The sequence below is a fragment of the Pongo pygmaeus genome, chromosome 10, assembly GCF_028885625.2.
Source record: "Pongo pygmaeus isolate AG05252 chromosome 10, NHGRI_mPonPyg2-v2.0_pri, whole genome shotgun sequence".
NCBI lineage: Eukaryota > Metazoa > Chordata > Mammalia > Primates > Hominidae > Pongo > Pongo pygmaeus.
Genome location: NC_072383.2, coordinates 45,174,706 through 45,296,601, shown reverse-complemented (window position 1 = coordinate 45,296,601; position 121,896 = coordinate 45,174,706). Strand labels below are relative to the sequence as shown.

Below are 121,896 nucleotides of genomic sequence, written 5' to 3'. Positions count from 1 at the left end.
CTAATTTGGACAAAGAACCCTCCAAACTGGACCCATCTTGGTATGCCTGCCTGCATGACCTATTTTTTAAGCTGCAAACAGCTAGCATTACCTGTTCTCAACATCTGGCATTACCTACCTGCTTAGTCACCTTCCCTCAGGCTTCAAACAGCTGTAGGGCCCCACCTCCTATCCATCTAGGGTCCCTCCCTCCCCTTTTTCTTCCTGAAAGGATCTGGAGACACCAGCTCCACAAGTCCTGGTGTCTTTAAAAGGATCAGCTTGAGGAATAAGGCTCATTTGAGAGCTGTGACATTCATCTGACTCTAGTGAAAGTCCAACAGCCACTCCCTTTTTGGCCTCCAACTGGGCACCATGAGGGCCTGCATCTCCCTGGTATTGGCCGTTCTGTTCGGCCTGGCCTGGGCTGGTAAGTCACTATCTGGCGGGCATGGGATTGCTGGTGGGGCGGGATCTTGCAGAGAGTTGGAGAACTTGGTAGAGGGCAGGGCCGTGGGACAAGGGAGGGTGAGCTCTGTCCTAAACCCGCAGAGCACTTTTGGGTTGTCCTTGTCTGAGGGTGCAGGCGTTGTTCCCAGAATGGACTGGACTATGTGGAGAGAGTTGCAGGGCTGATGGTCTGATTTCATGGAAGTCCCTTCTTGACATCTTGGAGGATCAGCCCCAAACATCCCTTAGTCCAGCCTGACTTTTGATCTCCCCAGTATTTTGTTGTTTGGGGCCACTGTAAGGTATAAAGCTAGGGCTGGGGTCCACGGGGTCTGAGTGGCCTGGCTGCCCTTGGTCACTCCTTCCACTGCCTGGTGACAGGTGAGGTTGTCTAGGGTGTGATCTTTCTTTGGGTACAGCCTTAGGAGGTGGGCAGGCTTAGGAGGAAACTGAAAGGACCCTTGACCAGGAGGTGGGCCATGTCCTATCTGGGGCTGTACAGGGGTCAGAGGAATGGATCTCTGTTGCAGTGTTAGGAGAATTAAAGAATACAGAAGGGACCTGGCCCACAGTTATGAGAGGTCCAGGGGATGGGACTGGCAGAGGAACAGGACTATGTTCCTGTTTAGTAACTGTGCAAAATGCTGGTGCTGATGTGTTAATTGGTAGCTAGTGGGTGGGTGGGAAGGAGTGCCAAGGGAGGGGCTGAGCTGAAGAGTGTGGGGAGAATCCTCCTCTGCCCACAGGAGAAAGAATCCTTCCACTGGGTTGCTCCTGTGTAGGACTGTGGAAAGGATTAAATGAAATAATGTATGAGAAGCACCTGGTGCAAAGTGAGATCTCAGTGAATTGGAAATTCGCTATGATTATGACTATAAATATTCTTGGGAGAAACTTCCACTTGGGGTCATTTCCAACTGGGTTGTGGAAAGGAGACCCTTACGGGATTTCTAAATTGAAAACCCCTGGAAGAGGAAGTTGTGCCTCCCAACCATGGATGACATAGTGCACCTTACCAGAAACCAGCTCTGCCTGGGCCCTAGTGGGTGGAGAGGCAGTGGGAGAGCATGAAGGTAGGCCTGGGAACCACCAGCCTCAGCCCTGTTGGTGGGGAGGAAGGTGGAACCTGGGGGCTTAATGTGTTGGGGTGGCCAGCGGGCTTGGCATATTCCAGCCTTAGGGAAGGAGAGCAACCCTGGATATTTGGTTCCTGGGGGGACATCCCTGAGGGCAGAGGTAGCAGTGGCTTTAGAAGTGCAGGTGGAGCTCTTGCTGCTGGGTCAGAGGGCAGTATCTGCTTCGGCTGTGGGATCGATGCGGAAGTGAGGTCAAGTGTGTGAGGCTTCCTAAGGTGGCAGGGAAGAGGCTCTGCACTTGTTGATACTATCCCAACATCTCAGAACTGAGAGGCAAGAATATGAATCTCATGGGGAATCATTGACAGCCTCAGGTCCTCCTTTATGAGCTGGATGTCTGTGGAGAACCTTGGTTGATTTTTTTTGGTTGTGAATGGAGGCAGGAAGCTAGTCCAAGGGGTGAGGCTTCTTGGTTGACTAGGTCTCCATGGAAACAGCATCTGGGGCCTTCTGAGAGGTACAGATATGTAGGATGTCCCAGTCATCAGAGGGGCTGAGCGCCAGTGTACAGGGACACTGTGTCCACCCAGGCTTGGGAGCAAGCTTTCTTGATGGCCAGTATGGATAGGGAGTGGCTGTTCTGGCATATTGAAGTCTTAGAAAGTACAGAGAAATTGAGCATTTCATGGGGGAATGGAGGGAGAATCTGAACCCGAGAGAGGAAAGGCTCAGATGAAGAAAGGCAGAGAGTCAGAGAGGTGAGGCAGAGAAACAAGGGGCACAGGTTACTACAGCAGTGATTCAGGCACCTGGCTTGGGGAGCAAGGCTTACTCAGAGTGTTGGTGTTAATGGTGCAGTGTGGGGATGCTGGAGTGAGTTGTTAGGGTGACTAGTTACTCATCAGAGTGTCCCCAGAACGTCACAGCAAAGTGCCTATGAGGAAAAGTTCCTCCCACCCCTGCCCTCCACTGTCAAATCCCAAGGTCACCTTGAAGCAGACTAAGTGCACAGAGAAATGTGAGAAAGTGCTGGCATGGGGCTCTTGCTGGAGACAAAGTTCTTGAGCAGAGATGAAAAAGCCCACTTAGCTTGGGCCAGTGGGGGTGCTCTCCTGCACGTCCAGCTGACTGCTCGCTTGCAACCCTTCTCAACTGGTGCCAGCTGCTGGAATGAAGTGAATTGTTTCCCTGGACTCTGCTGATTTGACCCATTAAAAACATTGTCCTGATTTGCCTGAATTCTCTCCCTTTGGATTCTGGGTGTACTGCCAGGCTGACTGAGCAGGGAGCTGATGGGCTGAAAATTTCTCCTTAAGATCTCTGCATTCAGGCTCCAAGGGAGCATCATTTAACATTCAAGAGGAGTTCCTGCGGGCTTGAAGGAACAAGTGGCCTTGGGCCTGGTCTCTTTTAGGGACTGGAAACCTGCCTTCCTGGCCACCTTGGAGGCCTGACAATGCGAAGTTGTCTGAGGACCCGGGTTAACCTTGACCCAATGCCTCTCTGATGTAAAGAATACAGACCTGTAGTGATGAAGTCAGCCAGGAAACCAGCAACACAGATGTGCTGACAACCCAGCCCAAGGGATGGCCCTGTTGAAACCCTGGGAGAGTGCCAGCTAGTTGAAGTGTGTCGACAAGGCCACCACACAGGGAAGACTGCTCCAGCCAGTCTGAACACTCGTCACTTGGAAGATGAGCAGGAAATATTGCCACCGTTTATTTACCTAACAAATACTTCTGTGGTACTACTATGTGTCACTTGCTGTCCTAAGTGCTTTACACATATTAACTCATTTAATTCTTATAAATATTCTATGAGACAGGCTCCATTATCATCCCACTTTTACAGATAAGAAAACTGAGGCACAGAAGTTCAAATAACTTGCCCAAGATCACATAGCTAGAAAGCAGTAGAACCAGAATTCCAGCCTCAAGCAGTTTGGCACCAGAGTCTAGGTTCTTAACCTCTCTGCTGAACTGTCCCTCATTAGACACAGTATCAACCCTAATCCCAGAATCTAATACTAGGGACTGGTAACTAAACCCAACCTCTAATATTTAAGCTCTAACCCACTTCAGGCTTAAATTAAGATACTATACCTGTATTGAATCATAACCAGAACCAAGCCCCCAAACAAAACAGGGATTATTCATCTTTTTCTCATCCTGACACATTCCTCAACCCCGAATGTCATCTTAAGTCTATTCCTATTCCTTACCCAAATATCAATACAAAGTTGTTAACTTATCAACTAATTTAACTCAAGCCCAAATCCTAACTGTAGTTCTTAACCTAACTAACCCCAACGCTGGTCCAAATTAGGTTTCAGTTTCCTCACTGATACAAATTCTGATGCCGATGGTAACTGTGACTCTGATCTTGACGTTCTCTGTAACCCACAGTATGACCTCTGAACCCAGCGTTCGTGAAATCCAAACCTCAGGAATCTCAAATCAACAAAGACTCTGTTATCACCCTTAAAGCCCAGAGTGGATAGTGGGTTTCCACTGTTCCTTCAAAATGTCTTGTCTTATGCCCCTTGCAACCAAAAGCTTGCTTCTGCAAACCATTTGGCTGCAGTGGGGGATGTGGTCTGTGGTTACACAATAGAATGCTATGCCAGAGCCCAATTCTCACCCGCACCCGCCTCATTCCCCACCCTGAGCATAAATTCATCTGAATGTACTCCAAAGACGGGAAAGAACAGAAAGATGTGACACAGGGGGAAAGAGTGTGCAGAGAAGACCAGAAGGGGAGAGAAGAGCAAAGAAGCAAAGAACATAACAGGGATGGGATAAGAGCCAGGGGAGGGTCAGGGGCAGGGGACATCCCTGGGGCAGTATGACATGACAGGTGAAGGGGGCCTGTGGGCTACACCCAGTTCACAGACCTCTTTCTTTGGTGTGCTTAAAGTGTTACAAGGTTGGAAAATTTCACATAAAAATGAAGATTTATCTTAATAAAAAAGGGGAGGCTCTGGCAACACTGAGCCCACATCCCAACATGGCAACAATCGGCTAGAGCTGAGCATCAGCTGCAAATTTCAGATGGAGCATTGCTCTCGTTTGTCACGGTCTCCATTTCTTCCTACTGCCTCATACCCTGCTTCTTTACTTGTTTATGTTATGGTCCTAACTCAAATAGGCATTTGGGTTTGTGATCCTGGTCTCTTTGACGAGCCTTGAAATATTTGGTGGGTGTTGGGTGGTGGGGAGGAGGCTTATGCTGTGCATGGGAGGCTGTGGATGTTCTTCTCCTTTGCAGAGAGTAATGCCCTTCCCTGCCGGGTACACTCCTGCCCTGGTCTGTGAACCCTCCTGCAGGAGGCACCTTGGGGAGAACAGGGTCTCCATAGAGCTGAGTTTGTGACCTTTACTGCCCATAGGAAAAATGGAATCCTGTGCATCTCGATGTAATGAGAAATTTAACCGGGATGCTGCCTGCCAGTGTGACCGCCGGTGTCTCCGGCATGGGAACTGCTGTGAAGACTATGAACATCTGTGTACTGGTGAGCCTCCTTGTGAGACGAAGGCACGTCCAGCCTGTCTAAGGGGCCACTGACCTGGGTGTCCAGCAGGCCAGAGCAGTGTTCAGGACTGACAGGGGCTCTAAGGGTCTGGACAGAAAGCACTGAGGGACAGAGGCAGGGTCAGAAATTTGGCCACCACTTTTCTCAGGTTTTCTAGGATGCCCCCAACTTAAAATACAGTAGATGTCATTTACCTAGAATTTCTGTCTGAACTATCAGTATTAACAATATCTTGAAAGTTTAAGTACCAAATTCTAAAAAAGGGTAAAATGATAAAAATAATATTTTAGTATGTATGACATCATTAATTGTTATTCAACACTTTAAATCACAAAAATGTAAAAATGGTAGCAAACTCTCACAACTTGTGTACCGCCAGGAAGACTGCACGGTGTCACAGTGACGGACATGATTCATACCACTCTTCCTCTAGTGAAGGGACCACGTGGCGCAACTTCTCCATACCATCATTTCCAGCCTACCAATTAGAACAGGACATGCACCACCTTTAACTGCATAGTTTTAAATGAATACTTGAAAAAAATCTTGTATGAATAATCAACTTGTTTAGGTGCTTCCAATGTTGTCAACTCCCAGATTAATGATCTTCTGCTTTGTGACACAAAGCCTTGCTGTCAAGCCATGCACTCTGACTCCCAGTTTTGAAAACATGGTCACTGAAGCCACGTTAGGTAATGGCCATCAATTTCACTGCATAATCATTGCACAGGTTGTGCATTGCACAGGTTGTGCATTGCACAAGAGAACCTAGTTAAGCAGCAAGCTGGACCAAAATCCAGTCTGTATCCTTCTCATCAGGTTTTGTGCCCTGGTGAAGAGTTGTGTCTGCTGAGAGAAAGGAGTGCTGTTTTCTGAATTTGCCCAAAGGTGGTGGCCAGTTAAGCACCCACAGAGCTGCTTCCACTCATATGGAAGCTTTTTTTTCAATTTATACAAAAACACCATATGTATTAGTCCATTTTCATACTGCTACGAAGAAATACCCAAGACTGGCTAATTTATAAAGAAAAAGAGGTTTAATAGACTCACAGTTCCACATGGCTGGGGAGGCCGCACAATCATGGCGGAAGGCAAAGGAGGCGCAAAGACACATCTTACATGGTGGCAGGCAAAGTGCGGGGGAACTGCCCTTTATAAAACCATAAGATATCATGAGACTTATTCACTATCACAAGAACAGCACAGGAAAAACCTGACCCTATGATTCAATTACCTCTCACCAGGTCCCTCCCATGACACGTGGGAATTATGTGAGCTACCATTCAAGATGAGATTTGAGGAGGGAAACAGCCAAACCATATCACCATATAAGCATATGTATTATACATCAGCACCATATATATATTAGCACACACACATACACCTCCTTCCCCAGGCAGGGAGACCCAGGCCGAGATCAGCCGGAATCAGAGCCTATGCCTTTTCTCCTGTCCTTGTGTCCCCACTTTTTCTTACCATTCAGAAAACACAGGAAGGCTTGTTCACCTTGGACCATCAGGCTGGCATTCAAGATAAAGGCAATACCCAGCGTACTAGCCATTTCATCTTCAAGTTTCTGATTTGCAACCCCTTTCCAATAGAAAAACATATTGGAAATGATGGTTAGGATTCCAGCTCAGCACACAAAATTTTGTTTGGCATAAAATGTGGCTGAATTCAGAACTCTATGGATTGCCAGCACTTAGAACACAGCCTGACACATAGTAAGTGATCAGAAGATGTTTGTTGACTGAAGAATAACCTGACTGGTAGTTCTGATGGTAATAACTTTCCAGCAAACTCACTAGTAGATTCTGAATCACTTTGTAACAGTACTGTTTGTTGGGTGTGTGGAGGGGGAGCTGGGGGGATTATTCCACTGTGTGATGAGAGAGGAACTCAAAGTCCCCAGGAACATTTCTCCCTGCTGCATCACCCCCAACCTCAAATCCACCCTTCTCCACCCAGAGCTGAGCTACAGTCACTCAACTTGCAGGTGAAGGGAAAGGGGCAGCAATAGGAATATGCTTTTCTGAACATGCCTTTTCCCTAGACGCGGTCTTTGTGGCCATTTCCAAGTGGGGCAAAGAAAGAAGGGAAGTTGGAATCTCAGGAAACAGCTCTTATTCCTTGAGGCCCTGAGAATTTACCCTGAACTCTGATGAGAAGTTTTTCTAGGTTCAGGATGTTCCTAAGTGAGGGCTTTGTCATTAGGACAGCATCAAGGCTCTATTGATCTGTCAACTTTTGTTAAATCAGAGTTTTCATCACCAAAATCAGAGTTTTCAATCCAGATGTGTCACCTGGGGAAATTATTTTCCTTCTTTATAGGTTTTCTATAATGTGTCTTCCATTGGAAACATCTTCCATTTTCTGTTTTCATCCGCATTATTTGGTGCCTGTCCATTGGACCCCAGTCCCTGTTCAGAATTTGCTTCCAGTGCCCTTGCTTGTCCCCTGAGGCTGGGGAAGCAGAGAACCAGAAACCAAGCAGCAGGGGAATTCTCAGGTTGTTGGTGACTTTATTTTTCTATCTACCTGCAGAGGACCACAAAGAGTCAGAGCCATTGCCACAGCCGGAGGAAGAGACAGAAGAGGCCCTCGCCAGCAGTGAGCCTGCTTCCCCAAAGGGGGGCCCTCAAGATAAAGCAAGAGGGACATGAGGGTGACAAGGAGGGGCGGCCATGGCAGTGGCACCAGGCCCAGGCCTCAGCCAGATGAGAGAGGCTTGTTGGATTCTGGGAACCTGGGCAGGAAGAAGCCTGGGGGGCTCAGCCAGCCTGGGGTCCATGGGAGGAGGGTAGCTAGGAAAGAGAGCCTGAGGCCTGGAGAGGGAAGTGGAAGAGATTTTATTTTTAGAATGAGAAGATTAGAAAAACAGCAGGCCAGAAAGTAAAGTTGGGCATCAGAAAGGACTTCCTGACTGTGAAGGGTGTGCACGAATTAGGTTTGTTTGTTTTCCTTCCCTGGAGATCTTTACTGGGCAGAGTGAAGAGAGCCAGGCTAGGGAGGGACAGCCTGTGGGGCATTCAGAGCGACCTCTAGAGGTCAGCCCGGGACACACCACCCCTCTCTTGTCAGACTTGTACTCGGCACCCACCTCTTGCGAGGGCCGCTGCTACGAAGCCTTTGACAAGCACCACCAATGTCACTGCAATGCCCGCTGCCAAGAGTTTGGGAACTGCTGCAAGGATTTTGAGAGCCTGTGTAGTGGCCATGGTTAGTCTTCTGCTCCCTTAGCTAAGCTGCAGAGACAGAAGGGCTTTAGAGCAGGTTCTCAACACGTGGTCCCTGGACAAGCAGCTTCAGCAATGTCTGAGAACTTGTTAGAAACACAAACTCTGGGGCTTCACTCCGGGCCTACTTAATTAGAAACTCTAGGGGTGGGACTCACTGTCCTGTTCTACCAGGGCCTCCAGGTGGTTCTGATGCATGCTCAAGTGTGAGACCCCTTCTAGGGGGAAGGGGCGGGGGACATCCTGTGGGCAATGCCGTGTGGTGATTTTACAGGTCCTTTAGGCTCTAGACCCCTGTCCACCACTAGGGTGTCCAACTGTGGCCCCCCTCCCTCCATGCCAGCTTCTTGAAGGTGCCCAGGAGGGGATGCACACAGATAATTTTCTGCCCGCCCCCCTTTCCCTCTGGCTCTGAAGCCATCCCTCTCCCACTTCCTCCCAGAGGGCTTCTCCCACAGCAGTGATGCCATAACCAAAGAGGAGATTCAAAGCATCTCTGAGAAGATCTACAGGGCAGACACCAACAAGGCCCAGAAGGAAGACATCATTCTCAATAGCCAAAACTGCATCTCCCCGTCAGAGACCAGAGACCAAGTGGATCGCTGCCCAAAGCCGTGAGTTCCCACAATTCCTCTTTCTACCCCCCAAATCTTGCCCCTATCCTTGCTTCTTTTGATGCCTCAGCTCTTTTATCCTCAAGTCAGGCAGGATCAAAGGGAGAGCAGAAAAAAAATAGGTCTCCAGAGACAAAGCCATCTTGAGGGACTGTGGATATCCAGTTGGGAGGGTTTCTGTGATTGGCCAGGCTGAGGATAGAACAGCTCTTCCAAAACATGAGGTGGAAGAAAAGTGACCTGATGTGTGGCTTTCAAGAGTACCCGAAGTGCCCCCTCGGCTCCTGAACCCAGCCCTCGCCTGTCTGCTCCTGGCCTGTCTAGAAGTCTCTGGAGGGGTCACTGCCCTGTGTTTGGGGCTCTCAGTGGGTTCCCCTCTGCCTCCCCCAGACTTTTCACTTATGTCAATGAGAAGCTGTTCTCCAAGCCCACCTATGCAGCCTTCATCAACCTCCTCAACAACTACCAGAGGGCGACAGGCCACGGGGAGCACTTCAGTGCCCAGGAGCTGGCCGAGCAGGATGCCTTCCTCAGAGAGATCATGAAGACAGCAGTCATGAAGGAGCTCTACAGCTTCCTCCATCACCAGAGTGAGTGAGCACCCCCAGGCCCCAGGGCGCATGAGTCTGTCTGAGGGAAGCCAGGTGGGCGGGGGAGGGGAAGGTTAGGAGGGCAGGTGAGGAGGCGGTGGGGACTCTGTGGAGGTCAGTGTACATCTGGGAGGGATGAGGGATGAGGCCAGGGGGAAGCCAAGGAGAGGTTAGGAACCCAACCAGGAGCTGGCACATCCTCTGGCTGGCTGGCTGGCTTGGAAATCAACCCACCTTTGACTTCATGTTAACTGCCTCATGCACGCCCACCCTCTACTACAGTCTCAGGGTTCTCTGCCGGGTGTGAGCCTCCCCTCACATCCCACCCCCACCCAGGGCACGTCTCAGCCACCTCCGCGATCCTGGAGTCAGCACCATGTTTCAGACAGGTAGAGTCGCTGACCCTACTCCCTCCTCCTGCACTAAAGTCCAGGAATTGGGTTGGCTGAGTCTACCTTTTGGCTGGGGAAACAACATCAGAAAATCAACAAAGGTTCAGAGAGGGAAGTCCTATCGGGAAGAGTTGTGGTTGGAAAGCCTCCAGATAGAGATACATTTGAGTCAGACCAAAAAAGATTTTGGCCGCAGGACTTCTTGGCATGGAGTTGTTTGTTACTGTCCTGCAGATTCCTTTCCCAAACTCCAGGCAGCTGGGCTTTGTCTCAGGGGTGGCTCTGTCCGGGTCTTCCCTCGTTGTCCCTGAGAGTGCCTTGGCTCAGAGCTGCTGCCTTCCTTAAGAGTTGGTGACACTGTTTTTAGGTAAAGTGACAGCGACACAGGAGTGACTCTATGAAGAAGTTGCAATCCTGTGCTGCCCCCTGGCGTTCTCTTCATAGTAAACACACAAGAGAATCTTGGAGGTCTAGACTGAGCAAGGGCTTTTCAAATGAGAGAAACGGAGGCCAGACAGGCTAGACTTATCTGAGGCCACAAATGAGTTGGAAGCGGAGCTGGGGCTGGAACTCAGGGTTCCGATGCCAAGGTCAGGCTGTCCCGTTACTTACTCTCTCCTCACCTCTCTCCTTGTCCAAATCCCACTTATCCTTAAAGTTCTATGATAGTTCATATCCCACCGCATTTGTGAAGGCTGCACCTGCCCCAGCTCACTCTGGCTTTTGGCACCTCTGCAGAGTTTGGAGTGTGGTCCACAATAGCCTTGGGCCAGAGAGACTTGGTTTAAATCTTGGCTCTGCCACTTGCTAGTGACTTGACCCTGGGCAATTTATTTGACCTCTCTGGGACTTCCCTTTGAAATGGCGTTTTTGAGGATGACTGCTTATAAAGCACCTAGTAGAAAACCTGGCACTCAGTCCTTGCTCAGTAAGGGGAGCTATTCAGTGTGTGAAACCATTCTCTGTTATTTCATGTATGTTTAGTCTTGTTTTCCAAATGTGTTTTAAGTCCTTGAAAGGAAGGAATATGTCTGGTATTCCTTTTGTATTCACCATATAAAATTGTGGGCAGTAAACAGTCAATCTTTGATGTTTCCCTCATTGAAATCTCCAGCCCTGAACTTTCCCAAGGGCCTTTTCAACATCTCCACTTAGCTATCTAACCGATATTCTACAGAACTTAGTGTAGAAAGAATTTTTGGTTCCCATCAAAAATACCTGCTCCTCTCTGGGTCTTCCCCATTTCATAAATGGCAACATAACCCATCCGGTTGCTCAGGCCAAAAGCCTAGTAGTTAGATTTAATTGTTCTCTTTACCTCAGAGTTCCCTACTCCCATCTCCTCCATCAGTAATGTAATGTCCATCACTCCCACTTCAAAATATGTCCTGGGCCTACTGCTTCTTTCTCCTCCTCCGGAGTTAACACCACCATCTAAGCCCCATCAACTTCTTACGTGGACAAAGCATGAGCCTCAAAACTGGTCTCTCTGCTTCCACTCATACCACCCCATTGCCTTTTTAACATACACAGCCAGGGTGATCTTTTAAAAGCTCCTATCATATAATTCCCCTGCTTAAAATCCTTCAGTGGCTCTGCACTACCAAGAAGCTATAGAGTTGTTAAAGAGATTGGTTTCTGGAGCTAGACTGAGCGGACTCAAGTGCTGTCTCTACCTTTCAGTAACTGTGATCTTGCATGAGTTTTATACTTTGTCTCAGTTTCTTCATTTCTAAGTTGGGGATAATTAGTACCAAGCTTATGCGAAGATTCAAAACAAGGATTCAGTGTTACATTGGAAGCACTTAAAATGGCAGGCACTAGGTGGACAGAAAGCAATTAGTAAATCTAAAACATTTTTTGTTTTATTTCTATTTGCCTGAGATCTGACCTTCTTGCCATGGCTTGAAGGATCTGACCCTTGGCTGCTTCTCAAACCTCCTCTCCTACCACTCTCCCCTCCTGCTCCAGCCTCACTGACTTCTTTTAGTTCTTTGAATGGCAAACTCAAGTCTGCCTGGAGCCTTTTCTCTTGCAGTTCCCTCTACATGGAAGAATCTTCCCCACAGATCTTTGTGTAGCCAGTTCCTTATCCTTCAGCATTCTGATCAGTGCTACCTTCTCACAGAGGCCTTTCTGATCTTCCTTTCTAGAAGACCCCCCCCACCTCATTGTGCCAGCCCTTTCCCATCATTACAGGCTACTCTGCTTCATATCACTGATCTGAAATCATATTTCTTATTGTTTACTTATTATTTGACTCCTCCACTGGAATGTAATATAGATAGAGACCATGTCCTTGCTATTCCCAGCTGAATCCTCAGCCATTAGATCTGGATCTGGCACAAAATAGGCATCCCACAGATAATCATTGAATAAACAGCCGAACACATTTGTTGATTGAACACACGTGTTTCTTGACGTGTGGGAGCAAGTAGCTCTTCAGGTCTCTGTTTAGCGCTCCCAGGATCTGGCCCTGCCTCCCCTCTCCAAAACCCTTTGCGTTCATCTCTGCAGATCGCTATGGCTCAGAACAAGAGTTCGTCTATGACTTGAAGAACATGTGGTTTGGGCTCTATTCAAGAGGCAATGAAGAGGGGGACTCGAGTGGCTTTGAACATGTCTTCTCAGGTGGGAGCACTTTTCTTGGAAAGAAAGAGTTGGAGGGATGAAGAGGAATGGCTTTGCTCAGGAGCAGGGCAGCCCTGGGTGTGGATTAATCAGCAGTCCAGCCAACTAGCAGGGAGGGACCCATGCACTCTCCCCTGCCCATATGGCCGGGGGAGGGGGGGGGGTGTCTGAGGAGCCATTCTGAGAAACAGTCTTTTCTGGAGTACCTATGGGGGAAAGAAGACCAGATGCTGGGGCTCCCAAGGGGGTACATCTAGGACAAGACATGCGTCTGGGAGCAAGTTTGCCTACCTGTGAACAGTCCTTTGCTTCCAGTGCCTGGCCAGCTGCTTCCCAAGAGGGCCATGGTTCCCCCCTGTTCTACCCCATAAAACTCCCACCAAGCCTGGCTTGCTGCTGGAGTAATGGCTGAGAGAGGTCATCAGGATCACCAGAAGGAAGGATTCTCCCAAGGGCTTGAGCCAGAAGGGGGGCCTTCCTGAGGTGAGAGATAGGACTGTGAGAGACTCTGGGGACTCACAGCAAGGAGCCAAGCAGCTAGAAGTCAGAGACTGGAGAAGGGGGAAGGCTTGATGGGGTGGAGAAAGGGGATTGGAGGGGAGGGTGGGGAAGGAGCCCAGATTATCCATCTTGGACTCTTTATTATAGGTGAGGTCAAAAAAGGCAAGGTTACCGGCTTCCATAACTGGATCCGCTTCTACCTGGAGGAGAAGGAGGGTCTGGTTGACTATTACAGTCACATCTACGATGGGCCTGTGAGTACACGGGCTGGAAAAGCCTTGTCAGCGCCCAGATATCCTGCTGCTCTCACTCTGCATTCCAAACTGTCGACTTGTCTCTCAGCCTGACTCTCAGGGGGCAGCCCCAGGTGATTGTGACTATCACGTCCTCACCTGCTGGACAGCCACTTTAGCCAGCCAGGACACTGGAATTCCCTTCCAAACAGTGAAGGCTCTAGAAATGCAGGGGACAGGAGGCAGGAGGCACCATATCGGGGTGGGAGCCTGGGGCCTGGAGAGGATTCTCAGAGGGAAGAACAAAGATATGCAATTACTCCCTGCCTCAGTTTCCTTAGAATGTGGCTGAAAGTTTCAACCTGGCTAGTCTGAGCTAAACTTCATACACTTTATAAGACAGAAACCTTTGCTGCCCGGTACCAGGAAATAATTTGGGGGCAGTAAATGATCCTTCTCTTCCATGTGTGAGGGCCACTGGGAACAGTGATGTCCTTGATATCCAGAGATGGATCCTATGGATAGTGATTTTGGCCTTTCTGGTAGATGTACACTGGCAGCTCCAGGCAGAGGGTCTGGGTGGGCTCAGACACCTTAGCAAGGCAGACTGCCTCCTCTATTTAAAGAATCCAGTCTCCCTGGAAGGTTCACAAAGGCCCCTAATGGACCCTCAATAAATACCGTCTGACTGTTGCCATTGGGCACCTGTTCTACTCCACTCTGTGGCACTCACCAGACCCCCTTTTCTGCCCTTCCCTCCACAGTGGGATTCTTACCCCGATGTGCTGGCAATGCAGTTCAACTGGGACGGCTACTATAAGGAAGTGGGCTCCGCTTTCATCGGCAGCAGCCCTGAGTTTGAGTTTGCACTCTACTCCCTGTGCTTCATCGCCAGGCCAGGCAAAGTGTAAGAATGGGGACAGCCAGGCCTGGGGGGCAGACTGGGGCTGCAGGCTGTCCTCAGCCATCAGAGAGTCAAGAGACCTGGACTCTGCCACAAAGAGGCTGAGAGGGCTTGGACAAATCTGTGCTTTGGGCCTCAGTTCTCTTGCTTGAACAATTAAGTTTTTGGATTGGTTTGGTGGCTGCCAAACTTCATCTTAGCAGCAAAACTATCTCCCCTCATTCCCCCAAAGTGAAATCTTATGTAGGACCTTAATATATGAAATAGAAATGGAGTTGTCCTAGAGCTCTCAGCATCTTTATTTGTCCCCTGAGGCTACTTAGGGGAACCTAGAGCTCCAGAAAGTACCATTAGGAACCACTGGGCCTCAAGTTCTCTAACATTCGGACACGTTGAGTTCTCCCACTTCTGAAACCTTAAGCAAACGTTTAATTTCTGAGGATTTCACCTCCAGAATCTGGGATTTTGGAATATTGCTCTGGGAAAGATGAGGAACAGCATTCTTTAAGAAGAGAAGAAATAAGGCAAAGATTTTGAAATGGCTCCTTGCACATGGGGAGCTGGAAGCAGCTGCTGAAGAAAGCAGTGCCAGCTCTGTCTTTAAGGCTGTTTAAGCAGAATGGAGCCCTTCTGCTTCGGTTGGGCTTGATCCTTCCAGCCCAGGGAGAGGCAGGGTGAAGTGGGGAGCCCCTCTGATTTCAGGTTCTTCCCCCACAGGTGCCAGTTAAGCCTGGGAGGATATCCCTTAGCCGTCCGGACATATACCTGGGACAAGTCCACCTATGGGAATGGCAAGAAGTACATCGCCACAGCCTACATAGTGTCTTCCACCTAATCAACTTCGAGCCAGAAAGGGGCATGAGGGCTCTTGCGAGACTGAAGTGCTATCTTCTCTGGACTAGAGAGAAGAGGGAGAGGACTGGAAGGGATCACCAAATCTCAAAGCAATGAGAAGCATTCCTAAATCCCAAAGTGCCCACATGGGAAAGAGATAAAATGTACAAATTAGAAAAATGTGGATAAACAGTCAAACCTTTATCCTCTAGAATTCTGGCAATGTTGACTAAGAAACAGAGTCCAGGCAGAGAAGGTAGGAGCCCTCCATAGCTCTCTGCCCTGATGTGTAGGGGAACTAGGAAGAAGTCCTTTGACCTCACCAGGCCTCATGCTTCCCTTTAATGTAAAGGGAAGGGGTTTGCCCACTTTCCTCTTTTTGGGGTTGGTGAGAGGGCAAACCCTGATATTTTTACTGTGAAGGTGTTTTCAATTGTTCTTAGGAAGAACAGCTGATATAAATTCAAGATTACTATAATGGCTGTTATTATACACAGCTCTGTAAACTACCACTCAGCCCTGTGTTGGGGTCCTCAAAGAAGTAAGGCCACAGTAATCAAGCAAGGGCCTTTGGTTTTTTCTAGAGTTAGATCCTCTCAGAACAGAGTCTGGGAGAACTCCAATGCTGAATGGAGAAGGGTAATAGGTTGGTGCAGTGAATGGGCTGGAGGTGGGGTGGCCTTCTCCAGGCCTGAGTGTTTTTGTGTCCAGCTCAGTATCTGCATCAAGAAGTTTCCCACTTGTGGATGTTTAGTGCAGCCACAGACTTGTATTTTGATCCCCAATTTTTTTTGAAAGAGTTCTCCTCATAGGAGGATGATTCAGCATCAGAAGAAGAAGGAACCCATAGCTTGGTGTCATTAACATAATTATTTTAAGGCTTATCCAGCAGCCATAATTTGAATAACTCTACGAGACCAGAGAGACTGTAGTTCCCTATTTTAACCTCAATTATGCATTTGTCCCCCAACCCCACTGAGAACTAAATGCTGTACCACAGAGCTGGGTGTGAACTGTGGTTTAGAAGGTTCAAGTTTCCAATTAAAGTCATTGAAGAAAACTTGAAATGAGCATCTTCTTTGTATATGGCCTCCCTCCAATGTCTGTCTCCCTGCCTTTTCCCTGGAGCAGGGCTGGCAGTGATACTTTTGCTCTAGAGTCTTTTCAGAATGGCTTGAAGAATGTGGTATCTGGATGAAGTCTCTGTTGACTCACTACATCTCTCTAGCCAAGAGGGGAAGAGAATTCTGTAATATGAAGAGTGGAAGGATCATTGCATACAGATAGTGAGGCAGCGGGGCGGGGGTGGTAAATGGAGATTGGTGGTCCCCATCCCCCCAATAACCAGTCCCCTTGATCAAATACACAGGAGTATAAGGACATTTCTGGATATAGCTTCTGTGGTTGCAGAGGTTGACCACACTGGGGGAAGAGGAGATGCTAAAGAGATACAGAAAGACTTCTTATCTGTAAACAGATTACTCAAGCCACAATGCTAGAAAACGGTCAGGTATGAAGAGATACCTCGGGCAAGTTTATAGACTGCAGATAGATGAAACAGGGCCTTGTCCTGCCCTTTCCCAGAGATGTTCACGGTCAATAGGCAAGACAGTGAGTCAGTAGAGCACAGGGGTAACAGGTACAGGCTCTGAAGTCATGTTGCCCAGGTACCTAGCCAGGCTCTGTTGCTTACTGGCCATATGAGCAAATTTCTTAATTATTCAGATTGTTTCCTCACCAGTCAAATGGGGATAATATTACCATTGTTGTGAGATAAGGAATGTGAAATAACATGCTAGTCTTTCTTATAGTAATTATTGTCTCACTTATTTTACAGATTTAATTTTATACTGGGAGAGGCAATTTACTATCCCTGCTATCAGCCTTAACCTTCAACTACTGGTGCCCAGTACTTGTGCTCTTCATAGGCCTCTTCAGAGGTCTTCCAGGTAGTCCAGTAGGAGACAGAAAGACAGAAATGCAGGAGAGAGTACTGTATTCCAGGGTCTGGGCCTTAGCTTTGCAGGAGAGAAAGGTAAGAACTAACATTTGTTAAGCTGTTAGTTACCATGTCCCAAGCTGTGCTAAGTAGTCCTTTTATATTCATTTTCTCACTCTGGTGGGTATTTTTATCTTCACCATTTTAATTTTACCTAGACAACTGAGGCTCAGATTAAGCCACATTCTTAGTCAGTAGCAGAATCAGGACTGCAAAATTCGACCCTTTTCCTCATGTTGTAGTGAGCCTGGATTTCTAGTAGTATCTACTCACTTATTCATTCATTATTTTTTAAAGAATATTTATTAAGACCCCTGACAGAGGCTGCTGGTTACCCCTCAGTATCTGCTCTCCTCTTCTTCCTTATTCACGGAAGTCTCAGTTTTTAGGTACACAAATGACTGTCAAGAGGACGGACTCTTGACCTCCCTTGCAACCAGAAGTAGGCGTGTGTCTATGTCCTCCCCAATGGCATGGAAAGGAAGTATTCTTAATGGGCAGGGGGTACCGTTATTCCCACTCTTGCCCTTTTCTGCTGACTGGATTTCAGACAAGATCGTGGGAGCTTGAGCAGCCAGCTTGAACCACGAATGAAAGCCATGTGCTGAAGACCACAGAGCAGCCAGGAAGGAGCCTGGGTCTCACACCGAAACTGTCACACTAATCCTGGATTGCTTATATTCAGTCTTACATGAAAGAAAAATAATCTTTCATGTTGAAGCCACTCTTATTTTGGGCTTTCTGTCACATGCAACCAAACTTAACATAGTATCTCCATAACAGGAAGTCCCAAGGCTCATTTTCTTCCTAAAGTTACTTAGCTAATACTTCCTTTCTTAAGATTTACATTAACTGTCAGACTCTAACTATTTGAAAGATCCCAATAATTGTTTTGGATATTAAAATTAATAGCATTTACAATCATTAATTGCAGTATTTTATTGTTGCGATAATAAACACTCCTGTTTATTTCCACTGACCATTACAATTGCAACACATAAAACACATAAAGAGGTTTGTCTCTTTGAAAATAACTCTTCAGGTATTAATGATAAGTTCAACTGAGATGACTGGAGTAAAGGAATAAAACAGACATAAAAGAATGGCAATATTTACACATTTTGTTGAAATCCATTTAAAGATAACTACCAATAGAAGTGGGAAGGTCTGCATGGAATCTAGGAAAGAACTTAAGGTGGCCTAGGTCTGAGCTCACAGGAGAGAAGGCTGCCATTGCAGGCACAGGTTTTGTGGGACAGCAGGAGCCTCAGAATAAGGTGATGATGACCATCAAAACCATTTGATTAACTTTTCTCACTTTGACTCTATATTCACTAAGCTACTTCTGATTATTATGTGGTTTGTGAGAGAAAAAGAGAGAGAAAAGAGGGGTCACCTAAGGGTCTATGAGGTTTTACCAGAGCAGCCAGCTAGCCCCCTTATCTCTCTTCTCAATCAACTCTGCTAGAATTAACAAAACAAATGTGGTTGCTTTTTTTAAAAACACCAGTAAATCAATATTTGCTTTTAAATACTTAATAAAAAAATTCTTAAAAGTCAGTTCTCTATCTCCCTAATACAACCAAAGAATCATTTCATTAGTAAATATTTTGTTGTACACTTAATGATTTGACTACTATGATTTAAAAAAAAAAGATACCAATAATTAAGCAATGGGAAGGATGTGCTAATGATATGACCTTGTAAGACAGCACCCCAGCCTAGTTCTTCATTGATCAGCGCCTGGGTTAGTGGCTTCCAGCTTCAAATGCACAGCTGTATCCTAGGCTTTAAAAAATTCTGATTGGCTTCACTCAAGACTAGTTACATCCGAATCTCGGGGATAGGACACAGAAATCAGTATATATATATACATATACATATATACATACATACACATATATATACATATACATATATACACATATATACATATACATATATACACATATATACATATACATATATACACATATATACATACATACACACATATGTACATATATACACATAAATACATATATACACATATATACACATATATATACTGTGTATATATATACTGTGTGTGTATATATACACACACACACACGTGTATATGTATACACTTCCTAAGTGATTCCAAAGTTTAGTCAAGACTGAGAACCACTGATCTGGATTTTGAGGATATTTGAGGTTACAGTCCTGTTTTAAATGGAAAGTTTCATTTGTTTGTGTTTCCTTTTGTAGACTTCTACAATTATTTTTGTTTTGCTTTCGTTTAAGAGTTGTCATTGCAACGAAGACTCCCTCACACGGGAAGCAGAAGCAAAAAGTGTTAAAAGTTTCGTTCTTTTTTCTCTGTAAGCCAGAGCATATCTAAAGACAGATTGTAACATTGGCACATGTCAAAGAAAGACTCAGAGATAGATTCACTTAGAAAAGGAGTTTACTTGCAAAAGATGCGAGGAGTTGGACGGAAGGACTAGTTTGCCAAATACCAGTACTTAAAGGGAAAAAAAATCCCCTAAAATTACCAGGATTACCAGTTGACAGTAGTCTGTTCATGGTGGAAAAACAGTAACTTTCTCACATGGTTATTATACTCACAAAGGTCAGACAAATTAATGTCACAAAGGTCAGACATTAGCAAGGTAAATATTAGGGATTAAACTGTTTGAAGGCAATCCAAGGAAATATTCAAGGTTTTATTGTTTTGGAGATCAGAAAATCAGGATGATCCTGCAGTTTTTGGGTTATCTCCTATTAAGTTTAGTCATATTGGAAGCAGGCAGAAGGCTCAAATATTGCTTTTACATACCCTCAAGCCACCAAGCTGGTTCCATCCTGAGAAGGAAGTCACGAAGCTGACTTCCTGCGCGCGCTCAAGCCCAGGCTAAAGGGGGCGGGGCGAGGCCGCGGGGGCTTGTGGGGAAGTGCAGGAGGCGGGGCTTTGCGTGAGTCGCTACCGGGCTCGGCGTGAGTCGCTGTGGGGCTGAGGGGGTGGCAGTGCGGCGGGTTACGGCCTGGTCAGGTGAGCGGGCGTTGCGGTTCTCGCTGCCCGGAGCAGCGTAGGAGATCCTTGGGGTGGCCGGTGGGAGGAGGGGTAGTGGTTATGGGTACCGGTGAGGCGGGGCGGGTTAGGGCTGGCGGTGGAGGCGCGCGTTGAGGCGGCGCGTCGGTGTCCAGGGTAGCGGCGTTCCGGGGCGCGCGTTCCCGGAGGGGCTCGCCCCCGCAACCCGGGCCTGCGCGCTCTGCTTTGCAGGCGGATCCTCCACCCTGCTGCGGTTTGCGGTGCTCGGGAAGGCAGAGCCGCCCTCCCGCAAAGACCGCGGTGGGGCCCGCCCCCTTGCGGCGTGGGTGTGCGGTGTTCGCCGGGACAGCGAGTGTGAAACTGATACCCCCAGCGCTGGAAGTTTCTGATTCTTGGCTCGCACCCCTGCCCCATCGCAGGGTCCCTGGGAGAGTTTTTGGGCCTGCTCGAGCAGCAGCGGTGATGGGTGAAATGGAAAAGCATCTAACCCGCGTCAGCATCTCACTGACTTGTTGCTCTTTTATTCATTTATTTGAGTTCCCAACAAAGTGTTGTACTAGTTTTGTTTTTGAATGAGTTGTGCATATATGGTCAAACATGGACACTGCCTGAAAGAAGCTTAAACCTAATTTAGTTGTTGAGGCTATGAGTCAGAAGACCTATCTGCATCTGCAACTGTCCCTTCTTAGTGAGGTATTTTTCACTGTCCTAAACAAATGTTTTTCTAATTCCGTCTCTCTCCCTCCCACCTTACTAATCTCCCCTCCGCCTAAAGCTTTGAATCTTCTACCTTTTTGGAGATTTTGACCCATCACTCATCCTTTTTCCTGTATCTTTTACTTTGTTGCTCTTCCCCCAGACTATGCTCAAGAACAAGTCTTATACTGTCAAAGGCAAATGTACTGTAATCTCCATATAATCTCATTTACTTAACTCATTTCATTCCCCCCTCCTTTTTTTTTGGTCCCAGGCTGGAGTGCAGTGGGCCCATCACCGCCCACTGTAGCCTCGATCTTCCGATCCTCCCACCTCAGCCTCCTGAGTAGCTGGAATTATAGGCACCCGCCACCATGCCTGGCTAATTTTTGTGTTTTTAGTAGAGATGGGAGTCTCGAAGTGTTGCCCAGGCTGATCTAGGAACTCCTGAGCCCAAGCTATTACCCCTGCCCTCCAACCTCTGCATCCCAAAGTGCTGGGATTACAGGCATGAGCCACCGTGGTTGGCCTTCCACCCTTTAAAAAAAATCTCATTGAAACTCTAAATAGAGGTCAGGCACGGTGGCTCACGCCTGTAATCCCAGCACTTTGGGAGGCCGAGGCGGGCGGACCACTTGAGGTCAGGATTTCGAGACCAGCCTGGCCAACGTGGTGAAACCCCGTCTCTACTAAAAAAAAAAATGCAAAAATTATCCGGGCGTGGTGGCCTGCACCTGTAATCCCAGCTACTCGGGAGGCTGAGGCAGGAGAATCACTTGAACCTAGGAGGTGGAGGTTGCAGTGAGCTGAGTTCCCGCCACCGCACTCCAGCCTGGGCGACAGAGCGAGACTGTCTCAAAAAAGAAAAAAGAAAAAAAACCAAAAATTCTGAATAGTCTTTTTATGACTAAATATAATGCACTTTCTTTCCCTCTGTGGCATTTGGCACTGCTAACCTCTCTCACTTTCTTCAACTCATTTTTTGTCATCTGTAACAGTACACTCTAGGTTTTCCTCCCAACTGTCTAGGTGCTACTGCCTACTTTTTTCTTCCTTGGCATCTCTTTCTCCATTTAGTGTTCTCCAGGTTCACCCCATTCCCCAGTTGTCACAGTGGTTAAACATGGCCACATCCTTGATTCTAGCTTCTACCTTATGCTAGTGACACCAGAATTTATCTCTATTCCTATATAGCTACCTACGGGGTATCTCCTCGCCCCATTAGCACTCAAATTCAGCATATCCCAAACAAATAATCTGACTTTCCGTTTGCCCTCCAACTTTGATGCCTCTTTTCCTTTTAACATTGTATTTCTTGAGTCAAAATGGCATCAGTAATCTTACCAGGGTCCCAAGCCAGAAATCTAGGCCACTGTTTGAGTCTTTCTCTGTTCTCCAACACCTCAGTCTAGTCAATCATCAAGTTCTTTTTATTTTACTACCTTGATAGTTTCACATAACTTTCAGAATATAGGTCAGACCTCATGGCCTGCCATTTCAAGTCTGTCCCATGTCCACCTCTTTAATTTTCTTTTCTTTCATTCTCCCTCATAATTCCTCACTCTGCCTGCCAAGTGACTTTCCCTGTTAGTCACTTGGCGGGCCCCTTTGAAATCCAGCTAAAGTTCCAACACCTCTGGGGACTCCTTCCTTGACTCCACCACCCTACCATCTGATCCATGCCTATTTTTTTGCAGTCAGTTCCATAGCATCTGTATGTACCTCTCACACAGGGTTATCAACCAGGGGTTATTTTACCTCTCAGGGAACATTTGGCACTGTCTGGGATTCTTCGTTGTCACAGTCCATGAGGGGAAGGGATAATCCTGGCACCTAGTTGGTAGAGGACAGAAACGTTGCCAACCCTCCTACAATGCACAAGACAGCACTCTTACAACAAATTTTTTGGCCCAAAATGTCAGTAATCCCAAGGTTGAGAAACCCTGCCTAACATATTTTGTTACTAGTGCTTTATGTATTTTTTTCTTCTCCACTACACAAGGGACCTTGTCTTGTTTTTGCATCCCTAAATCTTGATTCAGGGCCTTTCACATAGTAGAAGTTAAATGTTGGAAGAAAAAGAAATAAAGGAGGTAATTGCTCAACTCCAAAGATGAGCAGCCTGTCTGCTACCACAGGCTACTTGATAATTTCAGTGATTTTTCTCCCCATTGCCTTTCTTTAATGTTGCCTTTCAAGGATGCTTAAACTTGTCTATTTTTCATTTGTTGATTCAGCAACTGATTTATTTTTAAAGTATTCTATTGATTTTTCTTTATTCGGCGTCAGTTGGCTCTCTTCTGTCCGTGTATCTTGGCCACTTATGAAGTGGTAAAAGATAATTAGCTAGCTTTCAGAAAAATAAACCAAATAGGCCTATTCTTATCAGAAGTTGGTTGTTCAAAATTCTGCAGGCCATAATGACTTCAGCAAATAAAGCAATCGAATTACAACTACAAGTGAAACAAAATGCAGAAGAATTACAAGACTTTATGAGGGATTTAGAAAACTGGGAAAAAGACATTAAACAAAAGGATATGGAACTAAGAAGACAGAATGGTGTTCCTGAAGAGGTAAATTAAGAATTCGTAATTAAGATCCACCAAAACTATTTTTATAAAAATAAAGCATAACTTTTAAAAATGTTTTGTGAAAATACTGAAATTGAAGTGAGTTGCTTCACTGTCAATTTTTTTTCTTTTTTTTTGCGATGGAGTCTCGCTCTGTCACCAGGCTGGAGTGCAGTGGCGCGATCTCGGCTCACTGCAACCTCTGCCTCCTGGGTTCAAGCAATTCTCCTGCCTTGGCCTCCTGAGTAACTGGGACTACAGGCGTGCACCACCACGCCCAGCTACTTTTTGTATTTTTTTTTTTTAGTAGAGACGGGGTCTTATCATGTTGGCCAGGATGGTCTTGATCTCTTGACCTCAAGTGATCCACCCACCTTGGCCTCCTGAAGTGCTGGGATTACAGGCATGAGCTACCGTGCCCGGCCCACTGTCAATGTTTTTAGAAATTCTGCTTTTCAAAAAGTCTTTGTAATAATTAAATATATTACCATATTTTAAGGCTTAGTGAGTAGTTACTGAAGGGATGATCATGTGATAATACTTAGAGGTAAATAAATGACTAGCATCATAAAATATGTAGAGGTGTGTGTGTATAAAAATAATATGTGTGATTATGAACTAATGATATATTAACATACCATATTGGCATAAAAATGCAGATAGTACCTAGGTTCAACCAAAAGTTTTTCTTAAGACAGTGCATTTAAATATGGCTGGGTTTTTCATACTGTACATAATATGGAGGCAGTTCAGTTTGTCTTTTCACTACTGCTGGTTCATCGTACTAAGGCTGAAGATAGGTCGTTTTTGAAGGTTGAATTTAGGATTGCAAATTAAAGGTATAATTAGAATTTCTAGATAATAACTTTTTTCTTGTGATTGAACAATGTTCAACACTCATCAAAGTATGAATTAAACTTTTCAAGTATAATTATTATAAGTGAAGGTGGTAAATTGGTCTTTTTAAACACTTTAAAATTAAAAAAATTCTTAGAAGAAAATATAGTGAGAATTTTAAACATAGCTAGTTATACAAAGAGTAACAGAGCATAATACTCACAACTTTGTGTTTTTTTTTTCCCTCCTTAGAATTTACCTCCTATTCGAAATGGGAATTTTAGGAAAAAGAAAAAAGGCAAAGCTAAAGAGTCTTCCAAAAAAACCAAAGAGGAAAACACAAAAAACAGGATAAAATCTTACGATTATGAGGCGTGGGCAAAACTTGATGTGGTAAGTTAATCTGGTCATTTGCTTCTTAATATTTGAGTAAAATTTTGTGGGAGTTAGCTGATAATCATGGGTTAAGTGAAACATAACGTAGAGTTATGACCTGTGTCTTTCTCTTATACATGATTTTATGTGGAATAAACATTTAATTACATAGCTCTTTAGTTAATGAGGTAATTTTTTTTTTCTGTAATCCTCTTTCAGCGAATGGTGGCTAAAACAGCCAGGATTTTATTTTTTCTTTCTTTTTACAAAAATTACTATTTACTTATTACTATTTATTTATCTAGTGTACTCTTCATCCAGTTTCCTCTGGTGGTTACATCTTTCTTAGCTGTAGTATACAGTATCAAAACTAGGAAATTGACATTGGTACAGTGTGTGTATGGTTCTGTGTTATTTTATCCCATGTGTAGGTTTGGATAACCCAACCGCAATTAAGATACAGATATATGGCACCACCACAAAGGTTCCCTTTGTGCCATGCCTTTATAGTCATACTGCTCCTCTCTTCGCCACCTTCTCTAACCCCTAAACAGTCAGAATTCTAAGATACTCCCAGAAAAGAATGACTGCAGATGTCGTTGTAAACTGAAGGACCTATAGAAATCTGCTAAAAGAGAGTACCTTTGTGTCTAGTCTTAGAACTGGGGCTGTGTGACAATAAACATAGGCCTGTCTTGATCCTAGGAAGGTGGGCTTCTTTACCCTTCTAGACTGGGATAGCAGATATGTGTCCTCCCATCTCCCACATGTGATACACAACATACTTGGAGAATCACCACCAGTGCTCTGCCTTACAACCCTTTACCAGTGTTTCAAGCAGCCACTGTCGTGTCAGCCTGTGAAAGAGAACCTGTTGGCCAGCCCTATTCTGCACTCTGATCTACTTTAAAGGTTGATGTGGTTAGGGGTGTGTATGTTGGGGGATGTGATAACCAACTGATGAATTTGGAATATATATTCCTCTTTAGTTTTTAAACAAGTGTTTATTATGTAATATTTGATTCATACCAAAGAATATGTAGAGATGTATGTTCTAAAGCATAGTAATAAAATGAATACATGAGCCTACCATCTAACTTAAAGAGAATGTTTCCAATATTATTGAAGCTACTGGTATGCTCCTTTCTAATCCCATGTTCTTTTCTCACCTCTCCTCCCAGAAGTAACCGCTGTGTGATTTCTCTGTTTATTTTCTTTGCATTTTTCTGTTTAACATTTTTACTGAGGTATAATGTGTATCAAGTCCAAAAATCTTAAGTGTGCATCTTCCTGAATTTTTACTCAAGTGTACACCTGTGAAACCACTGTTTGGATCAAGATACAGAACATTCTGGGAGGCTGAGGCACGAGAATGGCTTGAACCCGGGAGGCGGAGGTTGCAGTGAGCCAAGATCACACCACTGCACTGCAACCTGGGCCACAGAGGGAGACTCTGTCTCAAAAAAAAAAAAAAAAAAAAACATTTCCAGCCTCGCAGAGGCCTTCCTTTCAGTAGATGACCTCTGAAAAGTAGCCACTGTTCTGACCTCTCATACTGTAGATAGTTTTGGAATTTCATATAAATGTATTATACAGTATGCATTATTTAAGTTCGACTTCTTTTGCTGTCATTATATGAGATCCATATTGTGAGTAGCAGCAGTTCTTTTTCATTGCTGACCAGAATTCCATTGTGTGGATGTCTCAATTTGTATGTCCATTCTCTTATTGATAATACTTTTGTATTGTTGGCGGTTTGGGGCTATGATGAATAAACCTGCTGTGAACATTCTTGTATTAGTCTTTTGGTGAATATAAGCACCCTAGAGGAGATTTGCTGGGTCATAGTTTATAAATACATTTAGTTTTAGAAAATACTGTCAAACAGTTTTCCAAATTATTTGTGTGGTATTTTTCTTAATAAAACTAAGGCTAATTAAGAGAGCACTGGGACTTTTATTTAGTTTGCCATCTGCTTCAGGATTGTCCCAATATAAGAGAAGTAAAATTTTGAGTCTTGAATTTATCACTGTTGGAACTACTTTCTGAAAACAGAATTTATTCTCAAGTTCACGTAGCCTGTCTTCATTTTTTGTGTGTGTGACTTTTTGTTATATAGCCTGTTCCTTTTCATCAGTTGGTGTCTTCTTATAATGCCCGTTCCTGAAAGGCATCATCTCAGATGATTTCTTATAGAGATGTTTTCTACACAGGCATTTACTCATTCAACAGATATTGATTGAGCTCCTGCTGTATGTGGACAATGCCATCAAGATGGTACTGCATAGCTTGCAATTGTCATGTTAGTGTCTGTATACAAGATATAGTTGTTTAATTCCCATTTCATTCTAGTTCAGATCTGAGCAGCTGCTTTAGTGTTCTGCTGCTGTTAGTTTTCTGTACATGTCAGCATAGCAGGGTTGGATAATCCTGCTACAATGTTGGTAGGCTGGTGGTATTTCTAGAATCTTCATGCTAAAACACATAGCTAAATTTTAGTCCATGTTTCAGTGTTCATTTAATGAAACTATGCATAGTTTTTTTATTTTTATAAGCAATTTTTTTCCTACGTAAATAACTTTAGTGTTTGAATGCAAAAAGAATTTTCTTTACATAATAATTAAAGTTTGTGTTTAAATGTGCTTTAATGAACTCTAATGGTCATCACGGTGGCTCATGCCTGTAATCCCAACACTTTGGGAGGCTGAGGCGGGCAGATTGCTTGGGCTTAGGATCCAGACCAGCCTGGGCAACATGGCAAAAGCCCGTCTCTACAAAAGATAAAAAAACTAGCTGCGCATGGTGGTGCATGCCTGTAGTCCCAGTTACTTGGGAAAGCGAGGTGGGAAGATGGCTTGAGCCTGGGAGATGGAGGTTGCGGTAAGCTGACATCACACTACTGCACTCCAGCCTAGGCAACAGAGCCAGGTGCTGTCTCAAAAATAAAATAAAAATAAAATCTTACTAAAAATCATTATTTTATCATATAAAAAATAAGAGGAAAATTCTGGTGGCGGTCTATGAAATTATTTATTACCATGAAAGTAGTGTGAGTCAAAAGAGATTGAGAATCGTGGGACTAGCACACTTTTTATTTTTCCTTTAGTAGGGGCAGCTATATTTTGGAATACACTGAGAGACAGTATAACATATCGATTGAGGGCTCTTGGAGGGAGTAGACTTGGTCACTTACTAGCTGAGTGACCTTGAATGAGTTAACTAACTTCTGCATTTCAGTTCCCTCAAGTGAAAAACATGGGTAATTATACCTTCCTCATAGGTTATTGTGAAGATTAGGAGTTAATGTGCTCTTTTTTTGTTCGTTTTAAAATAGTTTTTTGTTTTAAAATAAGGAAGAAAAAAAATTTTTTTTTAAACTTTTTCTGCTACTGGGTGCTAATTATATTAGTTTAGGGCTATTTGCAAACTTCCTTTAAGCCATAAGACCTAGCTGCTAATAGTTTGTGATTTAGGGGTGATTTGTACAGTCTGTTGACTTAGCTTTATGAGTTCAAAGTCAGATTCTTGGTTTGGATCTTGGTTTTCTAAGCAAAGGCATCTTTTTCTCTGGATATAATCTTAACAATGAGAGATTTGGGTTGCTTTGTAAGCCTGTAGGTCCTTAGATTGTAACAATTTACATTCATTTGAGTGTATTTTTTTAGTATGTCTTTTTTCTTTTTTTTCCTAATCATATAATTATGACCCCTGTTTTCCTTCTTTTGATTTTAGGACAGTATCCTTGATGAGCTTGACAAAGACGATAGTACCCATGAGTCTCTCTCTCAAGAATCAGAGTCGGAAGAAGATGGGATTCATGTAGATTCACAAAAGGCTCTTGTTTTAAAAGAAAAGGTACTAATTAGTTAGGTTTTGTTTTTTTTCAGGTAAGCAGGAGATGTTGAAAATCATGTGGATCCTAAAGTTTCTTGAGCATAGTTTTAGTAGGTGTTTAAACTTTATGTTGTTATTGGCTACATCCCTCTCTGGAGGCATTGTAACATAGTGGTTAGGAGTACATGCTCTGGAGCCAGATTACCTGGGTTCAAATCTCTGATAAGTTCTTTAAACTTCTGAACTTCAGTTTTCTCATCTGCAAAATGATAATAATAATATTACCAACCTCAGTGGGTTCTTAATGAGTAGTAAGTGAACTATTTTATGTAAAATGCTTGGACTGTACCTGGAGTTGTCCAGTGTTTTTAGTAGTAGATTGAAGTAACTTGAAATTAGTGTGTGATTCTTGGCGTAAATATTATATTCCACTCCCGGGTATCAAAGGCTATCTTTGGTTACTTTTTGGAATGTTCAGTATCTCCCTGAGGGATGTCTCATTATTATAAAACCAGCTATATTACTTTCACAAAGGTGGAACTCTTTTCAGATTAAACTCTTGATGCTTTTTTTTGGTTACATTTCTGTAGGTTGGCATTGTCAATAAGGAGTATAATGCTGGGTATTTTACTCATTTTTCTGCTTGGGCTCTTGGGTTGTGCCCATACAGTGACCATGTACAGTTACCCTTGAACAATGTGGGGTCAGTGCTTCATGCAGTAAAAAATCTGCATATAACTTTTGACTCCCCAAAAACTTAACTACTAATAGCTTACTGTTGACCGGAAGCAGTATGGATAATACAAATAGTTGATTAGCACAAATTTTATGTGTTATATGTATTATATACTGTATTCTTACAGAAAAGTAAGCTAGAGAAAAGAAAATGTTATTAGAACATTTTAAGGAAGAGAATGTGTATTTATTTATATAAATATATTTTACTGTGTAGAAGTGGATCATATAAAAGTTTTCATCCTTGTCATCTTCACATTGAGTAGGCTGAGGAAGGGGAAGGGGAGGAGTTGGTCTTGCTCTCTCGGGTGGCAGAGGCAGAAGAGGTGGAAAAGGTGGAAGGGGAGGCAGGCACACTTGGTGTAGACTTTTATTGGAAAAAATCCACATTTAAGTGGACCCATGCACTTCAAACCTGAGTTGTTCAAGGGTCAACTGTAGTGAATTTCAGAATTTGTAAAAAAGATCATTTTATATAATTTTCTTTTCTTTCAGGGCAATAAATACTTCAAACAAGGAAAATATGATGAAGCAATTGACTGCTACACAAAAGGCATGGATGCTGATCCATATAATCCCGTGTTGCCAACGAACAGAGCGTCAGCGTATTTTAGACTGAAAAAGTAAGAACTTTCTGTAATGTGTGTGAATGTGAATGTCTTATGTATATATGGAGACTTATTAAAAAAAAAGTGTGGAATAAAGTGTGGAAGACAGATTGAAAATGTATTGCATTTTCTTTTCAACTGTAAATTCTTATAGCTCACTCCTTTTTATTGAATTATTTTGTTTAAGCCATTTTAAACATCTGGTGCTAAAACCTTGTTCCCATAGCTCACTTTACTGAGGTATTCCTCTAAAAATTCAGTAATAGTGTTCTTTTCTAATTCACAAAGCTAAAAAAGTTAGTTGGATATTTTTAGAAATTAATATCCTGTCATTTTGAAAAACCATTTATCCACTATTTAATCTAGAGAACATTTTTTATGGAATACTTAAAATGTGTTTCAACATTTGTTTGTCTTTAAGTCATACCGACTTTTAAAGTAAATGATGTGGAAGAATATAAATGTGGTATTGTCTTATCACATGCAGGTAACCAACCTATCATAGGGGTTTTTTAAAAAGATAAACACCATCAAGGAAGACATTCTTACTGTTTTAATTATTTGGAAATAAAATTTTATTGGTATCTGAGTTTTTACTATTTAAATAACATTTTTATGTCTTTGAAACTCTTGATATTAATCTTCTAAAAATTAGGGGAATATTTACATTTTATAATATTCGATATCTGTAATATATGTGGCATATACATGAATTACAGAGAATAGTTTAAAATAAGCCTATATAAGCACCCCTCTCAAGAACCAGAACATTACCATTATTTTTGAAGTTACCTTGATGCTCCTTTCTGTATCCTGTCCCTTGCCTCCCTCCCAGTTAACCACTATCTTGAATTATATATTTGTCATCCTTTTGATTTAAAAAAGGTTTATTATATATGTATATGTTCCTAAATAATATATTGTATAATCTTGCTTATTTTTGAGTTTAAAAGTATGTCATACTGTGTGTAGTTTTCTGTGGCTCACCTATTTATTATATTTTTATGATTCATTTTTGTTTTGATGCTTATAGCTCTAGAGCTCTCATTGTAACTGTTATATAGGATAATTTCTTTTTAGAAATATACCATTATGTGTCTATTCTTGTGTTGCCGGATTGTTGGTTCGTTCCTTTCTTCCTTTCTTTTTCTCTCTCTCCCTCCCACTCTTTCTTCCCTCCTTCTGTCCCTCTTTCTTTCTATTGCCCACCTTCTGTCCTTTCTTTCCTTATTTCAGCAATGCTGTGAACATTTTTATATGTTTCTTGGTGTCGGGTCATAAGATGTGTAGATGTTCAGCTTCACAGGATGATGGCAAAGGTAGTTTGTTGTTACACAGTTGTTACAAAGGTAAATGGATGAGTTTACATTCTCATTAGCAGTGTATAGTAATACCTATTTCCTACCCTTACCAACATTGATATAATTGGGCTTCTTAATTGTTTTCAATCTAGTGGGTATAAAATGGCATTTCATTGTGTCTTTGAAATGACATTTTGCATTTCTCAACTATTAGTAAGGTTTTCATTTCTCAACTATTAGTAAGGTTAAGCATCTTATATATTTTCCACTCTTGTTTTTTTCTTTTTTTTCCCTGTGATATGCCTATTTGGTGTTTGGCCATTTTTTTTTTTTTTAAGGCTTTTCCTATTGATTTATTTTGAGAGTTCTTTATTCTGGATAACTAATCTTTTGGTCTTTTTCATAATAATTGTCTTCTCTCAATTTGTAGCTTATCTTCTTTATGGAATTTTAATGAATATAAACATTCAATTTTAATATATTTCAACTTCTTGATTTTTTAAAAAGATTAGGACTTTATAAAATGATTTGTTCAAAAAAATAGTTTGCTGCTTGAGTTCATCATAGTCTCCTCTAATTTCTTCTAAACATTTTTAAGATTTAATTTTCACATTTAGGTGTTTTCACATATGCTGAAGGTTTTTCCAGCTCTATTTTTGGAATAGCCCTACTTTCCCCTGTGGATCTGCCATGCTACTATTGTCATATGTCATGTTTGCCGAGATCACTTTCTCATCTCTCTGTTCTTTACACTGGTCTATTGCCTGTCCTTACATCCATTCCACACTATCTTTAATTATTATAGCATTGTAATTGTAAGTCTTAGTATTTAGTGTACTGCGTATTCTCCTACCTTTTATTATTCAGGAATGTCTTGGGTATTCTTGGACTTTTACTCATCAATGTAACTTTTAGAATCATCTTCCCAAATTCCTTAAAATACCCTGTTGGGATTTTGATCAGAATTGTATTACATTTATAAATCAGTCTGGAGAGAATCATATTATGTGTTTTTGTACTTTATTATAGATGAATGTGAAATATCTCCACTTAGATTGTCATTAATGTCTTTGAAAACAGTCTTACAATTTTTTGCATCTGTGTTTGGTAGGTCTTTGTTAGATGTTTTGTTTGTTTGTCTCTTGTTGGTCTCTCGTAGTCACCTTACTAAACTTATAATACGTCCAGCAATGTCTCTAGATTGTTTTGAGTTTTCTTTTTGGACCATCTTATCATTTGAGAATAATTTCAGTCCTTTTTCTTTGTTTCTAGTCCTTGTGTTTCTTTCTTGTGGAACTGCATTGGTGAAGACCTGTATGTAATACCAAGAAAAAGCAGTGATAACGGGCATTCTTGTTTCTCGCATTAAAGGGAATGCTACTAATGTTTCACCATTAGGAATTATAGGCATACCTTGTTTTATTGTGTGTCGCTTTATTGCGTCCACAGATACTGTTTTTACAAAACGAAAGTTTGTGGCAACCTTATATCAGGCAAGTCAAGCAACTCTATTGGTGCCATTTGTCCAACAGCATGTGTTTACTTTGTGTCTCTATGTCACGTTTTGGTAATTGTTGCAGTATTTCAGATTTATTATAATTGTATCTGTTATGGTGTTCTCTGATCAGGGATCTTTGATGTTTCTATTGTAATTGTTTTGGAGAGCCATCAAGCACACCCATATGTTGTTGTGCATTCTGTCTGCTTCATTGACCAGCTGCCCCTGCCCCCCCATCTGTCTCCTTCTCCTTGGGCTTCCCTATTTCCTGAGACACAACAGTATTGAAATTAGGCCAGTTAATAACCGTACAGTGAGGCCAGGCATGGTGGCTCACACCTGTAATCCCAGCACTTTGGGAGGCTGAGGCGGGTAGATCACTTGAGGTCAGGAGTTGGAGACCAGCCTGGCCAACATGGTGAAACCCTGTCTGTACTAAAAATACAAAAAATTAGCCAGGTGTGGTGGCGCATGCCTATAATCCCAGCTACTCGGGAGGGTGAGGCAGGAAAATCGCTTGAGCCCAGGAGGCAGAGATTGCAGTGAGTTGAGATCATGCTGCTGCACTCCAGCCTGGGCGAGAGAGTGAGACTCTGTCCCAAGGGCTACTCCAATGAACACAAATAATTAAAAGCAAAAGAAGCTTATTGTTGATAGGGAGAAGGTTTTATTGGTCTGTATAGAAGATCAAACCAGCCACAACATTCCCCTGAGCCAAAGTCTAATCCAGTGCAAGGCTCTAATGCTCTTCAATTTAGTGAAGGTTGAGAGAGGTGAGAAAGCTGCAGAAGAAAAGTTGAAAGCTAGCAGAAGTTGGTTCATGAGGTTTAAGGAAAGAAGCTGTCTCCATAACATAAAAGTGGAAGGTGAAGCAGCAGGTGCTGATGGAGAACCTGCAGAAAGTTATCCAGAAGATCTAGCTAAGGTAATTGATGAAGGTGACTGTGTTAAACAACACACACATTTTCAGCGTTGACTAAACAGCCTTCTGTTAGAAGACAGTGCCATTTAGGGCTTTCACAGCTAGAGAGAATGCCTGGCTTCAAAGGACAGTCTGATTCTCTTGTTAGGAGCTAATGCAGCTGGTGACTTTAAGTTGAAGACAGTGCTCATTTACCGTTCCAAAAGTCCTAGGGCCCTTAGGAATTGTGCTAAATCTACTCTGCCTGTGCTCTATAAGTAAAACAACAAAGTCTGGATGACAGCACATCTATTTATGAACTGGTTTACTGAACATTTTAAGCCAACTGTTGAGACCTACTGCTTAGGAAAAAAGATTTGTGGGAGGCCGAGGCGGGCAGATCACAAGGTCAGGAGATCGAGACCATCCTGGCAAACACGGTGAAACCCCGTCTGTACTAAAAATACAAAAAATTAGCCAGGCATGGTGGCGGGCACCTGTAGTCCCAGCTACTTGGGAGGCTGAGGCAGGAGAATGGTGTGAACCTGGGAGGCGGAGCTTGCAGTGAGCCAGATCGTGCCACTGCACTCCAGCCTGGGCGACGGAGCGAGACTCTGTCTCAAAAAAAAAAAAAAAAAAAAGGTTTATTTGAAAGTAGTGTACTGACAGTGCACCTACTCACCCAAGATCTCTGATGGAGATGTACGAGGACATGAATGTTGTTTTCATGCCTCCTAACACAATATCCGTTCTGCAGCCCATGGATCAAAGAGTCATTTTCAATTTCAATTCTCGTTATTTAAGAAATACATTTCATAGGCTATAGCTGTCATAGATCGTGATTCCTCTAGTGGATCTAGACAAAGTAGATTGAAACCTGGAAAGGATTAACTATTTTAGATGCCATTAAGAATGTCCATAATTCATGGGAGGAGGTCAAAATATCAGTGTTAACAGGAGTTTGGAAGAAGTTGATTTCAACTCTTATGGATGACTTTGAGGGGTTAAAGATTTTAGTGGAGGAAGATGTGACCGAATTGCTGCAGTCTTGTGTTCAAACTTGAATGGATGATCAGTTGCTTCTTATGGATGAGCAAAGAATGTGGTTTCTTGAGATAGAATTTATTCCTGGTGAAGGTGCCATGAACATTTTTGAAATGACAACTGAAGATTTAGAACATTATATAAACTTAGTTGATAAAGTGGCAGAGTTTGAGAGGATTGACTCCAATATTGAAAGAAGTTCTATTATGTAAATGCTATCAAACAGCATCACATGCTACCACCACCACCCTGATCGGTCAGTAGCCATCAACATCAAGGCAAGATCCTCCAACAGCACAAAGATAAATAGTCACTAAAGACTCAGATAATTATTAGCATTTTTTAGCAATGAAGTATTTTTCAATTAAGGTATATACATTGTTATTTAGACATAAAGCTTTTGCACACTTACTAGATTACAGTATAGTGTAAATAAAACTTTTGTATGCATTGGAAAACCAAAAAATTTGTGTGACTAGCTTTATTGTGACATTTACTTTCTTGTGGTGGTCTAGAATCAAACCCACAATATCTTTGAGGAATGGCAGTATTGCTTTTATTATGCTTAATTAACTAAAAGGAGGTGGGAAAAATGCCTTCAGTGGGTAAGTAAATTCCCTTTTCAAGGATTTCAGAAACAAATTTTGAAGTTTTGGTTTAGTAAATTAGTTTTACTAACTTTATATATTTTAATGTTTTTAAATTGCAGATTTGCTGTTGCTGAGTCTGATTGTAATTTAGCAATTGCCTTGAATAGAAGTTATACAAAGGCTTATTCCAGACGAGGTGCTGCTCGATTTGCTTTGCAAAAATTAGAAGAGGCCAAAAAAGGTATTTTCTAGTCACTATCTAAAAAATTCTTTAACAGTGTTATCTCACAGATGCTATATAGAGAATACTGAGTAATCACAGTTACTACCTTCAGAGAGCTTTCTGTATTTGAACAAAGGTCGTTTTTGCAACTGAAATGATACCTTGATATTTTTAAGAAAGAATGCATTATTTGCCACCAATCAGAATTTGGTTCAAATTCTCATGTTACTAAGTACTAGCTATGTGACCAGTATCTCCTCTGATTTTCAGTTTCTCATCTGTAAAATAGGCATTAAAATGTCTTGTTGGCTTTAGTGAGGCAAGAGGTAGTGTGTTTAAAGCTCATAACACATGTTTGTTCACTTATAAATTCTAAGCCTTCTGTTATTTCATAAAATAGGTTTGTGTATTATAAATCACAAAATCTGAATAAAGCTGATATTTAATTGGATTTTGCTGCTGCTTAGGTTTTTTTTTTTTTTGAGACAGAGTCTTGCTTTTTCACCCAGGCTGGAGTGCAATGGTGTGATCTCCACTCATAGCAACCTCTGCCTCCCGGGTTCAAGTTATTTTCCCTGCCTCAGCCTCCCAAGTATCCGGGATTACAGGTGCCCACCACCATGCCCGGCTAATTTTTGTAATTTTGGTAGAGACAGGGTTTTGCCATGTTGGCCAGGCTGGTCTTGACTCCTGACTTCAGGTGATCCGCCCACCTTGGCCTTCCAAAGTGCTGGGATTACAGGAGTGAGCCACTGCGCCCGGCCTGCTTCTTGGTTTTATGATATACAACTTATGATAGCAGGTATCCTTCCTGGGGCTGGTGGAAGATGGTTTGTCATAGGATTTTGTCTGCCCTGGGGGAGAAGAAGAAAGTTCAGTGGCTTGGCTCAGCACAGTGGCTTACTCCTGTAATCCTAGCACTCTGGGAGGCCAAGGTGGGAAGACTACTTGAGGCCAGGAGTTTGAGACTAATCTGGCCAACGAGGAGAAAACCTGTCTCTACTAAAAATACAAAAATTAGCTGAACTTGTTGGTGTGTGCCTGTAGTCCTAGCTACTCAGGAGGCTGAGGTACAGAATCACTGGAACCTGGGAACTGGAGGTTGCAGTGAGCCAAGATTGTGCCACTGCACTCAGCCTGGGCAACAGAGTGAAATCTGTCTCAAAAAAAGAAAGTTCGGTGGCCTAATGATAGTATTTCTTTGTTTCTCCTTTATTTTGCTGTAGGACAGTTGCCTAATTGTCACAGGCAACAAAAGATTGTTTTGTACAGGTTTTAAAATATTACCTATCTTTAAAAATTTTTTTTATCTTCTCTTTTACTTAGATTATGAAAGAGTATTAGAACTAGAACCAAATAACTTTGAAGCAACAAATGAACTCAGGAAAATCAGTCAGGTAAACTATAGTTATTTAAATTAAGTGTATTACTTAATGACCTTTATTTGAAGAAGTAAAGCTTTTTGCATAGATTTTGTACTATAGATTTCTTAATATTGAGATTTTCTAATTTTAATTCTTTGTACTATAGAGTTTTACTAAATGAATTTGCAAGCTAGAGGGAGTGTAATGGTATTTAAAGACCCTTGATTGTTCTAAAAGTTGCCTGAGATCTTTAGAACTACTGCTGCTTTACTCTTTCTCAGATGACAGAATTATTATTTTTTTATCCCACTGATTTTCTTCCTTTTTGGCTTATGCACTGTTTGAAACATTGAGAGAAAAGTGACAGTGATTGGGGAAAGTGTGCTTTTAAATATTACCATTACTATTGCACATAAGATCTGGTAAATATGTTAACTTGATTATAGTTGTGAACTGTATTATATATTTTTAAAATTTTGCCTTAGGTCAAATAATGACTGTGAATATTGAATTTGAGAAGTTTGGTGATGTAGTTGTAATGAACTGTTATGTCTGAAAGCAGCTCCTAAAACAGTTTCTGGCCCGTATAGAAATTCAATAAATATTTGTTGAATAAATGAGCAACTACTTTTAATGGATGCTACTTATTTATTTAAAATAATTCAACTTGTATTTTAGATTCAAAGGGTACATGTGCAGGCTTTTTACATGGGCATATTGTATGATACTGAGGTTTGGGGTATGAATGATTCCGTCACCTAGATAGTGAGCATAGTACCCAATACGTAGTTTTTCATCCCCTCCCCTCCCCACCGCCAATGTTTCTCTCCCCAACAGGTAGTCTATAGTGTCTGTTGTTTGTGTTTATGTCCATGTGTACCCAGTGTTTACCTCCCACTTATAAGTCAAAACATGCAGTATGTGGTGTTTGATACTAATTTTAATTGAAATGAGAAGCACATTAGATTTATTATATGCTTATTTTACTTTTTACTTTAATAAGTAGAAAGATTTTGAATTAGAGTAGAAAATGTTATTTTGATTATTTAAAATGTGGCAGAAATTCTAATATATTTGAGGTAATTATGTTTTAAGGTCAAATATATATGCATCTTGCATTACTTTGTTTTATTTTAGCTGACTGCTATGTCTCCTAGGCTTTAGCATCCAAAGAAAACTCATATCCAAAGGAAGCTGACATAGTGATTAAGTCAACAGAAGGAGAGCGAAAGCAAATTGAAGCACAACAGAATAAGCAGCAGGCCATTTCAGAGAAAGATCGGGTAATCCAAAGCTATTCCAACATACAATGTATATGTTTTGCTGAGTGTTGATTTATTTCTTGTATATCAGTTAATTTCTTTCTTCTCTAATATTAAAGTTTTGCTTGAGTAGGAATTGGAAATTAAATGCACTAAAGCCTCTGGGACCTACTAATTCAAAATTTGGGTAATTGATGACTTTATATATAAATTAAAAAAATAACTATAGAAACACTTAAGTTTAGGAAACTACTTTTGAATGTTTTATTATATATTTACATATACATAGTTATAAATTTAACATAGAAGTTAATTACAATCCATTCTTATAATGTACTTTTTTCATTAATTCACACTGAACTGTTTCTGATTGAAATTCCCCTACTAATCATGAGTTAAGGAGGTTTAGTTTGTTTATAGCCTTTCCTGGACCCACAGAGGATTCCTAATAAATATTTATAAAATGATTATTGATTGTGATATTTGACTGATTATAAGTAAATGTTATAGTGAAATCAGGTATACAAATTCCAATACAGTTGAATTTATCTTATATTTGGGCATATTAAAGTTATTGAAGAGTGGGCTTTATAATTCTGGTACTGTATTCTTTCACAAAATTTATTTGAGTTATGAAATCCTTTTGTACAGCTTCTAATGTAATTTAAGACAGTATATTATTTGGACCTTTGTTAAAATAGGTTTTTAAATTTAAGCTTTGCGTAATATGTAATTAATGGAATAATAGTGAATGCTGCAAAGTAATATAGTAGTATACATGTTTTTCCTTTTTAGTACTGAAAAGAGAATAATGCCATTAAAAAAGAAACAACCCAAACCAACAGATTTTAAAACGTGTCTCATGGGCCAGATTTTTAACAATATTCTTTCCTGAAATACTGTTGGTGAATATCCTTGCAGTGTTTCATAAGATTTGAATTCATTAATTTTTTTTGAATTTTTTTTTTATTCTCCATATTTCTCTACAAAATAACAGGGGAATGGATTTTTCAAAGAGGGGAAATATGAAAGAGCAATTGAATGCTATACTCGAGGGATAGCAGCAGATGGTGCTAATGCCCTTCTTCCAGCTAACAGAGCTATGGCCTATCTGAAGATTCAGAAGTAAGTGTTGGTTACATTTTAGTGCTTTTCAGGATAAAAATTTACAATAAATTGGTAAATTTTTACCATAGTTACCTAACATGCCAATTATGGTGTGTTAGGTTAGCTCACATGCCAATTTATGGTAGATTTAAGTAAATTAAAATTTAATTTATATATTTTTGAGCATTTAAAGTGAAATGAGAGGGGAAAAATTGTGTGTGTGTGTGTGTATGTGTATGTGTGTGTGTTTATGTACCTGTCGTATACATAGTTCCAGGCACAAGGTGTGTATTCAGTAGATACACACTTGTTAATATTTTCCGGCTTTTAAGTCTGGCACTACACAGTTTACCAGTTTTTCTCTAGTCGCTTTATGTATAGTATTCTGGATCTTGATTAAAAATTATTTTTCACTTCAGAGCCCTTTGGGCAAAGTCTTATCTGGAAATGTTTTATATACATACATGTATAACAAAAGGGAACTGCTGTCATTGAAACTGCTGATTAATAACATATGTAACTAACATTTGATCCTATATTAACCAGCTTTTTCTGGATGTGCCCAAGTTGGACAATCGTAGAATTATATCCGATGGCAGAAACTTAGACTTAGACTTTGTTTCTCTTGTTATACTTTACACACTAATGCCAGAATTTTTAAAAGCCTGTGAGTATAAATAGGAATTCAAAACTTCTTCAGTACCATGAATTCCCCTTTAGCTGTATGTTGAACGCTTCTCAGGATATTTTTTTTTTTTTTTTTTTTTTTTTTTTTTCCTTCTTTTATTATTATTTATTATTATTAAACTTTAGGTTTTATGGTACATGTGCGCAATGTGCAGGTAAATTACATATGTATACATGTGCCATGCTGGTGCACTGCACCCACCAACTCGTCATCTAGCATTAGGTATATCTCCCAGTGCTATCCCTCCCCCCTCCCCCCACCCCACAACAGTCCCCAGAGTGTGATGTTCCCCTTCCTGTGTCCATGTGTTCTCATTGTTCAATTCCCACCTATGAGTGAGAATATGCGGTGTTTGGTTTTTTGTTCTTGCGATAGTTTACTGAGAATGATGATTTCCAATTTCATCCATGTCCCTACAAAGGACGTGAACTCATCATTTTTTATGGCTGCATAGTATTCCATGGTGTATATGTGCCACATTTTCTTAATCCAGTCTATCATTGTTGGACATTTGGGTTGGTTCCAAGTCTTTGCTATTGTGAATAATGCCGCAATAAACATACGTGTGCATGTGTCTTTATAGCAGCATGATTCATAGTCCTTTGGGTATATACCCAGTAATGGGATGGCTGGGTCAAATGGAATTTCTAGTTCTAGATCCCTGAGGAATCGCCACACTGACTTCCACAAGGGTTGAATTAGTTTACAGTCCCACCAACAGTGTAAAAGTGTTCCTATTTCTCCACATCCTCTCCAGCACCTGTTGTTTCCTGACTTTTTAATGATTGCCATTCTAACTGGTGTGAGATGGGACTTCATGTCTAAAACACCAAAAGCAATGGCAACAAAAGCCAAAATTGACAAATGGGATCTAATTAAACTAAAGAGCTTCTGCACAGCAAAAGAAACTACCATCAGAGTGAACAGGCAACCTACAAAATGGGAGAAAATTTTCGCAACCTACTCATCTGACAAAGGGCTAATATCCAGAATCTACAATGAACTCCAACAAATTTACAAGAAAAAAACAAACAACCCCATCAAAAAGTGGGCGAAGGATATGAACAGACACTTCTCAAAAGAAGACATTTATGCAGCCAAAAAACACATGAAAAAATGCTCACCATCACTGGCCATCAGAGAAATGCTTCTCAGGATATTTTTAAATGCTTAACTGTACAACTAGGATTACAAAGGAAACCAATTATATCAAAATATAGTTTTGAAAATATTAAAAATTGTGATATAGTAATATATTTGCTTTTTTATTAACACACCTCAAAATGAGAAATTACATTTAAAATACAGGCAAGTGCTGTATTTTATGCTCACCAATATTCAGAATTACAGTAGAAATTTAACCTGCTGCTTATTTGCATGTGATTGTACTGTATTTGAAACTACATTTAAAATACAGACAAGTTAATGTTAAAAAAATTTTAAAGACATGATTGTAAGGTTTCAATAAGGACACTAAATTTTGGGATGATCCTCAACACATCTTCCGTGTACTGATCAACAAGCAAGTGTGGATAGGGAATACCTGAAGCAACATAGATGATTAGATTTCCAATGTGATAACACATGCCTTAGCTCTTTGTCTTCTGAATAACTACCAGGGCAGAGGTGCCCAACAGTTGCCAGCCTTGTCACAAGAGTATCTATAAACCAGACACTGCAATCACATGCAAATAAGCAACAGGTTAAATTTTTACTGTAATTCTGAATAGTGGTGAGCATAAGCAATATTTTGAGATACCAGTAACAGTTGTAATGTGATATGGAAATATCTGAATTTTTTTTTTTTTTGAGACAGAGTCCCCCTCTGTCACCCAGGCTGGAGTGCAGTGGTGTAATTTTGGCTCACTGCAACCTCCACCTCCCAGGTTCAAGCGATTCTCCTGCCTCAACCTCCTAAGTAGCTGGGTCTACAGGCATGCGCCATGACACCTAGCTAATTTTTGTATTTTTAGTAGAGATGGGGTTTTGTCATGTTGGTCAGGCTGGTCTCAAACTCCTGACCTCAGGTGATCTGCCTGTCTCAGCCTCCCAGAGTGCTGGGATTACAGGCATGAGCCACCGCGCCTGGCTGAAATATCTGATTTTTGTTGGTGACAAAGTGATAGATACTGTTGTCTGCATTTGTATTTGAAAGAAAGCTAAATTTTGTTTGAAGTTTAGTGAAAATAATGATACAGTTTTTTTCCTAAACAAGTTTCCACATCCCTCAGAGAATCTCAGGTTAGGAGCTCCTGTCATAGAAATAAATTTTGATTATATATTTAACCTCATTTAAAGTAATAGATATCACTGGAGATAGATTCTTTTGTTGAATAGTCAGAGTAAAGATCATTGCATCTCTTGCTCACTTATGAAAATTTTGATTTTTGCTATCAAAGAATTGTGCATTGGTTTAAAAATTGTAAAGCCTGAGTTCGTTGGTTTGACTAATGCTAAGAGTAATGCCTTCTTATAGGTGAGAGATGATATATGCATTTATAAGATATCTAATTTATTCTATCAGTTTTATTTCTTTAGTTTATAATCGTATTAGTGGAATATATTATACCAAGTTAGCAGAGTATATTTTAAATTAAAAGAACTTATGACTCTTACTTGTATCTTTTTCTAGTGTATCTTTTAGATTCACAGTTAATATCAGAATTTTTTTCTGTACGTGGAGACTGTTGTTATGTATTATGGACTATGTGAGGAACATAAAAAAGCAACATTTCAAGCTTAGACTACTCCTAGTTGAGGTAACCATCCTATAGCTTGAGGTTCTATAAACTGTGTCAAATTAGAGCTAATTAGAACCAGCAGTATAGTCAGTCTTACCTACCAGTGTGTGGGGTAGCAGTAGGGAGTAAGAAGAAATTCACCTAGTTAGGCCAGCCAGGATTCCTAGAGAATGTGCTTTCTGGAGGTAATAGTCTAAATTAGTAGTTTGCATCGGGAAATGAGCAAGACATCCTTGAGTTACAATAATGGAGAGCCTGTGAGCTGACAAATGGTGGAATGTAGGCTGGTAGATGGTTAGCTTCAGAAAGGCTGAAGAAATAAGAAGATAATCAGAAATAAGGAGAGAAGTTTGGGCCAACATTGTAGTCCTTGAAGAGGACTGACCAAGAACAAATCTGAGTCCTATTCTTGGAGTAAAGCATAGATTTAGAGATAGGATAAGAAGAAAATAACCCAGTAGTATTAAATATTAGATTTAGGCAACAGGGTTGAAAGTTGGTCACAAAAATAAGGTAGAATCTTGGTTGCTGGAACTGGAACCAAACTAAGACTTGATTTAGTAGAGGGTGGTTCACTTAATGGTGATTAGGGGCGGCATTTACACTAGAGCCAGAGTAGACCTAGGGCAAGTGGACCTAACTAAAAATCAGAAGGTATCAGGGCTAAGGAGCTAGGCAGAGATGATAGTTTTTCGCACTCACCATTTTTATTCTATTTTTGATTAGTTTGTCTTTTTCTCCAGCCACCTAAAAGATGTTTGTTGATTGGATTTTTCTAAATTCAGTTTACAAATGGAGTGCACAGGAGACGTGTAATAATTTTAAAGGACTTACGTGAGTCTGTTTTCAAAGAATAATCGTCTACCTCTGTGGCAACTTCAGACTTTTAGAAAAATTGTTGGGTTTTCTTCAGCTGTACAGTAGAACATGCAATTAAATATGCAATTAAATATACAATTAAAATGATTTCCTAAACATTTATCTTCTGAATTTTCTTTGAATTTGATGTTGGAAATTTTTTGATTTACTTATTCAGCAAATATTTATTGTGCTAAAATGTATCAGGTGTTCTGTGAGGCACTGTGGAAGGTATTAAGTATACAAATATTAAATGTGTAGTTGTTTTTAAGAAACCCGAAATTTGCAGGGAGCGACAGAAAAGGAGACCAATATTTGTGAAAATACGCTAAGATAGCGCTATGAAGGACACGTGCTATAGGAGTTCAGGGTGGGAAGAATACTGGCATAGACTGAGTCCAGGCAGGGGAATTCATAGAAAGCATCTTGAAATTGTTCAAACCAAACTGAGATCTAAAGGAGTAATATGAGTTAGTGAGGTGAAAAAACAGGAAACAGGTCAAGTGTTCTAGTGCAGGTTCAAAGACATGGGAGTAGGCAGGTTGATGGTACCTCAACCTGGAAAGGGTGAGTGGTTCATATTATGGCTGTTATTGCAGGGGACAGTGGCAGAGAGAAGGCCAGATACTCAGGCAGGCCCCTGACTTTGCGCTCCAAAGGAATTTGACTTTATCCTGAAAAGTATGGGGGCCATGCAGGTATCTTGAATGATGTAATCAGGCAAGTAGAAAATAACATTGATAAGGGCATGAACACAGATATATTCCTTATCTCTTGCTGGAAAGTGAGTTAAATAAATCAGAGATGTTTAAGTTCATTCGAAATTCTGATTTTTTTCATATGAGATTTTGTTTTGAGGGGAAGATGACATTCATTTAGGCCTTGGGGAGAATGCAATTACAGGAGTGTTTTTTTTTTTTTTTTAATATTCTTATGAAACTTTTCAAACTTATACAAAAGTAGTATAATAAACTCCATGTGTCCGTCATCTAGTTCTAACAAGCCATACTTTTTTTGGTCATATTTGTTTTAGCATTTTCCCCCTGAATTATTGTAAAGCAAATCATAAACATTATGACGTTTATCGCTAAAGAAAGGATATTTTATACATAACCACAACCATTAGCACTCCTAAGAAATTAACAATAATTCATTAATGTCATATTAATATACGGGAATGTCTAAAGTTTTTTTGTTGTTGGGTTTTTTTGGTGGGGGGGGTTTGAGCTCTTCTTAAGCACCTTGTTATTGTAGAGCAGTAATGAGTAAGTCTTTAACTCTGAATTGATTGCCGGTTGCATGGCTGAGTAGAATTTATGCAAAGTGTTAGATGATATGCTATCACATTCGTAGCAAGTTCTCATTTTTTTGTTTCTCTATGAGTATGGGAGATTTACTGTGGGTAAATGTTAATAAAGTTTTATTAGAAAACTAATGCCAGTTAAAATTCTAATGTAATACCTGTGCATATTGAGACTTGGAGAAGAGGTAGGCAGAGAAGCAGTGGCATTCTTTTGTCTGCCCTAGTCATATTTTTGCATTATTATTTCATTGCTCCAGCAGACTCTCCTAACATTCCCTCAATCTGGTACCTTCTCCCTCCTCACCAAATGATTCCAAGATTTGGTGAGAATAAAAAATTTATAAAATAGTTCTCCACTTCAAACACAGATTTAGGAGTTAGTGATTGAAATTATATATACGCTTTTTAAATTAGAAACTTAGTTTATATGACATTTTTCCATAAGCTGCCTTTTTTCCAGTGAGTAATTTTATCATGTTCAATAATAGATATGAAGAAGCTGAAAAAGACTGCACACAAGCCATTTTATTAGATGGCTCATATTCTAAAGCTTTTGCCAGAAGAGGAACTGCAAGAACATTTTTGGGAAAGCTAAATGAGGCAAAACAAGGTAAGACTTTATAACAGCTGGCACTCAGTCATCCTGATGAGTGCCCAAGTTATAGAAGCAGAGATTCGTGTAGCTTACCCATGGTTCAAAGATACTGAACTTAGGGAATTATGTTTTCTTTCCACAGTTTAGATCATGAATAGATTTGGAGGAATGCAGCTTCAGCAATGTACCAGATTATCTTTTTGTTTAGTAGCATACAGTACATTCTGGCTAATTGCCAGTCAACATTAATGAAAAATTTTAATTATAGATGAGAATGGAAAAAGCGATAAAAAGACCAGAATGAAAAGGAAGGGAATCAGTGTTGTTGAGTGAAAGGGACTCACTGTGTGATATGCTTGAAGCCAATACTGTGACATCAGGTTTCTGAGAAAAGGCTTTGTTTATATTGAAAGTTGACTCCCAAAGAGACAGGAATCAAACCCAAATCTGTCTCATTGTCCTGGCCTTAAGGCAGTAATTTTATTAGAAAGGGTTTAGGGAGGTGGATACTGGAATTAGCAGGTAATTAGTGGAAGGAAAGGGAAAAGTTCTTGGGCATATGTAGCTATCTTTTCATGCTAACTAATGGACTGCAGGTGCAAATTTGGGGTAGTTAGTAGAACTTGGTGGAAATTCAGGCTGTGACATCAGCAAGCTCGTTTTTGTGTAAACTCCACTTGGCCATCTTGGTTCCAACCGATTTCAGCCGGTTTTTTTTTTTTTTTTTTTTTTTCTTAAATCCCAGTAAGCAGAGGAAGTTTCTTTGTTTCAGCAAGTTGTATCTTTTCCTATCTGCCATCCTGCAAACTGAAGAATTTCTGTTAGTGATTGATTTTTTTTTTTTTTTTTTAAACTCTTCGGGCTGTGGTTTTATCAGCAGGTAGGGAGTGGAGGATAATGGAGATCTGATGCCATTTTAATTCTTGATACTATTTTTTTTCTTTGTTTTTATGGTCTTCTCTTTTAGGGTATTCATTGAATTAGTCTTTTCAGAGAACCAACTTGGTTCTCCTGTGTGTGTTTTCTATTTAATTTCCTTCTGCTTTTTATTTTATTCCTTCAACTTTCTTTTGGTTTAATTTGCTGTTTTTCTAGCTTCTTGAGATCAGTACTTAGATAATTGATTTTCAGCCTCTGTTCTTTTCTGGTATGTGCGTTTAAAATCTGGCAGTTTCTCTATAAGCCTGTTAGCTACAGCAGTGTTTTTTTTATTGTGGTTAAAAAAAATATGTAACGTTAAATTTATTATTTTAACCATTTTTCAATATATAGCTCAGTGGCATTAAATACATTTACATTGTGCAGCCATCACCACTGTCCATCACCAGGACTTTGTCATCATCCCATTCTAAAACTCTATACCCATTAAACAATAACTCTCCATTCTCCTCTCCCCCCAGCCCTAGTAACCTCCATTCTACTTTCTGTCTCTGAATTTGACTGTTCTAGATATCCTGTGTAAGTGGAATCATGCAGTATTTGTCCTTTTGCCTCTGCTTATTTAACAGCATAATGTCCATGTTGGAGCATGTATCAGAATTTCATTCCTTTTTAAGGCTGAGTAATACCTTGTATGTAATTCTCTTATTCTATTAATATTTTACATTTAGTGAGTTACTCTGTCATTTGTTTACATGGTGAACTTTGCTAAGTTAGATGACCTCTAGGGGCCTCAGTTTTATCACCTTTAAAGTGGGGTTGTAGTGAGGGTTACGTGAAAATTCATATAAAACAACTACAACAGTGTTCAGTAAATGTTCTTATTATAGCTCACCTGTTTCCTAGTAATCTGAGTAAAACTGCTTGAGCTAAAAATGTGATTACTAACTGAATGTATCATGAATATACATGCGAATATGAAAACTCCACATTTTAACTATGTTGTAATGTTTTTAAAAAATTCACTTTAGATTTTGAAACTGTTTTACTTCTGGAACCTGGAAATAAGCAAGCAGTAACTGAACTCTCCAAAATTAAAAAGGTAATGTATTATTTTCACCCAAACATGGTCATATTTTCTGAAACATAAATATATTTATTTGTTGTATAATAAATATTTTGATAGTTATGATTATAAATTTATTTTCAAGGAATTAATTGAGAAAGGACACTGGGATGATGTCTTTCTTGATTCCACACAAAGACAAAATGTGGTAAAACCCATTGATAATCCACTGCATCCTGGATCAACTGTAAGTAAAGCACTTTCATTTTTTCCTTGCCAATTAAATATGTTGTAATAGGAGAATTGGAAACCAGCTATTGTATTAGTAAACTTTTTTTTTTAAATTATACTTTAAGTTCCAGGGTACATGTGCACAACGTGCAGATTTGATACATAGGTATACATGTGCCATGTTGGTTTGCTGCACCCATCAACTCATCATTTACATTAGGTATTTCTCCTAATGCTATCCCTCCCCCAACCTGCCACCCGCAACAGGCCCCAGTGTGTGATGTTGCCTGCCCTGTGTCCAAGTGATCTCATTGTTCAATTCCCACCTATGAGTGAGAACATGCAGTGTTTGGTTTTCTGTCTTGTGATAGTTTGCTGAGAATGATGGTTTCCAGCTTCATTCATGTCCCTGCAAAGGGCATGAACTCATCGTTTTTTATGGCTGCATAGTATTCCGTGGTGTATATGTGCCACATTTTCTTAATCTAGTCTGTCATTGATGGATATTTAGGTTGGTTCCAAGTCTTTGCTATTGTGAATAGTGCCTCAGTAAACATACGTGTGCATGTGTCTTTATAGTAGCATGATTTATAATCCTTTGGATATATACCCAGTAATGGGATTGCTGGGTCAAATGGTAATTCTAGTTCTAGATCCTTGAGGAATTACCACACTGTCTTCCACAATGGTTGAACCAATTTACACTCCCAGGAACAGTGTAAAAGCATTCCTATTTCTCCATATCCTCTCCAGCATCTGTTGTTTCCTGACTTTTTAATGATTGCCATTCTAACTGGCATGAGATGGTATCTCATTGTGGTTTTGATTTGCATTTCTCTGATGGCCAGTGATGATGAGCATTTTTTCATGTGTTTTTTGGCTGCATAAATGTCTTCTTTTGAGAAGTGTCTGTTCATATCCTTTGCCCACTTTTTGATGGGGTTGTTTGTTTTTTTCTTGTAAATTTGTTTGAGTTCTTTGTAGATTCTGGATATTAGCCCTTTGTCAGAGGGTAGATTGCAAAAATTTTCTCCCATTCTGTAGGTTGCCTGTTCACTCTGACAGTAGTTTCTTTTGCCATGCAGAAGCTCTTTAGTTTAATTAGATCCCATTTGTCTATTATGGCTTTTGTTGCCATTGCTTTTGGTGTTTTAGTCATGAAGTCCTTGCCCATGCCTGTGGCCTGAATGGTATTGCCTAGGTTTTCTTCTAGGGTTTTTATGGTTTTAGGTCTATCATTTAAGTCTTTAATCCATCTTGAATTAATTTTTGTATAAGGTGTGAGGAAGGGATCCGGTTTCAGCTTTCTAGATATGGCTAGCCAGTTTTCCCAGCACCATTTATTAAATAGGGAATGCTTTTCCCATTTCTTGTTTTTCTCAGGTTTGTCAAAGATCAGATGGTTGTAGATGTGTGGTGTTGTTTCCGAGGCCTCTGTTCTGTTCCATTGATCTATATCTCTGTTTTGGTACCAGTACCATGCTGTTTTGGTTACTGTAGTCTTCTAGTATAGTTTGTAGTCAGGTAGCCTGATGCCTCCAGCTTTGTTCTTTTTTGCTTAGGTTTGTCTTGGCAATGCGGGCTCTTTTTTGGTTCCATATGAACTTTAAAGTAGTTTCTTCCAATTCTGTGAAGAAAGTCATTGGTAGCTTGATGGGAATGGCATTGAATCTATAAATTACTTTGGGCAGTATGGCCATTTTCACAATATTGATTCTTCCTATCCATGAGCATGGAATATTCTTCCATTTGTTTGTGTCCTCTTTTATTTCGTTGAGCAGTGGTTTGTAGTTCTCCTTGAAGAGGTCCTTCACATCCCTTTTAAATTGGATTCCTAGGTATTTTATTCTCTTTGTAGCAATTGTAAATGGGAGTTCACTCATGATTTGGCTCTCTGCTTGTTTGTTAATGGTGTATAGGAATGCTTGTGATTTTTGCACATTGATTTTGTATCCTGAGACTTTGCTGAAGTTGCCTGTCAGCTTAAGGAGATTTTGGGCTGAGACGGTGGGGTTTTCTAATATACAGTCATGTCATCTGCAAACACGACAGTTTGACTTCCTCATTTCCTAATTGAATACCCTTTATTTCTTTCTCTTGCCTGATTGCCCTGGCCAGAACTTCCATCACTGTGTTGAATAGGAGTGGTGAGAGAGGGCATCCTTGTCTTGTGCTGGTTTTCAAAGGGAATGCTTCCAGTATTTGCCCATTCAGTATGATATTGGCTGTGGGTTTGTCATAAATAGCTCTTATTATTTTGAGAAACATTCCATCAATACCTAGTTTATTGAGTGTTTTTAGCATGAAGCACTGTTGAATTTTGACGAAGGCCTTTTCTGCATCTATTGAGATAATCATGTGGTTTTTGTCGTTGGTTCTGTTTATGTGATGGATTACGTTTATTGATTTGCGTATATTGAACCAGCCTTGCTTCCCTGGGATGAAGCCAGCTTGATCGTGGTGGATAAGGTTTTTGATGTGCTACTGGATTCGGTTTGCCAGTATTTTATTGAGGATTTTCACATTGATGTTCATCAGGGATATTGGTCTAAAATTCTCTTTTTTTTGTTGTGTCTCTGCCAGGCTTTGGTATCAGGATGATGCTGGCCTCATAAAATGAGTTAGGGAGAATTCCCTCTTTTTCTATTGATTGGAATAGTTTCAGGAGGAATGGTACCAGCTCCTCTTTGTACCTCTGGTAGAATTCGGGTGTGAATCTGTCTGGTCCTGGACTTGTTTTGGTTGGTAGGCTATTAATTATTGCCTGAATTTCAGAGCCTGTTATTGGTCTATTCAGAGATTGAACTTCTTTCTGGTTGTCTTGGGAGGGTGTATGTGTCCAGGAATTTATCCATTCCTCCTAGATTTTCTAGTTTATTTGCGTAGAAGTGTTTATAGTATTCTCTGATGGTAGTTTGTATTTCTGTGGGATCAGTGGTGATATCCCCTTTATCATTTTTTATTGTGTATATTTGATTCTTCTCTCTTTTCTTCTTTATTAGTCTTGCTAGCAGTCTATCAATTTTGATGATCTTTTCAAAAAACCAGCTCCTGGATTCATTGATGTTTTGAAGGGTTTTTTTGTCTCTATCACTTTCAGTTCTGCTCTGATCATAGTTACTTCTTACCTTCTGCTAGCTTTTGAATTTGTTTGCTCTTGCTTCTCTAGTTCTTTTAATTGTGATGTTAGGGTGTCGATTTTAGATCTTTTCCTGGTTTCTCTTGTGGGCATTTAGTGTTATAAATTTCCCTCTACACACTGCTTTAAATGTGTCCCAGAGATTCTGGTACGTTGTGTCTTTGTTCTCACTGGTTTCAAAGAACATCTTTATTTCTGCCTTCATTTCATTATTTACCCAATAGTCATTCAGGAGCAAGTTGTTCAGTTTCCATGTAGTTGTGCAGTTTTGAGTGAGTTTCTTAATGCTGAGTTCTAATTTGATTGCACTGTGGTCTGAGAGACAGTTTGTTGTGATTTCTGTTCTTTCACATTTGCTGAGGAGTGTTTTACTTCCAATTGTGTGGTCAGTTTTGGAATAAGTGTGATGTGGTGCTGAGAAGAATGTATATTCTGTTGATTTAGGGTGGAGAGTTCTGTAGATGTCTATTAGGTCTGCTTGTTGCAGAGCTGAGTTCAGGTCCTGAATATCCTTGTTAACCTTCTGTCTCGTTGATCTGTCCAATATTGACAGTGGGGTGTTAAAGTCTCCCATTATTATTGTGTGGGAGTCTAAGTCTCTTTGTAGGTCTCTGAGGACTTGCTTTATGAATTTGAGTGCTCCTGTATTGGGTGCATATATATTTAGGATAGTTAGCTCTTCTTGTTGAATTGATCCCTTTACCATTATGTAGTGGCTTTCTTTGTCTCTTTTGATCTTTGTTGGTTTAACATCTGTTTTATCAGAGACTGGGATTGCAACCCCTGCTTTTTTTTTGCTTTCCATTTGCTTGTTAGATCTTCCTCCATCCCTTTATTTTGAGCCTATGTGCGTCTTTGCACGTGAGATGGGTCTCCTGAGTGCAGCGCACTGATGGGTCTTGACTCTATCCAATTTGCAGTCTTTGTGTTTTAATTGGGGCATTTAGCCCATTTACATTTAAGGGTAATATTGTTATGTATGAATTTGATCCTATCATTATGATGTTTGCTGGTTATTTTGCCCATTAATTGATGCAGTTTCTTCCTAGCATCAATGGTCTTTGCAATTTGGCCTGTTTTTGCCGTGGCTGGTACCGGTTGTTTCTTTCCATGTTTAGTGCTTCCTTCAGAAGCTCTTGTAAGGCAAGCCTGGTGGTGACAAAATCTGTCAGCATTTGCTTGTCTGTAAAGGATTTTATTTCTCCTTCACTTATGAAGCTTAGTTTGGCTGGATATGAAATTCTGGGTTGAAAATTCTTTTCATTAAGAATGTTGAACATTGGCCCCTACTGTCTTCTGGCTTGTAGGGTTTCTGCTGAGAGATCTGCTGTTAGTCTGATGGGCTTCCCTTTGTGAATAACTCGACCTTTCTCTCTGACTGCCCTTAACACTTTTTCCTTCATTTCAACCTTGGTAAATCTGACAATTTTGTGTCTTGGGGTTGCTCTTCTCGAGGAGTATCTTTGTGGCATTCTCTGTATTTCCTGAATTTGAATGTTGGCCTGCCTTGCTATGTTGGGGAAGTTCTACTGGATAATATCCTGAAGTGTGTTTTCCAACGTGGTTCCATTCTCTTCATCACTTTCAGGTACACCAGTCAATCGTAGATTTGCTCTTTTCACATAGTCCCATATTTCTTGGAGGCTTATTTTGTTTCTTTTACTCTTTTTTCTCTAACCTTGTCTTGTCGCTTTATTTCATTAATTTTATCTTCAATCACTGATACCCTTTCTTCCACTTTATCGAATCGGCTATTGAAGCTTGTGCATGCGTCACGAAGTTCTCGTGCCAGGTTTTCAGTTCCATTGGTCATTTAAGGTCTTCTCTGCACTGTTTATTGTAGTTAGTCATTCGTCTAATCTTTTTTCAAGGTTTTTAGTTTCCTTGTGATGAGTTCAAACATCCTCCTTTAGCTTGGAGAAGTTTGTTATTACGGACCTTCTGAAGCCTGCTTCTGTCAACTTGTCAAAGTCATTCTCCATCCAGCTTTGTTCCATTGCTGGTGAGGAGCTATGTTCCTTTGGAAGAGAATAGGTGCTCTGATTTTTAGAATTTTCAGCTTTTCTGCTCTGGTTTCTCCCCATCTTTGTGGTTTAATCTACCTTTGGTCTTTGATGTTGGTGACCTCAGTTGGAAATGTAGAAATCACCCTTCTTCTACATTGATCATGCTGGGAGCTGCAGATTGGAGCTGTGCCTATTCGGCCATCTTGGAACGCCCCCTAACTCTTAAAGGAAATGTTGAAATGTCTTACTGGGGCCCTTTATTTTTTTTTAAGAATCTTTAAAAAATGCTTCCTAGGATTACTGACGTATAAGGGAAATTTAGCAGTGTTTAGAGTTTTGGGATAACTTTTTAAGTGAGTATTTTAATTTAACACTATCGATTTAAATATTTCTGCCTATTTCTCTTATATTAAAGGAATTTCAAGTAGTTTTACATTTTATAGAAATTAAATGTCTTTGTATTTTTATTACTGTTCTTTTCTGAAGTTGGGATAAACACCCTTGCGTCAAGTAAATTATGAAATATACATACAGAAAAGTACACAAGACAAATTATGATTTAGAGAATAATTACAAAGTGAACACCCATGAAACCACCGAGTCAGAAAATTAAAAGACATCACCCCTAAAAAACCTCTCTATGTACCCCTGACTGATCAAGATCCTCTTCCTGCCCTCTTAGACTGTTATGCATAGACGATCCTTTGCATAACAGTTTTCTTTATTAGAAATAACAATTTCATAAGGAAGTCAGAGGAGGTATTTTTATCCTCTTTTTATAAAGGCAGAAAAGGAGAGAAAGTTTGTTTTGCTATGTTTGTACTAGTTAGTAGTAGCAAATAGATTTCTTAGTTTAATACTTTTCCAGTGCATTTAATATGACTATATTCTTTTTTTTTTTGAGACGGAGTTTCACGCTTGTCCCCCAGGCTGGAGTGCAGTGGCGCGATCTCAGCTCACTGCAACCTCTGACTCCTGGGTTCAAGCGATTCTCCTGTCTCAGCCTCCCTTGTGGCTGGGATTACAGGCACCTGCCATCACGCCTGGCTAATTTTTGTATTTTTAGTAGAGACGGGGTTTCACCATGTTGGCCAGACTGGTCTTAAACTCCTGACCCCAAGTGATCTGCCCACCTTGGCCTCCCAAAGTGCTAGGATTACAGGCGTGAGCCACCATGCCTGGCCTATTATGACTGTATTCTTGGTAATACTGGTTGTGTGTGTTGTGTGCGCCAGGCATAAATCTAGTTGTTTTCACACATTATGGTCATTTTCATATATTTATTTACTGTTCTTTTCAGTAAAAGTGATTACTTAATTAAATGTAGTTTAAACTTTTACATCTTTGGAAGACTTCTTTACAAAAATTCACAAGTTTACAGAAGGCCTTTGTTAGACGTCACTGTCCATAATTATAAAAACATTGCCACGTGATATGTGTAATATCCTATGACTAATATACCATAAGTAGCTTTTACAAATGTGTTGGGTCCACCTTCTTGTTAAAAATGAATTTATGTTAATAGTTGTGAAAATATAATGTGAATTTAAATCTCTATGGCAATATGACAAAACAAAACACCTCTAGGAAATGAGAAATCTTGGGGTAAACTGTTCTGTAAATGATCCAAAATCAACAAAGTTAGTATCCTAGTGGGAAGGGAAAAAAATTGCTGTTGATTTTTATAATGGATCTTCATGATAAAAAAAATGTGGGCATTATTTTTAAAAAGTAGAGGATAGCAGTTTGGTATAATGCCTTTGAGACTGGATTTGAGCCCCACTTGATAAACTTTGCAATCTTGAGCAAGTTAGTTAATCCCTGCGTTATCCTTACTTTTTCCCCATAAATTGAGAATGACCCACAGATTAGTTTATATCAAAGGAAATAATGTGCATAAATGCTGAGGCAGTTTCAGGTGAAACAAATTTTAGTTTCCTTTTTAGTCACATATTTGTGACACCACCTGGTCACCAGAGAAAGTGGTCAGGAAAGAAAGGAAGACTACGGAAAGTAGAGAGAGAAGAGAATGAGTCTCAGGATTATTGAAATGAAAGGCTAGGGCAGGGTAGTCTGTGCTTGAAGGGCTGGCAGCTTGGAGGTATTTTTAGCAAACCTCTAGACAGAGTGTAGGAGAGCAGAGATGTAGGTGAACTTGGGCCTGGGGTTTCTCCTGAGGGTGGTAATAAGTGAAAGTTGTCCTGATCCTTTTGTCTTTGCTAAAATATCTTATTTTGCTTTATTTCCTTTTTTTTTTTTTTTTTCATTTTTCTGTTTCCTGATGTCAAAACTTCACCTATTTGGTCCCTTTTTCTCTTTATTCCTTTGTTCTTCTCTCTCTCTCTCACTTTTTTTTTAAATGGTCACAATATACAACTAAATAAAATGTACGCTTCCGAGTCATGATTTTAAAAAAGAAGTGAATTGAACCTTTCATATTTTCTTAAGTTCTTTCTATAGTGGTTTCTTTTATGGTTTACTCCTGTTACTAGCATACTGTTCTTCCCCACAGTCCTTCCAGCTGTCATCAGTGACCCTCAGTGGCTCTCAGTACCCTGGGTCTACACTTAACAGAGACCAATGATTAGGAAATTCATAAATTCAAATCATTATTTACATATCTGTTGTCAAGGAAAGGGTTTAATACACATATCCATTCTTGATCAGTATCTTGATAAAAACTTTTGCTGATATAGTTCTTAGCAAAGCATAGGCCTTAACTTAATATGATTATTCTTTAAAATAGAACTGCTTGAAGAATTCTGTTATAAATTTTCTTATAGTTTTTTCATTTTTGTACCTTCATTTAGTAACACTCATTTATTACCATTGGGTCGTATCTTAGCTGCATTAATGGAATTTCTGGTTTAAACATTGAGTTTGTTATCTATTGCAGAAGGAGAAGTGCTTATATTTACAACTTTTCAATTTATAATTCAACTATGTAGTTGGAATGTATACTTAGAGTACATTGAGGAAAGTTTTTTCTCTTTTCTAAAGATAAAACAAATTTCAAACATATACAAAAGTATATAGCTGCAACTGTTAATCAATATTTGCAAATTTTAGAAGAAGCTTCTCTTAACTTGTTTCATTTTTCAATACCCTTGGTGGAACAATAGCTCCTCAGTGTATTTCTGTGTGTTTGGTATGATGATATAGTGAAGAATATTGTTGTATTTTATTAGATATACATATATTATTAAATATCAACATAAGTTGAAAATGACGTGTGTAGTGATCGAGATAAACAGTGAAAACCATTTATTTTATTAAATTGGAAAAAAGGGTTTACTTTTACCAACTTTGTGAATATTACTTGGCAGATTTTTAATCCTGGGCTAGTTTTATCCAGCTGCTATATATTGAGACAATGTGTTTAGGTTTTAGTGATAGTCTGTCCCATACATAATGCTGGTTATTGTCTGCCCTTATTCCACTTGCCTTCAGTTAGTCCACAATACTGCTCTTGGTTTGGTAATTTATTTGCTGTATTGCCCCTAGAATAGAGTCCAAACTCCTTTCATGGCATCCAAGTCCCTTCATAAGCTGTCTTCAAACAGCCTTTCAGACTTCATCTCCACCATGCCGTGCCTTGCACCAGCACCACTGGACTTCTCACCTTTCCACTGACTGTGCTGCACCCTTCAACTTTGCCATTCCTGTGTGCTTTTTCTGTGAAGGCTTCCCTCATGCCAGTGTTTATCTTCCTTCCTGTGTTCTCGTAGCATTTTGTGCTTTCATCTCTTAAACATACCCATGGCCTTATATATTTACGTATACATGTCTCTCTCCCTTGTTTCGACCTACCTGGGATAAGTGCTTTGTATAGCTTTTTATTTTTGTATTCTCAGACTCCTAAGTCTGTCTAGCCACCAAATTGAATTTACTTATCACTGGGATATTAGCTGTAAGAACATTGCAGCCTTTTAACTTGTGACCCTAAAATAGGAAACGTTTAATATTTTGATTTAAGGAATTGATTTTAATTGTTTTAGAAACCACTCAAGAAGGTTATTATTGAAGAAACTGGTAATTTGATACAGACTATTGATGTGCCAGATAGCACTACTGCTGCTGCTCCAGAGAATAATCCTATTAATCTAGCAAATGTAATAGCGGCCACAGGCACCACAAGTAAGAAGAATTCAAGCCAAGATGACCTTTTTCCCACAAGTGATACTCCAAGAGCAAAAGTATTGAAAATAGAAGAAGTCAGTGATACTTCATCCCTGCAGTGAGTAGAAATACTGTTATTTGATGATCATCCAGAATGGGATAATTCCAATGGAGAATTGATATTACTGAGACTTCTGATTTGTACTCATCATGCTAATTTTTTGAACTGCCTAACTTAAGGTTCTAGCTTTTCTTTTTTGTTTGTACTTATTGTAAGGGTGATTTTGCTTAAAGAATGATTACTATTTTTTTTTTAACCACAGTGTGAAATTTAAAGATGGTAAGAAGGTATCTTGAAAATTGATTTTGTTTAAAAATTTTCATTTCTAGGATTTCAGTTTTATTATTTAGTTCAGCAAAATTTTAGTTTTTTAAAAAGAAGTTTCATAAAAATGTAGAATTTATGGATTGCCATTATTTCATCCATTAGTATTTAAGACTGTTGTGGACTCTAACTTTTGTTTGGCATTTAAAAAATAGTTTATGTGTTTTTTCTTAATAATGAGAATATAGAAGATATAGACTAATTACGTTCATTTTGAGGTATGGAAACCTTACTCATATATTTTTACATTGCCACTCAACAAACCTGCTAAAAGTTGTTTTTTCTTTTAAACTTTGAACTTTAGTAGTACTTTTATTTAAAGTGATAGTATAGATCATGGGGCAATACTATATAGGCAGTTTTTTTTGGAAGAGCATTTCTTCCTTTTTGGAATATCTTGAAAATGATCATTTAGATCTTTGAAAGGCTAAATCATTAGTGTATGTTACATGGTAATTGAAATATATAGAAATGGTATATTCAAAAGGTGGCTAGGTTAGCTGCCCAGCAGAGAATAGTCATTACATAGCCAGCATGTGAAAATTTGCAAGAGCATAATCTATTTTGCCAAAAAATGTTTATATATTATTAGCTGAAAGAATTGAATGCTTGTATAATACAAATAGATAATACAATATTAATAAAGTCAAAAATTTAAAATTTTTATTGATGTCTCCTTGATTGAGCTATGATTATTTATGGTTCTTTTCTGTTTGATACCTCTGAAATATTTCAGACCTCAAGCCAGTTTGAAGCAGGATGTATGTCAGTCTTACAGCGAGAAAATGCCTATAGAGATAGAACAAAAACCTGCTCAGTTTGCCACAACTGTTCTTCCTCCAATTCCTGCAAACTCGTTCCAGCTCGAATCTGATTTCAGACAATTGAAAAGTTCTCCAGATATGTTGTATCAGTATTTAAAGGTAAGAGAGAGGAAGGTAGTACTTCTGTTGTAAGTAAAAGGTCAGAGAACTTCTTTTGTCACTTTATAATAATGGTGCCATATTTGCTTTTTGTAGGATATTATTGTAGAAATTTTTGTAGAATACATCACCCTGGTCAGACCATTTAAAAATATTTACAACCAGGGAACCTTGATGTTCTCCTTTGGCAATAGATTCTGTGTCAAATTCTATTGTCTCAAATAACTTAATCTAATTTCATATATATTAGCTTAAGCTTAATCCTTCAAAAAAAAATCCTAAAATACATTGAGTGTCTTCTGTGTGCCAAGCAGAGCTTGCAATATGTAGGCAATCATTCTTCTAATATTTGCTTTAAGAAAAAGAATCAAATCCTATGAAATTTAGCAAATAATGGATTAGCATGGTCTTTTTCAAGTGTAATGAGAGTAACATTTCCTTATAATTATGCAATATAAAATTACTTCCAAATACATTTTCTCATGTAATTCTACTTTTAAAAATCTCTAGTTATATTTATTGCTCTTTGAGACCCTTTAAAGTTTCCTGTCTCTCTTAGGATGGTGTATATCTCTTCTGCTCGTAAGATTTTTCTGTGACTAGAACAGAGTGATTATCATGCAGTTCCTGTAACTTTCATTCTTCTATCATAATTGCATTTTAATGTGACTCCATTATTATTCATAAGTGCTAATGCATAGTAGTTATTCTTTTCTTTTTGTTTTGGACGGAGTTTTGCTCTTGTTGCCCAGGCTGGAGTGCAATGACGCAATCTCAGCTCACCGCAACCTCTGCCTCCCAGGTTCAAGCAATTCTCCTGCCTCAGCCTCCCAAGTAGCTGCGATTACAGGGATGTGCCACCACGCCTGGCTAATTTTTTGTATTTTTAGTGGAGATGGGGTTTCTCCATGTTGGTCAGACTGGTCTCGAACTCCCAACCTCAGGTGATCCTCCCACCTTGGCCTCCCAAAGTAGTTATTCTTTACTGTTTTTACCCAAGCAGTTGTTGTGTAATTTGTGATATGTAAGTGTTGCCATCAAGTAATTGTCTAACTTTTTATTTATTTTTTCAAGCAAATTGAACCATCTTTGTATCCTAAGTTGTTTCAGAAAAATCTGGATCCAGATGTATTCAACCAGATCGTTAAAATTCTGCATGACTTTTACATTGAGTAAGTCAAGTTTTTTTTAGTTATACAGTAAGTCCTCACTTAATGTCATTGATAGGTTTTTGGAAACTGCAATTTTAATTAAAATGATTAAGACATAGGAACATAAATCTTGTTTATATCAATTGGCCTATGGTAAAATTGATTTGTTTATACAGTATGCCGTTTTACATAAAGTCGCAGTTTTCACGAACCTATTGATGATGTTAAGTGAGAATTGACTGTACTCTTATGCTATGCTATTTCCAATGATTTGGGAAGTTCATTCTCTTTGAATGTATATAGCAAATTAGCAGCATATAGCAAAGTTAGCTTTCTTGTAAGTTTCATTGTTACAGAAGTTGCAAGGAAATGACAAGTACAGACAATAAAAAGGGAAAAGTTTAAAAGGGAGGAAAAAGGACTCTAATTTTTTTGTAGGGAAAAGTGGGGTATGGAAGTGACCAGTGTTTTAACAGAATAATAGTTTCCGTGCTAAGCTCTCATTTAAGAATATTGTAATTTCTTCAGTTGACTTGATAAATCTCTTCATTTGGGCATTTAAAATATAGGTATCCAGGGGAAAAATGATGTCATTTATGTATAATTAGAAGTATTGTGTTAGTAAACAGAATGATTAATAAATGAGCTGCTTTTAACTGATCATTTGTTTTTATATTTGGATTATTTCAGGAAAGAAAAGCCATCACTCATCTTTGAAATCTTACAAAGACTTTCTGAACTAAAAAGATTTGATATGGCAGTGATGTTTATGTCAGAAACAGAGAAAAAGAGTAAGTTCTATGAAAGTTTTCCCATGTTTATTTTTGTACATTCCTGTATTCATTCAACAAATAATAGCTGACATTTATTGACTCCTTATTGTGTATAAGGTTATATTTAATTAAATATTTATATTTAAATTGTATTATATTAAATTATATTTAAGTTAATTAAATTGGATAACAAGAACAGTTAAAATTGTATTGTTAGTCCTGACAATATTATGAAGTGTAGGTACTGTTTTCACTGTCCTTTTACAGAGGAGGAAACAGGTATAGAGAGGCTAAGAAACTTGCTAAGGTCACATAGCTAGGAAGCCAGACCCAGGATTCGAACCCAGGCAGTCCAACTCCATAGTCTGAGCCCTTCTACTTGAAAACGCAGTAAATGGTGTAATGGTGGAGTTCCTACTGTTACTGAGTATGTATAGGATCAAAGCCACAGGACCATGTAACTGGGCGAGGTACAGGAAAGGTCTGATCCATTCTGAGAGAGGTAATTTCCTTGAGTTTGATTTTAGCTGAATTCTCAAAGAAGTGCAAGAGTCAGAGGAAAGGCTGGGCAAGAGAGTTTTAGACTGAAAGAATGATACATGTAGTGGTTCTGAGGCAGGAAAGAGCAAATTGAGTCCAGAGAATTTAAAATGGTATGGCTGGATTGTAGAATAGGGAGTAATGAGTGGCAGGTGATGAACCTGAAGAATTGTATTTCTTTTTTATTTCCACATCACAATTTTTGGCATAAAGAGTCTGTTTTGAGAAATCCTAATTAAAGTAAAATTGCACTATGCAGAAACTTCAGTTGCTCAGAGTTTTGGGCTATACTCATTTCAGTAAAAAAGAGAAAAGTCATTCACATACCAGTGTGTCTTTTTTTTTATTTTTAATAATTAGCAAAACTCAGTGTAACATTTTCAGATACCTCCTGTACTAAACATACATGGGCTTCTTTTATTTCTTCTTTATCTTTTTAGCAGTGATGTTGAATGATTTTAAATCAATAAGAAAGATACTTTTGAAATTATACTTAGGGAAGTGGACATGTAATTTATATATATATATTTTTTAGGCCAAGCATGGTGGCTCATGCCTGTAATCCCAGCACTTTGGGAGGTTAAGGCAGGAGGATCGCTTGAGACCAGGCTGGCCAACATGGCAAAACCCTGTCTTTAAAAAAATACAAAAATTAGTTGGTTGTGGTGGCGTGCATCTATAGTCCCAGCTACTCGGGGGGCTGAGGTGGGAGAATCGTTTCAGCATAGAAGGTTGAGGCTGCAGTGAGCCATGATTGTGCCACTGCATTCCAGCCTAGGCAACAGAGTGAGACTCTGTCTCAAATAAATAGTTAAATAAAAATAAAAATATATATATATTAAAATATATATATGTATATTTTAATAGTGAGGGTTTAAACCAAAAGTTTTGGTTTTAGCTTTAGTTAACCAGAAATTTTCCTTGAAATCCCTGAAAAATGTTACTGTTTCTTATTACTGTTTTGACCTCATCTTTTACCACTCTTTTTTCAACCAGTCTGCCCCATTATAGTGGTTTTATATAGCTTTTAATATTCCAAACTGTCAGCCAGGCACAGTGGCTCACGCCTGTAATTGCAGCACTTTGGGAGGCCGAGGCAGGTGGATCACCTGAAGTCAGGAGCTCAAGACCAGCCTGGCCAACATGGTGCAACCCCGTCTCTACTAAAAATACAAAAAAAAAAAAAAGAAAGAAAAAAATTAGCTGGGCGTGGTGGCAGACACCTGTAATCCCAGCTACTTGGGAGGCTCCGGCAGGAGAATCAATCGCTTGAATCCGGGAGGCATAGGTTGCAGTGAGCTGAGATCGCACCATTGCACTCCAGCCTGGGCAACAAGAGTGAAACTCTGTCTCAAAAAAAAAAAAAAAAAAAAATTACCAAACTGCCAAACTTATTTTGGCCTCGAGGACTTTGTGTTTGGCTGTTCTCTCAACGTAGAATATCTTCCTACATATCTTCACTTGTGTGCTTCTTCATTTGGTTTTCACCTATCACCACTTCACAGACGTCTTTCTTCACTGACCCCCCCCATGAACCTCTCTCTTCTTACCCTGCTTTATTTCTCTTCGTAATACATTACTAGCTGACAGTGGTTCATGTGTATGTTTATTGTATCTCCCTCTAATAGAATGAAAGCTCCATGACAGCAGGAACTTTGTCTACCTGGTTCACTGGGCCTCAGTGCTAGTACATAATAACCCCTCCGTGTCAGTGTGTTGAATGAATGAATTTAGTGTTACTCTAATGTGATAAGTTCAAGGTATCCGAGAATGCAGGTGGGCTCTTCGGGGTTTCCACTGTCTGCTAAGTTAAACATGGAAAGTGCTTAGAATGGTTCTGGCATGCAACTAAGTATTCAGTAAATACTTAGCTGTTGTTATATTTTATTATTGCCATTATCATTAATAACTGTTAGCTAGTTCTCCAGTTTTAATGTTGAGAAGCATGAACTATAACAGTGTTTTCCTAATGTTGAGTGTCGACCGATCAGTGGTAGTAAATATGATTTTTTTGCGATTCATAATCTTATTTTATTTTTTTGAGACGGAGTCTCACTCTGTCGCTCAGGCTGGAGTGCAGTGGCGCGATCTCAGCTCACTGCAAGCTCCACCTCCTGGGTTCACGCCGTTCTCCTGCCTCAGCCTCCTGAGTAGCTGGGACTACAGGCGCCTGCCACCACGCCCGGCTAATTTTTTTGTATTTTTAGTAGAGACAGGGTTTCACCATATTAGCCAGGATGGTCTCGATCTCCTGACCTCATGATCTGCCCGCCTCGGCCTCCCAAAGTGCTGGGATTACAGGCGTGAGCCACCACGCCCGGCCCATGATCTTATTTTTAACCTGTAGTAGTTTTAATTTTGTAATATAAAAATATTTAACTGTCCCATCAAGTGTGATTTCATCAGTGTCATTGCTGTTTTTCATTTACAGTAGTGATGTAAAGTTTTCTTTTAAAATAAAATGATTTAGGTTTGAAAAACAGTTTAGTTGAAATAAAAATATTAAGTAAATGAACGTACACTTGTTACACAGATAGAGTAAACATTTTTAAGGTAGTACAGAATGAATTAAGTTTAATCTGCAAGATTAATATCATTGAGAATGCAGGGGAAATTTTATACTGCTAAAGCAAAATATTCCTGAAAGAACCATTGTTGGATTGCTATATAATTTTGTGTTCTCAGATTGGCTTTTTAAATATCTGAATTAGAATTTATAAACCTGTTTATTGCTTTAAAATGTAAAATGTTTTTGACAAATCAGATTGCTCCTTTTAATTTACATTTTGCTTGGTTTTTAAAAAATGAGATTAAAATGGAGAATTTTTTTTCTTTTTCAGTTGCACGTGCATTATTTAATCACATAGACAAGTCAGGATTGAAGGATAATTCTGTTGAAGAACTCAAGAAAAGATATGGTGGTTGATTTCCATTTTTGCTAAAATAATTGTTTTTGACTTTCATATGTAAATTTTTTCTACTGAAAGTGTTTTGCTTTTTAAGAAAATGAAATTATATAGCAGGAAAGGACTATCTTTGAACATAAGTTAATTAACTATAAGGTGAATTGTGATTTAACTAGTGAGAATTGTATTCAAGTGAACTCTTGTGTTTTTCTGAAAATAAAAATATAAATAATGAGATACGTTTGTAAGGATCAGCATTTTATTTTATGAGTCATTTTAAATGTTAAATTTAGATACATTCTTCAGTGACTGATAAATGTAACATTATTTTTATATTTTCATGAGTTTTTGTAACCACTTGCCAAAGCTGCTTCATTAGCATATGAATAATTACCTTTGTAAAGAGGAAGTTAAATAGATAGTGAGATCCTTTCTTTATAAAACTTTTAAATGTTATTGTGCCAATTCACTAACATGAAGTTATTTAGTTGCAGGGTATGTATTTTTAGTATTTATGTTGAAAGAAAGAAGACTTATTTTATTTTATTTTATTTTATTTTTATCTTGTTATTATTATATTTTAAGTTTCAGGGTACATGTGCACAATGTGCAGGTCAGTTACATATGTATACATGTGCCATGCTGGTGTGCTGCACCCATTAACTCGTCATTTAGCATTAGGTATATCTCCTAATGCTATCCCTCCCCCCACCCCACAACAGTCCCCAGAGTGTGATGTTCCCCTTCCTGTGTCCATGTGTTCTCATTGTTCAATTCCCATCTATGAGTGAGAACATGCAGTGTTTGGTTTTTTGTCCTTGTGATAGTTTACTGAGAATGATGATTTCCAATTTCATCCATGTCCCTACAAAGGACACGAACTCATTATTTTTTATGGCTGCGTAGTATTCCATGGTGTATATGTGCCACATTTTCTTAATCCAGTCTATCATTGCTGGACATTTGGGTTGGTTCCAAGTCTTTGCTATTGTGAATAGTGCCGCAATAAACATACGTGTGCATGTGTCTTTATAGCAGCATGATTTATAATCCTTTGGGTATATACCCAGTAATGGGATGGCTGGGTCAAATGGTATTTCTAGTTCTAGATCCCTGAGGAATGGCCACACTGACTTCCACAATGGTTGAACTAGTTTACAGTCCCACCAACAGTGTAAAAGTGTTCCTGTTTCTCCACATCCTCTCCAGCACCTGTTGTTTCCTGACTTTTTAATGATTGCCATTCTAACTGGTGTGAGATGGTATCTCGTTGTGGTTTTGATTTGCATTTCTCTGATGGCCAGTGATGGTGAGCATTTTTTCATGTGTTTTTTGGCTGCATAAATGAGAAGACTTTTAACTAGACTTTCAAACTAGGTTAATTGAAGTATCACAGTATTCTTACATTTTAATGCCATAGGGTTTTTTCCCTTATGTTATCCATGTTACATACCAGTTAAGGACAGATAATCTAATGCAAGGTGTAAAAATGTAAAAATTAGTAATGTTTAAAGTACTAATTAGCATATAGCCCGTATGTATGTGTTGGATGTGAGTGTAGCATTTGTAAGCTTTTGAAAGTAGGGCTAGAACTCTGCTCATCCCTGTACTCTGCATAGTACCTAGCACAAACCTTTGCACATAGTTAGGTGCTCAACTGATACTTATAAAATTTAATTGAATTTGACGCAAGAATCATATTAAGTAAATATTTAAAGTAGCAGCCTAGCAAATTTTTGGGCATGGCGTAAACACTGGTAAAACCAGTTAATTTTAGAGACTATCAAATTGTTAAAAAATATTAGGACACCATCCTTTAATTGTTATCAGCATCAATAAGACAGTTCAGTTTACAATTTTATACAATATTGTGGTTAATTTTTATTGCCATTATACATATTATTATTCTTATGAATTGTTTGAGAAGTAATCATAATTTATTTACAAAGATAATTTCTTCAGGTTCTGGTATAAATTATTGAGATATGTTTGTAATTTGGATAGTTTGAATGCTTTACAATACACTTAAGATAGAGTTTATTAACTTTGTTTATTGCTAAATGTATTATGACATATAAACAGGCAATTGAATTTAGCTTTTTATCTGCTATCATCTGAATGTTTATATCCGCCACAAATTCATATGTTGAAATCCTAACCCTGAAGGCGATGGTCTTCGGAGGTGGGGCCTTTGGGAAGTGATTAGGTCAGGAGGGCAGGCCCTTGTAAAAGAGGCCCCAGAGAGCTTGTTCACCAATTCCACCATGTAAGGGCACATAAGAAGGCACCATCTACGAACAAGAAGGTGGGCCTTCACCAGACACCAGAGACCAGAATCTACTGGCATCTTCATCTTGGACTCCCCAGCCTCCAGAACTGTAAGAAATAAATTTCTGTTTTTATTAGTGTAAGCTACCCAGTTTGATATTTTATTATAGCAACCCGAATGGACTAAGGTATGATCCTTTGAAGAAACTTACAAGGTAGTCAGGGCAGGTAATGTTACTGTCATTCTTAACATAAGAAAAGGAGGCTCAGAGGGTTAATGTTCTCTGCATGATTATAGAGCTAAAAATTGGCCAAAACAGTTCAGAACATGCTGTCTTGTCTTAATGTAGAGCTATTTGAACTACTCCCAGCTGCAGTTTTTATGTTGTGTTACCTGTGTAGAGACTTAACTGAAGAAGTACAGATCACAAGATTTACTACAGAATTTGAATTTTAAAAAATTTCTGATGTTAGCCTGATTTCTCCCCAGAGACATTTTCATGTAGTGATTTAAGACCAGAGGCTCTGGATTCAGACTTCTTGAGTTTGAATTCTGGCTCCATCTGGCTTAGGGCCTTGGACAAGTTACTTTTCTGTTCTTTGTTTTTGAAATCTGTAGAATGGGTATAAGTGAGATTGAATGAATGCACACATTTTGTTTTGGGAGCAGGGCTGGATGTATAGTAAGCTACCGTTGTTACTATTATTATTACAATTACCATCATTTCCTAAAAGTGATTAGAATAAAGAACAGTCTTTAGGGGCTGTGTCATATTGTTGCCTTATTGCAAAATAGCATAGTGGTTAATAAAGTCATTTTTGAGTCAGATAACCTGCGTATACAACCTATTGCACTCAACTAGCGTGTGAATTTGGACATACTGCTTAGCCTCTCTAAGCTTCTGTTTCCTCTCATATAAAATAAAATATTAGTAAATGCCTACCTCAAAGATTTTTAGAAAGGCTAATACTTATAAGTATTAGCACATTAATGCCTGTCACGTAGTGCTCAGTCATTTTTATTAATAATAGTAATATTATTGCCTTAAAGGTACAAAAGCAGTACTTTCCCAAGTGGTTTCTTTCTGGAAATGTAGTTATTTACTGTTAATTGTATCTTTTGACTTGATAGCAACATTTACATCATAATTATTCTTGTATTATTGGCAGAAGCAGCATGCCTGTCATTTATTGGCTGCCTCCCACTCTTGTTTTAGTTACACTCAATTTAATAAATTGATGGGGTATACCCAAGTCCTCACCATTTTAACAATTTGTGCTAATGCATTTGAAAAAAATTTTACTTTCAACATCTAAATCCATTATCTCTGTTAACAGGAGGCATTTCTGAACACAGTACCAAGGCTCATTTTACCTTTTTACAATTCTTTCTTAACGTTTGACCTTTATCAGAGTTATGTTTAAAGAAACATTAAAAATTTAATGTTAGTGAAACTTCTGTTTGATTCATTCATTTAATTAATTTAACAAATATTTGTTGAATCTACATATAATGCCAGGCACTGCTAGGCACTGGAAATACAAAAATGAACAAAGTAAACATGGATTCTTTCCTCACAAAGCTTACAATGAAGTGGGAGGTGGGATGGGATGGTGGGGATACAAATAAAGAGGTACAATGTAATAAATGCTAAACAGGTAATACTAAGGGATCATGGGAAATACCAAGAATAGCAGATGCAAAAGACAAGACAAGTTTGAGAAAACTTGTGTAATTTTTTGCACAGAGTGGGAACTGGGTTGTGGTAAGAAATGAGGCTGGTGAAGACAGAAGGGTTGAGATTCTAGAGGACATTTGAACTTCATCCTGAGGGTACTGTGGAACTAGTGATAGTTTATATAGGAGGGTGATTCTCAAATTTGTATTTTATACAATTTACTTTGGCTACTATGGGAAGAACAGTTGCCTGGGGACATCAGAGACAGGGGAACTTGTCAGAGGACTTGGGGTACCTAAGGCAAGAGATTATGGTATCCTGAACAAGAGTACTAGCCGTGAGGATGGAGAGAAGTGACCAGAATGGAGAAATATTTGGGAAGTAGAATGGGCAAGTTTAGGCAGTAGATTCAGGGCCCCCACATTCAGGGCTTAACTCCAAGGAGCACCCTTTACATTGTGGTCTGCGTGAATGGCATCCCTGGAACATAATGTGAATGCTTCCTAACTTGTACAATTTGGTGATCCTGTGTGGACTGGGAAGCAAGTTGAGAAGCAGAAGGAAGCATTAATGGTCGTGCCCAGATTTTTTTTCCCCTAGGGCAGTGCTTTCATTCACGAAAATATAAACCACAGTGGGTGACACCATATGTGGAACTGGAAAGTTTGGTTTGAGTGGCTGAGGGAAAGGTTCAATTTGGGATCTGTTGGATTTGTGATCCCTTTGGTCATTGAAATAGATTAGGGATGGTGATTTGGGTTTGGACATTAAAAAGCAATTAGGTGAAGTCTCAGGATTAGATGAGATTACTTGGAAGTATAGAATCAGGAGAAAAGGGTGATTGGGTAAGTGGAACAGAACTAACATCCACATTTAACAGATTGGAAAAGGAGCACATAGAGCAGACTAGGGAGAGTGGGCGCAGAGAGGGTGACGTTGGCAAAAAGCACGTGATGGAATTAAGCTTTTTGTTATTGATAATTTAAAAGCTTTGTCTTCATAACTAATTATTGGTTCTGTCATGTAAGTTTTTAGGATTGTTGCCAAGTTTGAGAAAATCTCTACCATGTTTCTTTTGTATTTCAGCCATATGATTCTGGGGTTTATATGAGTATATATTTCTGGTAAGGCAGAACTCCCATTTTGACCAGGCATCCGTGAAGCATCCTGTTACAAAATATGTCTGAAGACTGAGAAGTATCTCCACAGATTAGCTTCAGGATCCATACATTACAAATCTTGTCCACCACTGCACATGTACTTCTGGAGCTGGTTACTGTCTAATGCATTTATATCATGGTTCAGCTTCTGGCCTAAAACTGGAAAAGTTGATGGTATGGACAGTAGGAGTATCCCTAAAATCTTCCTGTACTGAGATGGTGAGCAGTAGTTCAACCTGGTACAAAAATGACTGCAGACCATGTAAATATATTCTGTAACACTCAGCTACTTCATAGTCTAGATCTCAAAACACTTGGTGCAGGGAAGTTAGAGTGGAAAGGGACAGCAGTCTAGATCGATTGTGGTTAAAATATATTGGTTTTGAAATTTAGTTTGAAAATGTAGTTTGCAAAAACATAGTCATGTAAACACTTCCCTGTAGCCCTTCTCAGGGTGGAAGTGGCCTGTACAAATGAGAGTTCCTGGGGCTTAAGCCTTTGTTAACTTCAGGGTAAATCAGCTGTTTTCTCAGTCCATAACTCTGAGGCCTATGAGTGTTTAGCAAGCATCTCTTCTTTTGCAACACCAGAGGTTTTGGATGCACAGTCTATACATCTCAACTATCAAATTTGTGAACAACTGAAGGCTTATGCCTTTTTAGGGCTTGATCTGTCTGGTATTGATTTTTCATTTTAGGTATGAGTTACAAGAGCTAGATCCTCTCTCAAGGCCTTCAAACTCTACTCCCCCTAATGGCCTTTTGATGACTTCTAGCAAGCCTCACTAACCTTGCCCTACCACCCACCATTAATCTACTAGGAGAACTCTCCGTGCTAATAGCTATATTCTCCTGATCAAATATCACCCTCCTAGCACTGAAGAGGTTATTTGCTTTCTCTTCCATGTGTATCTCCTTTTTTTAGAGTGTGGGCCTTGAGCCCATGCCCTTCTATCTTTTCTATTATCTTGTATCCTGATGTCCTCTATTTTCTGAGGCTCCTCCCCTGACTACAAGCAAGTCTGGATTTCCCTGCTTAGAGGAATGGTCCTTTGACCCTGTCCATATCCTCTCTCTCTTCTGGCTATCCCCAGTAGTTCTGTGATGGTAAAATTAGTCATTTTCCCCTTAGTTCTTACTGTCCTTGACCCCCTGTAGCATTTGACCTGGTTGGCTATCTTGGCCTTGGTGACATTTCACCCTGTTGGTTCTTTGCCTCCTCCTCATAGCTCTGTCTCTGTCTCCTTTTCATCTTTGCGTGTCTAGTCTAGTCCTTGGCCCTCTCCTGTCCCCTGACAGCATGACTACTCAGAACCTCTACTAATAACTCCCAAATTTGTTTCTTAATTGCTCTCCTTTTTCCCTGGTTCTGTACTAACTGTTATTCCTTGGTGTGCTATTACTGACCAGAACCCAACATTGTAAATAGCAGCTCATTGCCCTTGCAATCCAGCAGCCCCATTCTAGCCGTCTCTCCTGACTGCCCCTCTTTTAATGTGGCCATTGTTGGTTCAGACAGAAATTTCAACCTTAGCAATATTTTTGACCGCTACTTCTTTTTGCCTGCATCCAATCACTAACTCATGAAGTCCAGTGGGCTTTCCCCTTGCAGTGTCTGCCATGTGTCACCTCATGTCCTGAAGATGGCAGTAACCCCTACTGAGTCTCTCTGGCTGTATTCCTGTATAATCCACCTGTGTGCCTCTGCCAGCTAAATCTTCCTTTAGCATTGCTCTCATTATGTCACCTGTGCACACAGCTTGCAGGACACCTCACTGCTCATGAGACTTCTTGTGATGGCCATCTTCTAAGTTAAATATTGGGACAACTTGTTTGACCAAGGGCTTTCTGATTTGTGGATTTAATTCTTAATTCAGCAGCACATATTATGTGCCAGCTGCTATGCTAAACCACAGCCTCTACCCTGAAGTATCTCGGTCTATTAGGGGAATTGGACAATTCTTCTTTCTAATCAGAAAAGAAAGAAGAATCCAGGCAGATGCAGGGAAAGCATGGTTTAGGTAGAACAGCTTGGAACAGAGGAGTATGAAAACAGGAAACATTTAGGGATTTGCAGGCAGTGGAGGTACTTGGGGCTTGGCTGTGGGGAGATGGTGAAGAAGTAGGAGCCAGATTATGAAAGGCCTTTGCTGTGACAAAAAGGCCAATTTTCTGAAAGTGATCAAGAATCACTCAAGGATTTCATTTTAGAGATAAGGAAACTGAGGCATATATAGGTTATATAATTTGCCCATAGACATCAGATTAACAGGTGGTGGAGCAGAGATACTGTACCAAGTAGTCTGATTCCAGAAGCCACATGCCCAACCACCATTCTATGTGTTATTCTTTTGGATGTATAGAGAAGACAGGATGGATTTTTATTTCTTGTTTCTGAGACAGAGTCTTCTGTCACCCAGCCTGGAGTGCAATGGTGCAATCTTGGCTCACTGCAGCCTCAGCCTATTGGGTTCAAGCGATTCTCCAGCCTCAGCCTCCCAAGTAGCTGGGATTACAGGGATGCGCCACCACACCCAGCTAATTTTTATATTTTTAGTAGAGACGGGGTTTCGCAATGTTGGCCAGGCTGGTCTCGAACTCCTGACCTCAAGTGATCCACCCTGTCTTGGCCTCCCAAAGTGCTGGGATTATAGGCACGCCCAGCCATCAAGATGGATTTTAAAAATATATGTAGGTGGGAGAATCCACAGGACTTCTGGGCGTTCATTCATTCAAAATTTCTTAAGTGTCTATAGTGTACCCAGTAGGGGATTAAGCATCAGAAAACAGACATAACTTCTGCCCTTCAGTAACACACAGGGTAGCTGGGGAGTCAAATAAATCTGCAGTTACAGCACAGTGCCATGAGTGCCCTAATAAAGGTTTGGAAAGAGCACAGAGGGCAGCTCTGAATCAGATTGGGTGGGACAGGGAAGGAAGAGGCAGCATTTGATATGAGTCTTGAGAAGGATGGTCCAGGTCCACAGTGGGAAGGAGATGTCCAGGTGGCGGGATCAGCATAGGGGAAGGCCATGTATTAATAGCATAGTCATGAGCACCTTGACTTGACCTTGGGGGTGTAGGCAATTCTGTATACTATGGAAGGTGACATGGGGGATAGAGTTTGAGTTGACTGGTACATTTTCCCTTCTTTTTTATTTGTTAATTTTTCATGTGTGCACATAACTAGATTTTAAGTTCCTGGAGGGTCGTGACATCGTCTTAGATGTCATTAGTGCTAACATTGGCCTTGTCTATGGCAGACGCTTAGCTGTTTATTGAATGATCAGTCTAGATTATTACGACATTAGGCTAGAATTAGTGAGTTTCTCCTCTTACAGTGGTTATTTAATGTAGGACTGTCAAATCTAATTCATGAGAGAATTATACTCTTCATGACTTTTTCACTGTAATCACTTAAAGAGAAGAAAAATGAAGCCACACATGATATAGGCTATCCCAATCGGTTTGATTCTACTTTGTCAAATAATAATTTGGGGCAACAAAAAGACTTGATTAAAAAGTTTTTAACATGATTGTTTTGTTGAGCTTATATAAGTTTAAAACTTATTTCCCGTCAAACATGAGGATTAATAGCTTCACTTCAATTTAGTCTTAACGGCAGCCTGTCTAGCGATACGGCTTTTAAGATTTGTGACATCTTTGAATTTTATATAGCAGTAATTTTAACCTAGTAGCAGCAAGGAGACAAAATTCCTTACATTCCATCTCTGAAAATGACCACTTCTAAAGTAGGCGCACCTCAGGGATCTGAGAGCCTCCATTAGCTGATGCTTACAGTTAGAGTTTGAATTAAGCGAAAAAGACCTCTGGGTAATTTTATTTAATAAATGCTGTTCACCTACTATATATTTTTGCTATGATCTTCATGTCTGTGTCTCCCTAGACATTAGTTGAGAACTAATCCCCAGTGTGATAGTATTAGGAGGTGGGACCTTTGGGAGGTGATTAAGTCATGAAGTCAGAGCTCTCATGAATGGAATTAGTGACCTTATTTAAAAAAAGAAACCCCGGAGAGCTGCCTTGTCCCTTCTCCCATGGGAGGTTATAGCAAGAAGATTATTAACCTTCACCAGACATCAAATCTGCCATGATCTTTGACTTCCCATTCTCTAGAATGGTGAGAAATAAATTTCTGTTGTTTATAAGCTACCCAGTTTATGGTAATTTGTTACTGTAGCCCAAATAGACTAAAACAAATTTAGAATATCCATTTATATTTTATAATAGACAAAACACCAAACAACAATAACAGTCCCAAGGTTTATGTGTGTATGAAGCCCTGCTCTGGTGTCCTGCTGAATGCAGCTCTGGAGGAGGCCGTGGTTAACACTGCAGGGGCTTCCAGAGGGCTTGGCCTTGGGTGCACCTGGAATCTGCAATCCTGGATGCCTATCCCAGGATCCAGGTATGTGGGCAGTGTACCTAAGCAGAAGATCCTCCTTCAGTGTGTTTGACTTCTGTGATCACAAGCAGCCAGTCAAATGGGAGGTAGGAGACATTTCCCTTGTGGCTTATGGAATCAGTACTGTGCTTTTGCAGTACTGGTGCTGTGCTGATAACTGCAAAGAAGTAAGACTGTGAGTGATGAAAGGCTTAATCAGGGGTTTGATGATTCTGGAGGTGGTGATCTGGGGAATAGACAGGGAAGGTGGCATGGAAGAGGTGGAGTCTGAGGAGGCCTAGAAGGATGCGTCAGATCTGGTTTAGGTGGAGGAGGGTTGATGGCTTCTCTTAACAGGATCCATCTTAACTTCTGAGAGATACAGATGGATAGCAGAATAGTAGGATGGGAATTGCCGTGGCACCTTTCTTGAATGGCACCTTTCTTGAATGGCACATCAAAGCCCAGACCTGTTCACTCAGGAGAGATCTTGGGACGGAGAACAGTGGTAGAATTGTTATTTGGTTTGTCTCTTAAAGATTCTTAAATTTTATGTGACACTTCAGCATTTAAACTTCATGCTGTCGAAATACCAACCCGAGAGGTCAGAGGAAAAGAAGATAAAGAGTGCAGGCACTCAGGCAGTTGACATGGGTAAAACTTAATATTTGGGCCTCACTGGAATCTTTCTATTGGTTTACTATCTCTTCAGGGAATAGTGTAAATGAGGAAGATATGCCTGAGTCCTGGGGTCTATTTTAACCTACCACTTATAGCTTGCTTTATTGACATTTCAGATCACCCAAGCCAGTGAACACATTCGTGATGATCCTGAAGCTGATCGTGGGGGAAAATGTTTTATAAAACTAAGGGCATCCTTTGGGTGGATGAAACAGATGAAATCAGGATGAAATGAGCAGATTAATAAGGGTTGAGCATAGGCCATAAGAAATATTAAAAAACATATAAAACTGTCATCAATGATAAAATATTCATTGAAATATATCAAACGTTCACTGAAATATATCAAACGTTCTTCTGATCCTTGGCTGGTTCTCTTTGAGTAATGAGTCTCTGCAGTTAGTTTCTGCCACCTCGGGATGGAGACCAGTGTGCACTGGGCAGAGCACTGAGGAGGCACTTGCTAAATGTTCACTGAGTGAAAAGCGAGTAAAGCTGGAGACTGTTGTTGCCATGCATTGTCCATGAACAATGCCATGCATTGTCCATGAACACCAGGCAAAAGTTGTAAATGAATTTGATTGTAAATTAATTTGATATTTTAAAAGGAAAACTAAAACTATTCTGTAGCCAGAGTAGTGGAAATACACGAAAATAGATGACTCAGTCATTCCATTGATTCTGTACTAGAACAGAATTTGCAATACCATTTAGAATACTTCTGGAACTCTGTCCCAATAAGAGCAATAGAAGATGAGCTTTTATCATAACAAAGTGCTCTGAGCTGTATAGTTTTCTTGACTTTTTTTTTTTTTTTTTTTGAGACGGAGTCTTGCTCTATTGCCAGGCCTGGAGTGCAGTGGCACAATCAAAGCTCACTGCAACCTCCGCCTCCTGGGTTCAAGCAATTCTCCTGCCGCAGCCTCCTGAGTAGCTGGGATTACAGGTGTGCGCCACCACGCCCGACTAATTTTTGTGTTTTTAGTAAAGGCGGGGTTTTACCATGTTGGCCAGGCTGGTCTCGAACTTCTGACCTCAGGTGATCTGCCTGCCTCAGCCCCCCAAAGTGCTGGAATTTCAGGCGTGAGCCACCATGCCTGACCCTTCTTGACATTTTCAGTTTATCTTATTTGACCCTTACAACTGTGTTCAATGAGATATTTAGAGCAGCTGTTACTTGGATAGGAAAACAAAGAGCTGAAAAGGTTAAATTACGTGCCCAAAGTTATGTGAATAATGACATAACTCAGACTCTGCGCTGTTTCCAGTAACCTCTATCAGGTCCCCTCTTATGAAATCCAGTAATGATGTGGACTTTACTGAGTAAACCCCTAGCACTGCAAACCATTGAATGTGGATTCAGTGGTGCTACAGACTGAATGTTGTGTCCTACCCAAAATCCATATGTTGAAATCCTAATCCCCACTGTGATGGTATGTGGAGATGGGGCCTTTGGGAGGTAATTGGGCCATGAGGGTGGAGCCCTCATGCTGGGATTACTACCCTTATTAAAAAGGAACAGGAAAGAGCTGCTTCTTCCCCCACCCCACCCCCCTTCTCTCTGGCTCTTTTTCTGTCTGTCTCTGTCCTCTGCCACGTGAGGATACAATGAGACAACAGCCATCTGCCAACCAGGAAGAGGGCCCTCACCAAACACCAGGTCTGCTGGCTTCTTGATCATGGACTTATCAGTGTCCAGAACTGTGAGAAATAAATGTTTCTTGTTTAAGCCACCCAGTGTATGGTATTCTTAAAATAGCCTCCTGAACTAAGAGACATGAAAACTAGAATTGGTCTGCCTATCAGTGGGATTATAAATGTGCAATGTATTTTAAAGAGTTGATCTCCAAAGTACAGTACTTAGCACGTAATATGAAGTCAATAAATGTTTGCTAGATAAAGGAACGAATGCAGGCAGTATAGAATGAGAATGAAGTATCCAGATGAAGCCTTAAGTTTGGCTGAAAGCACTTGTCTGAACATTTAAAGACGTTTTCATCATCAATGAGGATTATTTTAATTCCCTTTTATAGGATTGTGTTCAGAGTGTTCCTCCCCCAAAATGTTTTTTGAATACCAAATGAATGTAAAAAGGAATAGGGTTATAATGTTCTGTTTCTCCTGTGGAACTCCCTTGTTCATGGCAGTTCAAATAGACTAACATTAGCTAATATTTATATGCATCCTACTGTGTGGCAGGCACTTTACCAAGGGTTTCGCATGTATTATCTCAATCCTAGAAACATGCAGAATAGGTTTTCCTGTGAAGCTGGGGGTCAAGCAGAAGCTAGTCTGACTTAGACGCTCATATTCTTCCTCGTACACTGCAGTGGTTGCTGAGCCACTGTCAGGATAACAAGAGCACAGCGGCTGGAGAAGGCAGGCTGGCAGCTGGCATTTCCTCAGTATTACTGCCACCTACTGGATGTTCAGAAAATAGCAGTATGCATGTGGCAGAAAGCATTCTGATAGGAATAAAAATGAAAGTGAATTTTCATTTCTTAAGATTTTCGGCCAGGCGCGGTGGCTCACGCCTGTAATCCTAGCAGTTTGGGAGGCCAAGGCGGGCAGATTGCCTGAGCTCAGGAGTTCGAGACCAGCCTGGGCAACATGGCAAAACCCCATCACTACTAAAAATACAAAAAATTAGCTGGGCATGGTGGTGCCTGCCTGTATTCCCAGCAACTCCGAAGGCTGAGGCACGAAAATCACTTGAGCCTGGGAGGCAGAGGTTGCAGCGAGCTGAGATTGCACCACTGCACTCCACCCTAGCAACAGAGTGAGACCCTGTCTCAAAACAAAAAAAGATTTTGGCTGCTTAGTATCTGTAAAAGTCTCCTAGTGCATATAGCAAAAATGAAGATGTAATCTTTGATCATGTTGTTCAGTATTGAAACCTGGGAGGAGGATATGGTGAAAGGAGGGAGTATGGCAGACAGTTTGTTACGGCAAGTTCATTCATTAAGCCAGCATACAGGTCCTGGAGGCCTCCTCTGTGCCAGTCATTGTGGTGACAGGAGTAGTTGGCAGACAGGAAGGGATGGCAGTGCTTATTTGGGCCCTGTTATGAGACATTGGATTTACTCTGTCCTGTAGCCTGACAGTCCTGGGCCATGGTCACATAGGGAAGCTGTGAAATCATGGTAGAGTGTCTAGACAGGGAGCATACCTCAAACTGAGTGCCTAACTATGGCTGGGTCAGAACCCCATCTTCCTACATCAAGAAGAGCCCCCTTCCTAATGTGTCACAAGGTCTTTCTAGGGACTTGTGGGGGAGTGTGTGGGCAGCATTTTTCCTCCCCTCAGTACTTTAGTGCATGAGACCTAGATTTAAGCTAAATATTGACTAAATTTTGAAGAGGAAGAGGTGTCACAAAAATGCAGTTAGAAAGGAATGTGCAGAAAGCGCTGTTCTTCCTTGAGAGAGGGGTGTGTGTGCGTGCATGGACATGGTGGGCAATGCCATTTGTGTGCAATATTCAGGTCTGCTTTACTGGCCTACAGAGATACCTGCTTCTCTTCTACTTCCCCTTCCTCTCAGTTTCTAACATCAGTGAGTCATTTTGATGTTTACTTTATGAGGCCTCTTTAAGTGGTAAAATACAGTGATTTTGTTTAGTCTCACTTGGATAATTGAATATGCATTTCTGTAACATCAGAGCAAAACTATATTTAACGATTAAGTCAACACAGACCCTGAATTACGATGAAGTAGCACACTTGCAATGGCAAAAAGCCAAGTTGACACCAAGAAGTGTCATAGTTTTGTGGTCATTGATTTGATTTCTCAAAGATTATACCATGTTCAGTTCTCTCTTTTCTACACTTTGTACCAAGCCTTTTGTGAGTGCTAAACATCTTTGAATTATCTGTGATGAGGTATTGCTCACTGGGAAGGTATTAGTTTATGAGGATGGTGAAAAGACCAAAGGAAAGGACTCACTCACAATTCTGTCCAACAATAAATAGAGTTGACTGAGATGGCAGTGTTTTTTCCAGCTGAAGTTGCTACCTGGCTGGGCGTGGTGGGTCACGTCTGTAAGCCTAGCACTTTGGGAGGCTGAGGCAGGTGGATCACTTGAGGTCAGAAGTTCGAGACCAGCCTGGCCAACATAGTGAAACCCCATCTCAACTAAATATACAAAAATTAGCTGGGCGTGGTGACACGCATCTGTAGTTTCATCTACTCGGGAGGCTGAGGAAGGAGAATATCTCTTGAACCTGGGAGGTGGAGGTTGCAGTGAGCTGAGATCACACCACTGCAGCCTGGCCAACATAGTGAGCCTGGCCAACACAGTGAAACCCCGTCTCAATGAAATACAGAAAAATTAGCTGGGTGTGGTGACATGTACCTGTAGTTTCAGCTACTCGGGAGGCTGAGGAAGGAGAATCTCTTGAGCCTGGGAGGTGGAGGTTGCAGTGAGCTGAGATCACACCACTGCACTCTTAACCTGGGTGGCAGAGTGAGACTCTCTCTCAAGATGAAATGAAATGAAATTAAATGAAAGCAAATATAAAATAAAATAATAAAATAAAATAAAGTTGCTATCAACCTTATTTTAACCCTAACATCCTACAATTCAAGACCCGGGGCAGTATTATCCATAGAGTCTGGCAGTAGTGAAAGCTCTGCATGGTTACAGACTTTATCATGTCCTCACCTCTGGCCCTGAACTAGCCAGCAACTTCAAAGTGCCAGAGGGCTCCTGCCAAATATGTTTCCCTCCTGACTTGCCAGAATGCCTGAAAATCCTGTCCTAGACTTCTTAGAGACAAACATTTTAAACTTAGCCCAGGTATTACTGTAATTTGAAAATAGTAACATATGAGCTAATTCGTCTATTAACAAAGATGATTTTATCAGTCCCATGCTTTGGAGAGGAGGATCCTGAAGGAACCTAAAAGCAGGCCTTGGGAGACAAAAGCCAAGGTAGGGTTTAGGTTAAGTCAGAAGTGAAAAAGGATGATTTAACCGGGGAAATGAAGAATAAAGAAGGTAGGTATAGATAGTCTTTTTATCTCCCACAGGCTCAGAGTTTTGCCTTAGTTGGGGCTGGAGAGGCTGAGATCCCAGGCTCATAAATTTGACATAGAGGTTTTCCTGAGTAGACTCAGTACTAGGTAATCATAACTTATGGCTCTGGTTATTGTTACCTCAGTGATAGATTGCGCTTAATGGAGGGTGGGGTTCAGTAGGAACCCAGCTGTTGCAAGGCAGCTACCATCTGCCTTTAACCCCCACTGCAAACCAAATAGCAAAGCCATCTGAAGCCCCCAATTTGCTGGAAAGGCAGAAGCAAAAGTAGAGAACCAGATTCAAATGAACTTCTATAACTACCATCAGGATATCCTCAAGGGCTCTAGCTTTAGAGGGTCATCAGTCCCACTGATGCTGGAAAACATAACCTGTGCCTCTTTCTTGTGTCACTAGAAGACATCAGTCTTTGTTGGGTCCCAGCAACACCTACCTAGGGAGTGTTTACACACACACACAAATCCAGGCATACTGTTCCCTGTCAGCTATCCTGTGGGCAGCTGCCCAGGCTTCCCTGCTGTGGTTGTAGCCTCTTCTCTAGGCTTCCTCTCCACCCCAGGCCTGCTTAACCCCAGGCATGGACGCAGTCTCTTCTGTTAGCCTTCCAAGCACAGCTGATACTAGAAGGCACAGTTTAACAATACTTTACCATATACTTGAAGATACCACTGGGGACTTATGGGACACAAATGAACTTTAAAACCAGGCACCCCTGCTCCTGGAGTCCACTGGCTGTGCTTCTTTGCAAAAGTGCCCCTCCTTAAGCCCAGAATTCTCCACCAGTTGGCCTAAGCCAGATAAAGTGAAAACCAGTTCTCATCCTCTGACAGTCTCTGCAGAGCTTCACTATGCACTCAGTGAAGACTGGGTCAGCATCTGAGTCTGAAGCCTGTGCATGTGGATTACTCTCTGCTTTCAGGACTTCCCTGACCTGAAAGAGTGAGTAAGCATTTATCTTAGATTTGCTTAACCAAAACAGTGTTTCCTAGAACAATGGGAGAATCTTCCCAAAGGAAAAAGAAAATCCAGGAAACACACAAGAATGAAAAGAATGCTTCTGATTCCCCAAATGTTGGCTTTAATTTTGTTTTCTCATGTCTGTTGCAGTGGGTACCTGGAATTTGATTTTGTCCTTTTTTACTCACCAACTTTTCCATCTGAGAATGCTTGATTTGGATAATCAGAGTAAGTCAGTCAAAATCTTCAAATTGGGTATAAAGTGTCTCGGGTAAATATCAGCCCTTACAATCTGAAATGTTATCAAGTCAAGCTACGCTGCATGTTTGCCATCTCACTTTTCATTACACTTGATTTGTCCTTGCATTTGACAAAGAAGCAGAACAAAGTTTTCACCGACCAACCACGTGACAGCATTAACCACCAGAGGATTTTGAACCTAAGCCTGGTGGAAATTCAGAAGCAAGGAAAATCGTGTAAGGCAATGAGGCTCCTTAGAGAAACTTCAAAGATCTTGTTAATAGGTCAACTTAACTAACTGTAAATGACCTGAATTCAGGACTAAGATTTCCGTAAATATAGTGATCAATGTTGATTTTAATTATATTACCTTTAACACTTGTTAGAAGGAAAGCAAAGAATCTCATTTTCATGTATAATTAATTTTCATAGATCTGATACGCTTTTTACTTAGCTTGGAGCAATGGGTCATTTTTTAAAGGACTACATTATTAGCTTTGATCTAATTTGCCTGGGCTGAGTTTAAAATGTTTGTGGTTCTGAGAAGTCTAGGACAGGATTTTCAGGCATGAGATGGCTCTCTCCTTTCCATTTTGGTACTTGGATGTGAAATTTTATACCTCTTATTCCCAAGAAGCTGTCATATATAATAGGGTGGTGCATTGTGAATTTCATAATGTATTCATTGGTCCACTACATTAAAACATAAAAACTGAATCTGAATTATAGGAGTGCGGTCATATTATAAATTCATAAAAATTAAATTATTTTTATCAATCAAATAATGAATATTTAATATAATACTGGGCATTGGGGGTAAAACAGAAATTTTAAAAGCCATCATTGCTTAAAACCTGTAAGTGGGGTCATAAGGCTAATAAAAATGAAACAAGACAAATATGTGTTAAATGAATTAAGAATTAGGATAAAGAAGAGATTACTGTGGTCTCACATCAGCAAGAAGACTTCTTAGTGGGAGATGATACTTAAAAAGTTTGGGGGGACTCCTAGGAAAAGATGGTGGATTAACCACATTTTTTCTTCTCATCTTTCCTCAGATTCTAGTAAAACAATAGTAAAGAATTACAATGAATAAATCATAAACAGCAAAAAGAAGGGGAACTGCATTAGGAAACAAAAACTATTAATACATTTTAGAAAGGTGAAGGTGGAGGGAGTTACAGAAAGGATTTGCATGAGGGAGCATGAGGAAAGTATTATGGGCTAAATTATGTTCTCCTCAAATTCATATGCTGAAGTCCCACCCCCCAGTACCTCAGAATGTGACTACATTTGGAGATAGGATCTTTAAAGAGGTAATTAAGTTAAAGTGAGGTCATTAGGGTAGGCCCTAATATGATATGATTGCTGTCCCTATATGAAGGTGATTAGGACACAGGCACATATGGAGGGAAGACCATGTGAAGACACACGGAGAAGACAGCCATCTGCAAGCCAAGGAGAGAGGCCTTTAGAAGAAACCAATGCTACTGGCACCTTGATCTTGGACTTCTAACCTCCAGAATTGTGAGAAAATAAATTTTTATTATTTAAGCCATCCAGTCTGTGGTACTTTGTTATGGTAGCCCTAGCAACCGAGTACAGATGGTACTTACGTTCTAGAACTCTTGAGAGGCTCTGGACTAGGGAACACTAGATATAGTAAAGGGTGTATAGTCTGTTGGGTAAATATCAGCTGATATTTTGGGAAAATCTCAGTCATTATTGCTTCAAATATTTCTTCTGTTCCTTTCTCTCTTTCTTCTTCTGGTATTCCCGTTATATGCATGTTACATCTTTTGTAATTGTCCCACAGTTCTTGAATATCCTGTCTTTTTCATTCTTTTTTCTTTCTGCATTTCAGTTTAGATATTTTGTGTTCTGCATTTAGGCTTATGATCCATTTCGAGTTAGTTTTTGTGAAAAATTGCACTAGCTAATGCATTGGCTAGACCTTCCAGCATTATGCAGAATAAAGAATGGTGTGAATGAACATTCTGGCCTTGTACCTGATCTTAGAGAGAAAGCATTCATTCTTTTATCCTATGAAGTATAACTCTAGCCGTAGGTTTTTGTAAATATCCTTTATCAAGTTGAGGGAAGTTTCTTCTATTTCTTTTTTTTTTCCCCTTTATTTAAAAAAATAAATTTAGGAACAGCTCTACCTTTTCTCTCCAGGAAAGTCCCCTCAATTTCTGTTACTCAGAGAGTTTTTATCAAGAATCTCTGTTGAATTTTTTCATAAGCTTTTTCTGTATCAATTGATATGACCATATTTCTTTGCATTAGTGCAATATGGTAGGTTATATTGATTGAATTTTAAATATTGAATTAGCCTTGCATCCCTGGAATAAATTCCATTGGGACATGGTGTATAATTCATTTTATATAATGCTGAATTCTATTTGCTAATACTTTGTGTCTGTGTTCATGAAGGATATTGTCTGGTTTTCTTTCTTTTTTAAATATTCTTTGTCTGGTTTTGGTATCAGGTTAGTATGATATTCAAAAATGAATTAAGAAACCTCTCCCCCTCTATTTTCTGGAAGAAATTATGTAGAATAAATGCTAATTCTTATTTAAAAAATAGGTCAAATTATCAGTAAAACAATCTGGGCCTACAGATTTATTTTTTGGGAGTTTTAAAATTATAATTTAAATTTCCTTAATATTGTAGGCTATTCAGATTATCTATTTCATAATAGGAAATGTATGGTAATTTGTGTCTTTTGAGGTATTGATGTATTTCTTCTGAGTTGTTAGGTTTGTGTGTGTAGAGTTTCTTGCAGTACTCCTTTATCATACTTTGATGTCTGTAGAGTCTATATGATAGTCTCTGTTTTACTCCTGATATTGGTAATTTGTGTCTTTTCTTTTTCCTCTGTATAATTTCAGTTCTTTTAAATTTGTTGAGGTTTGTTTTATTTCCCAATTTATGTTCTGTCTTGGTATATGATTTGCGGATTCTTGAAAAATCTGTTGATTCTGCTGTTGTGGGGTGGAATAGTTTATAAATGCTAACCTGTTGTTGATGGTATTGAGTTTTCCTGTATCCTTGCTGATTTTATGTTTAGTTGTTCTATCAGTTGTTGAGAGGGTATGGAAGCCTCCAGTTATAATTGTGGATTTCTCTTTGTCTTTTCAGTTGTATCAGTTTTTGTTTCACATATTTTGCAGTTGTATTTTTGGGTGCATACACATTTAGAATTACTATGTCTTTTTAGTTGATTTATCCTATTGTCATTATGTAATGTCCCTCCTTGTTTTTGGTAATTTTCTTTGCTCTGAAGTCTACTTTATCTGATATTAATATAGCCATCCTTGCTTTCCTTTGATTAATGTTTGCATGATATGTCTTTTTCCATTCTTTTACTTTCAGTCCTTTTATATAATTATATTTGAAGCAAGTTTGTTATAGACAGCATATAGGTGGGTCATGTTTTGCAACCCAACATGCCGTCTCTGTCTTTTAATTTGTTTTTAGACCATTTACATTAAACATAATTGTTATGTTAGAATGTATGTCTACCATTTTATTTTTTGTTTTTTGTTGTTTTCATTTTTTTTTGCCTTCCTGTGTGTTACTGTAATATATTTTAGAATTCCACTTTGATTTATCTATATAGTTCTGAAAAAGTATATGTCTTAATTGTTTGGGTGCTGTAGGTATTACATTATATATACATTACTTATTGCAGTCTACTGTTGTTATTTACCAGTTCAAGTGAAGTATAGAAACCTTACCTTCCTTTTTGTTCTGTCATCCTCCTCTACTAGTTGTCTTAAATATTTCCTGTACATACATTTAGAACCACATAGACAATGCCATGATTTTTGCTTCAACCTTCAAACATAATTTAGAAAACTCAAGAAGAAAAGAAAAACCTGTTGTATTTGTTCATAGTTTTTGCTTACTGTGTTCTTTCTTCCTAATGTTTCAAGTCCCTCTTTTTATTATTTTCTTTTTGTTTAGAGAACTTCCTTTACCCATTCTTTTGGGTAGTTTTGCTGGTGAAAAATTATCTTAGTTTTCTTTCGTCTGGTAATTTCTTAATATCTATATATTAATAATTCCTAAAATATACTTTTACTGGACATAGAATTCTTGGTTGATAGTTGTTTTGTTCTGGTTTGATTTTTTGAGATGGAGTCTTGCTGTATCACCCAGGCTGGAGTGCAGTGGTGTGACTTTGGCTCACTGCAACCTCTGCCTCCTGGGTTCAAGGGATTCTCTTGCCTCAGCCTCCTGAGTAGTTGGGATTACAGGCATGCACCACCATGCCTGGCTAATTTTTTTCTTGTATTTTTAGTAGAGACAGGGTTTCACCATGTTGGCCAGGCTGGTCTCGAACTCCTGACCTCAAGTGATCCACCCACCTCAGCCTCCCAAAGTGCTGGGATTACAGGCATGAGCCACTGTTAGCTGGTTGACAGTTGTTTTCTTTCAACACTGTAAAATATCATGCTACTTCTTTCTGCCCTACATGGTTTCTGATGAAAAATCTGTTTTTTTTTCTATAGGTAAGTTGTCATTTTTCTCTGGCTGCTTTCAATATTTTAAAATTTGTATTTAGTTTTCAGAAGCTGGCAGGGATTTCTTTCAGTTGATTATGTTTGGAGTTTGCCCAGCTTCTTGAATTTGTAGGTCTTTGTCTCCTGGCAAATTTGGGAAATTTTCAGCCGTTACTTCGAGTGCTTTTTCAGTCTTAATTGCCTTTTTCGTCTCCTTCTGAAACTTTGATTACATGAATGTTATTTTTTAAATAGTCCCACAAGTCCTTGAAACACTGTTCATTTTATTTCAGTCTGTTTTCTCTGTATTTTTCAGATTGACTAATTTTTATTGTTTTATCTCTCAATTCACGATTTCTTTCCTGTGTTTCCTCCTCTTACTATTGAACCCATCCACTGAGACTTTTATTTCCGTTATTTTATTTTTGAATTTTAAAATTTTTCATTTAGTTCTTTATATCTTCTATTTTCTATATTTTGTTTCAAGCAGGCTTGTAATTGCTTGTTGGAGCATTTTTATTGTGGCAGCTTTATTATTTATTTTTGAAAGAAGAAAATTTTATTTTATTTTATTTTCTATTTTTAAAATTTTTATTTTTATTATTTATTTATTTTCTCTGGGATTTCGCCTTTTTCCCCCATAGGTTATTGGAGTACAGGTGGTATTTGGTTACATGAGTATGTTCTTTAGTGGTGATTTGTGAGATTTTGGTGCACTCATCACCCAAGCAGTATACACTGCATCCTATTTGTAGTCTTTTATCCCTCACCTCTCCCACCCTTCCCTCTAAGTCCCCAAAGTCCACTGTATCATTCTTATATGCCTTTATGTCCTCATAGTGTAGCTCCCATATAGCAGTAAGAGCATACGATATTTGGTTTTCCATTCCTGAGTTACTTCACTTAGAATAATAGTCTCCAGTCTCATCCAGGTCACTGCAAATGCTGTTAATTTATTCCTTTTTATGGCTGAGTAGTATTCCATTGTATATATGTACCACAGTTTCTTTAATTACTCATTGATTGATGGGCATTTGGGTTGGTTCCAAGATTTTGCAATTGCAAATTGTGCTGCTGTAAACATGCTTGTGCAAGTATCTCTTTTGTATAATGACTTCTTTTCCTCTGGGTAGATATCCAGTAGTAGGATTGCTGGATCAAATGGTAGTTCTACTTTTAGTTCTTCAAGGAATCTCCACACTGTTTTCCATCGTGGTTGTACTAGTTTACATTCTCACCAACAGTGTAGAAGTGTTTCCTGATCACTGCATCCATGCCAACATCTACTGTTTTTTTATTTTTTGATTATGGCCATTCTTGCAGGAGTAAGGTGGTATCACATTGTGGTTTTAATTTGCATTTCCCTGATCATTAATGATGTTGAGCATTTTTTCATATGTTTCTTGGCCATTTGTATATCTTCTTTTGAGAATTTTAGCCCACTTTTCGATGGGATCGTTTGTTTTTTCTTACTGATTTGAGTTTATTACAGATTCTGGATATTAGTCCTTTGTCAGATGTATAGATTGTGAAGATTTTCTCCCACTCTGTGGGTTGTCTGTTTACTCTGCTGACTGTTCCTTTTGCTGTGTAAAAACTCTTTAGTTTAATTAAGTCCCAACTATTTATCTTTGTTTTTATTGCATTTGCTTTTGGGTTCTTGGTCATGAAATCCTGGCCTAGGCCAACATCTACACAAGGGTTTTTCCAGCATTATCTTCTAGAACTTTTACAGTTTCAGGTCTTAGATTTAAGCCCTTAATCTATCTTGAGTTGATTTTTGTATAAGGTGAGAGATGAGGTTCCAGTTTCATTCTCTTACACGTGGCTAACCAATTATCTCAGCACCATTTGTTGAAAAGGGGATCCTTTCCCCACTTTATGTTTTTGTTTGCTTTGTTGAAGATTAGTTGGCTGTAAGTATTTGGGTTTATTTCCGGGTTCTCTATTCTGTTCCATTGGTCTATGTGCCTGTTTTTATACCAGTACCATGCTGTTTGGGTGACTACGGCCTTAGAGTATAGTTTGAAATCAGGTAGTGTGATGCCTCCAGATTTATTCTTTTTGTTAGTCTTGCTTTGGCTATGTGTACTCTTTTTTGGTTCCATATTAATTTTAGGATTGTTTTTTCTAATTCTGTGAAGAATGGTGGTGGTATTTTGGTGGGGATTGCGTTGAATTTGAAGATTGCTTTTGGCAATATAGTCATTTTCACAATGTTGATTCTACCCATCCATGAGCATGGGATGTGTTTCTATTTGTTTGTGTCGTCTATGATTTCTTTGAGCAGTGTTTTGTAGTTTTCCTTGTAGAGGTCTTTCGCTTCCTTTCTTAGGTATATCTGTAAGTATTTTATTTTATTTTTTTGTTGCAGCTATTGTAAAAGGGGTTGATTTGATTCTGTGCTTGGTTTGATTGATTCTTGATTTGATTCTCCGCTTGGTTGCTGTTGGTGTATAGAAGAACTACTGATGTGTGTACATTAATCTTGTATCTGAAAGCTTTTCTGAATTATTTTGTCAGTTATAGGAGCTTTCTGGAGGAGTCTTTAGGGTTTTCAAGGTAAACGATCATATTGTCAGCAAACCAGTGACAGTTTCACTTCCTCTTTACCGATTTGGATGCCCTTTGTTTTTTCCTCTTGTCTGATTGCAGTGGCTAGGACTTCCAGGACCATGTTGAAGAGGAGTGGTGAGAATGGGCATCCTGGTCTTGTTCTAGTTCTCAGAGGGAATGCTTTCAGTTTTTCCCATTCAGTATTATGTTGGCTGTGGGTTTGTCATAGATGGCTTTTATTACATTGAGGTATGTCCCTTGTATGCCAATTTTGCTGAGAGTTTTAATCATAAAGCGATGCTGGATTTTGGCAAATGCTTTTGCTGCATCTATTGAGATGATCATGTGATTTTTGTTTTTAATTCTGTTTATGTGGTATATCACATTTATTGACGTGTGTATGTTAAACCATCCCTGCATCCCTGGTATGAAACCCACTTGATCATGGTGGATTATCTTTTTGATATGTTGTTGGATTCGGCTGGCTAGTATTTTATTAAGGATTTTAGCATCTGTGTTCATCAGAGATGTTGGTCTATAGTTTTCTTTGTTGCTTACATCCTTTCCTGGTTGGTATTAGGGTGATGCTGGCTTCATAGAATGGGTTCCCTGTTTCTCTATGTTGTGGAATAGTGTCAAAAGAATTGGTCCCAGTTCTTCTTTGAATGCTAGTAGAATTCTGCTGTGAATCCATCTGGTCCTGGACTTCTTTTTGTTGGTAATTTTTGAATTACCAACTGCTTGTTATTGGTCTGTTTAGGGTATCTAATTCTTCCTGATTTAAGCTAGGAGGGTTGTATTTTTTCAAGAAGTTATCCATCTCTTCTAGGTTTTCTAGTTTATGTGCATAAAGATGTTCATAGTAGCCTTGAATTATCTTTTGTATTTCAGTGGTGTCAGTTGTAATAGCTCTCGTTTCATTTCTTAATGAGGTTATTTGGATTTTCTCTCTTCTTTCTTGGTTAATCTTGGTAATGGTCTATCAATTTTTACTTTTCAAAGAACCAGCTTTTGTTTCATTTATCTTTTGTATTTTTTGTTTGTTTGTTTCGATTTCATTTAGTTCTGCTCTGATCTTGGTGGTTTTCTTTCTTCTACTGGGTTTGGGTTTGGTTTGTTTTTGTTTCTCTAATTCCTTGAGGTGGGACCTTAGAATGTCAGTTTGTGTTCTTTCAGACTTTTTGATGTAGGTATGAACTTTAGGGGCTATGAACTTTCCTCTTAGCATTACCTTTACTGTATCCCAGAGGTTTTGATAGGTTGTGTTGCTATTGTTGTTCAGTTAGAAGAAGTTTTTAATTTCCACCTGGATTTTGTTTTTGACCCAATGCTCATTCAGGAGCAGGCTATTTAATTTCCATGTATTTGCATGGTTTCAAGGGTTCCTTTTGGAGTTGATTTCCAGTTTTATTCCACTGTCATTTGAGAGAGTGCTTCATATAATTTCAATTTTCTTGAAATTATTGAGGCTTGTTTTATGACCTATCATATAGTCTATCTTGGAGAAAGTTCCATGCGCTGTTGAGTAGAATGTGTATTCTGTGGTTGTTGGAAGAAATGTTCTGTATATATCTGTTAAGTTCATTTGTTCCAAGGTATAGTTTAAATCCATTGTTTCTTTGTAGACTTTCTGTCTTGATGACCTGTCCAGTGCTGTCAGTGGAGTACTGAAGTCCCCCACTATTATTGTGTTGCTGTCTATCTCATTTTTTAGGTCTATTAGTAATTGTTTTATAAATTTGTAAGCTCCAGTGTTAGGTGCATGTATGTTTAGGATTGTGATATTTTCCTGTTGGACAAGGCCTTTTACTATTATGTAATGTCCCTCTTTGTCTCTTTTAACTGCTGTTTCTTTAAAGTGTGTTTTGTCTGATATAAGAATGGCTACCCCTGCTTGCTTTTGGTATCCACTTGCATGAAATGCCTTTTTCCACCCCTTTAAGCTTATGTGAGTCTTTACGTGTTAGATGAGTCTCCTGAAGGCAGCAGATAGTTGGTTGGTGAGTTCTTATCCATTCTGCAGTTCTTTATCTTTGAAGTGGGACATTTAGGCCATTTACAGTCAATGTTAGTATTGAGATGTGAGGTACCGTTGCATTCATCATGCTATTTGTTGCCTATGTACCATGGTTTTTTTGTTTTTTGTTTTTGCTTTTTAAATTGTATTTTTGTTTTGTAGGTCCTGTGTGATTTATGCTTTAAAGAGGTTCTGTTTTGATGTGTTTCCAGGATTTGTTCCAAGATTTAGTGTTCCTTTTAGCAGTTCTTACAGTGGTGGCTTGGTACTGGCAAATTCTTTCAGCATTTGTTTGTCTGAAAAAGATTGTATCTTTCCTTCGTAGATGATGATTAGTTTTTCTGGATACAAAATTCTTGGTTGATAATTGTTTTGTTTGAGGAGGCCGAAGATAGGACCCCAATCCCATCTAGTTTGTAAGATTTCTCCTGAGAAATCTGCTGTTAATCTGATAGGTTTTCCTTTATAGGTTACCTGGTGCTTTTGTCTCACAGCTTTTAAGATTCTTTCCTTCATCTTAACTTTAGATGACTTGATGACAATGTGCCTAGGCAATGATCTTTTTGTGATGAATTTCCCAGGTGTTCTTTTTGCTTGTTGTATTTGAATGTCTAGGTCTCTAGCAAGGCTGGGAAAATTTTCCTTCATTATTCCTCCAAATATATTTTCCAAACTTTTAGACTTCTCTTCTTCCTCAGGAACACCAATTATTCTTAGGTTTGGTCATTTAACGTAATCCCAGACTTCTTGGAGGCTTTGTTCATATTTTCTTATTCTTTGTGCATGTGTGTGTGTATGTGTATTTATTGGATTGGGTTAATTCGAAGACCTTGTCTTTGAGCTCTGAATTTCTTTCTTCTACTTGTTCAATTTTATTGCTGAGACTTTCCAGAGCATTTTGCATTACTGTAAGTGTGTCCAATGTTTCCTGACATTTTGATTGTTTTTTTCATTAATCTATCTATTTCCTTGAATGTTTCTCCCTTCACTTCTTGTATCTTTTGGATTTCCTTGCATTGGCTTTGCCTTTTTCTGGTGCCCCCCTGATTAGCTTAATAACTAACCTCCTGAATTCTTTTTCAGGTAAATCAGGGATTTCTTCTTGCTGTGTTAAAGAGCCTTGTTTTTTCATATTAACAGAGTTGGTTTTCTTTCCTTCTCATTCGGGTAGGCTGTCAGAGGGAAAATCTATGGATGAAGGCTGTTGTTCAGATTCTTTTGTCCCGTGGGGTGTTCCCTTGATGTAGTACTCTCCTTCTTTTCCTATAGATATGGCTTCCTGTAAGCTGAGCTGCAGTGATTGGTATTTCTCTCTGGGTCTAGCCACACAGCAAGCCTACCTGGCTCTGGGCTGGTACTGGGGCTTGTCTGCACAGAGTCCTGTGATGTGAACCATCTATGGGTCTCTCAGCCATGGGAGGCGGCAGGGGGTTGAAATGGACTCTGTGAGGGTTCTTCAGCTTTGGTGGTTTAATGTTCTATTTTTGTGCTGGTTTGCTTCCTGCCAGTAGGTGGCGCTTTCCAGAGAGCATCAGCCATGGTAGTATGGAGAGGAGCCAGCAGTGGGTGGGGCCCTAGAACTCCCGAGTGTATGTCCTTTGTCTTCAGCTACCTGGGTGGATAGGGAAGGACCATCAGGTGGGGGTGGAGCTAGGAGTGTCTGAGCTCAGACTCTCCTTAGCGGGGTCTTGCTGCTGTGGGGGCTGGGGGTGAAGCCATCAGGTCAATGGAGTTGTGAACCTAGGAGTATTATAGCTACCTCTGCTGAGTCATACAGGTTGTCAGGGAAGTGGGAGAAAGCCAGCAGTCACAGGCCTCACCCAGCTCATGCAATCTGAAGGGCTGGTCTCACTCCCACCATGCTCCCCCGGTAGTCCCAAGTCTGTTTCCAGGCAGTGGGTGAGGTGAGCAGGGCTTGAGAACTTGCCTCAGGCTACCCGCCTCCCAGCTGCAAAAGAACAGGGCTTTGGTTCTTTCCTCGCCTGTGGAGTCTGCCCACCGGATTCTCCCCCTAGCCCGAGTTCTGGCCAGGAGGCTTCTCACCCGGTTCAAATTGTTAAAAAGTCCAGCTGGAGACTTCCTTCTCCCTGTGGCGTCTTCCCCCATGCCTCTGGCCGCCTCCAGAAGGGTCCCTGTGGTGCCAGGCAGGAATGGCTGCTTGGGGACCCAGTGAGCTCCCAGGGCCTTTCCCACTGTTTCTTCTACCCATGTATTTTGCTTGGCTCTCTAAATTGGCTCAGCTCCAGGTAAGGTTGGAAACTTCTCTTGAGTACGACTTTCATTTTCCCCAGTGGAGGTGTGTGTTCAGGAGTGGAGGGTCTCCCTTTCCCACTTCCACAGTTTGAGCACTCACAGTATTTGGGGTGTCTCCTCAGTCCTGCAGGAGCAGTCCGCTTCCTTCAGAGGGTCTATGGGTTCTCTCGGGATTCCTGGTTTGTTCTTGCAGTCATTCTGGAGCTAAAATGTGTGATGTGAGCCTCTGTATGCTGCTCTGTCTGTCCGAGTCAGAGCTGCAATCTAGTCCTGCCTCCTGTCCACCATGATGATCAACAAGTTCTAATTTTTTTTAATTTTTAAAATTTTATTTTAATTTCAGGGATATTTATACAGGTTTGTTATATAGGTAAACTCGTGTCACAGGGGTTTGGTATACAGATTTTGTCACCCAGATGTACTAAGCATAGTACCCAATAGTAATTTTTTCTGATCCTCTCCCTTCTCCCACTTTCCACCCTCAAGTAGGTCCCTGTGTTTTCCTCTTCATGTCCATGTGTTCTCATTATTTAGCTCCCACTTATAAGTGAGAACATGCAGTATTTTGTTTTCTGTTCCTGCATTAGTTTGTTAAGAATAATGGCCTCCAGCTCCTATCCATGTTCCTGCAAAGGACATGACCTCATTCCTTTTTATGGCTGCATAGTATTCCATGGTTTATATGTATCATATTGTGGCTGCTTTAAAATATTTGTCACATCATTCTGACATCTGTCATTTTGGGGTTGGCATCTAGTAATTGCCTTTTTTTCCTATTCAGTTCAAAAGTTTTCTGTTTATGTGACAAGTGATTTTTAAAAGTTGAAACCTGCACATTTTCATATTCTATGAGATTCTAAATCTTATTTCAACCTGATTTTAAAAACCTATTTTAATTTGACACTTCTCTGGCAGATGAAGAGGAGGGGACACCACTGTTGTGAGTGCCAGGTAAAGATAAATATCCAGGTTCCCCACTGAGCCTCCACTGACACATTGGGGCTAGGGGTGGGAGCCGTTTATTACTGATGGGTAGAGATGAGATTTTTGTTTCCTTGTGTGGTTTCCACTGGCACTGCGGTAGTAGTGGTCTCATTATTGCTGAATGGTGGTGCAAGTCCTTACTCTCCATTAGTCCTCCTCAGACACCACCCCATCTGGGAGAAGGATGGGTACCTCATTACTGCTGGGTGGAGGTAGAAGTCCAGGTGCCTCATTTTGTCTCCATTGATGCCACTGGGGGATGGTGCTTGTTACTGGCCAGTGAGGATACAATTCCTGGTTCCTTACTTGGCATTGTCTTACAACAGCCCTCTTGGGCATTGGAGCTCCTCATTAGAGCTTTGTGAGAGTGAAAGCCCGTGTTTCCTACTTAACTTTTGCTGGTGTGTCTAAGAGTTTGGCCACAGATTTTCCTGTGATGTTTGCCTGGAGTGGAACATTCATTATCTAAAAGTCTGTCTTGGCCGGGTGTGGTGGATCACAACTGTAATCCCGGCACTTTGGGAGGCCAAGGTGGGTGCACTGATCACCTGATGTCAGGAGTTTGAGACCAGCCTGGCCAACATGGTGAAACCCCATCTCTACTAAAATACAAAAATTAGCTGGGCATGGTGGCAGGCGCCTGTAATGCCAGCTACTCAGGAGGCTGAGGCAGGAGAATCACTTGAACCCAGGAGGCAGAGGTTGCAGTGAGCGAGATCCTGCCATTGCATGTCAGCCTGGGTGACAAGAGCAAAACTCCATCTCAAAAATAAATAATTTAATTAATTAAATAAAAATAAAAGCCTATCTTGCTTGTCTGGTCCCTTCCTGATTATTTGGCTAGAGAGAGCAGGCTTTGGGGGACTTTTTTTGGTTTATGCCCATTGATGTTTCCAGGTTGTTGGCTTCTTCAGCTCTGTTTGGGATACATGAGTCAATGTATATATATACATATATGTATATATGTATATATATACATATATACATATACGTATATATGTATATATATCATATACATATATATACATATATGTGTGTGTGTGTGTGTGTGTGTGTATGTATATATATAATGTCCAGTGTTTCTAGCTGTACTTAGCAGGAGAAATAGGGAAGTACATCTACCACTAATAGTTTTAAAATATTTTCTGTACTTTCAAGCTTAATCTCACCTAGAAGCTTGAGTCAAAAACTCTGTGCTATCATCTGAACATTTGTGTCCTCTCAGAGTCATTTGTTGAAAACCTAATTACCAAGGTGATGGTATTAGGAGGTAAGCTTTGGGAGATAATTGGGTCATTGGGATGGTTTGGATATGTGTCCCCACCCAAATCTCATATTGAAATGTAATCCCCAGTGTTGGAGGTGGGGCCTAGTGGGAGGTGACTGGATCATGGGGGCAGATTTCTCAGGAATGGCTTAGCACCATCCCCCTTGGTGGTGTCCTCACCATAGCAAGTGAGTTCTCATGAGATCTGGTTATTTAAGTGTGTAGCCCTTCTCTCTCTTGCTCTTGCTTTCTCCATATGACGTGCCTGCTCCCCCTTTGCCTTCTGCCATGATTGGAAGCTTCCTGAGGCCTCCCAAGAAGCAGAAGCCACTAACCCCTGCACAGCCTGCAGCACTATGAGCCAATTAAACCTCCTTCCTTTATAAATTACCCAGTCTCAGATACTCCTTTATAGCAATGTGAGATCAGACTAATACAGTCGTGATGGCAGAGGCCTTGTGAATAGGAGGAGTTCCCTTAAAGAGGCCCTGGAGAGCTGTCTTGTCCCTTCCACCATATGAGGAAGCAGCAAGAAGGCACTATCTATGAGGAAATGGACTCTTACTGGACACTGAATCTGCCAGTACCTTGATCTTGGACTTCCCTACCTCCAGAACTGTGAGAATAAATTTCTGTTGTTTATAAGCCACCCAGTTTATGGTAATTGCTAGAGAAGCCTGAAGAGACTAAGACACCCTTCATTGTCCTTGATTCCTTACTTCCCTTCACTCTCCATTGGTAAGTCATCATGCTTTTGTCTCTGTAACATATTCAGTTGCTCTCCTCTCAGTATTCACTTCTATCAGCTTGTGTCAAGTAAACATCATCTTGGACTACTGTAGGATCTTCCTAGCTGGTCTCTCTGCTTCAATTTTTGCCTCCATAATCCATTCTCTAAACAATTGTTAAACTTTTAAAAACATAAATTAGTTCGTGTCACTACTCTGATTAAGAACCTCTAAATAGTTTTCCATTGTACTTTGAATGATATGTGAATCCTTTACCATGGCCTATTAAGTCCCCCACATGATCTGTTCCCCATCTACTTCTGCAACTGCATCTCTTCTACACTTCCCTTAAGTTGAAAACGCTCCCATCACATTTGCCTCATTTTTTCTTGAGTCCCCCAATTTTGTACCTGCCACAGGGCCTTTGCCCTTGCTGTTGCAGAGCCCAGCATGCTTTTCTCTCATGTGATCACAGGGTTACTTTTGGTCATGTGGATTAAACATCCACTTAAACATTACCTCCTCTGAGAAGCCTTCCTTGACACTTTCTTTACTCAAGTAACTTTCATTATCAGTACTCTATTGAATTTTCTTCAAAGCTTTTATCTCTAATATTTTCTGGCATATTTATTTGTTTAGCCGTTAGTTGTTTTCTGCCTCTGAGATGTGAACTTCATGAGATCAAGGTCATTTCTGTGTTGTTGATGAGGATGTGCTAAAGAAAATGTCTAAATAATTTTACTGAATAGATAAGTTTAATAAGCTCCTTGTGAGCTAATTACAAGGGTCAATCCTGGATACAAGATCGTATTTTACATTTGCTACGTGATTGAGTCTGGACACTAATATTTTGTTGTAGATCTCTTTGTCATCTTTTACAGAGGAGGAAACTGCAACTTGGAGACATTCAGCACTTGTCCTAAAGCTAATGAATTCAATTCTACCAACATTTACTAAGGACACACATATGCAGGCACAGTGCATGATACCACGAATAGAAACTTAAATAAAGCAGGGTTCTTACCCTCCAAATTGCTCACCGTCTACTGTGGGAAAGAGAGCACAAACCATTAACTGTACTACAATATGATTTGTGAATAAACTCTGGTAAGCCTTATTCCAAAGGTAGGAATGAAATACTAAGAAGTAAGGAGTTATGTGACTAATTTTGCTGGACAATTGCATGAATATTTGAAATGTTTTACAGAGAAGGTGACATTTGAGCTAGGCCTTCAAAGATGAATAGAATTTTTTTTTCCAGGTGCAGAAAAGGTGATAGGAGTTTTCTAGACAGAGAGAAGAGGGAATGCGAAAGCAGAGAGACTTGTAGGAACACACATTGTGGCTAGTCAGCTGTTTGAGAGCAGGCTGGACTTTTGCAAGATTAATTTTTTTAATTATTATTATTTTTTTAACTTGTTATTGGCCCTTATATTTTATTTTACTTTAAGTTCTGGGATACATGTACTGAACATGCAGGTTTGTTACATAGGTATACATGTACCATGGTGGTTTGCTGCACCTATCAACCTGTCATCTAGGTTTTAAGCTCTGCATGCATTAGGGGTTTGTCCTAATGCTCTGTCTCCTCTTTCCCCAACCCCCTGACAGGCCCCGGTGGGTGATGATCCCCTTCCTGTGTCCATGTGTTCTCATTGTTCAACTCTTGCTTGTAAGTGAGAACATGCAGTGTTTGGTTTTCTGTTCTTGTGTTAGTTTGCTGAGGATGATGGTTTCCAGCTTCATCCATGTCCCTGCAAAGGACATGAACTCATCCTTTTTTATGGCTGCATAGTATTCCATGGTGTATATGTGCCATATTTTCTTTATCCAGTCTATCATTGATGGGCATTTGGGTTGGTTCCAAGTCTTTGCTATTGTAAATAGTGCTGCAATAAACATACATGTGCATATGTCTTTACAGTAGAATGATTTATAATCCTTTGGGTATATACCCAGTAATGGGATTATTGGATCAAATGGTATTTATGGTTCTACATCCTTGAGGACTTGCCACACTGTCTTCTACAATGGTTGAACTAATTTACACTCCCACCAACAGTGTGAAAGTATTCCTATTGCTCCACATCCTCTCCAGCATCTGTTGTTTCCAAACTTTTTAATGATCACCATTCTAACTGGTGTGAGATGGTGTCTCATTGTGGTTGATTTGCATTTCTCTAGTGACCAGTGATGATGAGCTTTTTTTCATATGTTTGTTGGCCACATAAATGTTGTCTTTTGAGAAGTGTCTGTTCATACCCTTTACCCACTTTTTGATGGAGTTGTTTTTTTTTTTTTTTTTCTTGTAAATTTAAGTTCCTTGTAGATTCTGGATATTAGCCCTTTGTCAGATGGATAGATTGCAAAAATTTTCTCCCATTCTGTAGGTTGCCTGTTGACTCTGATGACAGTTTCTTTTGCTGAGCAGAAGCTCTTTAGTTTAATTAGATCCCATTTGTCAATTTTGGCTTTTGGAGCAATTGCTTTTGATGTTTTAGTCATGAAGCCTTGCCCATGCCTGTGTCCTGGATGGTATTGCCTAGCTTTTCTTCTAAGGTTTTTATGGTTTTAGGTTTTACATTTAAGTATTTAATTCATCTTGAGTTAATTTTGTATAAGGTGTAAGGAAGGGGTCCAGTTTCAGTTTTCTGCTTATGGCCAGCCAATTTTCCCAGCACCATTTATTAAATAGAGAATCCTTTCCCCATTGCTTGTTTTTGTCAGGTTTGCCAAAGATCAGCTGGTTGTAGATGTGTGGCGTTATTTCTGAGGCCTCTGTTCTGTTCTATTGGTCTGTATATCTGTTTTGGTACCAGTACCATGCTGTTTTGGTTATAGTAGCCTTGTAGTATAGTTCGAAGTCAGATAGCATGATGCCTCCAGCTTTGTTCTTTTTGCTTAGGATTGTCTTGGCAATGCGGGCTCTTTTTTGGTTCCATATGAAATTTAAAGTAATTTTTGCTAGTTAAGAAAGTCACTGGTAACTTGATGGGAATAGCATTGAATCTATAAATTACTTTGGACAGTATGGCCATTTTCATGATATTGATTCTTTCTATCTGTGAGCATGGAATTTTTTTCCATTTGTTTTTGTCCTCTTTTATTTCCTTGAGCAGTGGTTTGTAGTTCTCCTTGAAGAGGTCCTTCACGTCCCTTGTGAGTTGTATTCCTACGTGTTTTATTCTCTTTGTAGCAATTGTGAATGAGAGTTCACTCATGATTTGGCTCTCTGCTTGTCCGTTAATGGTGTATAGGAATGCTTGTGATTTTTGCACATTGATTTTTTATCCTGAGACTTTGATGAAGTTGTTTATCAGCTTAAAGTGTTTTGGGGCTGAGGCAGTGGGGTTTTCTAAATATACAATCATGCTGTCTGCAAACAGAAACAATTTGACTTCCTGTCTTCCTGTTTGAATACGCTTTATTTCTTTCTCTTGCTTGACTGCTTTGGCCAGAACTTTCAATACTCTGTTGAATAGGAGTGGTGAGAGAGGGCATTGTTGTCTTGTGCCGATTTTCAAAGGGAATGCTTCCAGCTTTTGCCCATTCAGTATGATATTGGCTATGGGTTTGTCATGAACAGCTCTTATTATTATTTTGAGATATGTCCCATCAATAGCTAGTTTATTGAGTGTTTTTAGCATGAAGCGGTGTTGAATTTTATTGAAGGCCTTTTCTGCATCTATTGAAATAATCATGTGGTTTTTGTCATTGGTTCTGTTTATGTGATTGATTTTGTTTATTGATATGCATATGTTGAACCAGCCTTGCATCCCAGGGATGAAGCTGACTTGATCATGGTGAGTAAGCTTTTTGATGTGCTGCTGGATTTGGTTTGCCAGTATTTTATTGAGGATTTTCACATCGATGTTCGTCAGGGATATTGGCCTGAAATTTTCTTTTTTGTTGTGTCTCTGCCAGGTTTTGGAATCAGGATGATGCTGGCCTCATAAAACGAGTTAGGTAGGAGTCCCTCTTTTTCTATTGTTTGGATTAGTTTCAGAAGGATTGGTACCAGTTCCTCTTTGTACCTCTCGTAGAATTTGGCTGTGAATCCATCTGGTCCTGGACATTTTTTCTTTGGTAGGCTGTTAATTACTGCCTCAATTTCAGAACTTGTTATTGGTCTTTTCAGGGATTCAACTTCTTCCTGGTTTAGTCTTGGGAGGGTGTATGTGTCCAGGAATTTATCCATTTCTTCTAGATTTTCTAGTTTATTCGTGTAGAGGTGTTTATAGTATTCTGTGATGGTAGTTTGTATTTCTGTGGGATCAGTGGTGATATCCCCTTTATCATTTTTTATTGTGTCTATTTGCTGCTTCTCTCTTTTCTTCTTTATTAGTCTTGCTGGCAGTCTATCTATTTTGTTAATTTTTTTTTTAAAAAAACAGCTCCTGGATTCATTAATTTTTTTTGAAGGGTTTTTTATGCATCTCCTTCAGTTCTGCTCTGATCTTAGTTATTTCTTCTCTTCTGCTAGCTTTTGAATTGGTTTGCTCCTGCTTCTCTAGTTCTTTTAATTGTGATGTTAGAGTAATTTTAGATCTTTTCCGATTTCTCATGTGGGCATTTAGTGCTATAAATTTCCCTCTAAACACTGCTTTAGCTGTGTCCCAGAGATTCTGGTACGTTGTCTCTTTGTTCTTATTGGTTTCAAAGAACTTTGTTATTTCTGCCTTAATTTCATTATTTACCTGGTAGTCATTCAGGAGCAGGTTGCTCAGTTTCCATCTAGTTGTGCGATTTTGAGTGAGTTGGTTTCTTAATCCTGAGTTCTAATTTGATTGCACTGTAGTCTGAGACACTGTTTGTTATGATTTCCATTCTTTTCCATTTCCTGAGGAGTGTTTTACTTCCAATTTTGTGGTCGATTTTAGAATAAGTGCTGTGTGGTGCTGAGAAGAACGTATATTCTATTGATTTGGGGTGGAGAGTTCTGTAGTTATCTATTAGGCCTGCTTGGTCCAGAGCTGAGTTCAAATCCTGAATATCCTTGTTAATTTTCTGTCTCATTGATCTAATATTGGCAGTGGGGTATTAAAGTCTCCAACTATTATTGAGTGGGAATCTAAGTCTCTTTTTAGGTCTCTAAGAACTTGTTTTATGAATCTGGGTGCTCCTGTATTGGGTGCGTATATATTTAGGATAGTTAGCTCTTCTTGTTGCATTGCTCCCTTTACCATTATATAATGCCCTTCTTAGTCTTTTTTTTAATCTTTGTTTGTTTAAAGTCTGTTTTATCAGGGACTAGGATTGCAACCGCTGCTTTTTTTGCTTTTCATTTGCTTGGTAAATATTCCTCCATCCCTTTGCTTTGAGCCTATGTGTGTCTTTTTGCATGTGAGATGGGTTTCCTGAATACAGCACACCAATGGGTCTTGACTCTATCCAGTTTGCCAGTCTGTGTCTTTTAATTGGGGCATTTAGCCCTTTTACATTTAAGTTTAATATTGTTATGTGTGAATTTGATCCTGTCATTATGATGCTAGCTGGTTATGTTGCACATTAGTTGAGGCAGTTTCTTCATAGTTTCGTTGGTCTTTATATTTTGATGTGTTTTTGCAGTTGCTGGTACCGGTTTTTCCTTCCATATTTAGTGCTTCCTTCAGGAGCTCTTGTAAGGCAGGCCCGGTGGTGACAAAATCCCTCAGCACTTGCTTGTCTGTAAAGGCTTTTATTTCTCCTTCACTTATGAAACTTAGTTTGGCTGGATATGAAATTCTGGGTTGAAAATTCTTTTTTTTAAGAATGTTGAATACTGGCCCTCATGCTCTTCTAGCTTGCAGGGTTTCTGCTGACAGATCTGTTGTTAGTCTGATGGGCTTCCCTTTGTAGGTAAGCTGACCTTTCTCTCTGGCTGCCCTTAACATTTTTTCCTTCATTTCAACCTTGGTGAATCTGACAATTATGTGTCTTGGGGTTGCTCTTTTCAAGGAGTATCTTAGTAGTGTTCTTTGTATTTCCTGAATTTGAATGTTGACCTGTCTCCTGGATAATATCCTGAAGTGTGTTTTCCAACTTGGTTTCATTCTCCCCATCACTTTCAGGTACCCCCATCAATCATAGGTTTGGTTTTTTCACATAGTCCCATATTTCTTGGAGGCTTTGTTCGTTCATTTTCATTCTTTTTTCCCTAGTCTTGTCTTCATGCCTTATTTCAGTAAGTTGATCTTCAATCTCTGATATCCTTTTTTCTGCTTGATTGATTCGGCTATTGATACTTATGTATGCTTCATGAAGTTCTCATGCTGTGTTTTTCAGCTCCATCAGGTCATTTATCTTCTTCTCTAAGCTAATTATTCTAGGTGGCAGTTCCTGTAACCTTTTGTCAAGGTTCTTAGCTTCCTTACATTGGGTTAGAAGATGCTCCTTTAGCTCAGAGGAGTTTGTTATTACCCATCATCTGAAGCCTACTTCTGTTAATTCGTCAAACTCGTTCTCTGTCCAATTTTGTGCCATTGCTAGAGAGGAGTTGTGATCATTTGGAGAAGAGGCATTCTGATTTTTGGAATTTTCAGCATTTTTGTGCTGGTTTTTCCTCATCTTCGTGGATTTATCTTCCTTCAATCTTTGAGGCTGATAACCTTTGGATGGAATTTCTGTGTGCGAGTCCTTTTTGTTGATGTTGATGTTATTGCTTTCTGTTTGTTAGTTTTTCTTCTAACAGTCAGGTCCCTCATCTGCAGGTCTGCTGCAGTTTGCTGGAGGTCCACTCCAGACCTTGTTTGCCTGGGTATCACCAGGGGAGGCTGCAGAACAGCGAGGATTGCTACCTCCTCCTTCCTCTAGAAGCTTCATCCCAGAGGGGCACCTGATGCCAGCCAGAGCTTTCCTGTATGAGGTTTGTGTCAACCCCTTTTGGGAGGTAAGTCTCAGTCAGGAGGCATGGGGGCAAGGGACCCACTTGAGGAGGCAATCTGTCCCTTAGCAGAGCTCAAGTGCTGTGCTGGGAGAACCCTCCTTGTCAAGATCTACTGCTCTCTTCAGAGCCGGCAGGCAGGAACGTTTAAGTCTGCTGAAACTGTGCCCACAGCCACCCCTTCTCCCAGGTGCTCTGTCACAGGAAGAGGGGAGTTTTATCTATAAGCCCCTGACTGGGACTGCTGCCTTTCTTTCAGAGTTGCCCTGCCTAGTGAAGAGGAATCTAGAGAGGCAGTCTGGCCACAGCCACTTTGTCACGCTGTGTTGAGTTCCACCCAGTCTGAACTTCCAGGCTTCCTTAGCACTGTTAGGGGAAAACAGTCTACTCAAGCCTCAGTAATGGTGGATGCACCCACTCCCCCGCCCCCAGCCCACCAAGCTTGATCATACCAGGTCGACTTCAGACTGCTGTGCTGGCAGTTAGAATTTCAAGCCAGTGGTTCTTAGCTTGCAGGGCTCTGTGGGATTGGGACCCCACTGAGCGAGACCACTTGGCTCCCTTGCTTCAGCCCCCTTTCCAGGGGAGTGAACGTTTCTATCTTGCTCTGGGGTTCCAGTCATCTTTGGGGTCCAAAAAAAAAAAAGCCTCCTGCAGCTAGCTCGGTGTCTGCCCAAGCAGTTGCCCAGTTTTGTGCTTGAAACCCAGGGTCCAGGTGATATAGGCACACGAGGGAGTCTTCTGGTCTGTGGATTGCAAAAACTGTGGAAAAAGTGTAGTATCCAGGCCGAGTAGCACAGTCCCTCATGGCTTCCCTTGGCTGGGAAAGGGAGACCCCCTGCTCCTTGCACTTCCTGGGTGAGGCGATGCCCCACCTTGCTTCTGCTTGCCCTCCGTGGGCTGCACCCGTTGCCTAATCAGGCCCAGTGAGATGAACAGGGTACTTCAGTTGGAAATGCAGAAATCACCTGCCTTCTGCGTTGGTCGTGCTGGAAGCTGCAGACTGGAGCTGTTCCTATTCGGCCATCTTGCCAGATCCCCTCACAGCATTTATTAAAATCAGCATGAATGTGAATCTGGCTGAAGAACTGTATGAATAGAGTTACTTTTCTGAGTTAATGAATTTTTTTTTATCTCGAAGAGTCAATAATTATGTTTGGTCTGCCTAAGATTTGTACTTCCCAAGCTTTAAGTGGTTTTTCCTCTTCATTTGAATGAACTATGATAGCCTCTTCATTTGAATGAACTATGATAGCACCATATGGAAGTGGGGATAATGGCATGGTAAACTCATTCATAGCCCCAGTTTGCTTGTACTGTATTTGGTAAAGACTTTCTTACTTTTTGCCAATATGACTACGTGGCATAAAATCCCTTAACTAGGAATTCTTTGCTGTGGATTAAACTTTAAATATTGCTTGGAAAGGAAACATAAAATTGATGTTATTGAATATTATTAATAACACCTTCATAAGAAATATTTTTTGTGAGTATCTTCTCTCTGTGCTATTTAATGTCCTTAGAGAACAAAGGGAGTGGGGCCTTTGGATTTGGGGAGAAGAATGGGAAGGAGGAGTGCTGAATAGATGCCAGAAGTGAGTTAGGTGCTCTGGTGCTTTATGCATTTTATCTTCTCAACACTATTCTCTTAATTTTACAGATTGGCTCACTGAGACACATAGAAGTTGAGTAGTTTGACTGAGGTTGCACTTCTAATTGTAGTAAAACCAATTCGAAAGCCAGATGTGCTTCCAACTTGGAGTGCCAGTGGAGGTGGGAGCATGGTAGGGAAAAAATGGGAAAGATATAAGGCAATTAAAGTTCACTGAGTTCCCAGTCACACTTTTTTTTCAGAGACAGGGTCTTGCTTTTTAGGGTGGAGTGCAGTGGTGCCATCATAGCTCACTGCATCCTTGAACTTCTGGGTTCAAGCCATCCTCCTGCTTCAGCCTCCAGAGTAGCTGGGACAACAGATGTACACCACAATGCTTGGCTAATTAAATTTTTTTTTTTTTTTTTTTTTTTTTTTTTTTTTTTTTTTTGTAGAGCTGGGGTCTTGCTATGTTGCCTAGATTCACAGTCACACTTTGGCCCTGAGACCTGTCTCTCTGGTCCAGGTGTTGTCTCTTTGACCTTATCGATGTGCTATCTCTCTGTAGCACTTGGAGGGGTAGAAGCATTATCTAAACAGGCTGATAAAATTATTGGTAAAATAAGGATGTGTCAGGCAACCATTTAAAATGGCCTACATGCCTGCTTCCTATCGTGAATCTGTGGCTTGGAGATCATCAGAAACTCATTTTTATCACATGACATATCATAAACACTATGAAGGAGGGCAAAACATGAGCCAGACAAACTGTGTTAGGTATAGACTGGCTTAAGCATGTCATCCCTTGTCCCTGAGAAGGCTGGTGTGATTCTTTGCCAAGTTTCCTTCCTGTTCATATTTGGATCCCTTGGAAGTAGCAAGCATGACTCTTCAGAATTTGTCATCCAGAAATGAGTGCTACAGTCCCCAGGGATATTGCCTCCTATGTGTTATATACATTTTGTCCTTCAGAGTTTGAAAAGGATCATGCACCCGGCCAAGCAAGGAAGCTATTGTGCAGATTGTGAGTAGGGACACACACACACGCACAGAGCAATGGCATGACCATTTTCTACTCCTTATACATAACATGATAAACTTTGACTTGCCGTTCACAGTTCTGCAGTATCTCTGGGGAGTCTAGCCACCCACTCAGTGTGCAGCAGAGGGGGAAGGAAGGACTCTGCATCTTGGGCTTTAGATCAGGTTCCTAGTCCTCTACAGGGTACATCATTCTGTAACTTCTTCTTTTGAGCTGAAAGCTGGGTATTGTTCACTCTTTCATTTCTTCATGCAGCAAACATTTTATTCAGTGACAATTAACATATACCTTGAACACATCACTAAGTGCTATAGATTCAGTGGTAAAGGAGACAACATTGGCTTACAATTACATTGAAAATAAAACCTCATCTGCAGCATCAGGTGGAATATCCTCCTTGTTCATTTTGCTCCAGCCACATGAGCCTCTTTCTATTTCTTAAACATGGCTCAGGCCCTTGCCTGGGATTCTCTTTCCCCAGATCTTCACATGACTGTTTCTTTCTTATCTTGCAGGTTTCAGCTTAAATGTTATCTCCTAAGGAAGATCTTCCCCAGTCACTCAGGTTGAAGTTACACTCGCCCTCTCAGCCACACACCTGAACCTAGTCATTCTCCAGCCAGCATATCTGCTTATTTTATTGCAATCTTAGTATTTACCACTACCTGATTTATCTTTTTCATTTATTGGGTTACTTGTTTCTTGTCTGTTTTCCCATCTGCAGAATGTTAGCTTCTTACAGACAGCAACGTTGTCTGCTTACTGTACTCCTAACACTTAGAATAGCTTACGGTAGTCTATAGTAGTTGCTCAAAATATTTGTTGGATGGATGAATGAATGACACTTTTCCTGCCTTTGTACTTACAGTCTACAGAAGTGGTATAGTATCAGAGCTTAGACTCAAGAGTCAGATGGCCAGGGGTTTGAGTCAAGCAATGGGGCTAATGACCCAAAGTCCCCAAACTTCAGATTCATAATCTTTAAAAAGGGGATAATTATAGCGCCCTCTTCACAGGGTTGATGTGAAGATTAAATGAGATAATTCATCTAAATTACTTGGCATTGGGTTTGCAACATAGTCAATGACAATATATGTTGTGTTTTATTATTACTGGGAGTGAATTTAATGAGAATACAATAAAATGTAATAAATGGCATCATAGTACCAGAAGAATCATACCCAAGTTTCAATTGCCCTGAGTAGCTCTTGTCCACTTACCTATAGCCTGAGAATCAGACTGTTCATTACAGTGGAGACAGCAGCCCTAGAGCAGTGAGCACCTGTGGCCAGGGATGTGATGGTGACTTTAATAATCTGATGTGGTGGAGAATCATTTTCTCTCTATTTTGAGTCCAGGTCATGTATTTGAAGTAACATCCTAGCCCTTCCATCTGCTGTCAGTTCTGATTTCATGCTTTTTTCTGCACGTTCTATCTAAATTAAATCTCTACTGGGGAGCCCTCTGGCTTTTAGATCCTATTTTTAGAGTGGTAGTTAAGACTTAGATCTCCAGAAAGGGAGTCCCCAGGGCTCCTGCTGTGGTTTTGGGTCCCCCCAGACTCTGCCTGCTCTGCATACTCAGCCAGACCTGCATGGCTCTGAGGGTTACTGTCTTTTTTTTTTTTGCCTGCCACTGGGAAATTGTTCAACAAGACACCAATGGTGGCTTAATGCCAAGCACTGGTCCACCAGTAATGGTGGAACTTCCCCAACAGGCTCTGAAGCCAGAGTCCCAAAGTCAGCATGAGTTTCTGCCGTTTGTGCTTGTCTGGCTCTTTTTTGGATAAGTAGATAGATGCCCAACAGAGAATGACATGTAAATTAGAGTTGCAAGAGGGAAGAAGTGAACCTGGAAGCTCAGAGTCATGGACTGTGTTGAAGATATTGGGAAAGACCAGCTGTCAACAGTCCTGGACCCTGTTGCTGTTTTCAGTAACACTTGTTGGTAGGGTTGGGAGTGGAGAACTGAGGGTGCTTTTGTAGAGATCTTGCAGGGCTGGAGGGACCTGACAGGTGAGGAAGTGTGGTGGGATCAAGGGATTGTGGCTTGGTTTTCTCTTGGAGCACTCATATTAGGATGTCTACTGCCACCCCTGAGCCTGGCTCCTAGGGTGCAGGGATTAGGCTGTGAAAAACACAGGCCCATGAGTGGATATAAGCCCTTTCCTTTGGTTCCCCTCAGTCCAGCTTAGACAAGCTTGCAGTTTCAGGAGGACTTCACCGAATTCTAGGGGCAAAGGTAAAAGATACATAAAGATATTAGAGGCAGAAAAGTTCAGTGTACATGATCCAGGTCTCTGATGTCACCCTGGGTAGCTCTCTCACCGGATTCCCAGGCCTATGCCAATCTGCTGTGTCCTCCTGAGTGCCCCAATCCAGTTCCTACACTGCCTCCATGTGGAGGACAATTTCTGTCTTCCCTGATGCTGGAATCTGGTTTCCTAGATGTCAGCACTGATTTCCCAGACACTTAGGGTTCTTCAAGGTCAGGGCCAAGGAAAAATGCTAATTCTGCCTCTCACCTAGGGCCTTCCCCTCAGTTCTAGATTCTTGTCTGAATAAGAATTTTTCTCCAGCCACCCAAGAAGATGGTGCATTTCAGGTGAGACCCTTTCTCTACTTTGAGAAAGCAGCTTTGCTCTTAACAGGTCCAAGGATAAAACAATAGATAAGAACGCCCATAAGAACTACCCCCTTACAGTTTTCAGAGGAATTCACTGACAGATGATGCTCCAATGGAGCAAATGTGAAGAGTGAAAGCCTAGAAAGTTTGGAAACCCTTCCCTCTTCTTCTCTGTCTTTCTCAGAGTATCTCTTTTTTGGCTTCATACATCATATTCGCACATGTAATGCATTTATTGATTGTCACTAATTATGCCTGTGAGCTTTTATAAGCTTCTTAGCAAGTGAGTATCTTAATCTGCTTGGGCTACTATACAAAAATACCATAAACTGGGTGGCTTATAAACAATAGAAACTTATTTCTGACAGTTGTGGAGCCTGGAAGTCCAGGGTCAAGATGCCAGCAGATTCAGTGTCTGGTTCATAGACAGCCGTCTTCTCTGTGAGTCCTCACATGGTAGCAGGGGCAAAGGTGCTTACTGGACACTAATTCCGTTCATGTGCCCAAGAGTGCTCCACCTTCATGACCTAATCTCCTCCAAATACCATCACCTTACAGATTAGGATGTAACATATGAATTTTGGCGGGACACAAACATTCAGTCTGTAGCAGTGGGCTTTCCACATTGTATAGCATGTGAGGAGTACCATCTTTCATTACAACAGGCGGAAACTTGTGGTGGTGGGTGTGGGTGAGGGCAGAAGGTATTTCTTCAACTGAAAGTTGAAGGGCTGTGCTGAACTGGATGGTTTCTACCTTTTCACTCTTAAAGTCTTCTTTCATATCTCAGTGGGCCTCTTATTTTTCAATCAGACAATTGCATTTAATAAAGCATTTGCTTTCTCAATTTTTTTTTTCCATTCAGGACCTGGTCAGGCATTCCTTATTATGACACAACCAGTGTTACTGCATGGAGGTGGTACAATTCCAGTCCTAAGCAAAGAAACTTGGATGTGTTAATTAACTTATGCTCTGCTAGCACGTGTGATGTTTTCATGTTTAAAATAGCAATGTATTCTTAGAGATCTAAAGGGATACCAAGTAAGGTGGTTGGCAGAGGAATTAGTTGATGCGAACTGAAATGGGTTGGTATGGGCTGCTGTAGTGGAGGGATGGTGGAGAGATGAAGTCAACATTTATGGCAACAGTTGGGAATTTTGGAGAGGAACAAGGGAAGAAGGAAGGCATTGCAGGCAGGGTAATATGGTGGGCTTGTGACTGCCCATGCTGAGGAGCTTTGGAAGATGGAGGTAAAAACAGAATGGGCAGGCTGGACATCTTCATGTGTCAAGCCATGGAGACTAAACTATATTTTGGAGACAAGGGAGAGCCGTTGGAGGAATTTGAGCTAGGAAGTAATCTGATGAGCCTGGTTTCAGGAAACTGGTCTGGCTACATAGGATGATTATATCAATTTTAGTTGCAGAAATGTATAGAGCAGTGTATTAAATGGAGAAACCATAACATATGATTTGTTGACAAAAGTATAACTCTTGTGTTGTGTCAGGAGAATATGTTAAGATACTAATGAATTTTTTTCTCACCCAGAATTTCCTTCTGTCTCTTCTGCATTCAAGCAATTAGTTGGTCTTGTGCTTCTTACCCCAGGGAAGAGAGTGTGGTAGAGATGTATACACGTGGAAATCTTTCTGGTTTTTATCTTTGAAAGTCCAAACCCAAAGGAACAAGGAAAAAATTCTGAAGAATGGATAAAAGTTTCTGCCAGAAACTGAAGGGAAGTATGATTTCTCAAAGACTAGAAAAAAAAAGAAAAATATCCATCTTGTCCCCAGGTTGGGGAGAGGGTAAGAGGTGATGAGAACAGAGAGAACCTCTACCCCATTTCCTAGGCAGAGGCTCTCAGAGGCAGCCAGTTTCCCAGAGACCCTGCAAAAGAGGATGCAAGCTTTAGCAGTTTGCCAAAAGCCTGTGAGTTCAGCCTGTCACTGGAGCATCAGGGCTGCGAGGCTTCACAGGTAGCATCTTGTATGGGCCGACGACACGGTGACCAGATGGGACCCTGCTCCCAAGGAGCCTGACACTGAGTAAGATCCCAGAATCATAGCCCATATGAGGGAGAGAGCCTAGAAGTAGTACTTCTGCTATTCCAGCAAGGAAGAGGATTTAAAATGGAAACTAAGTTCAGTTATACCAAATTTAGTTCTAATTTTTGACATCAGCATGTATGGACTGAGATTCATACCAGCTACAAGGTTAATTTACATGTAGGAAAAATACTAGTTTATATGAGTATTTGAGTATCTGATCAGAGGCAGTTATCTGTAATAGTCCATTTACAAATCGGGGTGGGGGTTTAGGCCCCTTATTCTGGTGTGGTGGAAAGAGCCCTGGGTTTAGGAGCAAAGACCTATCTTGTAGTCCCAACCTTGCCTCACACCAGTAGTGTGATTTTAGGCTAAGGTTGTCATATATAAATATAGGACACCTAGATGAATTTGAATATTAGATAAAGAATAATATTTGGGATATAACTTATACTAAAAAATTATTTTGTTATCTGAAATGGAATAAATAAACTGAAATTGATAAGTGTCAAATAAGTTTTTAGTATGTTTCCCAAATATTATTTGTTATCTGAAAATCAAATTTAACTGAAAGTCCCATATTTGCACCCCCAGATATGGCAGCCATACTTTGGGCAAGTTCTTCAAACTCTTGGAGCTTCAATTTCTTCCTGGACATAATGATAGCTACTGCAGAGTGCTGTGCTTCAGATCAAATAAGATCACAATGGTTAAAATGATTTAGAATCTATAGTCCTATGCACTCCTAGAATAGTGCTATGAAAGTTAAGTCTGTGTGGAGTAAGACAAACTCAGATTTTAATTTTTCTACTTAATAGATGTGTGTTCTTGAGTATCCACAAAAAGGGATAATTTATCTACCTCATAGCACACTTATGATATGACTTAGTTATTACTGCAGTTGTGTAAGTATGATGTAATATTATTAAGTGAATCAAGGAGATTTGGAAATGAATCATTGAACCAAGGATGATGTAATGAGTACTATCTCTGTGCTGAGTGGCAATATATTTTCCTTCCAGTTATTTATCAGAAGGGGATGGGAACTTCCAAATTTATCTGGGGAAGAAATTTACAAATTTTGCTGAATATGTTGAGACACAGATAACACCTTTGTGAGCATTTTTGAAAAAAGCCTAAAAAAATTGCCCAAATCTTGGTCCAGTCTGCAAACTCAGAAGAAATCAACAGCTCATGTTTTATCCCAGGCAAAAACATCCCTTGTAAACAAACTGTGGGTCCACTGCAGCATTAGATGTATTGATAGCCCAAGGCTAAAACTCTTACTGTTTAAGTGAAACAGATCCAGTCTAGGTCACAGTATTAGCAAACGGTGAGCTAGTCTTGCCAGGTTTCTCTAGATCCCTGAGCTCAGAGGGAGAAAAAAAAGAACTAATGAAGCAGAGCTGAGCAGGGGAGTTTCAGGGGAGGCTCTGGCACCTTTAAAATAGGAAAATATTAAGATGTAACCAGACAGAAACGTAGGAATAAAAGCTAGATATTAGTGGAAGTAGTAGCCATTTTAAACAATTTTTGAGTTTGTTTAAAAAATATGAATATTATTTGTTTCACCGCATCTCATGTATTACCAGGGTTGACTTTGCAGGGACCTCAGAGACTTAATGGAGAAGTGAACTGATAAGCAAGGGAGTCAGCTATCAGACCCTCCAGCCATTAGATAAACAGAAAACCCAGCCTTCCTCCCCAGTCCTCCTTCCTCATGGTCCCAGAACCCATCCTAACTTGTGTTGCAGATTTCTTTATGTTGCTCTCTCTCTTTTCTTTTCTCTTTTAATCTTTCTGGTAGTTTCTTTATCAAGTCTTTCTATTCTAACGCTTCCAAAATCCAGTTTCCCTGTTGCTGTCTTGTAAGTTACTTTTAATATTTGGTAGGCTTAATTGCTGTAGTAATTATGCCTTTCCCTGAACCAATGTGTCAGAGTGTGGAGTGAAGTGGAGAAGTAAATATCTGTTTATAGCACTAGAAGAGTGATACACAGATTTACATCAATCAAGCTACATAGTCTGAACTGACATATAAGATGCCCCTTGGGAGTGACTGATTTATTTTTGCTTTCTTTTTCAGTTTAAGAAGTTATCATTTCTTTCCCTTTCATATGTATCCAGATGCAATCAAGACATGTCAGTAAATTTAAAATGCAGAAATCAAACATTTCTCTAAAAAGCATTTGCTTTGAAATAATATATTCCACATAACCAGGATAATTTTCTTAACCTGTCATAAACATTTGCTAATGTAGAAGCCTTATTATATAAACCCTTATGTATATGTAATAGTGTCATGTTTGTCCCTCCAAATTCATATTTCAAAATCCTAACCTCCAATGTCATGGTAGTAGAAGGTGGGGCCTTTGAGAGGTAACTAGGTCATTAGGATGGAGCCCTCATCAATAGGATTAGTACCCCTACACAAAAAGACTCTCAAGTTTGCACCCTCTCTCTGCTCTTTGCCATGTGAGGGAGCAATGAGAAGATGGCTATCTGCAAGCCCCTAAGATTGCCCTTATCAGACACTGAATTTGCTGGCACATTGAACTTGGCTGAATTATGGTCATGTCCTAGAACTTTATGGAAGGCAGAACTTAAGAGTGATAAACTAAGATATTTGGCAAAAGAAATCTCTAAGCAGAAATCTCAAGCAGGATGCTGCATGGCTTCCCTCAACTGCTTATAGTAAAATGCAAGAAAATAGAAATGATTAAAGATGGAATTTATAACTAAAAGGGAAGGAGAAAGCAAATATTTGGAAAATTCTCAGCCTGGTCATGTAATGACTAAACATGTGTGTTTAGGAGAGAAAGCCAAGAGTGTGGCCAAGTGACTATGTGATAGAGATTAGTATGGATAGAAGGAAGCCAAGTGCTATTTATCAAGACAAAGGGAAAATGACCCAAAAGACGTTTTGGAGATATTTGAGCTGCCCCTCCAATCACAGGCTCAGGATACCAGGGCCAGAATGGTTTGTGGGGATGGGCCCAGGTCACTCATGGGACTTCAGGGCTCACTGCCCAGGGCTGCCTGAGGTCTCTGCTCCCCACATTCCAGTACAGTAGTGCTCCTTAGCTGCCCCAGCTGTGGCTCAGGGGGGCCCAAGTATGGCTTGGGCCACAACTCCAGAGGGCTTAAGTGGTGAGCCTTGGTGATGTCCACGTGATGATAATTCTGCAGGTACTCAGAGTGCAAGAGCTTCAGAGGCATGGCTTCCTCAACTTAAATTTCAAAGGATGCTTTGGACAGCCTCAGACCTTAAACAGAGACCGCAGCAAGGATAGAGCCACTGGAGAGAGCCTCACTATGGCAATTCTTAATGGAGCTGTGGGAATGGGGCCATGCCCAAGACTCTAGAACTGTAGAGCCACCAGTATGCAGCATTAGCCTGGGAAAGCTGCAGGCATGTGACTTTAATGTGTGAGAGCTGAAGCATGTACTTTGCCCTGTGAAGCTTTAGGGACATGGCTGTTTGGGGGCTTGGAGCCCAACCCCACCCCAGGATGTTTGGAAGGTAAGACATGGAGAACAAAAAGATTGTTCTCAACCTTTAGGATTTAATGTTTGCCCTGTGGAGTTTTAGACTTACTTGGAAACTGTTTCTCCTTCTTCTGGCTTATTTCCCCTTTTACAACCATTCCACCATTGTATTTTGGAAGCCAATAACTTGTTTGATTTCTTAGGCTCACAGATAGAGGGAATTTGCCTCAGGATAAATTGTGCCTTGAGTCTCAACCACATCTGATTTAGTTGAGACTTTGGACTTGAACTTTTGAGTTGATATTGCATTAGGCTATTGAATTAGGATTTTTGGAGCCATTGGGAGGAAATAAATGTATTTCATATATGAGAAGTACATGAATTTGGGAGGCCAGAGGTGGAATGCTATGGTCTGAATATACTCCCCAAAATTTATGTCTTGGAAATTTAATCAAGTATGTTTGTGGTCTGGCATGAACTCCAAAGTCCAAAGTTTCAACTGAGACTCCAGAAAGTTCTTTATAGTTGTGAGCCCGTAAAATAAAGTTATTTACTTCCAAGACACAATGGTGGTACAGGCACTGGGTAAACATTCCCATTCCAAAAGGGAGAAATTGGCCAAAAGAAAAGGGTAATAGGACCCATTCAAGTCTGAAGCCCAGAAGAGCAGACCTTTAGTCTTAATGATAAAAAAAATATATATTTGATTCATGTCGCATATCCTGGCACACTGGTGTAAGGGTGGGCCCCCAAGGCCATGGCTTTGCTGGGTACAGGCCATGTAGCTGCTCTCATGGGTTAGAGTTGAATGCCAGTGCCTTTTTCAGGCTGAGGTTGCAAGCTGCCACTGGCTCTATCATTCTGGGGTCTAGAGGGCACAAACCCTACTCTCACAGCTCCAATAGGCTACTGCCTTAGTAGAATCTCTATGTGGTGGTTCCACCCTTGGGACAGACTTTTGCCTTGGGCACCCAGTCTTTCCAACACATCCTCTGAAATTTAGATGGAAGCTTCCATGTCTCTACCACTCTTGCATTTTGAGTGCCTACACTCTTTACATGGAAGCTGCCAAGGCTTATGGTGTGTACCTTCTAGAGCAGAAGCTTGAGCAATACCTGAGGCCATCTGAGCCTGTGCTATACTAGCCAGAGTGGCTAGAATGTGGGGAATGGCATCCTGAGGCAGTGCAGGGCCTGGCCACCTACACCATTCTGTCCTCTTAGGCCTCTAGGCCTGTGATGGAAGGAGCTGCCTCAAAGATTTCTGAAATGCCTTTGGGGCTTTTTCCCCATTGTCTTGACTATTAGTACCTGGCTCCTTTTTAGTCATGCTTATCTCTTTGGCAGCACCCTTGGATTTCTCTCCTGAAAATGTTCTTTCCTTGTCCAACACATGACCAGGCTGTGGATTTTCCAAATTTTTACTCTTTGCTTCTCTTTTAAATATAAATTTCACTTTTAGGAGGTTCCTTTGCTGCCATATCTGATTGTAAGCTGTTAAAAGCAGCCCCACCATGCCTTGAATGCTTTGCTGCTTAGAAATTTCTTCTGCCAGATAGATCATCATGCTTAAGTTTAGCCTTCCACAAATCCCTAGATCATGGACACAATGCAACCAAGTTCTTTGCTAAGATGTAACATGAGTGACCTTTGCTTCAGTTCCCAATGAGACCTTGTCATCATGGCCTTTATTCTCTATATTTCTATCAGCATTTTGGTCACAACCACTTAACCAATCTCTAAGAATTTCCAAACTTTCCCTCATCTTCCTGTCTTCTTCTGAGCCCTCTAAACTCTTCCAACCTCTGCCCATTACCCAGTTCTAAAGCTGCTTCCACATTTTCAAGTATCTTTATAGTAACACTTTACTCCTTGGTACCAATTTTATGTCTTAGTCCATTTGTGTTGCTATAAAGGAATACCAGAGGCTGCGTAATTTATAAAGAAAAGAGATTTATTTGGCTCACAGTTCTGCAGGTTGTACAAGAAGCATGGTACCCAGCATCTGCCTCTGGTGAGGGCCTCCAGCAGATTACGCTCAGAGCAGAGGGGAAAGAGGGGTCAGCATGTACAGAGATCCCATGGAAAGAAAGGAAGCAAGAGAGAGAGGGAGAAGGTATTATGTTCTTTTTAACAACCAGATCTTGCAGTAACTAATAGAGTGAGAACTCACTTATTACCATGAGGATGGCAGCAAGCCATTCATGAGGGATCTCTCCCCCTGACCCAAATACCTCCCACTATGCCCTCCCTCCAACACTGGGGATCAAATTTCAGTATGAGATTTAGAGGGACAAACATCTGAACTATAGCTTGTTGCTATAAAAAGGGCTTATGGGAGTGGGTTCTCTCTCTTTTGCTCTACTTCCATGAGGACATGGTGTTTCTCCCCTTTGGAGGATGCAGTGTTCAAATTGCCATCTTGGAAATAGAGAGACTGAGCCCTAATCTGTCAGCACCTTGATATTGGACTTCCCAGGTTTTAGAAGTATGAGAAATAAATTTATGTTCTTCATAATTACCCAGTCTCAGGTATTCTGTTATAGAGCACCAAACAGATGAAGACAATACTTGTGAGTCTGGACACTGGCTTAGAACTAAAAAGTCCATTTGCATTTTACATTCCAGAATCCATTTAGATTTCATTCTTTGTTTCAGAAATGTAATTAACTTTCACCTAGGTTTTTTAGGGTCTCAATTAAATGTAGATCTCACCAGGATAAATTCACCTAAGTCAGAATTAGTCATGATTAGTTTAGGTTGGCAAGGAGAGGGAAAATTAGCCATCATTTATTTCATTCTTAACAGGAAAAGGTGCTATTAAAACAAAAACGAAACAAACAAACATTCCAGGGAAGGGTGGAATTAATCACAGGCATAGATTGCTCCTTCAAAAGTAATTCTCATCAGTGAGCTCTTTGTGTAGTGGTTGACAGCTGAACAGTCTGGTAATAAGATGTACAGGGCAGAGGTTCTCAGGAGAGCCTCTTCACCCAAAGTGTTTTAGTAGAGAAGAAGGGGTCCAAATGCTGCTCATGGTAAAACATCATCTCAGAAATTCCCTATAGTGAAAATAGCAAAGAGATTTTGTGGGAGAAAGCTTGTTACGGAGAAAACCAAGGTTTGGCTTTGTCTGTTTTTTTATTTTTTTATTCCTGGAGTCATGCCAATTGCCAGACATACTAAGTGCACATAGTTATGTGCCAGACCCTGCATTAGGCCCTGGTAATATAGAGAAGTGACTCACAGTCTCTGCCTCAAGAGCACTGAGTACAGAAAAGGAGACTGACACATGGACTATGACAGCACTCTGCACTGTGGTAATGGTATGCTGTATAACGTAGGGTAGGCTAATTTCTGTAACAAACAGCTCCTGAAGCCCCATGACTTAGCATAGTAGATGTTTGTTTCCCTCCTCTATTACAGAGTAGAGCAGGTGCTTGGCAGACAGTCCTCACATAGCTCCAACAGTCTCCATAGTCTCAAAGTTCTCTTCTGGATCCTCTGCAACCAGTCAGCAAATGAAAGAAAGAGGAAACGAGTGTGGCACAGGAAGATTTTGGGGGATAGGTTTGGAAGAGGTGCCCATAAGCCATTCATTAGAGCTTAGTCCTCTTGGCCTCATGTAATGCCATGGCTAGCCACTTTCTGGCAACAGCTTTGCACTGTGGAAGGGGAGCATCAGTCTTTGATCAAGAGCCAACTGTTTCTGAGACTTATGCATGGGGTAGGGGTGTAATGGGAGCTCAGAAGAGAGGTAAACCCATTGGCGTGTGTGTGTGTGTGTGTGTGTGTGTGTGTGTGTGTGTGTGGTGGGGAGGGAAGGGAAAGTATAGCAAAAGTTTTCCAGAAGAATTGATACTGAAACTGAGTTTTGGAAGAAAAATGGGGTTTAAGTCATAAAAGGCAGTGGGAAAGGACATTTTAAATGGAAGGAACAGTGTGTGCATAGGCACTGAGGTATTCATTCATTCATTCATCCATTTAAAAAATCTTTATAGATGTGCCTTTTAGGTATCAGGAGTCATTCCAGATGTTGGCAATACCACTATACATAAACCAGACAAGTTTCCCACTCTCATTACCCAATATTCTAACGATGGGAGACAGACCATAAGGAATCAGCAAATAAATACACAACTTAAAAAATCAAATTGCATGTTATGTGTTGGGGAACTGCATGTCTTTAAGTAGGGTTGGGGCAAAGGTTGCATGTTGGAGGTGGGGGTGGAACAAGTGAAAAATGATGAGACTGGAGAACGTAGAAAAGGCCAGCCGTGAGAAGGCCTTTCATGCATTAAGCGGCATCAGGAAGAGGATATGGACCTAGATTTGCATTATAGAAAGGTCACTGGCTTATGACTGCAGAGACTTGTGGAGTGGCTGCAGGGAGGCCAATTATTAGACAATTGGAATAATTTAGATATGCAATGATGAGGTCTTAGTGAGGAGAGGGTGGAAATGAGAGTTACAAAGGAGGTGCTGTGCGCAGGACTAGGGAGTTGTATCACAGGAATGAAAGGAAGGGAAGGCTCTGAGGATGACCCCTCCTTCCTCCTTCCAGGTTTCAGGCAGAAAATAAGCAGCATGTGTTTCCTTGAGTTCAGTGCAGCCATTCTAATTTGTGTACACTTTTACGTTAAAATAAGTATTGTTTACAAGATGTCACAAAAAGGCTAATAAACTAAAATTTTACTCTGTCTTTTACTAGAAAGCAGTGGGAATAAATTATGTTATTTTAATGTAATATGTGGTTTATGAATTTTGGTTATTTGGCTTGTTTCCATTTGTTGTTCCAGATAGCACCCCTTATGAATGGCATCACTGTGAGTGGGGCATCCATAGAGCCTGTTGGGGTGGGCACCCACCAAACAGCATCATTGGGTGAAGAATGTCTGCCCAACATGACAAGTTGGGAGAAAAACTCATTTGAATATATAGGTTATGGACTGAATGTTTGTGTCCCCCCCCAAATTTATATGTTGATACCCTATACTCAGTTATAATGGTGTTAGTAGGTGGGGCCTTTGGGAGGTAATTAGGATTAGATGAGCTCATGAGGCAGGGAGCCTTCATAAATGGAGTTAGTGCCCTTGTAAGAAGTAACAGGAGAGGCCGGGCACTGTGGCTCACGCCTGTAATCCTAGCACTTTGGGAGGCCGAGGCGGGTGGATCACCTGAGGTCAGGAGTTTGAGACCAGCCTGCCCAACATGGAGAAACCCCGTCTCTACTAAAAAAACCAAAAAATTAGCTGGGCATGGGGTGGGTGCCTGTAATCCCAGCTACTCTGGAGGCTGAGGCAGGAGAATCGCTTGAACCTGGGAGGCGGAGGTTGCAGTGAGCCAAGATTGCACCATTGCACTTCAGCCTGGGTGACAAGAGTGAAACTCTGTCTCAAAAAAAAAAAAAAAAAAAAAAAGTAACAGGAGAGTTTGCTTCCCCTTTCTGCTTTCTGCTGACAGGAGAAGTCAGCAATCTGCAACTGTGAGAGGACCCTCACTGGAACTGACCATGCAGGCACCCTGATCTCAGACTTCCAACTTCCAGAACTGTGGAACTATGGGAAATATATTTCCATTGTTTATAAGTCACCTCGTTTATAGTATTTTGTTATAGCAGCCTGAACTAAGAAAAATAGTACCAAAAAGTGGGTGTACTGTTGTAACAAATAACTAAAAATGTGAAACTGCATAGTGGGTAGAGGCTGGAAGAATTCTGAGGTGCATATTAGAAATATGGATGTTAAGGGTCATTCTGGTGAGAGCTCAGAAAGAAAAGAGGAGAGCTGGAGAGAAAACCTCAATATTCTTAGAGAAAACCTGAGTAATCCTGAACAGAACATTGGTGGATGGTAAAGGCCATTCTGATGAGGACTGTGTTATTGGAAACTGGAGGAAAGGCCATCCTTGTTATAAAGTAGGAAAGAACGTGGCTGACTTGTGTTCATATTCTAGTATTTTTTGAAAGATAGAACTTGTGAGAGATTTTACTGGATATTTAGCTGAGGAGATTTCTAGGCAAAGTGTTAAAAATGTGGCTTGGCTTTTCCTGACTGCTTGTAGTAAAATAAGACACGAGAGAAATGACTTAAAGACAGAATTTCTGGGCAAAAAGAAAGCAGAACTTAAAATTTTTGAAAGTTCTCAGCCTGTTCATATTGCAAAAAATGAGAACACCAGTGGTGTGGCCAAATCCCCTTTGATGAGGAGATTAGTATGGGTAGGAACCATGGACCTAATCAGCCACCCCAGCAGGAAAATTGTCAGTTTGAACTGATGAGGATGAAGAAGGGAAAGAAGGAAGGAAGGCTGTCAAACTTATATTTAACAGTATGGATCATAGAGCTATTCAACTGTGAATGTGCACTGTTCTTCAAGACAAGGGAAGAAGGACCATGAAGGCAATTCAGAGGTCATCAGGGTTGCTTCCTTGGTTTCCAAAGGGGAGGACCATTGCTTTGCTTTCAACAGGCCAGATAGCTCCAACCCAAAGCCATGGGGACAGGGCCACCCAAAACTCTAATCACCTAATAGATTCTTCTTGCCCACTGCACAGATAGAGCCAATTCATTGAGACAGAGGTATTGCAGTAAAGAAAGAGTTTAATTAGCAATATCTACGTGCACCGGAAGACAGAGGTCCTCCTTCCTTGCCTAACGCAGCCATGGCTCATGGTCCCAAGAAGCATCTGAAGCAGGTAGCAGCTCCAAAGCATTGGATGCTGGATAAATTGACTGGTGTGTTTGCTCCTTGTCCATCCACCAGTCCCCACAAGTTGAGAGAGTGTCTCCCCCTCATCATTTTCCTAAGGAACAGACTTAAGTATGCCCTGACAGGAGATGAAGTAAAGAAGATTTGCATGCAGCAGTTCATTAAGATTGATGGCAAGGTCCGAACTGATATAACCTACCCTACTGGATTCATGGATGTCATCAGCATTGACAAGACGGGAGAGAATTTCCGTCTGATCTGTGACACCAAGGGTTGCTTTGCTGTACATCGTATTACACCTGAGGCCAAGTACAAGTTGTGCAAAGTGAGAAAGATCTTTGTGGGCACAAAAGGAATCCCTCATCTGGTGACTCATGATGCCCGCACCATCTGCTACCCCAATCCCCTCATCAAGGTGAATGATACCATTCAGATTGATTTGGAGACTGGCAAGATTACTGATTTCATCAAGTTCGACACTGGTAACCTGTGTATGGTGACTGGAGGTGCTAACCTGGGAAGAATTGGTGTGATCACCAACAGAGAGAGGCACCCTGGATCTTTTGATGTGGTTCACATGAAAGATGCCAATGGCAACAGCTTTGCCACTCGACTTTCCAATATTTTTGTTATGGGAAGGGCAACAAACCATGGATTTCTCTTCCCCGAGGAAAGGGTATCTGCCTCACCATTGCTGAAGAGAGAGACAAAAGACTGGTGGCCAAACAGAGCAGTGGGTGAAATGGGTCCCTGAGTGACATGTCAGATCTTTGTACGTAATTAAAAATATTGTGGCAGGATTAAAAAAAAAAAAAAAAAGAAAGTTTAATTAAAGCAAGGCTAGCCACATGGAACGCAGGAGTTTATTATTCAAATTAGTGTCTTCAAGAATTCAGAGGCTAGTGTTTTATGGAGAAGTTTGTAGGCAGGGGGTTAGAGAATGTGTGCTGCTGATTGGTTGGGGATGAACTCATATATGGGTGAGACTCACGGTATGATTAATTTGAGACAGAATTCCTCCCCAGCTCTAAACTTGTGAAACCAAACAAGTTATGTGCTTCTAAAATACAGTGGTGGGAGAGGCATAGGATAGACACTCCTCTTCCAAAAGAGAGAAATGAGGAAGAAGAAAAGAAGAAAAATAGGGAGGAAAATAATGGGTCCCAAGCAAGTGTAAAACATAGCAAGGCAAACTCCATGAGAGCTTAAGGCTTGAGAATAATCCTCTTTGACTCCATGTTCTGCCCTTCAGGCCCACTGAGGCAGTAGTCCCACCTCTGGACACACTAGGGCAGAGGTGCTGCCCTACAGCTCTACCTGGCAGGGATGTTCCCCCCACACCTCTGGGCACTCCACGCCCCCATGGTTTTGAAACCTCCTTTGCAAAGATTATGACAGCAAAAGAAGTCTAGCCTGGTGATACGGTTTGGCTCTCTGTCCCCACCCAAATCTCAGCTTGTAGCTCCCATAATTCTCATGTGTTGTGAGAGAGGCCTGGTGGGAGATGATTAAATCATGGGGGCGTGTCTTTCCCATGCTGTTCTCATGATAATGAATCGGTCTCATGAGATCTGATGGTTTTAAAAAATGGGAATTTCTCTGCACAAGCCATCTCTTATTGCCTGCTGCCATCCACACAAGATATGACATGGTCCTCCTTGCCTTCTGCCATGATTGTGAGGCTTCCTCAGCCACGTGGAACTGTAAGTCCAATTAAACCTCTTTCTTTTGTAAATTGCCCAGTCTTGGGTATGTCTTCATCAGCAGCTTGAAAACACTAATATGGTAAATTGGTACCAGTAGAGTGGGGCACTGCTGAAAAAATACCCAAAAATGTTGAAGTGACTTTGGAACTAGGTAACAGGCAGAGGTTGGAACAGTTTGGAGGGCTGAGAAATATGGAAGACAGGGAAATATGGAATAGTTTGGAACCTCCTAGAGACTTGTTCAATGGCTTTGACCAAGATGCTGATAATGACATAAACAGTGAAATCCAGGCTAAGGTGGTCTCACATGGAGATGAGGAACTTGTTGGGAACTGGAGCAAAGGTGACTCTTGTTATGTTTTAGCGAAGAGACTGGCAGCATTTTCCCTTGGCCATAGAGATCTGTGGAACTTTGAACTTGAGAGAGATGATTTAGGATATCTGGTGGAAGAAATTTCCAAGCAGCGAAGCATTCAAGATGCAACTTGGGTGCTGTTAAATACATTCAGTTTTATAAGGGAAGCCGAGCATAAAAGTTTGGAAAATTTGCAGCCTGATGTGATAGAAAAGAAAAACCCATTTTCTGAGGAGAAATTCAAGCTGGCTACAGAAATGTTCATAAGTAACCAGGAGCTGAATGTTAATCCCCAAGACAATGGGGAAAATGTCTCCAGGGCATGTCAGAGGTCTTCACGGCAGCCCCTCCCATCACAGGCCCAGAGGCTTAGGAGAAAATGGTTTCATGGGCCTGGCCCGGGGTCCTTCTAATGTGTGCAGTCTAGGGACTTGGTGCTCTGCATCCCAGCTGCTCCAGCCATGGCTGAAAGGGGCCAACTTAGAGCTTGGGCAGTGGCTCCAGAGGGTGCAAGTCCCAAGCCTTGGCAGCTTCCACATATTGTTGAGCCTGTGAGTGCACAGAAGTCAAGAACTGGGGTTTGGGAACCTCCGCCTAGATTTCAGAAGACTTACGGAAACACCTGGATATCCAGGCAGAAGTTTGCTGCAGGGGTGAGGTGCTCATGGAGAACCTCTGCTAGGGTACTGCAGAAGGGAAATGTGGGGTTGGAGCCCCCACATGGAGTCCCTGCTGGGGCACTGCCTAGTGGAGCTGTGAGAAGAGGGCCACCATCCTTCAGACTCCAGAATAGTAGATCCACCAACAGCTTGCACAGTTTGCCTGGAAAAGCCGCAGACACTCAATGCCAGTCCATGAAAGCCGCAAGGGAGGCTGTACCCTGCAAAGCCACAGGTGTGGAGCCACCCAAGACCATGGGAACCCATCTCTTGCATCTGCATGACCTGGATATGAGACATGGAGTCAAAGGAGGTATTTTGGAGCTTTAAGATTTGACTGCCCTGCTGTATTTCGGACTTGCATGGGGCCTGTAGCCCCTTTGTTTTGGCCAATTTTTTCAATTTGGAATGAGTATATTTACTCAATGCCTATACTCCCATTGTGTCTAGGAGATAACTAATTTACTTTTGATTTTATAGGCTCGTAGGTGGAAGGTACTTGCTGTATCTTGGATGAGACTTTGGATTGTGGACTTTTGAGTTGATGCTGAAATGAGACTTTGGGGAGCTGTTGGGAAGGCATAATTGGTTTTGAAATGTGAAGATACCAGATTTGGGAGGGGCCAGGGGTGGAATGATATGGTTTGGCTCTGTGTCCCCACCAAAATCTCATCTTGTACCTCCCATAATTCCCACATGCTGTGGGAGGGGCCTGGGGGGAGATGATTGAATCATGGGGGCAGGTCTTTCTTGTGCTGTTCTTGTGATAGTGAATGGGTCTCACGAGATCTGATGGTTTTAAAAAACGGGAGTTTCTCTGCACAAGCCCTCTGTTATTG

General features: G+C 40.3%; 2 protein-coding genes and 1 pseudogene across 4 annotated transcripts; all 3 read left to right on the top strand.

Moving 5' to 3' along the window:
- Positions 1-230: 230 nt before the first annotated feature.
- ENDOU (endonuclease, poly(U) specific) lies at positions 231-17,897 on the top strand. Of its 2 annotated transcripts, XM_054443058.2 has the most exons (10): positions 231-409; positions 4,894-5,016; positions 7,582-7,647; positions 8,119-8,256; positions 8,716-8,887; positions 9,278-9,477; positions 12,387-12,500; positions 13,149-13,255; positions 13,999-14,141; positions 14,856-17,897. In XM_054443058.2, the coding sequence occupies exons 1-10, from the start codon at positions 355-357 to the stop codon at positions 14,971-14,973; spliced, it is 1,236 nt and encodes a 411-aa protein (XP_054299033.1). In that variant the 5' UTR covers positions 231-354; the 3' UTR covers positions 14,974-17,897. The 2 variants fall into 2 exon arrangements, with proteins under 2 accessions (XP_054299033.1, XP_054299034.1); XM_054443059.2 differs by lacking the exon at positions 8,119-8,256 and having other exon boundaries at positions 14,856-15,062.
- Positions 17,898-19,849: 1,952 nt separating this feature from the next.
- RPAP3 (RNA polymerase II associated protein 3) lies at positions 19,850-63,469 on the top strand. Of its 2 annotated transcripts, none has more exons than XM_054443056.2 (17): positions 19,850-19,984; positions 23,095-23,253; positions 24,340-24,480; positions 28,195-28,317; positions 29,527-29,654; positions 35,093-35,214; positions 36,523-36,593; positions 37,718-37,843; positions 38,820-38,947; positions 45,008-45,129; positions 47,025-47,095; positions 47,205-47,306; positions 56,434-56,672; positions 57,676-57,862; positions 58,937-59,034; positions 59,704-59,804; positions 63,167-63,469. In XM_054443056.2, the coding sequence occupies exons 2-17, from the start codon at positions 23,101-23,103 to the stop codon at positions 63,250-63,252; spliced, it is 1,998 nt and encodes a 665-aa protein (XP_054299031.1). In that variant the 5' UTR covers positions 19,850-19,984; positions 23,095-23,100; the 3' UTR covers positions 63,253-63,469. The 2 variants fall into 2 exon arrangements, with proteins under 2 accessions (XP_054299031.1, XP_054299032.1); XM_054443057.1 differs by having other exon boundaries at positions 19,863-19,984; positions 58,964-59,034.
- Positions 63,470-118,270: 54,801 nt separating this feature from the next.
- LOC129009687 (small ribosomal subunit protein eS4, X isoform-like) lies at positions 118,271-119,146 on the top strand (annotated as a pseudogene).
- Positions 119,147-121,896: the final 2,750 nt, after the last annotated feature.

Coding starts and splice junctions, on each gene's coding strand:
- ENDOU (XM_054443058.2), top strand. CDS start 355: ATGAGGGCCTGCATCTCCCTGGTATTGGCCGTTCTGTTCGGCCTGGCC. Junction 5,017..7,581: donor CTATGAACATCTGTGTACTG/GTGAGCCTCCTT, acceptor ATCTACCTGCAG/AGGACCACAAAGAGTCAGAG. Junction 8,888..9,277: donor GTGGATCGCTGCCCAAAGCC/GTGAGTTCCCAC, acceptor TGCCTCCCCCAG/ACTTTTCACTTATGTCAATG.
- RPAP3 (XM_054443056.2), top strand. CDS start 23,101: ATGACTTCAGCAAATAAAGCAATCGAATTACAACTACAAGTGAAACAA. Junction 45,130..47,024: donor GCTAAATGAGGCAAAACAAG/GTAAGACTTTAT, acceptor AATTCACTTTAG/ATTTTGAAACTGTTTTACTT. Junction 47,096..47,204: donor AACTCTCCAAAATTAAAAAG/GTAATGTATTAT, acceptor TTTATTTTCAAG/GAATTAATTGAGAAAGGACA.